The sequence below is a fragment of the Pogoniulus pusillus genome, chromosome 32 (genome assembly GCF_015220805.1).
Source record: "Pogoniulus pusillus isolate bPogPus1 chromosome 32, bPogPus1.pri, whole genome shotgun sequence".
Classification (NCBI taxonomy): domain Eukaryota; kingdom Metazoa; phylum Chordata; class Aves; order Piciformes; family Lybiidae; genus Pogoniulus; species Pogoniulus pusillus.
Genome location: NC_087295.1, coordinates 15,838,763 through 15,966,843, shown reverse-complemented (window position 1 = coordinate 15,966,843; position 128,081 = coordinate 15,838,763). Strand labels below are relative to the sequence as shown.

At 47.9% G+C, this 128,081-nt stretch overlaps 1 protein-coding gene and 1 long non-coding RNA gene across 4 annotated transcripts; both read left to right on the top strand.

The window, feature by feature from the left end:
* Positions 1-843: 843 nt before the first annotated feature.
* LOC135189353 (uncharacterized) lies at positions 844-6,735 on the top strand. Its single transcript, XR_010308048.1, has 2 exons — positions 844-1,035; positions 6,222-6,735. It is a non-coding gene; the product is annotated as an uncharacterized LOC135189353 (long non-coding RNA).
* A 50,249-nt stretch (positions 6,736-56,984) lies between these two features.
* Positions 56,985-124,456, top strand: TRIM71 (tripartite motif containing 71). Of its 3 annotated transcripts, none has more exons than XM_064169603.1 (5): positions 56,985-57,196; positions 58,039-59,611; positions 103,270-103,437; positions 113,947-114,081; positions 116,666-124,456. In XM_064169603.1, the coding sequence occupies exons 2-5, from the start codon at positions 58,751-58,753 to the stop codon at positions 118,115-118,117; spliced, it is 2,616 nt and encodes an 871-aa protein (XP_064025673.1). In that variant the 5' UTR covers positions 56,985-57,196; positions 58,039-58,750; the 3' UTR covers positions 118,118-124,456. The 3 variants fall into 3 exon arrangements, with proteins under 3 accessions (XP_064025673.1, XP_064025674.1, XP_064025672.1); XM_064169604.1 differs by having other exon boundaries at positions 58,034-59,611; XM_064169602.1 differs by having other exon boundaries at positions 57,968-59,611.
* Positions 124,457-128,081: the final 3,625 nt, after the last annotated feature.

The window sequence follows — 128,081 nt, the reverse complement described above, 5'->3', positions numbered from 1 at the left end:
TTTATATATGGATACATATTTATGTGCAGCCCAGACAGCCAACTGTGTCCTGGGCTGCAGCAAGAGCAATGTGGGCAGCAGGGCAAGGGAGGGGATTCTGCCCCTTGGCTCTGCTCTCCTCACACCCCACCTGCAGTCCTGGGGGCAGTTCTGGAGTCCCCAACATAAGAGAGATATGGAACTGTTGGAGTGAGTCCAGAGAAGGCCACCAAGATGCTCAGAGGGCTGCAGCAGCTCTGCTCTGAGGACAGGCTGAGAGAGTTGGGGCTGTGCAGCCTGGAGAAGAGAAGGCTTTGAGGAGACCTTGGAGTGGCCTTCCAGTGTCTGAAGGGGGCTACAGGAAGGCTGTGGAGGGACTATTGACAAGGTCTGGGAATGACAGGACAGGGGGGAATGGGTTTGAACTGGCAGAGGGGAGATTGAAACTGTATGTTAGGAAAGGGTTGTTTGCAGTGAGGGTGGTGAGACACTGGCACAGGTTGCCCAGGGAGGCTGTGGCTGCTCCCTGCCTGGAGGTGTTGAAGGCCAGGTTGGATGAGGCCTTGAGTGACCTGTTCTAGTGGGAGGTGTCCCTGCCTACTGTGGGTGGGTTGGATCTGGATGATCCTTGAGGTCCCTTCCAACCTAGGCCATTCTGTGACTCTGTGATTCCAATCTGATGCTGCTGTTTGGATCTGTAGTTGACAGAGACTTTTGAAATGCAGCTTATAAGAGTCTACATTTACAGTGCTTCTGTATTCTCCTGCAGCAAACTTGATTGGGTTTTTTTTAACACCAACTGTTTTGATTGCAATTAATTGATGCTCTTTTATCTTCAGATTTAATTTTGAAAGTAGTTAATGTAAAGACCTGTGACAAACCAAAAAGGAGGCTTTGCTTTTGACTTGCATCATGTTTCATTAGTGACAGGTACGCCCCAAGCTTACACGAGTTTGGGCACTTCACCATCCCAACGGTCTGCGATCCTGCAACCCTTCAGTGGTTTATTTTTGCTAAAGCACAGGAAGCAAGAGAGAATCTGAAAAGAAAGGAGGAGTAAGTGTTAATGTGACTTGATACATTTGGCTTGTTAACATTTTTGCATGTCTTGTTAGGAGCAGAGCTTTGAAGAATGTCATCATGCTCTTTTGGTGGAGGAAAAACCCCAAACTTCTGTTCATGAAATAGAACTTCAACTTTACAAAGTCAGACATGTCATTGTTCAGTGAACACAACCTATTGTCAGAAAGTACCATCCTTCACACTGTGGAATAGTTGTATTTTGGTCAAAAAGAGAAGATCTTTGCTTACAAGACAAAATTACATAATGCCCCAGAGGAAAGATGGAGTTTTTAAGGAGACCTTTTCTGTTGCGTAAGAAAAGCAACAAACTACTGTCGTGTTACTTACATTGTGACAAGAAAGCAGTGAAATGTAAACTAAGAGTAACTGAGACCAACTAGAGAATTGTTCTTTCTGCTTGTCTGTCAGTTAGTTGAGGAACAGATTAGTTATTGGTTAGCACCTAACAAGGGGAAATAAATGGATTGATGTAATAAATACCTCAGAGATGTGAGAGATGACAGAATTCAGTCACAGTACCACACTTAATCTTCACTGGTCATGTTCATCAGAACTGGCAGTTTTCTCCTTAGAATCATAGAATCAGTCAGAGTTGGAAGGGACCACAAGGATCAGCCAACCCCCTGGCCATGCCCAGGGACACCCAGCCTAGAGCAGGCTGCCCACAGCCTCATCCAGCCTGGCCTTAAACACCTCCAGCCATGGGGCCTCAACCACCTCCCTGGGCAACCCATTCCAGCCTCTCACCACTCTCTTGCTCAACAACTTCCTCCTCACCTCCAGCCTGACTCTCCCCACCTCCAGCTTTGCTCCATTCCCCCCAGTCCTGGCACTCCCTGACAGCCTAAAAAGTCCCTCCCCTGCTTTCTTGTAGGCCCCCTTCAGACACTGGAAGGCCACAATAAGGTCACCTCAGAGCCTCCTCTTCTCCAGCCTGCACAGCCCCAACTCTTTCAGTCTGTGCTCACAGCAGAGCTGCTGCAGCCCTCTGAGCATCCTCCAGGCCCTGCTCTTGACACGCTCCAGCATCTCCACATCTCTGTTGTAGTAGTGGCTCCAGAACTGTTGCATGTGTCTCTGTGGGGTAGAGATGCTGGTTTTCTTTTGATTAAAATGGTGTGAGAGGTAGCTGGGTGTTACTGTCCTCTTAGGGTTTTTACAGGGTGTTTGTTTTTCTGCTTTAAAAGGTTTGTAATGGACTGTTGAAGTCCCTCACTGATAGGAGTGCATACATGATGCAGCTCCAGATGGTTTTTGGTGGAAGCTATTTCAGATGTGAATCTTAGTGAAAGTTTTGTGGTTTTATCTCTGTCGAGACCACAGAGGATATATTTTTGGAGGTGGACTTTGGTAAAACCTGGAGGCTTGTTGAGATTTTTCTCTAAGCTTGGTCCAGCTTTGAAGTTAGATTATTTTTGCCACGCACAGGTTACAGCTGCTGAAGAGCTTTCAGCGTAGCTGTCCACGTGTGTTGTGTGTCTGTGGAGCTTGGGGGGATGTTGTAGCAAATGTATGCATTTGCTTCTGGGCAAGTCACAGAAACCCTGGCACCAGCCCACACTGTGTACAAACTATGAAAGATGTGGGGCTGCCCTCAGAGGAGAAACATCTGTGTCAGAGGAATGATGAGCCAAGCCATGTGCCTCACAAGCTGCTGTGTGCTAGGTGATGGCTGTTCTGTACCAGACAGTAAGGAACAACTGTACTGGCTCAGATGGGATGTTCATCTCCATCATCCATTAGCTAATGGAAAGGCTACATGGGGCCAAAAATACGATGGGGTTTTGTTAATCTCTGTGTGAGTTTCTAACTCACAGCATTCCAAAAGTAGAACTTCTTCCCCCCACTCCCATCTAACTATTATCCGACCTGGTTGTTAACGCTCCCAGGGAGGAGGCAGCCACAACCTGCCTGGACACCCAATCCCAGAGCCTCACCACCTGCATACTGAAGAACTTATGAAAAGTCTCTCTCCAGCAGGGATGAGGTCTCCACCACTGCCCTGAGCAGCCTGTTCCAGGGCTTGACAGCCTTTATGAGGAAGAAATTATTCCCCGTGTCCAACCTAAATTTGCCCTGGTGCAACCTGGGGCTGTTTCTTCTCATCCTATTACCAACCCCAACCTGGCTTCAGCCTCCTGCCCAGCCACTCTGCCTGTCCATGCAGCCCCCAGACTCTTAGACACTGCTCACCCATGACTTCAAACAGGGTCCTGCTGTCACCAGTAACACTGTGAGAAATGCACTCAGTAAGAGCCTCCGGTAAAGAGGAGGGACAAATGAGGCCAGGATGCCCTGCAGCGACCAGCATTAGGACAAGAGGAAATGGCCTCACGTTGCATCAGGGCAGGTATAGGTTGGGTATAAGAACAAACATTTGCACTGAAAAGATTCTCAAACATTGGAACAGACTCATCAGGGAGATAGTTGAGTCTCCGTCCCTGGAGGTGTATCAAAGGTGTAGAGGTGCGGTGCTGAGGGACATGTTTAGCACGAGAGTTGATGGGATTAGGTAATGGTTGGGGTTAATGATCTTAAGGGTCTTTTCCAACCCAAATGGTTCTGTGATTTTTGAGTTGATCTGTGTTTTGTGGCTGCAGACTCTCCTGTGGCAGCAAATTGCACAGCTGGATTACATAGAACGTGTGCATGAAGGAGGAGGGAGGTGCTCTTTGTTTTGTAGACTGGCAGCCTGATGATTTCCTTTGTCATCCTCTTGCTCTTGTGCTGCAGGAAATGCAAAACAGTCACTCTGTGTTGATCACCTCCACGGTTTTTTGGTGGATCTGTCATATTTCCATTAGTTGGCCTTTATTGAAGCTGAAAACTCCTTTTCCACTTAATGCTTACTTGAACAAAACCCATTCTGTACTTTTTTTTCCTTAGCTTCCTGTGGTTGTTAAAGGGGACCTGAGATAAACGTTTTGAGATGCACTGGATTTACTTGGCACATGCAAATGAATGCTTTGCCTGCAGTAAGCAGCAGAGTGGAATTCTTTATGGCCTGATATGCTGGGGAGCTCAAATGCTGCTGCTGTAGACAGTTGCCCTGTCTGGATGATAGTCTTACAGCAATGCAGGAGTTAGTGCCAGTCTCCTTTTGCAAAGTAGTTCTGTACTGTGATAGAAGTGAAGCCCTCTTGTGGAAGTGACTGGAAATTAACTTGCAGGTCCTGCTGTGTGTATCCTTCAGGGCAGCCTGAGATTTCACCCAACAGGAAAGCTTCCTGCTCAGTTGGTAGAGAACGTGCATGGACAGGTCAGTAGAGAGGTCAGCCTTGGCCTGGCTCAAGTTACTGGCCCGGTTCACATCTGGCTGTCAGAGCTGTGCTGCACTCTTGTACATCAATCCAGGTGCCTCAGCAGAGTGTAGTGCTGTGCCAAGTACATGAACATTCCCATCCTGAGCTCTGCAAAGAGTGCTGTTAAGCCCCAACAGTAGAGTTCTTATGAGTCAGTCTTAGGAGCAGAGTCCATGCTCAGCTTGGGCTGATTCGCATCCCAGCAGCTCTGCAAATGTGCTGTGTCTCCTCCTGCTAGGCACAGGTCTGTGTCGCAGGGCAGTGTTGGTGCAGTTCCTGTAAGCAGGCTGGCTGTCCAAGGGTGGCTGTGTTAACGTGGCACAGTGCCTGAGCTGCCTAAGGCTTGCTGAGCCTGAGCTGCCTGTGCATTAGATCTCAGTCACAGCTGCCGTGGCTCTTGACTCAGTATGTTAACCTTCTTTCTGAATAGCTTCAGCCTGCTGTGGGCTGCCTTGCTACTTCTTGTCTGGGATGAATAGAAAAACTATAAATTCAATATGCATGGAACTATAAACACATTTAGGTTTGAAAACACCTTGTAAGGTCAGGTTGTCCAACCCAATCCAGTTGTCCAACTTGCTCCAGTTGGCAAGTCGCTAACACCTTCAGTATGCATCAGGTGACTGTATCTGTTGTCTGTTGGTTTGGTGACCTGCAGAGTCTTACTAAAGAAGACAGACTGAATGCCAAGATGATTTTATTATTACAGCTTACACTTTCAAGGTTAAGTATTTACATCCTTTACATTAAAAATAAAACCTTACAGGAGTTTTGTTTGGGGATTTTTTTTCCCTGTTGTGAGGAAAAAAAACCCAAAGGTAACGGTGCAGGCTTTCAAATGTGGCTCTGCCTGACTGTGCCCACAGAATGGACCTCAAAACTCTTCCAGTCCCAACCCCCTGCCATAGGCAGGGACACCTCCCACCAGAACAGGTCACTCAAGGCCTCATCCAACCTGGCCTTGAACACCTCCAGGCAGGGAGCAGCCACAACTTCCCTGGGCAACCTGTGCCAGTGTCTCACCACCCTCACTGCAAACAACCCTTTCCTAACATCCACTCTGAATCTCCCCTCTGCCAGTTCAAACCCATTCCCCCTTGTCCTGTCATTACAAGACCTTGTCAATAGTCCCTCCCCAGCCTTCCTGTAGCCCCCTTCAGACACTGGAAGGCCACTCCAAGGTCTCCTCAAAGCCTTCTCTTCTCCAGGCTGCACAGCCCCAACTCTCTCAGCCTGTCCTCACAGCAGAGCTGCTGCAGCCCTCTGAGCATCTTGGTGGCCTCCTCTGGACTCACTCCAACAGTTCCATATCTCTCTTATGTTGGGGGCTCCAGAACTGCCCCCAGGACTGCAGGTGGGATGTGAGGAGAGCAGAGCCAAGGGACAGAATCCCCTCCCTTGCCCTGCTGCCCACACTGCTCTTGCTGCAGCCCAGCACAGGGTTGTGTCTGGGCTGCACTCACACTGCAGGCTCCTGTGGAGCGTTTCATCACCCCAAGCCCCCAGGTCCTGTTCCTCAGGGCTGCTCTCAGCCATTCCCCACCCAGCCTGGAGTTGTACTTGGGATTGCACCCACCCAGGTGCAGGACCTTACACTTGGCCTTGTTGAACGTCCTGAGATTGGCTTGGGCACAGCTCTGCAGCCTGTCCAGGTCCCTCTGGATGTCATCTCTGCCTCTAGCATAGTCCTGGAAGCATGTTCCCTCTAGCCTCTGAGGTAGACGGTACCAAGCTGCAGCAGCATCTCCTCGCTGCCTTTGTTTACATGCTTGTAGCCTGCAAATGTGCTTATTTCAAGCATCTTTTAAAGGAGGTGAAATTCTAACTTTGTGTCTGTATGTTGTCTGCATTTGCTAGGATGATGATTACAGAGAAAGAGCTAATTGAGACTTCCACTGAAAGGTTCTCCCTGGACCGGCTGTATAAGGAGCCCAGCGTTTCCAGCGCGCAGATGATAGAGTGCTGCAAGCGGCTGCTGGAGGAGTCGCTGCCCTACCTGCGGGGCATGCACCTCTGCATTTCACACTTCTACTCGGTGCTGCAGGACGGAGATCTCTGTATCCCTTGGAACTGGAAAAACTGAGGGCCTGTCTGACAATCAGATGACTGGTTTATTTGACGTAAGAGACTCTAGGTAGGAGTGTTTCTCAGAGTAAGTTATTGCAACGCGTATTTTGGTGAAGGTCTTCAGCCCACAGCTTTTAACTGCTGCCAGAGGGGCCCGAGGCACTTTGCACAGTGCACAGCACTGCCGGGGCTGGGAAAGGCCACCTGTACGCTCCCCACACGACTGTAGGGCTGCCAGTGGCGGTTGTGAAGCTGCACTTTTGTAGTGAATTATGAACAGTTATTAAATTGCTGGTTGCAAAAATGTGCATCTGTGTGTTTGATGTACCTGAATACTGCCAGGTCTCCTTCAATAGAGTCTGCAACCCAAACCAGACCTTAGATGCCCTCTTAAGGGCTCCACCACACGTGTCTCCTGGTGGCAATATTGCCATTCCATATCACCTATTGCTGACTTTTTGTAACAGTATCCCAGTATCATCAGGGTTGGAAGAGACCTCACAGATCATCAAGTCCAACCCTTTACCACAGAGCTCAAGGCCAGACCATGGCACCAAGTGCCACGTCCAACCCTGCCTTGAACACAGACAAAGCAAGAAGCATCAGAGTATTTCTGTTCTGCAGAAGCAAGCAGTTAGATTACCGTGGGCTTTACAGGAGAGTTTCAGATGCTGGTCCAGTATTGTTGCCTTAGAATTTCAGCTCAGGCCAGCTGTATGTCTGCAGTCACTCCAAAAGAGCTTTCCAGCATTTGCTCCATAAATCACAGAATGGTTTAGGTTGGAAAGGACTGCAAGGATCATCCAGATCCAACCCCTGCCATAGGCAGGGACACCTCCCACCAGAACAGGTCGCTCAAGACCTCATCCAACCTGGACTTGAACACCTCCAGGCAGGGAGCAGCCACAACCTCCCTGGGCAACCTGTGCCAGTGTCTCACCACCCTCACTGCAAAGAACCCTTTCCTAACATCTACTTTGAATCTCCCTTCTGCCAGTTCAAACCCATTCCCCATTGTCCTGTCATTACAGGACCTTGTCAATAGTCCCTCCACAGCCTTCCTGTAGCCCCCTTCAGATACTGGAAGGCCACTCCAAGGTCTCCTCCAAGCCTTCTCCAGGCTGCACAGCCCCAACTCTCTCAGCCTGTCCTCACAGCAGAGCTGCTGCAGCCCTCTGAGCATCTTGGTGGCCTCCTCTGGACTCACTCCAACAGTTCCATATCTCTCTTATGTTGGGGGCTCCAGAACTGCCCCCAGGACTGCAGGTGGGGTCTGATGAGAGCAGAGTAACTGGGGAGAATCCCCTCTCCTGTCCTGCTGGCCACACATCTTTACTTACACTATAAGAGATTGCAAATCCCATTCACAACAGCTGAACCATGAGTAGTTCAGTGTGACGCCTGAGGAGAGGCAGCGTTGGTTTGTAGGGGATGGTCTGCAGGAGTGGAACCAAAGAGTCTGCAGGAAGGCAAAGAGGTGACTCATTCATTATTCTTCATTCATTCCATGAAAGAAATGCAATAAGCTGTGAAGGTGTCAGCAGTTTTCCCTTGTAACACATGCTGAGGTGCATTTCATATTTGCAGAGTACCACTTGAGAAGTGCCAACTGCTTAACCTGCTTGGCTTTAGTTCACCTGTAACAGTTGGCAAGAAAGGAATTGTCAGCTACGTGCTTGCTTCGTGTGTACATTTGTACTGAGCATGGAAGTTGTCGTGTTGCAGTTCTCTCTTTTAAAAGGCTCACTCTGAAATCAAGCTTCCCAGTGTGATCTCAGACTCCACTCTAAAACATCCCAGGGGAAGCAGCAGCTTTCTCAGGCCCTTAATTCAGCTCAGCTCCTAGCAATTCCTGTGTAGGTTCTGAAGGTCAGTTCATAGTTTCTTCTGAGTAGTTAATTTCCATTGCATATTACTTCCCCTTGCTCGAAGTAGCATTGGTGATGCTGGCTGTGTCCAGTTTGTGCTAAGCAAGTAACCCAGCTGCATCAGCTGCAGACCAGCAGTATCACTGTGCCAGCTCTTTGGAAGTAGGGTGTCTTCAAGAACAAAAGCTGGGCTGTCGTTTCTTTTCTTGCTTGAATTTCTTGCTTACAACTCATCAGGCAAGAAGCAGCTTTCCAGTTTGACTGCAGAGGAGATTCAGAGTAGTCTGAGGGAAGGTGAGTAGACTCAATCAAGAGCCTGATGCAAGTCCTTCAGGACTGGTGAGAATGTCACAGAAAGCAGTGACTCGACAGGGACCTCCTGTTTTCAGCTTAGAGAAGACAACTACAGCTGGCTGGAAGAGGAGATGTAAACAGCAAGAAGACAACTACAACTGGCTGGAAGAGGAGATGTAAACAGCAAGAAGACAACTACAACTGGCTGGAAGAGGAGATGTAAACAACAAAGAAGACAACTACAACTGGCTGGAAGAGGAGATGTAAACAGCAAGAAGACAACTACAACTGGCTGGAAGAGGAGATGTAAACAACAAAGAAGACAACTACAACTGGCTGGAAGAGGAGATGTAAACAGCAAAGAAGACAACTACAACTGGCTGGAAGAGGAGATGTAAACAACAAAGAAGACAACTACAACTGGCTGGAAGAGGAGATGTAAACAGCAAGAAGACAACTACAACTGGCTGGAAGAGGAGATGTAAACAGCAAGAAGACAACTACAACTGGCTGGAAGAGGAGGTGTAAACAGCAAGAAGACAACTACAACTGGCTGGAAGAGGAGATGTAAACAACAAAGAAGACAACTACAACTGGCTGGAAGAGGAGATGTAAACAGCAAAGAAGACAACTACAACTGGCTGGAAGAGGAGATGTAAACACCAAGAAGACAACTACAACTGGCTGGAAGAGGAGATGTAAACAACAAAGAAGACAACTACAACTGGCTGGAAGAGGAGATGTAAACAGCAAGAAGACAACTACAACTGGCTGGAAGAGGAGATGTAAACAGCAAGAAGACAACTACAACTGGCTGGAAGAGGCAACGTACACTGCCAAGAAGACAACTACAACTGGCTGGAAGAGGAGATGCAAACTGCGAAGAGCTTTCATGTGGAGCATGCAATGTTTCCACAAATGAAATAGGGCAGTGAAGATTCTGACCTGGAATGGGGATCGTAGTAGGCAAAGGCAGGAGAGAGAAAATGAGGCTGAGTTTAAATGTAGAAGTGGTGAATACAGTTGCTATTAAACTCGTCCAGTCTGGGGTAGCTCTGAAGATGTTCAGTTTTCCTTCAAAGGGGAAAAAGCCACAGTCCTCTTGCACAATGTGCCAGCCCTCAAAGGGTAGCAATGGCAGCCTGCTTTTCTAACTGTTATCTCCAGGCTGGGGTCTCAGGTCTGTGCAGTAAACCAATAAATTCCATGCTTGCTGCTGTCCCACCAGAGGGGTAGTCACCTCGTATGGGAGTGTCCTTCCCTCTTCTGGTAAGGCTTGTGATTTGTTTCCCTGAGTTCTGAAGGAGATGCATGTCAGAATCTCTAAAGCTGCCCAGAAATTGAGCAATATGAAAATGAAATTTGTGTGTAGGTCACCAATGCCAAACAGTAGGTTCTTAACAGTATCCTGTAGCTACACTTCTTCTGAACTGATTGTACTGCAGAATCATTCAGTTGACCTGACAAACATTTGGACCTCCCAATGTGTTCTAACATATTTAGAAAAGCAGTGGGGGTAAAAAAAGGAAGTTAATGTGTGTGTTGTAGGTAACATATTTCAACAACTTTGACTCACTTTTCAGTCTTCAAAATAACAGCAGGTTGTTGATTTAGGTCAATGTGTATTGGTGTATGGGTTAAATCTCATAGAATCACAGAATGGTGGTGGAGTGGCTGTCCCTGGAGGTGTTGAAGAAGAGACTGGCTGGGGCACTTAGTGCCATGGTCTGGTTGATTGGCCAGGGCTGGCTGCTAGGTTGGGCTGGATGAGCTTGGAAGTCTCTTCCAACCTGCTTGATTCTGTGATTCTATGAACATCTGCTCAGTCTTCTGAAGTAACAAGAATTTGGGTAAAAATAAACCATAGTACAGCCCTTCAAGATAGGAAATTGTTAAGATAGAAAGTGCTGCTGGAAGAGCTGTCTCCATGGAAGACCTATTCACATCTTCATGGTTTTCATAGTACATCCATTTTATGAACCTTGCTTAGCTCTTAGAATCATAGCATGGTTTAGGTTGGAAGGGACCGCAAGGATCATCCAGATCCAACCCCCTGCCATAGGCAGGGACACCTCCCACTAGAACAGGTCCCTCAAGGCCTCATCCAACCTGGCCTTGAACACCTCCAGGCAGGGAGCAGCCACAACCTCCCTGGGCAACCTGTGCCAGTGTCTCACCACCCTCACTGCAAAGAATCCTTTCCTGACATCCAGTCTGAATTTCCCCTCTGCCAGTTCAAACCCATTCCCCCTTGTGCTGTGGTTAGACCTGCTGTGTTAACACTATTCTGTGCAGGACTTCTCCTTGCTCTGGTGCCAAAAGCTTGCCTGGTAGGAAGTTTCAAAAAGTCTTCTCTTTCAAAACCAAATCCTAACACTGCATTCCAGGTGGAGTTGATGTCTTGCTGTTCTAATCATGATGTTTGGCTTAGATGTGACTTTATTTTTTTCTTCTGCTCGTGTTTAGCAGTTTGCAGCAAGCATTTGAACCAACAGGAAGAGTCTCTGCCAGTGTCTGAAGACTTGTGATACTTGCTGGTTCATCTGTCCTGAGGCAATAAACCGCCGTGCCCAGAGCGTGGCACTCGGCCCCTCTGAATGGTTTAGTACTGTAGTGCAGCTGCCTCAAGGAAATCCAACACTAGATCCAATACTGGAATAAAAGAGTTGGAGAGCTAAGACAAAAGTCATCACTCGGATGAGTTATTTTGCTGCTGTGTAGCACTGTGAGCTTGGGATGCTCTGGTGGCTGAGCAGCAGCGTCCACTTGGCCAGGCGCCAGCGGGTTAGGGTATGGCTCTGTATGAATTCCAGTGTTGCAGGTTGCTGTCTCTGCTGGTTCGAGGCTAATTGGAATATTTTAATGAGAGAAATTAGAAGATAGGCTGTGAAAAGGAAACAGTGCTGGTGTCTGCTGCACTCATAGGCTTGCTGAGATGTGTAAAAGCAAGGACACAAACACAGAGAAGAGACAGAGTGGGAGAGTCAGCGTCTCTGTCAGTGTGTGCCTCTGCCTCCCTGGGCTGCTGCTTCTGTCTAACCCTTCTGCTTTCTACCCGCCCTTGCCAATCCTCCAACCTCTCCTTGCACATAAAGCAGACTCTGGGATAAGGCAGAGGGGTGGGGAGAAGGTGGAAGGGTGGTTGGGAGCCCCTCCTGGGTACTCTGGTTTCTGGCAGGGCTGTTGTGTTTCTGTGTTACCTTTACCTTGTCTATTTCTGTCTGTAGCTGTAACTGTTGTAACTCTCTGCTTGTCTCTTGTGCTGAGCTGTGACTATAAAGCTTCATTCCTTAACTCCCAGCTGGCTGAGTCTGGTCTGGGTGAATTCATAGGAGTGGGATGGCAGGGAACTCCCCAAGGGTCAGCTTGGTAAGGGCCCATTTTGTCATTGTTCTTTTGGCTGTTAGCTGCTGGGATACAGCCTGGGGGACTAAGGGGCTTGTGTTCATGGTTCTTAAGACATGCAAAATGTTGATAATGAATCTGGAGAGAGACTTGAGAAAAATCATGCAGAAGATTAGCACTGGTGTGTCAAAGCATATCCAGACTTCACCACAGCGTTTTGTGGAGAGCAGAAATCTTGTTTGGTTTGTGTACATTACAGCTAAAAAAGGCAAGGAAACTGAAATTGTAAAGCTAAAGTTGTCTCTCTGAGAATATGTATTTTTTTGTCTGAAAGGGTTTTCTCAGAGCCAGGCTCTGCTGGGTGATGCCCAGTGCCAGCACAAGGGGCACTGAGTGGAAGCTGAGGCAGAGGAAGTTGCATGTGAACATGAGGAGGATTTTTTTCCTTGTGAGGATGACAGATCCTGGCACAGGCTGCCCAGGGGGGTTGTGGAGTCTCCCTCTCTGGAGATATTCAAAACCTACCTGGCTGTGTTCCTGTGTGATCTGGTCTAGGAGATCCTGCTCTGGCAGAGAGGTTGGACTGGATGAGCTTTGCAGGTCCCTCCCAGCCCCTGACATTCTGTGACTCTACCATTCCATGGACTTATACATGTGCCATTAGTGTGTGGTGTATGTACCCAAAGATGAGACCTCCCTAATATTTCTTGGTAAGCTTAGTAGTGTACACATGAAAGAGCAGGGCAGTTAGGGGGAAGGGTTAACAAGAAAGCAGCCTGGCTGAGAAAGAGAGAATTGATCTGCAAACACAATGAAAATGTTAATTTAGAAAGAGAGAGATCATACCAGGTTGGGAGAGAGCTCCAAGCTCACCCAGCCCAACCTAGCACCCAGCCCTGGCCAATCAGCCAGACCATGGCACTAAGTGCCCCAGCCAGCCTTGGCTTCAACACCTCCAGGCACAGCCACTCCACCACCTCCCTGGGCAGCCCATTCCAATGCCAATCACTCTCTCTGACAACAACTTCCTCCTAACATCCAGCCTAGACCTGCCCTGGCACAGCTTGAGACTGTGTCCCCTTGTTCTGTTGCTGCTTGCCTGGCAGCAGAGCCCAACCCCACCTGGCTACAGCCTCCCTGCAGGCAGCTGCAGACAGCAATGAGCTCTGCCCTGAGATCATACTTCTGTGTTGCATGTAAATAGTAGCATAATTTTACTTTAAAACCCAAGATTAAATGACACAATCTGAGTTCTGTGTGTGTGGAAAGAAAATGTTTAGGTCTGCCCACAGAAGGCCCTGTTAAAACTGTGATATACACTGAAGTAACAGAGAAATAACCTCGTTTTGCAGGTTGTCCCTTTCAGCTATGTACTCCTCACACACCTGCTTAAAAGCTGAATCATTTAGTACTTCATGTTTGCTAAGTCCTCCTCTGGCTTCTCTGTGTCTAAGCAGCTGATGGATTAGCATCTCAGTGATGTCTTTAAAACTGAAAAAGCTTTTGAAGGTGGTTTTATTTAGAAGATGTCAAGTTTAGTATTTCATCATAGGATCACAGAATGGCTTAGGTTGGAAGAGACACCAAGGATCATCCAGTGCCAACCCCCTGCCATAGGCAGGGACACCTCCCACTGGAACAGGTCACTCCAGACCTCATCCAACCTGGCCTTGAACACCTCCAGGCAGGGAGCAGCCACAACCTCCCTGGGCAACCTGTGCCAGTGTCTCCCCACCCTCACTGCAAAGAACCTTTTCCTAACATCTACTCTGAATCTCCCCTCTGCCAGTTCAAACCCATTCCCCCTTGTCCTGTCATTCCCAGACCTTGTCAATAGTCCCTGCACAGCCTTCCTGTAGCCCCCTTCAGGTACTGGTAGGCCACTCCAAGGTCTCCTCGAAGCCTTCTCTTCTGCAGGCTGCACAGCCCCAACTCATATAGCAGAGCTGCTGCAGCCCTCTGAGCATCCTTGCTGGCCTCCTCTGCACTGGCTCCAACAGTTCCATGTCCTCTTTGTGTTGTGTTTTCTTGCAGCTTTCATCTTCTGCAGATGTCTTTTCTGTTGTTTATGCAGCTTTTGGCTGTTTTGTGATTCCATCTTTAACAAGTGTCAATATTTTTTTAACCCTTTCGTTTTTCCTGACATAGAATCATAGAATCACAGAATCAACCAGGTTGGAAGAGACTTCCAAGATCATCCAGTCCAACCTAGCACCCAGCCCCATCCAGTCAACCAGACCATGGCACTAAGTGCCTCAGCCAGTCTTTGCTTGAAGACCCCCAGGGACGGTGCCTCCACCACCTCCCTTGGCAGCCCATTCCAATGCCAATCACTCTCTCTGTGAAGAACTTCCTCCTAACATCCAGCCTAGACCTACCCTGGCACAACCAAAAGAACCAGGTTTGGATCGACTCCATCCACACTGTGAGCTGTGCTAAATACAGATCCCCCAAACACGCCTTAAGCTGGGCTGCTGAACTCACCTTGTCAGCTTCTCCTGCCCTGAAGCAGAGAACAAGGTTAAAGAGTGGCCGAGCTTTGTGCCAAGTGTAGCAGCTGCAGTGGCAGCGTGGCAGTGTCTAACGCTGGGGCGAGCTAAAACGAGCAGGGTGCTAACGGTGTTGGCAGTTAGCTCCAGCATTCCTCCCTGTCTGCTGGGGGCAACAGAAGGCAGGTCGATGTAGCCTGAGAGAAAGGTTTGCATTTGGGGGTTATTGTTTCCCTGCAATCACTGCTTTGCCCCTGATTTGTAGCTTGGCAGGGCACAGCGCAGCTGTATAGGGTTAACACTCCTGGGGGAGTGACCCTCAACCTGACCCTAGGGGTCTTGGCCCCTCCCCAGGGGTGGGCCACACTCCAGGTGATGGTTAGCCCACTGCCCCCACTTCCTGTGGTATAAAAGAGACAGGACCTCCCTGTCTCTTCCTCTCTTTCTTCCTGCGTTCACACACACACACCCACACTGCATACCAGCACACCTCGTGGCAGCCACGAGGCAGAGACACCATCACACTGCTCAGGTTGTATCCATCCCTGTTTGTATTTTGCTGTTTTCCCTTCCTTATCCTTTGTAAACTCCCCTACCTCCAATCCCTTTTTCTAAGTTATTGTTAAACTTTTTCCTTTTTAACTTCCAAATCGAGTGAGATTGATTTATTTGGGTGTCCCTACCTTTATCTCTCTGCCTGTCTTTTGGGGAAAGGAGGGGGAAGAGGGGAGGGCACTCTATAAATTCTATAAATTGTCATTGGGTCTATTAAATTTATTAGAGTCTCTGGGAACCTGCATTTGAACCCAAGACACCTGGCACAACCAAAAGAACCAGATTTGAATTGACTCCATCCACACTGTGAGCTGTGCTAAATACAGATCCCCCAAACACGCCTTAAGCTGGGCTGCTGAACTCACCTTGTCAGCTTCTCCTGCCCTGAAGCAGGGAATAAGGTTAAAGAGTGGCCGAGCTGTGCCAAGTGTAGCAGCTGCAGTGGCAGCGTGGCAGTGTCTAACGCTGGGGCGAGCTAAAACGAGCAGGGTGCTAACGGTGTTGGCAGTTAGCTCCAGCATTCCTCCCTGTCTGCTCGGGGCAACAGAAGGCAGGTCGGTGTAGCCTGAGAGAAAGGTTTGCATTTGGGGGTTTATTGTTTCCCTGCAATCACTGCTTTGCCCCTTGAGTTGTAGCTTGGCAGGGCACAGCGCAGCAGGCAGCTGCAGCCCGCGGTAGCTGGGCACCCTCTGGCTGTAACAGGACACTCTGGGACCATCGCCTAAAAGTAGCAGTCGCCTGAGAACCTGATGTCCTCCCTCGGGACTGCTCTGTCATCTGGCAGCCACAGTTCAAGGCGTCCCCTTGACAGTGCCTTACCCAACCCACTCTTTATTCCACCCATCAGTCAGTCGTGCTCCGCAGGACCTCTCCTCCTCAGTTCTTTGGGGCTTTTGTTTGTTTGCTTGTGTGTTTTAATGGGCTGGTTCAAGCTCACTGAGTCAGTGGGTCATAGCTGGAGACAGAGCTTTCAGATCCTGCTTGGGGTACAATCCAAGGGCACAGGTTTTCAGCTGGCACTGGTTTTAGTGCATCAAGGCAGAGCTTAAATAATACACAATTGCAGGACACTCAAAAAATGGTTGAAGAGTAAATTGCAGTAATTTCACACTTAATTATTAAGATTATTAGGAAATACTTGTGATGGTTTGGGAGTTCCCTGCCCCCTCTCATGGAATCACCCAGACCAGACTGAGCCAGCTGGGAGTTAAGGAATGGAGCTTTACACTCACAGCTCAGCACAAGATACAAGCAGAGAGTTACAACAGTTACAGCTACAGACAGAAATAGACAAGGTAAAGGTAACACAGAAACACAACAGCCCTGCCAGAAACCAGAGTGCCCAGGAGGGGCTCCCAACCACCCTGCCACCTTCTTCCCACCCCTCTGCCTTGTCCCAGAGTCTGCCATATGTGCAAGGTGAGTTTGGAGGATCAGCCAGGGGGGTTAGAAGCAGAATTAGTTGGGTTACACAGAACAAGCCCAGGGAAAAAAGCCCAGACACCAACTCCAACAGATAGAGACTCTCACACTCTGCCTTACCTGTGTTGGTGTCCTTGCTTTCATACACCTCAACAAGCCTTTGAGTGCAGCAGACATCAGCACTGTTTCCTATTCACAGCCTAGCATCTGATGTTCCTCGTTAAAATATTCCCATTAGCCTCAAACCAGCACAGTGTGTTCTAAATGTCTGTGTTCAGAAGTGGTTGAAGGAGGAGAACATGAAGGGAGTGGGTGTGGAGCACATTCCTCTCCCTCCTTTCTCCCATCCACTTGTCTCTAGCTCTTTGCTCCACTGGGCCAAGGTTTTTCCACCTTGAGTGACCATGGACCATTGGCTGCAATGGTGACAAAGCATTTGTCCAGCAATTACAGACCAGGGTTTCAAAACTGCTTTCTGCTGATGTTCAAATAAAAGCTTTGCTGGCTACAGGCTGTCACTCTGTGTCTGAAACCTTCATGCTCCATCACTCCACCTGCATTCAAATAAATTCTGGGTGCTGCTCATCCCCACAGTGTGTAGAGATTCTGTACAGACGCTGGCTCACCCCTGGCACACAGCATCCCCTGCTCCTCTCCTGTTGTTGTTTAGCATTTGTGTTGGTTTGCTCATTCTTTCATCGTTACTGTATTTTATTATGCTCATTTATTCCAAAGCTAAAGCAGCCTTTCTGGAGGACAGAGGTAGTGTTAGGTGACACACAGAGTGAGGACTGGAAGCCCAGGAGCAGTTAGCAGTGGCTTAACATGGGCTGCATTTACAAATGATTATTTTGTGGGCAGCAGGACAAGGGAGGTTCTTCTGCCCCTGTGCTCAGCACTGCTCAGGCCACACCTGGAGTGCTGTGTCCAGTTCTGGGCTCCTCCATTGCAGAGAGATGTTGAGGTGCTGGAAGGTGTTTGGAGAAGGGCAGCAAGGCTGGGGAGGGGCCTGGAGCACAGCCCTGTGAGGAGAGGCTGAGGGAGCTGGGGGGGTGCAGCCGGCAGCAGAGGAGGCTCAGGGCAGAGCTCATTGCTGTCTGCAGCTGTCTGCAGGGAGGCTGTAGCCAGGTGGGGTTGGGCTCTGCTGCCAGGCAAGCAGCAACAGAAGGAGGGGACAGACACAGTCTCAAGCTGTGCCAGGGCAGGTCTAGGCTGGCTGTTAGGAGGAAGTTGTTGGCAGAGAGAGTGATTGGCATTGGAATGGGCTGCCCAGGGAGGTGGTGGAGTCGCTGTGCCTGGAGGTGTTCAAGCCAAGGCTGGCTGGGGCACTTAGTGCCATGGTCTGGTTGGTTGGCCAGGGCTGGGTGCTAGGTTGGGCTGGATGAGCTTGGAGGTCTCTTCCAGCCTGGTGGATTCTATGAGTCTATGGTCTAGTTTATTCAATACAGCTGGCTGATAGGTTGGACTGGATGATCCTAATGCCAGCACCAAAGCTCTGCTCTTTGACTCAATAGAGATGGACATCATTCCCTGGTGGGTTTCCCTGTTTGATTGGTGCAATATTTCACTGTGTTAATAAAGTGTGTTACAAACATGACTTGATCTGAGAGAAAGGTCCTAGAGGCAGGGCTAGAGCATTTCATGGAATCACAGAATCAGGCAGGATTGGAAGGCACCACAAGGATCAGTCAGTTCCAACCCCCTGCCATGCCCAGGGACACCCTGCCCTAGAGCAGGCTGCCCACAGCCTCAGCCAGCCTGGCCTGAAACACCTCCAGCCATGGTGCCTCAAACACCTCCCTGGGCAACCCAGTCCAGCCTCTCACCACTCTCATGCTCAACAACTTCCTCCTCATGTCCAGTCTGAATCTCCCCACCTCCAGCTTTGCTCCATTCCCCCCAGTCCTGTCACTCCCTGATAGCCTAAAAAGTCCCTCCCCAGCTTTCTTGTAGCCCACTTCAGATGTTGCAAGGCCACAAGAAGGTCACCTGGGAGCCTCCTCTGCTCCAGCCTGCACAGCCCCAACTCTTTCAGGCTGTGCTCACAGCAGAGCTGCTGCAGCCTCTCAGCATTCTCCTGGCCCTGCTCTGGACACTCTCCAGCATCTTCACAGCCCTCTTGGCCCAGGGGCTCCAGAGCTGGATGCAGTACTCCAGGTGGGGTCTCACCAGAGTGGAGCAGAGGGGGAGAATCACCTCCCTGGCCCTGCTGGCCACACTTCTGCTGCTGCAGCCCAGGCTCTGCTTGGCTTTCTGGGCTGCAAGTGCACACTGCTGGCTCCTGCTGAGCTTCTCCCCCAGCAGCTCCCCCAAGTCCCTGCAGCCACTCATTGCCCAGCCTGGATTTGTGCTTGGGATTGCCTCTCCCTTGCACTGGGTCTTGTTGAACCTGAGTTCATTCTGAAGGAGCATTTTGCCAGCAGGATTTTTAGTTGTCTTGGCTCTCAATGAAATTTCCCAGAGACTCAAAATACAGCTAACAGAACCAATACAATGATGGGATGCCTTCCCCTCTCTCTCCCCCCACCCCCCCTCTCTTTTGTTTTTTGGAAAGAAAGGAAATAGATGTAGAGAGGAAGAGGGCAAAAGACCACAGCCACATAATTAGTCTTGTTTTGATGGGGAAGTTAAAAGAAAACCAAACCTTTAACACTAAATAAAAGGTATTTGAGGTAGGGGTACGAAAGAGGTACAGGGAAGAAGAGAAGAGAACACAAGCACGTGTGTGTGGTCTGCATACACACAGCCAGACTGGTGGCAGTGGCTGCAGGCAGGTTCCCAGGGTTTGCCCACCACCTGGTAAGACAAAAGCAGCAGGAACAAAGGCAGGTGCTCACAGGCAGGGAGGCAAAGGAGAGAAGCAGGCAGTTCCTCTGGCTTTAGACAGGTAGTGGGAGTGGGCTAAGCACTACACCTGGGGGCAGCTTCAGACCCACCCCCAGGGAGGAGGCAGGAGGACCTGGGGTGAGGTTCAAGACCACCCCCCCAGGAGGGTTAACCCCTTAGATCAGTGCATCAGCAGGTGTGAGCACAGTACCTGGTTTACCAGCCAGAAGGCACCCCGTGGGTGTGGGTGATTCTCCTGTGCACTGCAGCCCTTCCCCCTGCAGCCTTTCACTGAGTTTAATCTTTAGTGTTGTTCTGGTTCAAACTCTGGAATTGCTTCTGGATTTCTGGGTTTGGTTTTTTTGAGCAAACATCTTCCTCAAGGAAACCACTGCACTGGGCAAGGCTCCCTTTCCACCCCATGCACCAGATGTGCCACCAGAGTCTTCACTGGTTCAAAGGCAGAAGGGCTGGGTCAATGGCTAAACAGTTCAGTGGTTCAGTGGTTCAACATCTTCACCAATGCCATTGATGAGGGCACAGAGAGACAGAGTGGGAGGCTTGGCTGATACAGCTGAACCTTGCACTTGGTCTTGTTGAACTTCATTTCATTCTGAAAGGGGCATTTTGCCAACAGGATTTTTGGAAGGATTTTTTTGTGAGGCCATCCAGAGAGACCAGGGCAGACAGAGCTGGGCACAGAGGAACCCAATGAGGCTCAACAGGGACAAGTGCAGAGTCCTGCACCTGGGGAGGAATAATAAACTGCAGCAGGACAGGCTGGGAGGTGACTGCTGGAGAGCAGCCCTGGGGAGAGGGACTTGGGGGTGCTGGTGAAGAACATCCATGGCACAGCAATGTGCCCTGGTGGCCAAGAAGGCCAAAGGGATCCTGGGGTGCATTAAGCAGAGTGTGTCCAGCAGATCAAGGGAGGTTCTCCTGCCCTCTACTCTGCCCTGGTGAGACCTCATCTTGAGCACTGCCTTCAGTTTTGAGCTCCCCAGTTGAAGAGGGACAGGGATCTGCTGGAGAGGGTCCAGTGGAGGGCTATGAGGATGATGAGGGGACTGGAGCACTGCCTGATGAGGAGAGGCTGAGGGACCTGGGGCTGCTTAGTCTGGAGAAGAGAAGACTGAGAGGGGATTTAATCAATGTTTATAAACATCTGGGGACTAGAGGTCAGGAGGGGGGACAGGCTCTGCTCACTGCTCCCTGGCATAGGACAAGGAGCAATGGATGGAAGCTGCAGCACAGGAGGTTCCAGCTCAGCACAAGGGGGAATTTCTTGCCTGGAAGGGTCCCAGAGCCCTGGCACAGGCTGCCCAGAGAGGTTGTGGAGTCTCCTTCTCTGGAGCCTTTCCAGGCCTGTCTGGATGTGTTCCTGTGTGACCTGAGCTACATTGTGTGGTCCTGCTCTGGCAGGGGGGTTGGACTGGATGATCTCTTTGGATCCCTTCCAACCTCTAACATCTGTGAGCCTGTGAATGGCAGGGTGCAGCCTTCAGCATCTGACTGCAGATACCTTGTGGGGCTATAATACTGGCATGGTTCCTTCCTTAGTCAAATTTGCTAGGAGAAGCACTGCCTGGGGGCACAGGGACCCAGAGTGAGCAGGTATGTCTTGGTACAAGACCTCTCATCTAGACCTGGGCTGTTCTGATAGAGACAACACTTGCTTTTTATGAGAAACCAGCTGGAGAGCTGGAGGCTGCCTGGGCAAGGGCAGGGAGTGCAGGCTGAAGGTGGGCAGCTGCCAGCAGTAGGGCTGCAGAACCTGATTTGCAGCAGCATGTGAGTGGGAAAGCTGTGAAGTGCCAGGGGTGCCAATCCATTGCTAGATAAGCCAGGGCAGGGGGGGGTCTTCCTGCTCACCACTCAGCAAAACCGTGTCAGTCCCCTGGAAATGCTTCTTGCAGTGCAAATGCTTAGGTCTGACAGAGTAGCTGAGCAGTGCAGTCATGCTGGTAAGCAGAGGTCACACCTGAAAACATCACCCAGTCCCCACCAGCCTGTGGGCCGGGGGCTGCTCGTGGGGCAGAAAGGAGTGAGCAGGCTCACTTTCATCTCCACAGGTTTGCCTTAACTGCAAGCCTTAGGAGTTGCTTTTCCTTCCTTCCTAAGAGCAGTGGTTGTCAGCAAGCAGCACCCCTGAGGTGCTCCCAGTGGAGGACAAGAGTGTTCCAGAGAAAGCAAGCTGTAGCAGCAAAGCAGCCCATGCAGCTGCCACCATCGCCCATCAGGCACCTCCCAGGGTGGGCTGACTGCTCCAACTCTCACCGTTGCCATGTGCTGCCCTTCTCAAATACAAGGCAGCAGCTGCCTGGGGCAACACTTCGGTGCACTGCACCTTCCTCCCTGGAGAACAGCCATTCCCTTGGCTCCAGCCCTCCAAGTGCAGTGCAGTGCTGCTCAGGCCTCTCTTGGCCTCTTAAATTCGTTACACTCTGCCTTTTTTTGTTAAAATAACACATTCAAAGACAGAAATTCCCAATTTATATCTTGCACCCTGCATTCAGTCTGTCCAGGGCAACTCAGAGAGTCAGACAATCGACCAGGCTGGAAGAGAGCTCCAAGCTCATCCAGCCCAACCCAGTACCCAGCTCTGCCCAACCAACCAGCCCATGGCACTAAGTGCCCCAGCCAGGCTTGGCTTCAACACCTCCAGGGACAGCGACTCCACCACCTCCCTGGGCAGCCCATTCCAATGCCAATCACTCTCTCTGCCAACAACTTCCTCCTAACAGCCAGCCTAGACCTGCCCTGGCACAGCTTGAGACTGTGTCTGTCCCCTCCTTCTGTTGCTGCTTGCCTGGCAGCAGAGCCCAACCCCACCTGGCTACAGCCTCCCTGCAGGCAGCTGCAGACAGCAATGAGCTCTGCCCTGAGCCTCCTCTGCTGCAGGCTGCACACCCCCAGCTCCCTCAGCCTCTCCTCACAGGGCTGTGCTCCAGGCCCCTCCCCAGCCTTGCTGCCCTGCTCTGGACACCTTCCAGCACCTCAGCATCTCTCTGCAATGGAGGAGCCCAGAACTGGACACAACACTCCAGGTGTGGCCTGAGCAGTGCTGAGCACAGGGGCAGAAGAACCTCCCTTGTGCTGCTGGCCACAAAATAATCATTTGTAAATGCAGCCCATGTTAAGCCACTGCTATCTGCTCCTGGGCTTCCAGTCCTCACTCTGTGTGTCACCTAACACTACCTCTGTCCTCCAGAAAGGCTGCTTAGCTGGACACAGGCCTCAAGGTGTGGCAACTCTTTGGGGGTCTTCTTCTTAACACAAGATGTTGGATTTCATGGTGTCTTGTTGAGAAGAGACCTGAACTGCTGAGCTCTGCTCTAATGGAGAACGAAGCTCTCGAATGTCTCAGCAAAGGGCAGGAGGCTCTGTGGCACCTGCAGCTCTCTTGCCAGAGGAGCAGCCCTGCCAGCACAGTGACAGCTTTCCCATTTCTGACACAGGCTGCCCCTGCATTTCTGATACTGGTTATAAAGGGGAGAGAGGACAAAAGCTCAGGGGAAAACAAAAATCTGGGTCTGCCTCGGGTTATTACAAACTGAGAACTGACAGGCAGTCCCAGTTGCCTGTTGCTAAGCAGCCAAAAGAATTGGTTGAGCATGGCCTGGGCCATAAAGCCCAAACCACCCAAAGCAGCAGAAAGCTCTCCATGTGCAATAATGTGTCCATAGCACCATCAGCACAGAGCCCCAGGGGTCTTCTGTCGTACATGTTGTGAGAGGCACTGCAGGAGTGATGTGCACAAGTCAGGCCTTGGCTGGACAGGCTAACTTCTCCTTTAAAAGAGAAACAGGGGGCAGAGAGAGATTCTGTGTCAGCAAGGCCAAGGAGTGCTTCTCTGGGATGCCTTTGAGGGATGCAGGCCCTGAAAAGCTATGTGCTAATGGTCCTGGGGATCCCAGTCTCCCCTCTCCCATCACTGTCAGCAGAGGCAAGTTCAGCATTTTCCCCCCAGAACAGCAGTGGCACAGCCAGTGGAGAGCTCTGACTCCTCGTTCCCACTGCCACTCATCATGCTTTGGGCCACAGCTGTGCAAAAGACAGGATGCAAAAAGTCGTAGTAGGTGAAGTAATATCCTCTGACCAAGTCCTGGCATCCCTGGTGCTGTCCCTGCACAGGGAATGGACAGCTCAGCCCTGCCCATGGTCACCCCCATGCTGATAGGAACTGCTCAGCTCCTGACTTTCCTGCTTTGCCCTCCCAGCAGTTGGGTAGCTGGAGTGGGACAAAGCTGGTGTCTGCCTAGCAGAAGCCTCCCAGAAAGTTATGGGGTGTGTTTGCAATTTTCTTACTGCTCAGCTGAGCTAAAATGATAGAAGAGACACTGGGGTTGGTGAAGGGGTCGTTGTCTTAGGAGCCAGCTTTGCTGTCACCACCCTCCATGATTCTTTCAGTCCCTTTCCCTTCTTTCTGCACGCATCACCTTACCTGTCTCAAGTGGAAAACAAACACACCCAAACCATACAGCCTACACTGCTGCTCAACAGTGCCTCCAAATCAACGACTTCTGTGCTCTGCCACTGGTGTGCCCAAGTCCCTCCTCTGCTCAGGTGCCTGCTGGCAGCCCCCCACTCACCAGCAGTGCACCCAGCGTTACCCCAGCAAGGAGCAGACAGCTGGCAGTGGCTGCGCTCCCTTGCGCCAACCCTTGTGTCTCCTTGCTTCCACCCAGCGTGATCCCAGCTGGGGCACATGCTCCAGCAGGGTGGACATCAGTCTGCAGGGCGTTTGGGGTGGTGAAAGTACTCTGATACAGCACCCAACCTGACTGGCAGCTTAGCACACGGGTGGACACAGGAGGCCATTGATGCAGCGTGCCAACGAGGGCGCGTGTGGAGCCAGCCCATGGCGCAGGCTCAGGCCACCCCTGCCCCCTCTCCTTCCTCAAGCACAAAATAGATATAATCAGGTTTCAAAAAGGAAAAGGAGTGGTCAAGTGTCATGACCTCAGGCATGCTGTGAGGCTGCTTTCCTCCCTGCATTGTTCACCCTCACCGAGCCTCCTGCCTGCGTTTCTGGAGCACATGCAGGCAGGGCACAGGCCCTGGGCACAGCCATTGGCTGTGCTCTCTGGTTCTTCCTTTTTATCCCTTCCAATCTGCCTTCCTGCTGCCTGCAAATGGCTTCTTCCTTGTCTGGAGAAACACATCATCAGGCACCTGGGGCTCTATCCCCACCTTCTTGACGGAGTCACCTCAAGGGACCAACCTGCTCTGCTGGCGCTGGTGCTAGAGCCACACAGGGAGGCACCCAGTGTTCCCCCTTCATGAATCCACAAGTGTTGTTTCCATGGCTGCCTGCAAGGCCACACTGCTCTGTCTGATCTTGCTCAAATACCACAGGATAACACAGTGGCACATTTCATGCTGGGAACTCAAGACCCAAAGCGGGGAAGGCAGAGGAGCCTTTGCAATTACAGTCTCATTTCCCCCAGATGGTGAGAAACCCCTCCATCCTCTTTGCTTTTATCCTGCTCAAATAACCTCTGGAAAGGTTGGGAAATTGGTTTTACTGAGTATGTGCTCTGTGCAAGCAGGAGCCAGGACCTGTGCTTTGCTTCGCCTCTCCTTCTGGTGCAGAGAGGAGCACATTTCTGCACTGCAGGTCCAACCAAAGAGCCACTTAGAGCACACTGTGCCTCTGCCTGCAGCAAATGTGCCCCAGCAGTCTGCTTTGAATGAAAACTGCCACAGAAGAGACTTTCACCATTTAGCAGTCTGTACCATGCTGGTGTGGCAACAAAGACCTGCCCTCAACTCTCCATTTGCAGACCTTAGAATCATAGAATCAGACAGGTTGGAAGAGACCTCCAAGCTCAGCCAGCCCAACCCAGCACCCAGCCCTAGCCAGTCAACCAGACCATGGCACTAAGTGCCCCAGCCAGGCTTGGCTTCAACACCTCCAGAGACAGTGACTCCTCCACCTCCCTGGGCAGCCTACTCCAATGCTAAGCTACAAGTTGGCTCTGTCACAAAGTAACAAACCCTCATACTTTGGGTTTGTCTGCCTGGAAACTGCTTCGAGTTTACCAGGAACAGGTTTTAAGTGCCTCAATGTGACAGGCTTGTTTAGCCAGTGTGACATTGTGCCAAGACTGCACTTCTGCCAGACATCCTGTCTGCCCCTCTGCAAGCCTCCTTGCTGAGCGTGGAGCCAAGAGGAGCCAGGACCAGGTCAGAGACAGTCTACTTCTCTCCCAGCACCTCCACTAACAGCCTGGGAAGATCAGAAGCCTGAACAGATGACAAGACACCAGCAGAATCCCCTGCAAGTGTTTGGGTGTGATGGTTTGGGAGTTCCCCACCCCCCACACACACTTTAGAAATGACCCAGACGAGGCTCAGCTGGCTCTGGAAATGTGAATGAAGCTTATATTTACAGCTAGCACAATATACAAGCAGAGAGTTACAGTAGATACAGTTATAGACAGAGATAGACAAGGAAAAGGTAACACAGAAACACAACTCCCCTCCCAGAAACCTGAGTCCCCAGGAGGGGCTTTCAACAGCCCCTGCACCTTCCCCCTGCCCCTCTCAACCTTACCCCAGTCCTAAAGAAGAATAGAGGTTTGGCCAAGAGGTTATGAAGCAAAGTGGGTTAGGCCAAATGGAAGGTGAGGTTAGGGAGTAAGATGTTGCTCGGCCAGCAGCCCGAGGCAGAGTGAGAGAAAATGTCATGTAATGTTTTTGTTTCTTGTTCAGCAAGACTCTGAGGGAAGCAGACATCATCACTGCTTTCCTTTCACAGCCTCTGATCCAGTTCTTCTCACCAAAACATCCTAGCCTGCTTCAAACCAGCACTTTGGGTACTGTCTAGGAAACTGTAGCTAGCCCACGTGACACCTGCCAGTCTCCTGACAAGGCTGCATGCCGTGGAGGGGGACTCTGCCACCTATGCAGATTTTGGCAGAGGGGAGAAATTAATTAGTTAATGCGAGAGGATACTTATAAAAGTGTATGTATTTATTAACTTCAGTATTTTCAACTCTCGCCACCCCCAGCCACTGAACTTCAATATGAAAAGGATTCTTTTACACGGTTATGAAGACATTATGGGAATATCTATCTACAGAAACTTGTTAACAACTAGCAAACATTCAAACTAGTAACAGAGAGAGAGTTTTCCCCATGGCTTAATGCTGCCTGGGGTCTTATACTATTTACCCAGCAAAGCTGAGCTGAAAGCTGCTCTCTGCTTTCTGGCAGAGGTAACAGAAATTACAGAGGCATTCAAGTGTTTACTCACAATTTGGATTAATAAGAAATCACCCTCAGGGGCTATGTCACAGCCTATTGCAAGTGTCCAATTCTTCAGGGTCTCTGCCTGTGGATTTTGAGGCTGGAATCCTCTGGTCTCAGGGGAAATAAGAGTCTCTAACCTTTTCTCCTGGCGAGGAATGATCTCTGCCTTGGTGCTGCTGTCTTCGTCTGGATGCTGTGTCCAGGGATATCAGCTTGGCAGGATTTCAGGAGCAGGAGAATATTGTGCTGTCTCTGGCACAGTTCTTCACGGGTTCAGGCCATGTGTGTGTGCTAGGAGTCTGCTTCCTGGTTATCTCAGTGGCAGTGGCCTTTACCAGGCAATGATAAGCAGCGAGCATGCAATGTGTGTGCGGCTGCTAGGAGTCTGAGCTCTGTAGGTGAATCAGTGCAGGATCTGGTCCTGATAGCATGATAGCATGCAGATGTGCACAGCTGGCTTAGGAGGCTATAGGCTCCTTATATATATATATGTGCAGGCTTAAATGAGCTCTGCATCTAAGGTACGCAGGCAGGTGAGCTGCAAATGAATCAAAGCATGAGGTCTGAGCCTCTGAGCATCGGAGCTATGCAATGGCATCCAAGCATGGGGGGGTCTGAGCACCTGAGTGCTGCAGGTGAAGGTCAGAGCTACGTCTGAACCATGCAAGTGAGTGAGAGCAGCAGGGCGCTGCAGTGTGGTCTGAGCTGCAGAGAGGGTCAGAGAGCTAAGCTGCGGGTAGGGGCAGAGCATGTTGTTTTCTTGTGCACCCTATTTATTGACTGTGGGCTGAGATTAATGGCCTCTGGCCACTGGAGTGACCTAGCAGGTTGGCAGTCAGCCAAACCTTACCATAATAGGCAGAAGCTCTTGCCTGGACTTTCCCAAATATGGGGATCACACGGATTTGCCCCAGGGAGACACGAGCTGGGTGTGGGGGCTTACACAACCTGTTTACAACCAGGGGTCCTGGCAGAAAAACATGTCCAGGCAAGGCAAGGCATAAATAAGCCTCTTTTCAGGCTACAGGCCCTCCACGACATATCTCACTTCAGATCTCTCCAGGCATATCACAGGAGATATATAGGGTGTGCTGGTTTGAGGCTAACTGGAATATTTCACTGAGAGAAATCCTTAGTGTGAGAAGAAAGGGAAAAAAACCAACAATAGCCTACATCCCTCATTCTTCTGCTGAGAAACACCACTAGTTAAATATAGATCATAGAATCATAGAATCATAGAATCAACCAGGTTGGAAGAGACCTCCAAGCTCATCCAGTCCAACCTAGCACCCAGCCCTATCCAGTCAACCAGACCATGGCACTAAGTGCCTCAGCCAGGCTTTTCTTGAAGACCCCCAGGGACGGTGCCTCCACCACCTCCCTGGGCAGCCCATTCCAATGCCAATCACTCTCTCTGTGAAGAACTTCTTCCTAACATCCAGCCTAGACCTACCCTGGCACAACTTGAGACTGTGTCCCCTTGTTCTATTGCTGGTTGACTGGGAGAAGAGGCCAACCCCACCTGGCTACAATGTCCCTTCAGGTAGTTGTAGACAGTAATAAGATCACCCCTGAGCCTCATTACTGTGAGATCTTAAGACACTCACTGCTCACACGCTGCTCAGCTCTCACTTCTGCTCTGTCCCTTCTTTCTGGCAGTCTGCTCTGTGTGCCTGTCTCTGCCTCAACTCTCTAATCCAACCTAACCCTTTTTTCCCTCTAACCTCCTTGTCATCTTTCTGACATCTCACCTCAGGTCTCTCCAGATTTACCACGTGAGATACACAGGGATTGGTTTGGTTATTTCTGAAGGGAGGGAAAGAGAGGGGAGGGGGGAGGAGGTTCGGGTCAGGAGCCTCCTGAGGACTCTGGATTTGTGGGAGGGGTGCTGTGTTTCTGTATTGCTTTTAACTTGTATGGCTCTGTAAATATTGTGTATTTATCTGCTTGTGAATTGTAAATATAGTGGTAAATACAGCTTCAGTCCTTAACTTCCAGCCCACTGAGTCTAGTCTGGGTGATTTCATTGTGTGTGGAGGGCAGGTAACTCCCAAACCATCACACAGGGAAACCAGAACAAGGCAGTGTGTGGTACAATAGGTATAACATGTACCCACAGTGTCCATTAGTGTAAAAGCTGTGTGTTGTGGAGGGCCTGTAGGCCTGAAAATAGGCTGGTTTGTGCCTTGCCCTGCCTGCACCAGGGGTAAACAAGCACATAGGGGCACAACAGACTGGGGCCACAAAGTCAGTTGCCCAGGACACCTGATTGTGTAAGTCCCCACACGCCCAGCTCGTGCCTGCCTGGTGCTGGGTCCAGGTGATTCCCATACCTGGAGTCCAGGCCTGTGGGTTTTGCCTAGTATGGTAAGGTTTGGCTGACTGCCAACCTGATGGGTCATTGGAGTGGCCAATGAGACCATTGACTCTCAGCCCACAGTTAATCAATAGGGGTGCACAGGCTCACCTGCAGCCTGCCCCACATTGCTTGCAGCTTCACCACATGCTTGCTTCCCTGCATACTTCCTTGCAGCTTTATGCCTGCCTTTGTATGAGTGCCTGGTGTGTGCCATTGCCTGGTGCGTGCCATTGCCTGGTGTGTGCCATTGCCATGAGTTGCCAGGAGCAGACCCTTGTCTGCATTCGATCGGCCTGAGGAGCCAGCGTTAGACCCATGCTCAGACTGCACAGCCTCCTGCCTCTGCACCTGAGATCCTGCCTATGAATTCCCTGGACAGAGCACCCAGAAGGAGCCAGCAGCATAAGGTCAGAGACTGCCATTTCACAGTATCACAGTATCCCAGTATCATCAGGGTTGGAAGAGACCTCACAGATCATCAAGTCCAACCCTTTACCACAGAGCTCAAGGCCAGACCATGGCACCAAGTGCCACGTCCAATCCTGCCTTGAACAGCTCCAGGGACGGCGACTCCACCACCTCCCCGGGCAGCCCATTCCAGTGTCCAATGACTCTCTCAGGGAAGAACTTTCTCCTCACCTCCAGCCTAAATCTCCCCTGGCACAGCCTGAGGCTGTGTCCTCTCGTTCTGGTGCTGGCCACCTGAGAGAAGAGAGCAACCTCCCCCTGGCCACAACCACCCCTCAGGTAGTTGTAGACAGCAATAAGGTCTCCCCTGAGCCTCCTCTTCTCCAGGCTAACCAATCCCAGCTCCCTCAGCCTCTCCTCGTAGGGCTGTGCTCAAGGCCTCTCCCCAGCCTCGTCGCCCTTCTCTGGACACGCTCAAGCATCTCAATGTCCCTCCTAAACTGGGGGGCCCAGAACTGAACACAGCACTCAAGGTGTGGTCTAACCAGTGCAGAGTACAGGGGCAGAATGACCTCCCTGCTCCTGCTGGCCACACCATTGCTGATGCAGGCCAGGATGCCACTGGCTCTCTTGGCCACCTGGGCACACTGCTGGCTCATGTTCAGGTGGGTATCAATCAGCACCCCCAGATCCCTCTCTGTCTGGCTGCTCTCCAGCCACTCTGACCCCAGCCTGTATCTCTGCATGGGGTTGCTGTGGCCAAAGTGCAGCACCCTGCACTTGGAGCTATTGAATCCCATTGGACCTTGCTGAGCTACTTAAAGTCAACTGGGGTTCAAGAATGCACCCTGAGCAGTGGAAAGTAAGAGAGGGAGAGCAGTGGGTCAGACCTGGTGTGCCTCTTCATCCCAAACCTCCGTCCAGCAACAGTGAGTAGCAGATGTTGAAGGAGAGATGAAAACCGGGGTAAATGCAAAGTGATACTCTCCTCCCATGTCCCCCCAGAGCTCTGCACACAGTGCTTTCAAAAACTCTGTTAAGTACCCAGGGAAACCATATATGAGCTCTTCCTTGATTCTGATTTCTGTGGTGCATGACTGGGATTTTTGTCCTGCATCCACAGGAGCTCACTCAGCTACCCAACAGGCTTTTCAGAGCAGCAGCATTATTGCAATAGCCAAATCTTCTACACTCTCCACATGACTTGTGTGGATGGGCAACCTGCCAGGCTGTCTAGAGCCAGCCAGAAAGCCTACTGAGTACCACTCAACCAGTCCTGTCAGCTCCAGTTTCCTAGTGGTTGCAACCCTGACCACAGCAGAGGATGATGTGTACTTCTCTACAGCATGAAAGCAAGGCCACAGTCTCGTGTTGCTCTCTGATGGTTTGGGAGTTCCCTGCCCCCCCACTCTTATGAATCCACCCAGACTAGACTCAGCCAGACGGACAGTTAAGGAATGAAGCTTTATACTCACAGCTCAGCACAAGATACAAGCAGAGAGTTACAACAGTTACAGCTACAGACAGAAATAGACAAGGTAAAGGTAACACAGAAACACAACAGCCCTGCCAGAAACCAGAGTGCCCAGGAGGGGCTCCCAACCACCCTTCCACCCCTCTACCTTATCCCAGAGTCTGCCTTACATGCAAGGTGAGCTTGGAGAATCAGCATGGGGGGGGTCAGAAGCAGAAGGATTAGTTACATAGATCCAAGCAGAAACACAGACTCCAAGAGACAGACACAGACTGTCTGGCCTGTGTTGGTGTCCCTGCTTTTATCCATCTCAGCAAGCCTATGAGCAAAGGAGACATCAGCATTGGTTCATTTTCACAGCCTATCATCTAATTTCTCTCATTAAAATATTCCAGTTAGCCTCAAACCAGCACATGCTCAGTCCTCTAGTGCTAAAAGGCCATTAAAGTCTGCCAGGATGCCTACAAAGCTCTCTGAAGCTTGGTAGAACATCCCCAGTGAGAAATGCCTAAAGTCACAAAGGAGAATATTTTATCTGCAGGGCTCTCTGCTGAAGGTCTGTCGAGTGAGTGTTGACTAAGTTCATGTTCACTCTGCACACGTAGTGGAGAGGACTCCTTTGCAAAATGCTTCATTTCAGCCCCAGGATTTACACAGCAGAGGACAGGACAGGTTGTGAGTTGTAACCCCAAGGAGCTCCCATCCTGTGTCCTTGGGGCATCCTGGGGCACACCCCCAGGCATCAGCAACTCAAAATGCTTGGAGAGGCAGTGAGACTGCAAGCCAAGGAAAGGACATGGCCACCCCAAGAGGCAGTCCTGGGCTGTAATCCACAGTGACCATCTGCTTCCACGAGGTGAGCTGAGCTGGTGGTAGGAGAAAAAGGGAAAACTTGAGGCAGCCTAATTAAAGTTCTCATTAATTCTCTCTTTCCTGAAGACACCTGAGCCACAGGAGTGCTGACTGGAGACCAGTGGCTGCCATCCTGGTTGGCATGAGCAGCTGCAGCCATCTGCAATACTTGTCCCCCACAAGGTACAGTTTCCAAGGCTGGATTTCTGCTCCCCAGGAGTCAACTCAGACCTGGGGAGAGAAAGACGCAGTTTGCTGGATAAAAGAAGAGGGAATGGAATATCTCTCTCACAAGGAAAGCCTGAGGCAGCTGGGGCTGTGCTGCTTGGAGAAGAGGACACTGAAAGGTGACCTCATCAATGTTTATAAATAGGTAAAGGTGAGTGCCAGGAGGCTGGAGCCAGGCTCTGCTGGGTGATGCCTGATGACAGCACAAGGGGCACTGGGTGGAAGCTGAGGCAGAGGAAGCTTCCTTGAAACAGGGTTCTGACACCCTCACAGGGGAAAATTCCTCCTCATGTTCACATGGAACCTCCTCTGCCTCAACTTCCACCCATTGCCCCTTGTGCTGGCACTGGGCATCACCCAGCAGAGCCTGGCCTCAAGCCACTCACCTTTACATACTGATAAACATGACTGAGGTCAGCCCTTAGTCCCCCTCTCTCCAAGCTAACAAGCCATTACTCTGTGTCTTCTGCCTGCCTTACTGCAATCTTTCTTGGGTTAGAACTAAAAGGAGAGCTTTTAGTTCTGAAGATTTAAACTGCAATTCAACCTCCCCATCTTAGCCAGATGAAGGAAAATAGAGGCTAGATATTTGGTCTGATTTTCCTTGTCACACTCCTGGCCATTACTGGGCTGAACACACAAATACTGGCCAGCAATATTCGGGTTAAAATGGCTCTGGAGTCTGAGGGAAAACACTACTATTATTTGGAAGCAGTGCTTCCAGTTGGCCTCCTTCAGAGTTATAAAGCAAAGGCAGGTTTAGTGAAGAAGTAAAGCTAATTCCTGAGTTTCTGGCCCGAGTTTCCTACCCCTGACTGCTCTTCCAGACTGCCATTTAATTCAGATGTTTGTGTGGAGATGCTCTATTGGGATAAGGCAGTGAATCCAGCCACTGTTGTGGAGATTAGTGCCTTCATTCTTCGTGAGATAAAAATGGTGCCATGGGATCTTTCATGCCTCCCCACAGACAGGAGCTTGATTTAAAATGTCATCTGAGGAATCAGAAGCCCATATTGCTTCCTAGCTCAGTGCCAGAGTGTTGAGAGCAAGCAATAAAGTCTTCTCAGCCGTAACACGCGGTTAGATGCTGTGCTTCAAAGTGTGGCTCTGCACTTGGCCACCTGTGCTGCACCAAGGGGCTCGTTTGGTCCCTGGACTGTGATGGCAGAATTGCAGCCCTGCACTGGAGATATTTTTCTACTGGACTGTTATAAATATGTCTTTGCAAAGAGCTAAGAAGCTTGAACCAGCTGTTCTGCAGCACTTAGTGAGACCAGCTCCTGACAGTGTGTTACGGAAGGGAGAGGTGGGGCAGGGAACTCCCAGACCACCACAGCCTGCCACCACAGGACCATCTCTCAGTCCAAGACTCTTGGCCCAACAGAGCTGCAAAATCTGCATGAGTCATTTGGTTTTGCCACAGTTCCCACAGAGTTTCTCGATGTGTGGAGAGAAGGGAAGTGGTTTTGAGTTAGAAATGTAATCGGAGTGCACAGAGGAGTGAAGCTTCCCTGGCTGGAGTGGGATTGTCCAGGGGAGAGCAGGTGTATGGTGGGCATCCAGAGTGTGCCTAGAGGTGGAGGGCAGCCCTGATGTGTCCCCCTTGGAGAAACCTTTTGAGATGGAAGGTGTTGCTGTTAGAAGTTGGTGACTTCCCAGGCTATGGCAAACACAGTCTGTGGGAATGGAGTGCACTGTGTGGCCAGGTTTGCTTGCTGAAGGAGTGGCACTTTCTACTCAATTTGACAAAATGTGATTTTGGAGCCTGGCTTGATGTCCTGCCTTCCTGTTGCCCAGTGTGTCTAGGAGAGGCAGGCAACAGGTAGTCAGGGCATTGCTTAACAAACACTTGGCAGTGAGTGAGGGGAAAACTACTTTCAGCCACGACATGGAAATCTCAGTTACACTCTACCAGGAGTAGAGCTGCCACACCACCACGACACCGTGTGCTCAGCTTTCTGCCCCAGGAGCTCATGGCCATTGGAGCTAGCCCCTCCTTTGCTCCTGCATCCATCCCAAATCTTCTCATAAGAATCTGCTGCAGTGAACACCAGCCCAGGGCTCATTTTTTGGCATGGGCCCTGAAAGTCATCTCTGCTCTGTGATGGCTTCCTCATGTGTCCTCCAGATACCGACAGTAGGTAAGCAAATAAGTAGATTCACCTGGAAAAAAAAGAAGTGTCCAGCTATGGATTGCTGTCATTATAATGGAGGCAAGAAGTAAATGAATAAGCAAACAGACATTTGTGAGGCCATGAATCTGAGAGGGAAGAAGTTGTGCTGCTAACTGAATGATGACTCCACAAGCACTTGTCAAGCGGAAGGGTTTTTGATATGGCAGCATCTCTTCAGCACACAAAATCTGCTCCAGTTCTTGCACTGCTCAACCTGCTGTGTTGGTAGGCACTGGCCTGCACCACTGCTGACTGCTTCTTCAAGCAGGGAAGGCTGCTGGACAAAAAAAATTGCAGGTTTGCCTGCAGCCAGGCTAAGGGACACCATTCATGCCTCTGACTGCCCCTGTGCAGCATCACTTGGTCCACGGGAATGAAAGGGAAGCTTTTCCTCCAGATCCAGTTGCAGGAATAGCTTCTGAGTCTGATCCTAGAAACAACTCCATGTGAAGGATGCTGGCAGAGACTGAGGTGCCAGGCTCCCCCCTTGCACTGCTGCAAGTACTGCTGCTGAAACACAACCCTTGTTTTAAATCAGCTGCAGTGAAATGGAAGGCTTTGAGAAATCAAACTCCCTCCAAACGTATCCTTAACTTCATTTCCTCTGGTGGCTCTTTTTCGGGTCTGGGTCTCATGGGTCACTTTGGTTTAGTTTTTTATCTTCTTCTAATTTTAATTCTTGTCCCACCAGGGGTTGTTCTTTCATAGGATCCCCACCACAAATTCTCAGATGGCAATGAGAGCTGAGGATGTGCCTGTGTCCTCTTTGCTTTTTTTCCTTTTCTCCTTTTTCCATGTGTTTTAAGCTGAACTCTAACATATCCCATGTTTTATTCATTTAGGAGGATTCTTTTACACCACAAGAAAATTAGATTGTTTGCCTGGTCTGTAATCATCCTAAAAAGATTTAAGGCAATAATAAATACAGATTCCTTTCCTAAAATACTTTTTTTCCCCCACCAAACTCTGTTTCTATTGAAATGCAGCCATTTGAACATGGCTTATTTATCACATTTCCAAAGCCACAGCTGGATCATCCTTTATCAACAGCCTCTTCTAACAGAGACAGCAATGTTCAGCGCCCTAAACAGGAACAGGGTTGCCCCAGGAGTTCAGCCAGAGCATTGCCTGGCACTGTTTCTGCTGGAGCTCTCCTCTGGGTCACACTAGGAGTAGGATGGTGAGTGACAGGCTGGCTCCTACTCTCCATTTCCTTCTTTCCTCGCTGGGCTTGATGATCTGTGGGCTCCCATGGCTGCCCCGCAGCAAGCAGCACCCGTACTTGCTGTAGGCTTTGCGGCTGGCTCAGACGAGCACGCAGGTCCAGGCAAGATCAGTCTTTCTTACCCTAGGGTGGTGGATTAAATTATTTGCCCAGATGCTGTTCTGGAGCGCAGTGCTCCCGACCTGGCCAGCTCAGCAACCGCCTCCAATGCCCCTGACCGGCATCGGAATTAAGCCTGGCAGATTTCCATCTCCTCTTCCATTCCCCTTATTGGGAGAGAGAGAGCCGAGGCTTGCCTCACGCCATCCGGCCCGGGCGCACCGCCGTGCCCGTCCTGGGAGGACCCCTCCGGGACAAAACCGGCGGGCGGAGAAACCGCCCCGGTGCAGAGCAGATGCGCGGAGGTCCCGAGGTGCGCCGCTCCCTTTCTCCCCCCGGCTCCGGCGCGGCACCGGCAAGCCCCGACCTTCCGTCCGGTTCCCTCGGGCCCCTACCGCCTCTTCAGCTGTGTGTTTTGGATTTCCACGCAAGCAGCCGAGGAGCGCTTCCCGAAGCCGGGAGCCGTCTCCGCTCCGCGCAGCTCCCGCCGGGGCCGAGGCAGCGCCCGTGCGATGGAGGCAGCGGCCGCTGGGGGCCACTCTTGCCCTGCCGAACCCTCCGGGGGCGCCGCTGTGGACGCAGCCCTGCTCCGCCGCTGCGGGAGCTGGTCCCGTCCGCCTCCGCCCCAGGGAGCCAACCTGCGAAACCGCCAACAAAAGCGGCCCCTCGCCGGGGGGGCGCTGGCCATGCAGGCCGGTATTCCCGGTATTCCCGCTCGTCATCCGGCGACGAGGCGGCAGCGGCACCCTGCCCGGGAGCATCGCTGGACTCACGGCACGTTTGCTGTCTCTGGGTCCGGTTTCTGCCTCCTGAGCAAGCCTGAGCACTCTGCGAGCACTGCTCTGCACCCTGGCGGGGTCCATCACCTCCCCGTCCCGCTGCCGGGAAAGGTGCGGGGGGGCTCTGCCCAAAGACCGAGGCCGTGGTCCCCGTTTTCCCATCGCTTCCCAATGGAAAACGCCGGACTACGGCACTAGGCAATGCCGAGCTGGGCTAAGAGCCAAAACATCTGAGAGCCCTAGCAGGGTTGCACACAGCGCAAAGCGGCGACCCGCAGACTCAGCTTTCACAGTCCTATCTCCGCGCTTCCCTGCCAGCGCAACCGAAGGGGTTTTGACACTCAGCTGTCGTTGTGGATCCGAGCGTTAGATTGTGCTAACAAAAGGCAAAAAGAGCAAGAGAAGTGAGGTGAGGCTGGGTCAGAAGCTCTTCGTTTGGCAGAAGCTCTTCATTTATTTTCATAAAGTGAATGCGTGTTGTCTTTCTAGGTTTGATTTTTGGGGGGGGGGAGAGCCGTTTGTTTGCTTGGTGTGGAGTTTTTTTGTTGTGTTTTTTTTTTGTGTGGTGGTTGCTTGGTTTGGTTTTGATTGGGTTCTTTGGGGTTTTTTTTAATTGAATGGAACAAACTTCTGGATGGAAAGCACCAGTTTATGTAGCATCAGGGTAATACTCTGAATTAAGATCTTTTCATATTACTTGTGATGTTTATTTCTAAGCTGGCAAAGAGCAGAAGGGCAACTATCAACAAGCGCAGGATAGTGGCAAAAGCAGCCGGACAGTCCATTGCCTACCCTCTGTTTAAAAGTACATAAGTGGGACTTCACCCTCAGGAGTCACTTACAAATGGAAAGGAAGTTCTTGCTGCAGACACCAAACCAATTTTCCTCTGCTCCCTATTGGCAAAGTTCACCAACCAGCCGTACTCACAGACATTTTGGTCTATTCAGAATACTGCCACTTAAAGCTGCCAAAGGGAAGAAGCAGGACGTGGGAGTAACTAAGTAAGTACAGATTTCACGTGTAACATCCACTGGAAAATTCATTAAGAACCTACATACCTGTCTGCTTGACCCCAGGCTCATTAATCCCAGGGTGAAAGTTCTGATAACTACCTCTTGCTGTGGGCTTTCACAAGGGTCCACATGGCTCCCCCACAAAGGAAGCTCTCAACTCACATGTGCACAGCAGCAATGTCCCCATGTGACTTTTATATCCATTGGAGATTGATAGACCTACATCTCCACTGACTTGTGGCCATTAAGCTCTAAGCTTTTCTGTGTGGCTGCCAACTACGCTCAGGCAGAGGAATTCCTCCTGGAAATGTGTATATTGAGGGAGTGTGGATTGTATAGGATTTTACGTGCTATAGGATTAACCTTTACTCAGCCTGTATGCTGAGGAGGAGGATTTAAGTGATGTGCTGGAAAATGTCCCCTGAAGATACTAATTTTTTTGTTTGTTTGTTTGTTTGGTTTGTTTTATTTCACTTTAAGCCTTCTTCAGGAAATTGTTTGTAGCTTAAAGGTGAGATCTCTGATCTACCAGCAAATACATCTCCCAGGGGCTCGCCCCAAATCTGCATTTCATACACAAAAAAGCTGGGGCTGTGCTGCTTGGAGAAGAGGACACTGAAAGGTGACCTCATCAACACCTATAAATAGGTAAAGGTGAGTGCCAGGATGCTGGAGCCAGGCTCTGCTGGGTGATGCCCAGTGACAGCACAAGGGGCACTGGGTGGAAGCTGAGGCAGAGGAAGTTTGATTTAAAACATGAAGAGGATTTTTTTTCCCTGTGAGGATGAAGAGCACTGGAACAGGCTGCCTGGGGGGTTGTGGAGTCTCCCTCTCTGGAGATATTCCAAACCTGCCTGGACACCTTCCTGTGTGTTCTGGTCTAGGTGATCCTACTCTGGCAGGGGGTTGGGCTGGATGAGCTTTGGAGGTCCCTTCCAGCCCCTGAGATTCTGTGATTCTATGAAAAGCCACATTAGCAAACTCAGAAGTCTGTCCAAACACCAACATGTAACCACCAGTGTAAAGAAGAGGTGCAGAGAATGGAAAAGTACTCCTGGAGCCACAGCAAGAAGTCCATCTCTGGGACTCAGCAGGAGTTCTGAAGACTGGGATACAGCCCTGAAGAAACAGTTTGACCAGCAAAGGAAAACTTACTTACCTGAATGAAAATGCATTGAAGGTTAGCTATGCCTTTTCTCAAGCAAGTCTGCAGGTTTGGGTTTTGGGTTTTAGGGTGGTTTGAATTTCTGAAGGTTGTATTTCCAGCATAGTCCAAATATAGCCTGGGTGGGAGTTCAGCTGTTTATCACCCTGGGAATACAAATCAGAGCACAGACTACCTCATCTTTGTAGGGTAATCACGAATGCAAAACAGCTTTAGTGCTTCACGACTGAGCCAGCAGGGCTCAGCATGACAGGGCAAAGAGTGTTCATCCCCCCAAGCCCTGCAACGGACTGCACAGATTTCAGTCGTATCCAAAGCAGATCATTTGCCTTTCTCTTGCTCTTTGGGAATTAGAACATTCCCCACTATCCGTGAACACTTCCAGTACTTTTTACATTCTCCACAGATAGTTCTAGACACATTATTTTCAGCAGATGGCTTACTGTGAATAGCTTGTGAATTTTTCACTTTGACATCTGCACCGTGTTTACCAAGTGGTTTAATCAGTTCTTGGGCTGAATGACTAAAATGTTTGCGAGGGAAGAAAAATGAGCACAGGATACTAAATAGGAAACAGTGCAGTTCAAGGACAAACATACTCAGCCGACTGCATTCGCAAACGCTTTCGGACATCTCCAGCAGTCGCTGACTGCCCTGTGGCTGCTGGATGCCATGCTGCAAATCACACTCATCCCACTCGACTCAGAAGGGCAGTGGTGACCCTCTTCTCATTTTCTTTTCTAGTGGCTGTGTTATGCAGTCAGAACTCAGCAGCAGAATTTTTGCTCCGAGTTATATTTTAACCACATGCCCAGTCCGGACTGTCTCAGCACTGATGTGGAGGCATTGTTAAGCAGAGCTGCATGTCCAAGCCGGCTACTTTTATCTCCTTGCTTTGTCTTTCTCCAAAAACCACTGAAGATAAGATACACTCTTTCTTTGATCACTAATCTCCAGCTCTTGAATGGTGACCGGGAAGGACAAGTATGCATTGACCAGAAGTCCTAATGATCAGGACATGATTAGCGCTTCAAGGAACGGGAAAATGAAAACAGAAAGCAAAAGCCCCAAACACAGGAGAGGCTGGAAAGGAGATAAAAACAGCCTGTGTGAAACCCTGAAAATATCTTCAACAGAGCCACCCCAAAACCTGAACATATGCATTTGCTGTTGAGAATTAGCATATTCCTGCTTGTGTGGTGTTCTCACACACAAAGATAGTTAATTAGTAAGAAAACCACAGTAATGGTAAGCAAAGGATTGGGGTGATTGCTGTATGTTCACATGGCACATGGTGCAAAGGGGTCCTAGCACTGCCATCATGCAAATATCCAACAAAAACAGGACTGGGAGGAGTGGCAGGAGGTTGTGAGACTGCAGAACCGATGGCAAAAGCCATCTGCAACAGCATAGGCTGCAACATGCTCTAAGCTCCAGCTGTGCCTTTTCTCACACCAGATGCTGCTGCACCCTGCACCCTAGCTCACCCTCGAGTCCTCAGCATGTCTGGCAAGCCATGGCTGGCCTCAGGGTGTCTTGAAAGGCTTGTGATTTTCTGTGCTGAGTTGCCATCCAAATGGTAAGTAATAAACACTTGAATAATTCATAACCAGTCAGTAATAAATAATTTACCACACAATTTGTCATCTTCCCTTGTGATAGAAGTTGCTGGCTGAGGAGTGGCTAAGAAAGGCTTTGTGTCCACCTCAGCACTCCCCAGGAATGGGCTTTGCCCCAGTTTGAGCTCAGCCAAGCTCATGAAGCCCACAGGGGACCAGCAGGAGCCCATCCAAACCTTAGAGAGTGTGAGTGAAGACCTACTGGTCAGAAGAACAAGGGAAGCCACAGTCAGCAGTCTTCTGTAAATGCTTGGTGTGCTCAGAGATGTGTTTCTGGAGCTGTTCTCCTGCTTGCTGCCCTCAGTAACGAGGCACTGACCCTTCAGCTCTCTTGTCCTGCTTCCCTCCAGCTCCATTTAGGTTCTGTGGCCAAGAGAGCCAGTGGCATCCTGGCCTGCATCAGGAATGGTGTGGTCAGCAGGAGCAGGGAGGTCATTCTGCCCCTGTACTCTACACTGGTCAGACCACACCTTGAGTCCTGTGTTCAGTTCTGGGCCCCCCAGTTTAGGAGGGACATTGAGATGCTTGAGCATGTCCAGAGAAGGGCAACGAGGCTGGGGAGAGGCCTTGAGCACAGCCCTACGAGGAGAGGCTGAGGAAGCTGGGATTGGTTAGCCTGGAGAAGAGGAGGCTCAGGGGTGACCTTATTGCTGTCTGCAACTACCTGAGGGGTGGTTGTGGCCAGGAGGAGGTTGCTCTCTTCTCTCAGGTGGCCAGCACCAGAACGAGAGGACACAGCCTCAGGCTGTGCCAGGGGAGATTTAGGCTGGAGGTGAGGAGAAAGTTCTTCACTGAGAGAGTCATTGGACACTGGAATGGGCTGCCCGGGGAGGTGGTGGAGTCGCCGTCCCTGGGGCACTTCAAGGCAAGGTTGGACGTGGCACTTGGTGCCATGCTCTGGCCTTGAGCTCTGTGGTAAAGGGTTGGACTTGATGATCTGTGAGGTCTCTTCCAACCTTGGTGATACTGTGATACTGTGCAGAGCAGCAGACCCTGTAAGCCACAACTCCTGCTTCCATACTCAAGCTGCTGAGGATTGCAGCAGACCTAAGACAGGCTGGTGAGTCGAATGACCATCTGCTCCCATGCAGTTTAAGCAGCAGATCCCAACAAGATGGATGTTATCTTCCAAATTCGTGGAGAAAACCTTGGAACAACACTTAGTTCAGAGAACAACCTCAGGAGATAAGAGCCCAAGAGAAATGAGACACGAAAGAAGCCTGAGTTAAAAATGGTAGCTTTACCTGGCTATGCTGTAGCACAACCCCAGCATCACATTAAACACTAACAGCAGCCAGGGAAGCCAGCCAAGCTCTCCAGTGGCTTAAAACCACACAAGTGTGCAAGACTGTAATAGAGCAAAGAAAGGATCACAAGTGCTGTCACCTCAGGCACTGGGGTTAGGTAAGAAGCTGCTAGAGAAGCACTCCTTCTGTTAGGTTTTCAAAGAAGTTTGTGTGCTTTTTTCTTAGCAGTTCCAAGCCTGTTGATGGATATGACCCCCTGCACACAGGCTTCTTTTAGGAGATGTTGCCTTTGCTCCAGTGAAGCTTTGCTGGCAGAAGATGAGGTTCACAGAATCATAGAATATCAGGGGCTGGAAGGGACCTCCAAAGCTCATCCAGACCAGCCCCCTGCCAGAGCAGCATCTCCTAGACCAGAACACACAGAAACACAGACAAATGGTTCCTGAATATCTCCAGAGAGGGAGACTCCACAACCCTCATGGGCAGCCTGTTCCAGGGTTCTGTCACCCTCACAGGGAAAAATTCCTCCTCAGGTTCACATGGAACCTCCTCTGCCTCAGCTTCCACCCAGTGCCCCTTGGCCTGGCACTGGGCATCACCCAGCAGAGCCTGGCTCCAGTCTCCTGGCACTCACCCTGCACAGACTGATAAACATGACTGAGGTCATCCCTCAGCCTCCTCCAAACAGCACAGCCCCAGCTCCCTCAGGCTCCTCTCATAAGGAAGATGTTCAACTTCATTAATCATCTTTGTGGCTCTATGCTGGACTCTCTCAAGCAGCTCCCTGTCCTTCTTGAACTGGGGGCCCAGGGCTGGACACAATACTCCAGAGGAGGCTTCACCAGGGCAGAGCAGAGGTGAAGGAGAACCTCCCTCAATCCACTAACCACACAACTGAGTTCCCCAGGACTCAGCTGCTCCCTAGCAGCCCTTCAGCCAAGCCATGGGCCACAGAGAAACTTTTCCTTTTTTCGTTTAAGAGGTGTAATCTCATCTAGCAATGGCCACTCCACTCAACTCAAGAGAGATGTTGAGGTGCTGGAAGGTGTCCAGAGAAGGGCAGCAAGGCTGGGGAGGGGCCTGGAGCACAGCCCTGTGAGGAGAGGCTGAGGGAGCTGGGGGGGTGCAGCCTGCAGAAGAGGAGGCTCAGGGCAGAGCTCATTGCTGTCTGCAGCTGTCTGCAGGGAGGCTGTAGCCAGGTGGGGTTGGGCTCTGCTGCCAGGCAAGCAGCAACACAATGAGGGGACACAGTCTCAAGCTGTGCCAGGGCAGGTCTAGGCTGGATGTCAGGAGGAAGTTGTTGGCAGAGAGAGTGATTGGCATTGGAATGGGCTGCCCAGGGAGGTGGTGGAGTCTGCATTCCTGGAGGTGTTGAAGCCAAGCCTGGCTGGGGCACTTAGTGCCATGGTCTGGTTGGTTGGCCAGGGCTGGGTGCTAGGTTGGGCTGGCTGAGGTTGGAGGTCTCTTCCAACCTGCTTGATTCTATGACTCTATGATCTTCTGCTTGAGGAACATCTGTAAACCAGCAGCTCCTTCAAGAACAGGCTGTAACTCCGTGGACTGCTTATTGGCCAAAGAGCAGAAGTTCTGCAATTGTAACTGCAGTCCTTGTCCTGTCTCCCCCACAAGCACTGTCTGGAGCACTGCTGGGCTGTGCAATGCCTGTTGTGATGCTGTGCGTGGTGGCTTCTACAGCAGCAGTGATTGTGCTGCACAGGGATCTTCACTTGCTCTTTTTGTCTTGAAAACTGCTTTGTACATCTCTTAGCTTCACCCAGATCTCTGTTTGATCTACCAACCAATGCCCAATGTGAGGTGTGCTGTTCTCATCAGCTCACATCCTGTCCTGTTTGCACGTGGTTGGTAACACACAAAATGTGATATTGGTCCTGCTATCTCCTCAGATAAGTGCAAAGCACACCTGGCCATGATGGAAAATGCCATACACATGCACACACAGCACTGCTGGCATTAAGGGTGTTAATACAGCCCAAATCCAGACTCAGAAACATACTGAGTAACTTGGAGTTATGCTGGGGACCACTGCTGTCCTGTACTATGAGGTGCAGACAGTAAGAGGAGGCTGGGTGCCAGGGGGAGACCCTTGTAATGAATCAGCTGGTGCAGAGCTCAGCTTGTCAGGCAAGAACTGTAATGAGCTGCTCAGTCTTTCAAATCACATCTAATTTTCTGGCCTGTATACAGGGTAGGTACCAAACCCATCAAGATGCAATGTGCCCTGGCACCCAACAACAGACTTGAAAAGCCTCAACCAGTGCCTTCTTTGCTTCACTTTTGTTATCAAGATCTCAACCCAATTCTACAGACTAGGAGAGAGAGGCACTTGGCAGAGCACAGGAGGGTGAAGCTAGGTGCCACAGCAGTGAGCTGCAGACACACAAGCTCATGGGTCCAGAGGGGACACACCTGAGGGTGGTTGGGGCTGATAGCTAATGTCATTGAGAGGTCATCTCCAGAAGGTATGGCAAGCAGGAGAGGTCCCTGGTGACTGGAGAAAGATGTCTGCCTGCAAGACCTCCAAAAAAACAAAGGGAAAAAATAAGAGAGAATCTGGGGAAATAGCAGCTGGGCAGAGAGACACTGGGGAAATAGCAGCTGGGCAGAGAGAGAATCTGGGGAAATAGCAGCTGGGCAGAGAGAATCTGGGGAAATAGCAGCTGGGCAGAGAGAGAATCTGGGGAAATGGAAGCTGGGCAGAGAGAATCTGAGGAAATAGCAGCTGGGCAGAGAGAGAATCTGGGGAAATAGCAGCTGGGCAGAGAGAAACTGGGGAAATGGAAGCTGGGCAGAGAGAGAATCTGGGGAAATAGCAGCTGGGCAGAGAGATAATCTGGGGAAGTAGCAGCTGGGCAGAAACAACCCAGGGACTGGCAAAATGGTGAAGTGACTTCTAAGGGACTCTCTGCTCACTTCATGAAGGAGAGTGACTGAGAATAGCCAGCATAGATTTTCCAAGGCCAAAATGTGCCTGACCAGCTTGTGTGCCCTTGTGATGGAACAAACAACCCATACTGCAGGGGCAAGGAGGGCAGTGGATGTTGCTTTCCTTGGCTTTAGCAGGGCTTTCATCATGGAGCACTCTCCCATAGCATCCCTGTAGGCAAACTGAAGCAGTATGGGCTACATGGATGGACTAAAAAGTGAGTGAAAAACTGACTGTGTGCTCAGGCTCCAGAATGAGTGGTCATGGATTCAGCACCTCTCAGGCAGCCAATTAGGAGTTTTGGAGTCAATCAGTACTGTGGTCAGAACTGGTTTACACCAGTATCACCCATAACCTACAGAGAGATAACACATCCTCAGGAGTGGGACCTGAGTGTCCCCTTGTGGTGGAAGGTCCAAATTATACCAAGATACGTATCCATCACATGCCCTAAACACCTGCCTCGATACCCACCTTGCCCCCCCCCCCCCTTCCCCACTTCTTCCCGGGTGGAAGAAGCAGGAAAGCAGACAGAGCCTTGGCACCTCTCAGTCTGTCACAGACACTATATCTGGCCTGGTTTTGCAGCCTGCTTTGGCTTTGGTAAGCACAGGTCAGGGCTGCTGGGCATCTGCATCTCCCTTTTTTGGTGAAGTAACTTAGCCCTGGCTCTGGAGGTGTTTTGGTCTGCTGCTACTGGTCAGAGACCCTCATCAGAATGCTTAACCCCAGCCACCTTGTTTGCTGCCTGCTGCTGCTCTTGCTTTGCTGGCTACCCGTTTGCCTGGCGTGCCTCTGTGTGCCACCACACTTTGCACCGCGTAGCTGGGGCTTGCCTCGCCTGTGCCTGCCAGCCCTGACCCTGCCTGCCTGCCGCGCCGAGCCGAGGCGCTGAAATGCCTTGCCCCAGGCGGGGATACAGCTGCCCGCCTGAGCCCAGCTGACGCTGGCTGAGTCTAGGCAACGACCTAGCGACGAGTTGCGACCCCGGGACCCGCCGGCTCCTTGCCATACACAGCACCTGATCGGACCGCTCCAGCCCGCACACCTGCATCCTGCTTTGCCCAGGTGGATGACCGCTCTGATGACCTCCTGAGAGCCACGGAGAACTTGCTCCATGTCCGTGGACTTCCTCTGGCAAGGTGCTCCACCTGAGCTAAAGGAGCAGCCAAGCCCTGCCGCACCGTCCCCAGGTGGAAGGCCAGCGGGTGGCTGCGGCTGTGTTTTTCCCCGCTTACGCTTTTGGATTGCAAGCACTGGGACTCACCAGGGAGTAGCTCTCTTCTCTGCAGTTCGTGACAGCTTAGGCTTAACCTGAGCGCGGCAGCTTGTGCTGCAAGACTCTCCACTTGCAAACGTTTCTCTACAAACCTTTCCTAAACGGTTTCAATTCAGCCTGGCTGCATAGAGACATGCTGCAAAATCAGTTCTGCCATCCCCATCACAGACTCTCTGTCTGTTAACTGGGAGTGAGTTGGGGGAAATTCTGTATATATTTAACACACTCTTTAATAATTTCTATATTGGCCTCATTACAATTCACTTCTAACACAGATTTGAACCCCTCCTTAACACCCCTTCAGCAATGGTTTGAACACTAGGTAGCAATTTGCCCCTGCAGGGATGAAAGCTAGCTCCAAACTGGGTTGCATTGGTGTGTGTGCAACAAGCAGATGGAAGGAAGGGAACCTTCCTCCATTTTCATCTGTTGAAAGATTGCATCCTGGATACTGTGACCAGTTTGGGCACCTCAGTGCAAGAAAGATATGAGTAAACTGAAGCAAGTGCAGCAGGTCACCTAAGATGGTTAAAGGACTGGAGCATGATGTGTGAAGGAAAGCTAAGATGAATAGGTTAGCCTGAGCAGCCTGGTAGGACAAGATGGAGCAGTAATGAGCTGCACCAAGGGAAATCCTACCTGGATGTATGGGAAAATGTTGTTTGTGTTTGGTTTTGTTTGTTTGTTGTGGTGAGAAGAGAGTCAGGCAAGGAAGCAGGGGCCCAGAGAAGCTGGGGAGTGTGCATCCTTGAAGGTTTCCAAAATCACCCTATTAGCTCTTTCTCTGCCTTGTCACTCCTGCAAGGACTGCAAGAAATAAACACTGGGGGGTTGTGGAGTTTTTAATTCTCTCCCCCCACCCCCGGATTCCTCTTAAATGCCTAGCAGGAGCCAATGCCACAAAAAGCAACACTTGCTGAGTGGAAGACCTGAACACCTCTTAGGGACAGAGACACTGACTGGCCCAAGGGCAGCATAAAGGCAGTAAGGTGAGTACCTGAGGCTGCAGCAACCCCTTGGTCTCATCACCTTAGTATGGAACTTCAGGAAATGATTGAGAAAGCTGCTAGTGGCCACAGATTGCTGGAATTTGGCCTGGAGTGAAGTCAACAAGAGGGGAAGAAGCCTCTAGTATCAAAGCTTTTCTTTCAGGGTCAGTTTACACTCTCAACTTGTCTGTTGTCTGAGTCAATCTAACAGCTTGCTGCTGAGAACAGAGGGTTTGCTTACCTCCAAGGACCCTGGCCTTCTCCTGCTCATTCATCTCCCTGTTCCACCACCTCCTTTGATCAAGCATTCTTTGGCTCTTGCTGTCAGCTGCTTGTTGCATGCAGAAAAGAGCAGCAAAGAGCAGAAGCTACAGGGAAGGAGTACTTGCCCCTTTCTGAAGTGTTGAGCTCTTAGATTGTCTCAGCCACCTCCTGTCATCTCCTGCCAAAAGGCTGTGTGAGAGGAATGGAGAAGGAGCTAATGGAGCTGTCTGGCTGCAGAAGAAAATCTGCACAAGACTGAATTTCCTTAGCCTAGTAGTGGCAACATCATTTGAAGAAGCTGAGCATGGAGGACGGTCTCTGGTACACGGTGGCTGCAGACATAGCAGCGGCTCCCCTGAAAGCTCACCCTCTCATGCCACTGGCAATCCCACCATAGACACTGCCTGCACTGCTCAGTCTCTGCACAGGGGACTCTGGGTGCATTTACCACTGGCAGAGAGAAGGTCATTGACTGTGTCTCCTCAAGCACCAGAAGGTCAAACTCGCGGCTTCCAGGTGGATGTTTTTCCTCCATGTACCTAAGGCCAAGGTATCACGACCTGCAGCTCTCTACTGTTGCCTGACATAGTGAGAGGAGATCACTGCCTGCCCACTTATTTTTACATCAAAGAATCCAGCAACATGCAGAGGTCAAATTGTCTTTCTGCTTCATGAGTCACAACCTAGAAGGCTGCTTTGCTACCACTGCTGCAAATCAATCCTCCCAAAAGTTTCCTGGCTCAGTCTCCAAACCACTTATCTTTGACTATTTCTAGTTCCACTGTACAGTCCATCACGTCTTGAAGCCACAGGACAAAAGCCAGGACTCCTACAGGGCAACTGCTCACTTAATTCCTTGGGTGTCTTCCCTGCTGATGCATAGCAGAGATTGGCAACTCATCTATATATAGCCCAGCACTGCAGCTGAGACACAATGGCTGCATTCAGCAAGCACGCATGATGATGTCAGCAACGGCTCTTTAATTGCATCATGGGAAGTGAGGGGGGAAAAGAATTGGATGAAAAAACCCAAAATAGCTGGGAGGGGGCCCTTGGTCCCTCCACTTTACATAATTTCCTTCACCACCAGATGGGAACACATGGGAATGCTGGGACCACATCTCAGGAGTTCCCTCTCCAAAGCCTGGCACGGCCGCATCTGTTTCCCTGATTTCCTATGCTTCTGATCTTCTTCACCTGCCCTGCACCCCACCACCTTGGGCAAGCTTCCTGAGGTGCTGATACCACCATTGCATTCGGCTTCCTGAGGCTCACTCCCTCCTTCCTTATTTTCACTTCTCTGGCTCGCAGTAGCGACCGAAGGCCAGGGGCTGTGACAGACCGAGAGAGTAGGGTCTGTGCTGCAGAGACCACATGGCCCCTGGCTGCTCCCCTTCAAACAAATGCCATCTGCACTGGCAGGCAGTGGGTCACAGAAGGGGCTGTCAGGGTCAGTGCAACCCTGCTCCTCTGCGGCAAGCCAGCAGAAGATAGAGCAGCCATCTTCCCAGCAGCCAGCCAGCACCGTAATGTGTGTGGGTTTATCTGGAAGGAGAGAAAATGCCCTCTTCTAACACACTGACAAAGGGAAAAGATCCTCAGAGTGACACTGTTCCCCTCTCCGAGACCACCAACCAAGCCAACAGCTTTAATGTTCCCCTCAGTATCTGCCTTCATTTTAAAACTCCAGCTCCTGCCAACTGGACCTGTGGTATCCTCCGTTTTAAGGAAGCTCCCCTTTGTCTTATCCCCCAGCCTATTTATAGCTCCTGTGGTGGAGGTAGAGTGGGGAGAGTTCACACCAGCAAGCACACAGAAAGGAGGCTCGCTGCAAAGGGGCTTGTGATAGCCTCCAAGACACCTGTGTCTCCTTGGAGTTCTTTCTCCTGGCAGAGGCTCTCACCTGGGGCATTTCAGTCTCTCTTCTCCCAGTAGCCCATGAGAGCCTCACAGGCTCACAGGATGTCAGGGGTTGGAAGGGACCCAAAGAGATCATCCAGTCCAACCCGCCTGCTAGACCAGGACCACACAATCTAGCTCAGGTCACACAGGAACACATCCAGACAGGCCTGGAAAGGCTCCAGAGAAGGAGACTGCACAGCTTCTCTGGGCAGCCTGTGCCAGGGCTCTGGGACCCTTACAGTAAAGAAGTTCCCCCTTGTGTTGAGCTGGAACCTCCTGTGCTGCAGCTTCCATCCATTGCTCCTTGTCCTATCCCAGGGAGCAGTGAGCAGAGCCTGTCCTCCCCCCGGCCCCCAGCGTTCAGATGTTTATAAACATTGATTAAATCCCCTCTCAGTCTTCTCTTCTCCAGGCTGAAAAGCCCCAGGTCCCTCAGCCTCTCCTCACCAGGCAGAGTTATCCTCGCAGCCCTCTGCTGGGCCTTCTCCAGCAGATCCCTGTCCCTCTGTGCTGTGATGGGAACGATAGGCTGACTTTGTAAATCCACTTTTACCGACGACAGTGGAAATGCCATCAGGGTCCCACACAAGGAGAGGAGTCAACTGCTTGTGCCCACCATCACGGAGAGCTTCCCAGGCGAGAGCTTTGCACTTCTTGGCTCTCTGGTGGAGCAGCAAGGAGAAGAAAGAGCCTTTTCAGGGGTCACTTCATGTTCTCAGAGACTTTGCAGAGTAGTCAGCATCTGAGACTACAACCTCTTGCATGTGCTGCAAGCATGCAAGGTTGTCGTGCTGTAACCAGAGTCGGGTGGAACTGCATGATGAAAGGCAGAAAAGGCTATGTTTGGGTCCATCTTACAGCTTCCACAGAATCACAGAATACAGCTGGCCAGAAGAGACCTTGAAGATCATTCAGTCCACCCTCTGACCCAGTACTAAACCATGTACCCAAGCGCCAGGAATGGTGACTCCTCTGAGGAAGAATTTTTTCCCTGTGAGGGTGATAGAACCCTGGAACAGGCTGCCCAGAGGCGTTGTGGAGTCTCCCTCTCTGGAGATATTCCAAACCTACCTGGACACCTTCCTGTGTGTTCTGGTCTAGGAGATGCTGCTCTGGCAGGGAGTTGGACTGGATGAGCTTTGGAGGTCCCTTCCAGCCTCTGATGTTCTGTGATTCTATGAAAACAGCTGTGGGAGAGCAGCACCTGCATGGAGATTGGTGCTGCAGGTAACACAAAATCATGAGGGCACACGCTGCTCTCCAAGGGTCACAGTTTGCTGATGCTCAGGGACCTACACAGCATAGCCCTGAGGGAGAGGCAGTCTGGCCAGGTCCCCCTGGGAATAACAAGGAGGTAGAAGGGGAAGGGCAGGTACTTGGATGCGGATAGCTTGAAGATGTAATGATGCCTCTGCAACCAGACAGAGAAAGGGAAGATACTCACGTCTCTTTCAACAGCCTATGTAAGAACTTCACCCTTGCTGGCACAAGGTCAGCCATCGTGGAGCTGTCGTGTGTTAGGGGATACTCTGGTTTAGGGGCTGAGCTGGGGGCTGATAATGAATAGCTGAGGGTGCCAGGCTTCCCAACTCCCGCAGACAGATCTGCAGGGGAACAGCTGCCCACGCCTGGAGTTTACACAGCTGTGGGGAAGTGTTAGCAGCTGACAAGCCACTCTCCCTTAAGTGTCAGCGTATACCACCTCTTGCAGTTAAAAGCACTCCCCCAGCCGAGTAAAAGGAGCCTGTGGATGTGAACCAGAATGAAGGTTGGATGGACTTCTGAGTTACAGCCAAGTGAACTGTGCAGGGAGGATAACTGTGAGGAGGTACCAGAGCAGCAGCAGAGGCAGGAAATGGGAGGCTAATAGCAAAACATTTGCAATTATTAGCCCATGACATTGGCACCTGCTTGCTACTTCCATCTGCTCAGAGCCTGCATTTCTTGACCTGCAGAGCACGTTCACAAGACATGTCTATGCTGCCAAGCTTTTTCTGAAGGGCAAAGTGAGCTGATGAGATGTTTTGTTGAAGGTGAGTTTGAGAGCTTCTAATATTACTCCAGCAACAGTTTTTATGTGAGATGAACAACCAGACAGTGAAGTCACTTCCTTGTGGACCAAAGCCTGGACTTAGATCATTCTTAATCATAGACATCATATTTGAAAGCTGTGACAGGCTAAGGGTAGAATCACAGGGAAAATAGACATTTGCATCTTCTGGCCTTGAGCCCATGCTGGAGGGCAATAGTCCACTGTCACCATCAGAGATTAAAGCCAACACAGGTACTTAATCTTACAAGGAATCTGAGTGAACAGATGGCAAATAGAGAGAGATTTGAGAAGTTGGAGGAGGAAACTGGTTTTAGAGATGCAGACATTGGGAGGTAAAGATGACTGAAGTCCCTGTGATGCTAGATTCCACTACAACATTAGAAGTGTATGATTTTCACCCAGAATTTCTAAAAGGGAGAAGGAATGAATCAGAATGCACAGGAAATAAAAGAAGATTCCTCCTAGATGCATATGAATTAGTAGAGCAAGGCATAAACATAAAGCTGCTCTGAGAGACTTTGTCAGCAGATGTGGAAAGAACCCTTCTTTTAGCACATCCAAAATCAACACTTTGCATCAGTTGCCTGCAACGTAAGGGAATGGAGAGATCAATCCCTAAACCTAGGCATGTCTCTGGGGTAACATAGCTGTTCCTTGCTTCCCAAAGCCAGCCCCTGTAGAGAAGGTGCACAGCAACAGTATAGATTTCACCTGCATGTGTATATAGGGGAGGCTATCTCTGTTCTCTCTGCATCACATCCTAACAAGCACATCTTTAAACTCAAGGTGACCCTCATGCAGAGGAGATAGATGGGTGGAGAAGGGGGTTCCAAGAGCTTTAATTAATATGCTGAGCCAACCATTTCCCAATGATTTGTATTATGAGGACCAAACGTTGTGCTTCTTTGCTCCTCAGCCCTCTACCTGCCTCAAGATCCAGCACACCACATAGGAAGCTCAGCAACACATGCAGAATGTTGAGCTTAGTACTGTGCTTACTGATGGATCCAATGACAGATACACGGTTGAGTGAAAGTCAGCATGCAAGAGCAGGCATGGCAAATTTGGAATCTGAGGAAAATTGGGAAGTTTGTGCTCCCAAGAGGGAAAATGAGGACGGGCAGGGGGGATTAAAAAAAAGTCACAAATCAGGGCTAAAGTGCTGGGCTTCAGTGGCAGAGTTGTCCATGGAGTGCAGCTGTGGTGAAAGCCAATAGAAAGATGGATCTTCCTCTGAGTGCAGTGGATAAGTTGCTAACAGTGAGCTAAAAGCCAACAGCAAAACCTTCCTCTTTCATTTATCTGGCACTATTTGATGGATACTAAATCCCCAAAGACTACACCAGCATTAAGGTCTTGCTGAAGCCTTTTCCTGAGGACAGCCGTGCTGGAAGTGCTCCCTTTGTACAAGTTCTGGAGTGTGGAAGGCAAAGATCCGAGCAGGATGCAGTGCTGTGTCTCTTGCCTTTGTTAACAGATAAAGAAAAGAGATTCTCAGGTGCACCAGGACAGGTCTTTATAATCATAGATTCATAGAATGGTTTAGGTTGGAAGGGACCTCAAAGTTCATCCAGTTCCAACCCCTGCCATAGGCAGGGACACCTCCCACTAGAACAGGTCACTCAAGACCTCATCCAACCTGGCCTCGAACACCTCCAGGGAGGGAGCAGCCACAACCTCCCTGGGCAACCTGTGCCAGTGTCTCACCACCCTCACTGCAAACAACCCTTTCCTAACATCCAGTTTCAATCTCCCCTCTGCCAGTTCAAACCCATTCCCTCTCATCCTGTCATTACAAGACCTTGTCAGTAGTCCCTCCACAGCCTTCCTGTAGCCCCCTTCAGATACTGCAAGGCCACTCCAAGGTCTCCTGGAAGCCTTCTCTTCTCCAGGCTGCAGAGCCCTAACTCTTGCAGCCTGTTCTCAGAGCAGAGCTGCTGCAGCCCTCTCAGCATCTTGGTGGCCTCCTCGGGATTGGCTCCAACACTTCCATGTCCTTCTTGTGTTGGGGGCTCCAGAACTGCACCCAGGACTGCAGGTGGGGTGTGAGGAGAGCAGAGCCAAGGGGCAGAATCCCCTCCCTTGCCCTGCTGCCCACACTGCTCTTGCTGCAGCCCAGCACAGGGTTGTGTCTGGGCTGCACTCACACTGCAGGCTCATGTTGAGTTTTTCATCACCCCAATCCCCCAGGTCCTGTTCCTCAGGGCTGCTCTCAGCCATTTCCCACCCAGCCTGGAGTTGTGCTTGGGATTGTGCCCACCCAGAAAACACTGTGCAGAGCTTGAAGAAAGGGAGCAGCCTTGGTTTTTTATGTCTGTGGAACTCTTTGGAATAGCAATATCAGTGATGGAAATATTTTCTGGATCCTTAGGTGAAAGTCAAGAGCAATGACAACAGAGATTCAGTTCTGTATGTTTATTGTTAACTGTGCACGTTCAGAGTCTTGCAGTAGCTCCTCAGCCACTTCTGCTCCAAGCCCTGCTGAGCTCGGATGGTCCACACTGCCTTAGTGCTCAGCCTATCTGGGAAAACACTATCTGGCTGCTGGAGCATTTCACACAGGTGGGAGAGTTCCTTATGTTAATGTTTGCCTCTAAAATTACAGTAAAACATCCCCAATTACTGTACCTGGTTCTATTTAACAAAGCTTTTAACCCCCAGACCCCTGGCTCTTCCAGCTGTATTGCTTTTGGCAGGAACATGGTTCTGTTTGTCTTGTAGCGCTGCTGGCAGAAAGCAGATGCTTTCCTTCAGGCAAACGGCACTTCCAAGTACGGAGAGTGGAAAGCACATCTTGACTTTGGAAGCAGATGCTAGCAAATCATTCAGGTGCATTCTTCTGCCCCAGTGTCCTATACTCCACTGAAATATAAAGGGGAAAGAAAACCTAAACCGGATCAAACCAAACCACCTGTATTTTTATGACGCGCTTCAGCTGCAAGGGCTGGGCAGGTAGTCAAAGCCAGACAAGTGTTGCCAAACAGAGATTTTCCAGCTCTGGCCCATCTGAAACTGGCCCATACTTTCTGAGCTATTTTGGTGCTTGTTAGGTGCCTCTGAAGATCTGGCCAGTTATGCTCAGGTTTTAGCATTGTTACAGTGTTTTAATGGTTAATATTTTAGCAGTCCTGATGTCTTCTTGACACAGTTATGACTTGTCTCCCTCTCTGGAGATATTCAAGAACCATCTGGATGCGTTCCAATGTGATCTGCTCTAGGTGATCCTGCTCTGGCAGGGGGCTGGACCAGATGATCTTTTGAGGTCTCTTCCAGCCCCTGACATTCTATGATTCTATGATTTCAACAGAGTTTAATTTATGAGTTTGCCTTTATAATTTGTCTTCCTCTTTGGAGATATTTGAGAACTGTCTGGATGTGTTCCAGTGTGATCTGCTCTAGGTGATCCTGCTCTAGCAGGGGGACTGGACCAAATGATCTTTTGAGGTCCCTTCCAGCCCCTGACATTCTATGATTCTATGATTTCAACAGAGTTTAATTTATGAGTTTGCCTTTATAATTTGTCTTCCTCTTTGGAGATATTCAAGAACTGTCTGGATGTGTTCCAGTGTGATCTGCTCTAGGTGATCCTGCTCTAGCAGGGGGGCTGGACCAAATGATCTTTTGAGGTCCCTTCCAGCCCCTGACATTCTATGATTCTATGATTTCAACAGAGTTTAAATGATGAGCTTCCCTCTAGTACAAAATTACAGTGTTTCAAATTCAGACATGCAACAGAATTTGAACATAGAACAAAAGAAAGATGAGAGAAACGTGTGTGGAAAAAATACTAGAAAGATGGGAATAAATGTGAGAAACCTCTGCAGAGCAACACAAAGGAGAATGAGCAGAACGCAGAGAACTGCCTCAGATGCTCACGTAAGCAGTGAGATCCCATTTATTTGGCACAGAGAGACAATAGCCCTGCTAACCAGGATAGCTATTGTTCTTTTGTTTTTAGGAAACAAAAGCACTAGCTTCCCAGGGAAAAATTACAAACATAAGTTCTCATCCTGCTGTCTACCAAGGAACCAGAAGCTTCACCTACTGCTCGTGTGCTGTTACTCATCCACACGTTTGTAAGCTTAGAAAACAGATGAAATACACTGAGGTCTTTCTCTGAGGAGAGATAAGGATTTTTTAATAGCAGCACAAGCTACCTAGATAAAAAAACCATTGAGTTAGTGCACTAAGCAGAAAAATGCATGATGCTATCTGCGTGTGTAGCTGAGCACACAAGTGCTCCAGCAGCTGACGTTTCAGAACAGAGTGTAATATTGGCATACCCCCCTTGGCTTTATTTTCAGTGCTTTTCATAATGAAGACAGAAAACCATCCATAACCAAAGGAAGCCTCAAAATGTTGCATTCCTTTAGTGGTGATGGAGGGAGAAGAAAAGAAGGACTTTGATTTAGAAGGACAGAGGTGCTCAAATGCAAGGACGATATCTGGGGAATAAGGACCTACTGTTCAGGGACAGTGAACTGCTTACAGCCTTTTACAAGCCTAGGGAGGGTGTAAGCTGTGAAAGAGGTTCAGTGCTTTGGCACAAATACAGTGGGTCCTGTCAGCAAAAAGGACCTTCTGCAGTGTATAGGTAGCCTTGTGAAACCGTTAAGAGCCATTTGAAGCATGGACATGCAAAATTCCCCTCTTCAGCCAGTTAGCTGGAAAGCAAACAGCTGTCACTGAGGAAGGCAGGGGTGTCAGATATGCCTGGAGACATGCCTCTGGGAATTTCTGCCCAATTAAAATATTTTTGAATGCAAAAGATGATGGTTTCTACCGAGGGAGCTAGCGGAAAGCATCATCTGCAAAACCCAAACAGATCAACCACACATTTGTTGTTCGGGGAGTTACTGTTCTTCACAACGAACTGGCTTCATCTGGAAAAGCACAAGCTCTGCAGCATCACAACCCTCTGCAGCAACCACAGAACAAACAAACAGAGCTGAGGCAAGGCTCAATGATTTTTTAACCTCTGCTAGTCAAAGCTGTGATGGGTTTCACCTGCATGCTCAAATGTGAACATATGGATATGTAATATAAAGAACATAGCCCCTGAGCTAAATCCTTTAGTGATACATAAGCAAGTTCCCAGCTGAATATACTACTGAGGGGCACAATAAATATTCATGCTTGTTTACTTACTGCACATTAGTTGCCCCATGGACTTCATCAGTGATTCCTATTGCTTGATCTTGCATAAGGATGTTAGTGCTGCTGAGTTTCTCACTTTTCTATAGGGTTTTTGCCAAGAGAGCCTCAGGGACATGGCTCATTGCTATTTAATACCTGTCTGGCAAAGATATTGTTAAGTAGACAATTAAAGCAAGTGTTACTTGTGTAAGGCCTGAACAGTGGCAGGTTCAGGTTTTGGTGTTTTTTTTTTTTTTTTTTTTTTTTTTTTTTTTTTTTTTTGTTAGTTAGTTTTGGGTTTTTTGGGGGGGGGGAGGGGGGTTTTGGTTTGGTTTGGTTGTTTTTTTTTTGTTTGTTTGGTTGGTTGGTTTTTTTGTAAGTCTAAGGCCCAAACGGGGGAGAAACAAAATTCAGCATACTTTAATAACTGGCTTTGGTGATGGTTTTGAAAATGTATTATCGTTACTTCACACTAATTTGTTTTGGTTCACCCCCCCCCTTACTCACAGATGCTTCAATTCACAAACCACCCTCAACAGTTTCCATGCTGAGGGTAACACGCCACGCACCCTCCCTTTCTAGGACAAGTCCCATTCAGACAAGAGGGTGCTGGCTCAGCCGTGCTGCAGCCCAAACTTTTAGCAGTTGCTGGAGGTGAGGCGTTTCATTAAAACAAAACAAGTGCTGCGGGTTCATTTCAGTTTGGTCTCGCAGCAATACAAATGGCATCGCCACTGATCTTCGCTAACTTCATCGCGCCAGTTTAAAGAAGAAACGCCTGCCCTTAGGCACCAGCAAACCTCGGGCTCGCCCTCTCGGGCACGGCAAACCTGGCAGCAGTCGCAAAAGCACAGAAAAGAGCCGCAGATCACCCCTAGACTGAACGTAAGAAAACAATTAATGGAGCGACTTAATGTTTAAAGCTGCATTAACGCCCCGATGCTTTCAAAGAACGACCCTGGCGCCCCGCTCCTTCCTCGCTCGCATCCCAATCGAAATGAGGCGAGGGGCGACCGCCTGAGCCGCGGCCGAAGCTCACCAAACCAGAGCGGGGACGTGCGCCTGTGTGCGGGTGTCCCGGCGCCGAAACCAGCAATATTGAATAACCGTGGGGGGACGGCGAGGCTGGATGAGGGTGGATGGGGGAAGGTCGGGCAGGAGGAGGGCGAATGTTTCCTGCCCGACGCCGCCGCCCCCCGGCCGCCCCCCGTGGCCGGGCGGAAGTCAGCCCGCGCCGTCGGAGCTTAAAAGGCTCCCGCACGCCGCGCAGCCCCAGTGCCGGCGGCCACAGCGGGGCCGGAGCTAGCGCCGCCACCAGCCCTGCGGGCCACGCCGAGGCAGGCCATGCGCTGCCTGGCGCTCTGAGCTTTCCACCCTCCGCGCCCCGAGGGCCGTGCCGCCCGGCTCGGCCCCCCCGCACCCCGCCAGGCAGGGGGAAGGCGCCCGGCGCGATGGTTCTCTCCGGATCCCATGCCGCTCGGGATAGTGCCTCCGCATCAGTGAGTAATTCCTGCTAATTCACTCCCCGGGGCCGGTGGGCTCTGGCTTGGCGGATCGCGGGGAAGGCGGGCGGTTTGTGGGTTTGCTGCCTTTTTTTTTTCAACCCCCCTCCCTGCCCCTTCTTCGAGTTTTATTTTATTTTTGTTTTCTCAATAAAACACCACGCGAAGAGGCGAGATGACAAAGGAAATGTGATCCTAGGCGCTGCAGGGGCTCAGAGCGAGCGAGAACCGGAGAGGAGGAGGGAGGGGGTGAGCGTAGCGCGCTCGGATAGCATTGCACAGCGGCTCCAATTTGTGCGAGTGAATATAATACCCCCCCATGAATAATTCAAGGCGGCCGGCGGGGACCTGCCACTGCTCCTCTGCCCGGCCGCGGTCGCCGCAGCGTGCGAGAACCTCCAAGCCCGCGGTGCTGACCGGCCCGCACCCGGCCGGGAGCCTCAGGGCACCGCGTGTTGTGGGGCTACCGCGAGCTCGGCGCGGCTGTCCGCGGGGAGCCCCGCTTAAAGGAGGGCGACCGGTGGGAGGTGGCACTTTGAGCGGCGAGAGGAGCTGCTGTTCTTAGCTGCCCCCGGAGTAGTTCTTCCCTTCCCATCTCGTCCTCCCCTGTGTCCCGCCAGCGTGAGTCTCTGCCGGTGGGGTAGTCACCAACGCCGCCCTCCATCCCCACCCCCAGTCATGAGGTGGTGGAGCAGGCGGCGGTGGGGGAGGACTGGAACCGGAGAAATCTGCCTGGCCACTGTGTTTCAGTGCCTCTCTCTCTCCTAGAGCTGCTCTGGATTGCAAAAGTGGAGGGGGGAACTGAAACGAAATTTCCCCTTCCCCCCCGACAAGCACAGGTTTAAAGGAAAAGAAGAAAAAACCCAACGCCCCAAGAAGAAAGAGAGAAACTTGAGTTAAACCCCTGCTGCCCCCCACCAGCGTCCTCCCGGTTCGGCGAAGAGGGACTTGCACTGCCATCTCGGCGCCCCAGCTCTGTCCTGCGGCCGTGGGAACTGGAGCCGAGCCCAAGCGGACAGAGGTCTGGTCCCCGCTGGATGCGGTGGGGATCGAGAAATTGGCGCCCATGCACTTTCTCTTTAGGAAGAAGACAAGTAACCAAACCACGTTGTCAAACTGCTGACCCAAGAGGGAAATGAGAAGACTATGTGAGGTATTGACTGATCTGGGAATCGATACAATTTGTCTAATGCAACAGGGAATCAGGAGTTAAGTACATATAAGGGAAGAGAGGATCTGTTTGCTGAGAGAGGACGGGACAGATACACCTTGATACCAAAAATAACCCTCGGCAGCAGCGAGGTACGAGGACGGGATCCAGATTTCTGCAGACCACCGAATCAATGAAACCGTATTTGCAAAACTGGCGCATCGATCCCACTTGGCAAAACGGCTCATCGATGGCAGCCTGCTCGTAAGCCGCTTGTAGAGCTGTCTTCTGCCCACGTCTTTCCAAACGCCCCTTGTCGCCTTTTTTTCCCGCCCACACTGTTTTTGTGAGGGAGGGAAGATACACTTTACCCCCCTATCGGGGAGTTAGGCCCATCGCAAATGGCATCGTTTCCCGAGTCCGACTTCCAGATCTGCCCGCTGTGCAAGGAGATGTGCGGCTCGCCGGCTCCCCTCTCCTCCAACTCCTCCACCTCCTCGTCTTCCTCACAGACCTCCAGCTCCTCCGGAGGCGGCGGCTCCTCCTGCGGTGGCCCGCCACGGCGGCTGCACGTCCTGCCCTGCCTGCACGCCTTCTGCCGCCAGTGCCTGGAGGCGCAGCGGCACCCCGGCGCGGGGGACGCGCTCAAGCTGCGCTGCCCCATCTGCGACCAGAAGGTGGTGATCTCGGAGCCCTCGGGCATGGACGCGCTACCCTCTTCCAACTTCCTCCTCAGCAACCTGCTGGACGTTGTCGTCGTGGCTGCTGCCGCCGACGAGCAGAAGAACGGCCGCGCCACCGGGGCCGGCCCCGCCGCCGGCTCCGGCGCGGGAGGAGGAGGTGGCAACAACCGCCACCACGGCCGCCCTCCGCCGCCGCACCGCGCCGCCGGCTCCTCGCCCGCTGCCGCCGCATCGGCCGCGCCCTCCTCGACTTCGTCGTCCTCCTCCTCCTCGGGCGGCGGTTCGGCGGCGCTTCTGCTGCGACGGCCCCACAGCCGACAGGGCGAGCCCCGCTGCAGCTCCTGCGACGAGGGCAACGCCGCCAGCTCCCGCTGCCTCGACTGCCAGGAGCACCTGTGCGACAACTGCGTGCGGGCGCACCAGCGCGTCCGCCTCACCAAGGACCACTTCATCGAGCGTTTCGCCGCTGCCGGCCCCGCTGCTCCGCTCGGTCTCAGTCCGCCCTACCCCGCCTCGCCCTACAACATTCTCTCCGTCTTCCCCGACCGGGCTAGCTACTGCCAGCACCACGACGACGAGGTGAGCGAGTGCGTGGCGCGACGCGGGAGGGGGACGGCCGCGCTGGCGCCAGAGGGCCCCCGTCCGCCTCGCACCCTCTGGCGGGTGGCTGGCCTTGAAAGGCGGGCGGTGGCGGGGACGAGCCGCGGTGCTTCCCCCACCTTTGGAGGCGGTCGACTTCTGTTGGCCCGCGAGGGTCGGGGCCGGGGTAGTCTGGCGGGGGGGCGCCAGGGCCGCCCCTCTGACGGCCAGCGCTGGGGGCGGTGAGCCGCTAACGGTCCGGGGGAGAGCTCCTTCAGGGCGCTGCACCGCGCCCGCGCCTCGCAGGAGAAAGAGGAGGTGAGCAGGGGAGGGGTGCCGCCGCCCCGGGAAGCGGTGGTCGGAGCCTCGGGCTGCTGCCGGTGTTGCCTCCCAGAGGGCGCTTGGGCGCGTAGCGAGGGGTGGTGAGGCCGTGGAGATAGCAGTGAGAGGAGTCTGGTCTGCCCCAAGCCCCGGGCGTCCCTGTGTGCAAAGTTAAATTACAGTGAAGCCAGTCGCATGTATTCTATCGGAGAATAAAGAAATTAACAATAGGGATGGGCGATAACAGTAATGAGGGAAGGAGTCTTACGACTACCTTCAGTAAAAACAATAAAAAGCGAGGATGCTCATCCTTGCCTCCAGCTCCTCGATGATATTTTAGTTGCCTCTGTGGTCCAAATGGGAACTTCCCACATACAGAAATGGGAACATAGTTTAGTGTGATGCATTTCAAATGCTTTGCTCACAAGTTTTATTTCTGGTAAGTATTATTTCGCAGATCTAAAAGGAGCTGCGACTTCACAATTTACTGATAGCGTTTTAAGTGTTATTGGTACATAGTTTCTTGCTATGATAGTTTGAAGCTTGATTCTCATCTGAAACTGGAGTCAGTCGTGGGGATTTCACTGGGATTTTCCATTCACTTCAGTGTCGGACATGGTTTCCTCCCAGTATAGAGTCAAGACAGCACAAGAAGCCACCTCAGAGGAAAAACCTGAGCACACTTACACGAGTTTTCTTTGGGGCACTTGCTTCACCGATGTATGAAGATGCTTAGCCTAGTGAAATGTGATGCCTTTGTCTTCAGTTTGCTAAGATACTTTTTCTATCCCCTCTAGAGCAGCTATACATCTGAAATGATTGCGTAAACTGCTTTAGAAGGTATTTTCTTGTTTCTGAACATTGCTAGTGCAGAAAGTAGGGATTCTGTGGGGAAAAAAATGTGAAGAATTGTACTGGAGATGGTGGCCTGTGCTCAAGGGGCAAGGAAACTAAACTGCAGGCAACTCAAAACCTCCAAAATGAACAAACCTCTAAGCTCCCAATAACTTAAGAGGAATTAGCCTGTGTATGGCTTTTCGTCCTATCCAAGTATCATTGTGCTCATGAGCTTCCAAAACAACATACATAAAAATGCTTCATTTCATTCTGGTGTTCAGTATACTCTTTTAATAAGCTAAAAAAGCTGTTTCTGTGTTCATTTTGAAGTGTAACTTTGAACTTAGGGGCTAAACAGCTTCTAGTTCCTGTGTTCTCTATGACCATTTATTGTTGAAGTGAGTAAAATGAAACAATGGAGGGCTCTTGGCCATAGCATAGACCGCGCAGCTGTATTCATCACCACTTGAAGACTAGCTAGGGCCAGTGCTCCAAGGCATTCTGTAGACTTAAGAGCTTAAATTGTAATGGGGGAAAAAAGATCCCTTAGCCTTGCTTAAACTTACATTTTTTTTTCTAGAACTCGTTATAAAAAAAAAGCTTGTTAACTTACGTTGCATACCTGACTTTTCCCAGCAGTGGGCTTTGGAAAGCGTGCATGTCTCAGGGGTGGCTTTGGGTGTTGTGCTGTGTGTCCTGTAGGTCTAGAAATCGTTCTAAAACAAGTGAAAAATTCCAGACCTTTGGCTTCTGTGAGAGACTTTCATTCTGTAAGTTAAACGTATACCACTGTTCTCGATTAGTGAGTTTTAGTGGTTCTTTAACGTGGGTGTGCCTGACCAGTATTTGCAGTAATTAATTTTCACTTAAGGGGAAATATTTGGGAGAGACTATGACTGCTAGGAACAGTTTTATACTGTACATCTTTCTCACTTCTGCTGAGGATGTGGGCGAGATGTACAATTTTCTTGAGGGTGGCTGCAAAGCTGTGAGGGCTATTGCTAGTCTACTTCTAAGAATACTATTTGCAGCCTCATAAAATGAAGGATAATAGAAAGGCAGCCTTCCAGGAGTACTTGAGTGATACTCTTAAGTGCTTCGGCTGTCTAATAGTATAAAAACAAACCTAAAATGCAAGGCAGAAATAGTAGCTTGAAAACGTAGTAATTCTGGTTCTGCTCAGTAGGTTAAGTGGGGCAAACCTGGTGACAGAGCAGGGTATTCGCTCAAACTAATGTCCTGTAGATTAAGTTTGAACACAGGCAGATCTCATATGTAAACTAATAGAGCAGTAATTCTCTTGGATGCAGTTCTCCTTCCTCACTCGTGAGATCAGTTGTAAGGAGTGTGACCGAGTCTGTCCCTGAGGTTTTTCTGTGCCAAAGCAGCTGGGTGTCCTTTTTTTCTACCTCCTCTCCTAGAACGTGATAACTCCTGTTTTTCCAACATCACTACATGTTACCTTTTGCTTCCATTTTTCTGGTCTTTCCACTTTGCCTCTGGGAACCACTGTCCCATTCCTTATAGTTTTTCCTCCTTCCACTTCTATTTTGAGACTACTCTAGTGAGAAGGGAAGTCTCACTGTGGGTGGGTACTTACTGGATGTTTCCAGACTATGGATATGCATTTGCAAGACAAGATCAGTGTAGTTGCTCATCCTTTCAATGCAGAGAAATGCAGATTTTTGTCTCTTCACTGGGATGTCTGGAGCAGTTTCTGTAGCTGAGTTAGTTCTGGCTTCAGTTGAGCTGTTGAGTACATATTGTCACTGACAGCAAGGAATACTGCATGTTAATGTAATGCCAATTATTAAAGAGTGGAAATCTGAACACTGCTTTCATAGTGGCTACTGCCTGCAAATACTACAACGGTGCATGAAAGACAAGGAAAGTATTCCTTGGGGGAGAAAAAGGGAGCAAGTCTGTCTTTGGCCTAATGCTGCTGTTGGAACCCTGTCTGGTTGCTTACCACTTGGAACCTGGCTGTCTGAGGTAAAATGCTACCAGGGCAGCAAGGGAAAAGTGTAGTCTCAGTCAGATGTTTCAAAGCATTTTACAGATGTAGCAATGTTTGTTTCAACTTTGGGATTTTTTTTCTGTGAGCACATTTGTTGTATGGCTACAACTATAAATGTTACAGCAGTAACTAGGTGTTGCTGTCATTAAAATCCACTGGAAAAGGACTTTAAACAAAGGTTTTAATTTAGCTTTATATATAATTAAATGGAATATGCTAACTGGTGTGTCAAAGTGCACTTGACTCTCTTCTGTTAGACTGAAGGAGAGCATTTTTTGTAGAGTTTTAACAGAATCCAGACCAAACTAGATGCTTAGAAAAATGTTGAAACAACTGCAGGGTAATTGGCTGGTATAGATGAACTGCCTGAATTCAAATAAGTTTGTTGTGGAAAGGGCTGCAATTGTCAAATGCTGACTCAGATGCTATGTGCTTTAATACCACTTGGTGCTAGCAGTGGTGGATGGCCAAAACACTTCCAATAGCAAGGCTCTGACACTTTGAGGAAAGTCTGGAGTTGCCAAATTCAGTCAGTGTAATGGTGTGTGACCCCCTACTTTGCATTCCCTTTGACAAAGCAAAGCTCTGTAGCACCGGGACTTGAAAGTTTTTTTCTTGCCTTACCCTCAGCCACACTTCATTCCTCTTGCTTGCATCATTTCTAGCTTCATTGATCAGATCAATTCACAGACTCAGAAGTTCCTTGCCACATGAGTGAAATGTCACATGGGGAGTCAGGACATGTAGGACAAATCTGGCTAAAATTAGGTTGCTATGCTGCATTCTGGAGTTGCATATATTCCCAAATTTATTGTCTTTTTGGGCTGCAAAAAGACACTACTTGTTTGTTGTCTTAGTAAAAGATGCAACTCTAGAAGGTTTCTGTGTATATAGGGGAAAGCATTCAAACAACTGTCAGCTGAAGTGAAAGCTGCTGGGTTTGTACCTTGGTTAAACTTGCTTCATGGACTTTTTATCCAGGCAGCTTTAATGTAGGGTAAAGCTCTTGTTTCACAACAGGAGGTGAAGGGCTGTCTTAACATCTCATAGCTACTCAAAGGGGAGGATCTTAGTTCCTCCTCCTTTCCCACCAGGACTGGTTTTGTGCACTCGAGAGATGCTTCTGTGTGAGGCAGTCTAACTTACTTATGACAGAAAACTTTCCCCTCTTGTAGCATGGTTTTGAGCTTATTTAATGGCCAAGTAATCTGGGTGAAACTGAACTGGATCTGCTACAGTGGGATCTGGACAGGTTAGACCCATGGGCCAAGGCTAACTGCATGAAGTTCAACAAGGCCAAGTGCCAGGTCTTCCACTTGGGTCACAATAACCCCATGGCAAACTACAGACTTGGATGTGTGGTTGAAAAGCTGCAAATTGAAGAGGGACCTGGAGATACTGGTTGGTAATTGGCTGAGTATGAGTCAGCCCAGGTAGCCAAGGAAGCCAATGGCATTAGAAATACACTGGCCAGCAGGAACAGGGAGGTGATCACAACCCTGCATTCAACACTGTTGAGGCCATGGCTTGAGTATTGTGTTCGGTTCTTGGCCTCGCATTACAGGAAGGATGTTGAGGTGCTGTAGCATCCAGAGAAGGGCAAAAAGGCTCATGAAGGCCTTGGAGCACATGGCCTGTGAAGAGTGTCTGAGAGAGCTGGGGTTGTTCAGTCTAGAGAAGAGGAAGTGGAGACCTTACCACTCTACAACTACCTGAAGGGAGTTTGGAATGGGGAGGGGGCCAGCCTCCTCTCCTCGGTAGCAAGTTGACAGGACTAGGGGAAATGGTTACACATACTGCTGGGGAGGTTTAGGCTGGATGTTAGGAAATATTTCTTAACTGAAAGGGCTATCAAATATTGGAATAATATGCCCTGGGTGATGGAGTCGTCTCCGGTGGTGTTCAGGTACCATGTGGACCTGGTGGTTAAGGACATTTTTTAGTGTGACCCTTTGGGGTCAAGGTGTGTGACCCTTGGGTCAGGGGTTGGACTGGATGATCTTTGAGGTCTTTTCCAAACGTGTACTCTGTGTGAGGAAAAAAGGAGGAATAGCCTGGCTGGAAAAGAAGAGTAGGTTTGATATGGTCCTCTTTGTCATCACTGGCAAACGCTGAATATCCACCCCTGGTCTCATCCAAACAGGTGGCTAATACAAAGTTTAATATGCTTGTGTACCTTCTTCTGTGTGTCTTGCTCAAGGGTTGTCTATAATTAAACTGCAGTATGTGATGCACCTCTTCCTCCTTCTCAGTAGTTCTGTGGGGAGGTTACAAAAGGATTAAAACTGCTGCACATCCCGGAGTTGCTGGGCTTACTACGCGGACATCAGTGCGTTGCCACTCCTGTGGCTTTAGAGGAAAACCTACATTAAAAGTAGATCAATTCTTACTTCCAGAATAAGTAAGAAACTGCATATACTTATTTGTACTGATGCACCCTTCATTTACTGCTACTTACTGTGTCTCTTCTGATACCAAATACACACACAGGTGCCCGTTCTGAAAGCAATACTTTGGATTCAGTTACTGATATCTAAGCTTTCTTTTTTTTCTTGGTGAAGAAAGCAGGCTAGGGAGTTATTTTGTTAATGTGTAGTCTAAGTAATGTGGATTTAATTTCTTTAGAAGAACAAAAGGTTTTAATCTTTGAATTTCACACTTTTTAAACTTACAAATAATGTTCAGCTCTTTGTTGCTAAGTAGATCACCTCTTGGACTGCCTTACTTTGCCTTTAGCTGCCCTGTCCCCAGCACACTTTTTGGTTCCTAGATCTTCCTGGTATGTAAAAGCGTTTTATTGAACTGCTTCTCATCTGCAAGAGAACAAAAACTCTTCTGGGCTTAATACAACTACAATATCATACTGGACAGAAGCAAAACCTCTTCCTTTCTTTGCTTTTACTGTGACTGATGTTGAAATACACTCAACTATTTAGGGTAAATACAGCAAAGTTTTGTGTGGCTTTTTTTTCTACAGTGATAGTCTGATGCCATTATGCTACTGGCCTACTTAAATATGATTTGAGATAGCTTGGAAGATATAAATTTCTTGTCTGTTCAGGCAACTTTCACAGCCTGTTTTTATTTCTGATAATATCCTTGAAAAAAAACATCAGTGTCAATACAGTAGAAATTTTCAGGCTGCAGCACAGACTTGAGGTTATAGTAACTTCCTTGAAAATAGGGCTGGGGACATGCATGCAATAGGCAGGAAACTAGTCTACTGTATACTGAGAACTTAATTTCTTCTTAACCTCAGTTTTGCCAAAACTGATGAAGTGAATCTTGTAAGTTGGAGAGAGGGTGTCCTCAACTTAGTGAGGAAGTCTTGTCACATGTAGGACAAGTTTCTCCTTTTAGCTAAACCTTCAGAGCATTTAAGCATGCTTGCTAGACCATGCTTCCTTAGAGGAAAACTACCTAGTTCCTCTGTTTTAAAGTTAAGAAGCTATCATTCTTCTTTCAATACGATCTTGACCCTGTCTCTTCCTAGTTCTCCTCCCATGCTCTCTTCCTTCCTGCAAAATTGTCTTTCCATCAGGCAAACAATCATGTGTTGAGAACACAGACCTAAGCTGTATGAACAATGCACTGAATGTAAGGCTAATGTTACCACAGATAAGATTTCACAGAAGGGAGTTGTTGTCTTTAGCTATAATCCACTTCCAATAGAGCTGTTAAAAATATAATCATACAGTGGATCATAATTTTGTAGTTGATAGTTTTTAGTAATGCTTTTACCCTATCTAAGTCTTAAGGTACAGAAATACTGGACGGGAATCTGGCTACAACTTGGCAGTGCAAGTGTTGATTAGTGTAATGAATGGATGTCCCTGATCCTAAGGTATATTAGAGACATGCCTCTGTTTTAGCTCATCGTGGGCTCAGCTGCAACTCCTTCCATGGATTGTTTTCTACTTTCTCAGCTGTGCTTGTTGAAAGGCCTTTGTGGGTGGGATGGGTTTGGTCCTCCTCTAACAAAATATGCTTGTGCATCCACATTCTGAAAGTTTTAGGAGTAAACCAGAAGCATGATAATCAGAGCAATGCTATTTTTCTAATGAGCTCAAAAGAGTCTTTACTATGTGGTATCACTTTGGACAACCACTTTTCCTCTTTCCTTTCCCATGCCATCTTAAAGAGACATTGTGTGTGGCTAATGTAGCTTTAGTACTTTCCTAATGGTCTCCTGACTCTTGATATATATTTCTCCTCTTATCAGCCCTCAAAACACATTTCAACTGTGCAGTCCATAGCTAATATTCTTGTTTAGGAATTAAGAACGATTACAGTTTTGAATGGTGTAGCTGTTTAGTGTGAAAAGGAATAAAACTCAATACCCATAGATGAGGCTCATGAATGTCCTGTGTTCTGCTGTGCTGCCTCTTGGATCTGTGAGCAACACAGGCACCTTCTAACAAGAAAGATTTCAGTTACATGTCCAGCTGTAGGAAAGAAGAGCTTAATTCACTTGAGTGTATAAAACGTGTTTCTAAAACCTTGGACGGTGAGCTTGTTGGTTGGAAGGGATGATGTCTGGTGTACAGTTTTTCTACATATGTAGGTGAAATACTTCTGAATGGGCTGAGACCTCAACTGGAAACTTTCTGCTATAGGCCCCTGCACTGGTGCTGCCTGGGGGAAAACGGTTTGCTCTCTAGCAGTAGGTAGGTAACCCGAGGCAATCTCTAGACTTGTCTCGCTAGCAGTGGGTGCAAGTAACTCTCCAAAGTTTAACATTTTGGGGACTGAGGTATGTCTTCAGTGGAAGCTGTCTCTACTGACAAAGGTTAGTATCTTAAACTTGCTCCCAAAACGGGCAGATGAATCGAACCGAAGGACGCTGTTGTCCTAAGTAGTTCTCACGAAGACCGCACAAGGAACTGTTAAGGTTGTTCTGGTACCAGCACTTCACAGGACTGTCAAAATAGCAGCTGCCTGCTCTTGGATCTTCAAGGGGGAAAGAATAGTCCTTTACTGAACTAAAGGTAGTATATAAACTCGTGTTTGATGTTGGTCTCCATGAATAACTAAGATTTTTAAAGATACTTTGTCAGATTTTCTACACCTTCTCTTCTGCGTGTCTCTGTGCATTGTGTGCCCATCCCATGCACTTTGAGATACCAAATGTTGTTAGACATTATCACCTACTCAGACTTCCTTTCCTCAGTTAATATCTTGTAAATGTACAGAACAACCCAAATATGTTGTTTGGATTAGGAGTCTGTCAGGGATGTGATATGCAGAAATCAAACTTCAGAGGAATTACCAGATGGTAGAGTTGTTGCTTTGTCTTCTCCATACCCATGTTGTCTTGGGGTTTGTGTCATGTTTGTGTGTTTAGGTACTTGCAGTCCAGAGTGGTAGGCATATGCTAGAAGACTTAATTTTATACAGCCTTTTGTTCAGCTGCTCTTGATTAACAAAAGGCAAACTATTATTTAGGGGAAAATGTCAGCTATCAAACTTCAAATCCTCCCTTTTCCCTCCCCCTTCACTTCAGTGGTTCTTATTACTCAGGCCATTCATGCTGTCAGTTAAGTGCACAATATAAAAATCCCCAGCCTTAAATCTTTGCTGCAAGCAAAGCTCCAAAGCTGTCGGCATCATGGATGCCGTTAAGCCTTTTGTAGCCCGACCTAGTGCCTGCATCAAGGGACTAGAGAATGCTGCAGTCGTATGTGAGAGTGGGTCGTGTGGTCTGTGAATTGCCACTGAACTAGTCAGTACTGGTCCCTGTTGTCTGAGGCTACTATTCCTGATTTGTAACCTTGAGTAATGCCATGTCAGGTGATTGAGAGTGTAAGAGATAAAAGATTGAGTTAGTATCTCCCAGGGGCTTGCTGTTGCTGTGTAATTCTGTGGTTTGGAACTCATCTCCAGGATTCTACAGTGTTTTAGTAAGCACATGTATGGGGCATGGTGAGCCTGTTACTGAGGAAAAGATTGGTAAGAAGTGGTAGGAATTAGCATGCCTCCAAGCCCTTTTTTTTTTCTCCCTAAAAGCAGTGCTGGTGAAGAGTTAAATTTCACCTCCCTGCAGCACACCCCGCCCCCACTGCTATATATGGCTTGCCCAAAGGCATTGGAGATTTAATACATTGAAGTTGGAGCGTGAAGGGGGTCTGCAGGCTGCTAGACAAAGTCACTCAAATTTCAAGAATACTTGATCCACACAGAGATGTTACTTGAGAAAGGTATGAGTTCTCAGTAAGAAACTGTTTGCCAAATAAGCCAGATTGCTGTGTCCTAAACAGGTTGTGTGGTTTTGCTTTTGTGGCTAGAAGAGCAAATTGGAAACCAGATTTTCTCTAATTGATGACTGATAAGCAAGCCACCTAAAGTTGATCCATCTCCTTTCAGAGAACAATGGTTATTTGTAGGGGGAAATGAAAACTCTGATACTCTCACTGAAGTGCTTGCAAGTTACAGAAACCCTTGTGCAGATAACCAGGTTGTGTATTGTATCATACTGAATTGACTGAACAAATGGCAGGGACGACTTCTCCCCCTCTAGTTATTGTAGAAGCAGCTGTTGGTGGCATCCCAACATAATGCATTTGGTGTCAATTCCTGTTAAAGGCTTTTAAATATATGGGCAAATATTTCAGAAAGAGAAGAGGGACAAGTTTTGCATTTAAAAACCTCAAACTCCACCAAAAAAAAAGGTAAAATTCAGAACAGGAAATATCAGACAGTGGTCTGGAGTGGATTCTACCCTGCAAAAAAAGCCATCAAACAACAACAAACCATTAGGGAATTAGAGGATGAAGTACCAAATAATCACTGGAACACTGAGTTCTTGTCTTCTCAGTGCTGCTCTTGGACTTAAAATAGTAACTGGAGGAAGATGTAATACTCCTGTACTTAATACAATTTCAAGTGAGGGGGTGGATGTAATCCTCCCAATTTAATTGAAGCATTGATAAAATTAGAATTGGGAATTAGATTAGGGCTAAATTGTGGGTGTTGACAGTGTCCCAAATGGTAATGGCATGTCCTTTCTTAGAGTGGAGGTATCATCTGCTTCCTATGTTTTACACAACATGTATTTTAATTGGCAGTACTGTTCATGGTAGCTCTTGCTCTCTTCTGAGCAGTACTTGTTTTTCCAAGGCCTCTGAGCCTCTTTACTAGAGCAGAGGAAACTAATGTGACCCTTGAGCTTCCTGTTGATGAAGCGTGGCTGCCTTCAGTTGCCTTGTATGGGTGTTGGTAGCATGGTTAGTGCAGAGCTTAGTGGGCAGTCTAAGCAGGCTAATGGCAGTACAAGCAAGATTGGAGGGGCTGGAGCTGGTTTTCTTAGCATAGCTGGAATGCTGCTGGAGGGCTACCTACTTCAAATCCCAGGCCACTCTTAAGAGGTTCTCTTCCCAATGACAAACTACATACAAATGCATACAGTATCCCAGTATCATCAGGGTTGGAAGAGACCTCACAGATCATCAAGTCCAACCCTTTACCACAGAGCTCAAGGCCAGACCATGGCACCAAGTGCCAGGTCCACAACCTTGCCCTGAAGTGCCCCAGGGACGGCGACTCCACCACCTCCCTGGGCAGCCCATTCCAGTGTCCAGTGACTCTCTCAGGGAAGAACTTTCTCCTCACCTCCAGCCTAAATCTCCCCTGGCACAGCCTGAGGCTGTGTCCTCTTGTTCTGGTGCTGGCCACCTGAGAGAAGAGAGCAACCTCCTCCTGGCCACAACCTCCCCTCAGGTAGTTGTAGACAGCAATAAGGTCTGCCCTGAGCCTCCTCTTCTCCAGGCTAACCAATCCCAGCTCCCTCAGCCTCTCCTCGTAGGGCTGTGCTCAAGGCCTCTCCCCAGCCTCGTCGCCCTTCTCTGGACACGCTCAAGCATCTCAATGTCCCTCCTAAACTGGGGGGCCCAGAACTGAACACAGCACTCAAGGTGTGGTCTAACCAGTGCAGAGTACAGATTGTTCTTGAAGATTCCAATAACTGTGGCTTATCAAAACATGTGATTTTTAACTTCATATTATTGCCTTTGTGACAAAGTAGTTCAGTATATACCTCTGAATCTCAACTGTTACTCTGTAAACAGTAGGACCTGTGTCAAGCCAGTCAAACTTCTTTGTCTTTCTACCTAAGACAGGTGGAAAGCCTCCAAGGCAAGGTTGGCGAGAGGTGACAGAGTGAGTGGGTCTGCCACTGCAGCGGCTCACCACTGAAAGGACGTTGTCAGGGAGCAATTGTATGCTTTGATTGCATGTGATGCTGCTGGTTACAATTAACAGTTCTTTATCTAGGAAGGCAGGCCTTCCAAAACCTCCCAAAGAATCTGTCTAGTAGCTCTCTGAAGTACTGCAATTAAAATTAAGAGAGTGCATTCATTACCCCATGTGTGAGTCCTTGGCATTGACTGGATATAAAAGTAAGGTCAGCGTGTCTTTGTAAAGACTGAAGCAACTGGGTTCTGTGGCCAGCCACTTGAGCTTGTAGTGGCACACTGTACACTCTAGCTTGGATTAGATCCAAAGGCTCTTTCACCTGAATGCTTGTCTGTTCCTTACTTTTCCTCTAAGTCAGTGGAGTGAGTTGTAGTACTTGATCACTGACGTGTCTTACCATGGACTGCCTTAGGTAGTAAATAGCAGCGTTCTATCCTGGTGTCTTGTGTAAAGCATTTTGGTGGTGTTGCCATCGATAGTAGAAATGGGAGAATCCTGATTTAAAAGTGCAGGTGTTACCATCAAGCTTATACTCTGCAAACTGAGGCAGAAGTCACGTTAACCATTATTTTGGTTAATTTCATTTCATATCAGTCCTTTGATGCTGCAAGTATTAGAATTGTGTTTATCTGCAGAAAGTGCTATACTTTTTACAGCTGCAGATGTCACTTAGAGCTTTAAAACTAACCACAAGCTTTTATTTTAACTTGTTTATTTGCCCATTTTGCCTCAGACTCTGAGAGCCCTACTGAGCTGGCTTTGTTACTAGCTCCTTACAGAGAAGACATGTCTTTAACATCCTTGTGAATGCAACTTGAGTTCAGTATTTTCATTCTGTGCATGGTGTCATTTCTGAAACTTAATGTCAGCCTATGCCATTCAACAACAAAAAAGCTGTTAAAGAGCTCAAGCTGGTGGATCCTCTCGATGGTGTGGACTCCATGCAGGGTTCAGGCACAGAAAGTTGCATTCACTGGGGGGGATTTGCAAGGGGGCTTATGTAACCTAGCTAGCTCTCTCACCAGCCTTGCACAGGTAACCCTTGTCATCTGAATCTGCATAGCCTTTTTCCTGCAGTTTCTGCTTTGTCCGATTCCCTCACATATTGATAGCAACAAGTAGCAGGGTGAACTTGTCCAAATATGAGTAAGGATGCCAGTGCTGTGCTCACTAAAATCACTGGACAAAGGAGGAAGCAGAGGCATTTAAAGATGTTATAGGGGAAAAGCAAAGTACTGAAGTTCCCTTTCTCTTGTCCAAACCTGCTCCTCTCTTTCTGCAACCCTGCCTTAATCTAACACCTCAGACTCTGACAGGGAATTAAATGACTTTGAATTTGATTAAAGCCATACTTCTGCTTCTTAATAAAAGGCATTCTTCTGACTAACATCTCACTTTTTTTCCTGCTAATGTAAGTCACTGTCTAAACATGGAGCCCTCTCAGCTGTTCAGTAATGCTTTTTCTGTTGCTGTTAATTTGTCTTTATGTAGTCAGTATACAAACCTTTACATAGTATTTATGAGGGTTTGGCAAGCGTAGCAAGACTGACTTTTTGCTGAATGAAAGATAAATCCTGACAGTTAATCAATCTGGGAATAATGTATTGAACTAGTATCCTGTCAGAGCTGCTGTTTTGTCTTCACACCAGTGTTGAGCAGAGTTGTGCCAGTAAAAACAAGGAAAGCTGTGTGGTGTATAGTAACTGGTCCACAAGATGTCCTTCCATTTTAATTTGAATCTAAAACTATCATGGAGAAGCCTTGAATTACTGTATTCTACTCTTTAACATCAGTTTTCTAATATGAGCAACAACAAGAAACATGATATCAACTGAAGATATGCATGAAATTTAATATCTTGGCTAGAGAAGGCAGTATTTTAATCAATAATGTTATTGTTTTTAAGTTTAATGCCACCCAAGCAGGAAACAGAAGGAAACACTTTGCACAAGATAGGTGGGAGATTGGAAAGAGGAAGTATTGCATGTTGAACATGGAAAATAAAAATAGTGCTATCTCCCAGCTGATATTACTGTGCTACCAAGATATGCTATCACCTGAAATGGTATACTGCCTTGGAAATCCTGTTACCTCTTCCAGGTATTCACTGGCACAGTGCTGCTTTGCAGACTTCAAGTGCATTTGTACATGGCTTACCTTGGGATGGAAATCTGATGGACTCGTCGTGATAATGAGTATATTCTCATAGCAACTTTATTCCACTTGTCTGGTCTTTGAACTGGTTGGCTTCTTGGCATGAATCTTCCTGAGACACGTAAGAAATAGTTGCCGCCTGTATTAGTGGACTCTCATTTTGGTAATTAATGGGCAATTCTGTTTGGATTCTGTGCAGCCATACTTTGACAGCTGCATAGTTCCTAAATAGAGGAAAGTAATCCAAGGCGACTTCAACAGCTGTAAATCTAGTAACTTGTTTGGGATGCACATATTCTAACAAAGCAGCATGATGTTAAGAGATGAAATCCTACTGATCTAAAAAGGAAAACCCTCTTCAGAGGCCCCTGTCTGACCCAGGCAAACTGCTGCCAGCAGCTCACTAGGAGCAAAATGGCTGTTGTTGAAAGATACTCTCTTAACTCTGAGGAAAGTATCATGGTGTGTGGGTTGTTCTTCCCCATTTCACATCTGTATTTTTCTCCATGCAGGGGAGGCATTCCTGCCGAATATGTAAACTGTGGCTGCTTTTCTGCTACAGCTAGGTAGAAGTGCTTTCAGAATGGAAGATCTTTACAAATCGAAGTTTAAGCAAACAAACAAAACCAGCCAAACAAATTGTCAAAACACCAGGCTCTCCTGTGGTCAAAAGCCACTTCTTGGAGCAAGCTGACTTGTTTCATGTTTGATCCCATATGGAGTTACGGAGGGAAACCATTCCTTGAGTGCTTTTGTTAAATAAAGCTGTTGCCATGAATTAAGCAACACTGCCCTGGAATGTTTCTGATCATGGTCTTGCAGAGCTTGTGACCTTTGCACTGAACATGTGAACTGAAACTTCATCTTCCAGTGTTCAGTAACCATGTTAAAAATTCAGAGGTGAGGCAGTCTTGGGATTTCCTTAGGCTAGCATAAATGCCAAGTGAAATTTAAGTACTGATTTATACAGTTACTCTTCCTTTTTTGTAAATCTGAGTCAAACTGAAAAAACAACAATCTCTATTTTAAAACTGAAAACACTTTGTCAAGTTAAAACAAATTTCATAGGCAGTGTCTTGTAATGCTTTCATTTATTGGAACCTACCAAGCCACTAAAACATTCTCTTGCAGCATCCAGATTAGTACTATGCTGTTACTGCTGCTCCAAGCAATTTCTTCGGGTACTACACCCAGTTCTTGGTTATTCAGCTTAACTGGGCTGCAGCTGAAAGGCAGAGGAGCAGTTCAGAAGTTGTGCCTTTAGCAGTGTATCACTGATGCCACCAGACTTCCTACCCCACTAGAATTCTATGCCCAGTTAATGTTTTGTTTACCAGACAGGAACACTGCCACCTCTTGGCTGCTCATTGTCCTGACCTCTTTAAAGAAATCACTTTTGTTTCCTAATTGTTATGATGGTTTTCTGATCGCAGGATATTAGAGGTTGGAAGAGACCCAAAGAGATCGAGTTCAACTCCCCTGCCAGAGCAGGACCACACAAGCTAGCACAGATCAGAAGAACATATCCAGACAGGGCTTGAAAGTCTTTAAAGAGGAGACTCCACAACCAATCTGGGCAGCCTGTGCCAGTGCTCTGGAACTCTTACAGTAACGAAGTTCTCTTGTGTTGAGCTGTAACCTCCTGTGCTGCAGCTTCCATCCATTGCTCCTTGTCCTATCCCAGGGAACAGTGAGCAGAGCCTGTCCCCCCCCTCCTGACCCCCAGCCCTCAGATGTTTATAAACATTGATTAAATCCCCTCTCAGTCTTCTCTTCTCCAGACTAAGCAGCCCCAGGTCCCTCAGCCTCTCCTCATCAGCCATGCCCTCCAGTCCCCTCATCATCCTCATAGCCCTCCACTGGACCCTCTCTAGCAGATCCCTGTCCCTCTTCAACTGGAGAGCCCAAAACTGAAGGCAGTACTCAAGATGGAGTCTCAGCAGGGCAGAGTAGAGGGGAAGGAGAACCTCCCTTGATCTGCTGGACACACTCCGCTTAATGCACCCCAGGATCCCATTGGCCTTCTTGGCCACCAGGGCACATTGCTGTGCCATGGATGTTCTCCACCAGCACTCCCAGGTCCCTCTCCACAGGGCTGCTCTCCAGCAGTCACTTCCCAGCCTGTCCTGCTGCAGTTTATTATTCCTCCCCAGTGCAGGACTCTGCACTTGTCCTTGTTGAGCCTCATTTGCTTCCTCTGTGCCCTCTGATGCTATGTTTCTGAAAGAGATGGTTGCATGGTGAAGGTCTACCTCATGTACTCTATACTTGAAATGTATGAAAATCTGATTTACTGATTCTGTCTTGGAGGAAGAGGAGGTACTCTGCCTGGTTCAGTGATTCAACTCTAACCCATCTCTGTGTACATAAAAATGTGTACTAGGCTAAGATGGGCTCCTGTCCTTGCTACCTTTGTGATGCATTTTGTGGTCACATCTATGACTAGGCAATTTAGAAGTGGTGCTGGCATCTGAAAGCAGTGTTTGGCACAAGGGGATTCAGCCACTATGTCCTAAAAAGTGATGGACTATTTCTTGCTAATCTGAGCTTTTGACCAAATTCAAATAGTGTTGAACAGATCCTGAACTCTGTAGTTGGGTGAAAGCGCCATGTTAGATTCTGATTGCATTTCTCATACCTGTTTTAGAAGATGGGTTGAGGAATTGTTTGTAGGTAGCACTGAAGCTGGAATATTTTATTGTGTGGTGTCATTAACCCTTAATTCCAGAGCTGAAAGGGAAGTTATGCTTTTCCTTGCTGTCTCTTCCTGTAAACAGCCAGTGTTGTGCTGCTCAAATATTCATCCTGCTATAGTGAAGCTTACTCCTGAGAATGTTCAGAGAAGGGTCACTTCTTCAACCCAGTTAACTGCCCAGACAGGAAACCTCAGTGAACCTTGAGAAACATCTTTGATCCTAGCCCTTACTCTTAACGAACCAATCCATTGAGGTGCTAGGAGGACTTCATGTTGGAAACCTTCCCATGTGAGAGAGGTCTGACTGCCACTTCTTGTAGGACTTCTCCCACAGAACAACTCTGCAAAGCAGAAACACCTATATCCCAAAGAGCTGTAATAACCAGTCAGTGCTATCCCCACCCCAAGCAAGCTTAACTGGAAAGGAGGAACTTGAAAGAGAGGTGTTTCCTTATGTCTGTTCCTTAGAGAGCGTGATAGGGCTTCAGTGACCAAGTGGGATCGTAAGATGCTAACAACATCCTGCCATCCATGTTAGTAAACAGTTCATTTCTTAATGTGCAGCTTAAACTCCATCATGGAGACAGATGATGTGGGTTTCCAGTTAAACTTGCAGCTTGAAGGTGAACTCATTTGTGTTGGAAAGGCTTTCCTAAACGTAGCCTCTTTATTATACTCCCCAGGCTCCTCCAGCTGTGGAGGTGGGAGGTCATCGTGAAGAAGGAGCTTTACTTTGTGTCCCTAGTGTATGCAACTCTTGTATGAGGCAGGTGTAAATCCAATTTCCTATGAATGAACTTTCAAGTCTAGCTTCTGGGACAGTGGTTTGGACTCTCATGTGAGAGCTGCTCAGCTTTTATAGAGCAGAGCCCGAGTGATTTGCCCAAGAGAGCAAGGGTGAGCCTGGCTTCCTCATCAGTAGGAGAGGAGTATGTGTGGGCAGGGTCTGGGGTCTCAGGCTGTGCTTCAGTGGCTCTTCCTATCGCCTGATTCTTTATCATGAGCTAAAAAAGCATGATTACCAACTAGTACTGCTGCAGTACAGTGCAGAAAAGAAACTGGAGTTGATTAAAGGCACTCGCCACAGCAAAAGGCTTTACTGTGCAAGTGATTTGAGAGATTTTGAGTGAGAAAATAGAAAAGGGTGAAGGATACTATACAAATTTTACTAAGCCTTCTTTCACATCTTCTTGTAAGGTCTAGCTTTGAATCAGAAGATGTAGAAGAGCTCTGAAATTGCATTATTGGTTTTAAATAGTAACTACTATGACAATCCCAGAGGTTTGTAAAATAATTTTGTTGAGCAGTACAAAACACCTACACTGTGTTTTAGTTTCACTTGAGTAAAGATCAAAGGTGTATTGTGCTGATATTGCCATTAATAAAACCATTGCTCATGTCTATTTCCCAGCATCTTAATTATTGCAGAGTCAGCCACAGTAGTTTTGCTTTTATGGGTGGCTGGATTTCTTTTTAATTGCTGGAGGGATGAAAGATTGGCAAAGATGGTGCACCTGAAAACGACTGCAAGACAGAAATGTTCAGCAGTGTTTTGTAGTGGCAGATTCATCAGGATAACTTGGCTACTTTGTGGTAAAAGTGAACAGAGAGTGGGGAGTTCATCATTTCCTGCAGCTGTTGTAATGGCAGTGTTTTGACTTGGAAGAACAAAAACCTATCTTAAGATTGTTTTTTCCAGTCTTTTTGATAAAATTTGAAGAGTTTTTAACATCTCAAAACATGTTTGACCTCCCCACCTCTAAGCCATTTTGACACTCTTTACACCGCATTTCAACAGGAAAGAAAGATCCTTTTTATAGCCAAATGGCTTCCTCCTCTTCTGCCTCTTTTCCCTTCCATCCCCCACCCCAGAGTGCCTTTCTAGCGCTCAGGCTTCAGCTGCTGCCTGGATACTGGCTACATCTGTCTTGTTTAGATGGTCCTAAGGAAAAACAGCACAGAATGTGACCGGAGGGCCAACAGAAGGATATGTTTCTTTTGAAATCTGAAAGAAAGTCCTGCACTTGCTTCTGCCTGTGCCTCTAAACTGTTTTGAAATCAATGGCTGGGAGGGCTGGTAACTGAAACGCCTTCCCTTTCTCACTGAAACAGCCGAAATCCGAGACATTTTAAAAGCTGTTACAAGTTAAGTAGGATGTCCACAGAACTGCTTCCTTTCATACGACTTCCAGTTTGCCTGCTGGCTCCTCTGAAAGCAAGAGCCCAGTTATTTCAGAGTTGCAGAGAGGATGGCGTTGTTCTGGGTGGAATGTAGAGGTCTGCAGTTCTGTGCAAATGCTTTCGCTGATAGCAGACTGGGCTCTTGCACTTGCATTAAAACGGGCAGCATTACAAACTGGTTTCTTGGATCTGAGCAGTGCTTGACACCTTGTGAGGATTGTAGTGTAAAAGATGGTGTCTGTCAAGGAAAGTGTAATTGTGTGAGGCAGACAAAGGATGCTGCAGTTCTAATATTTTTGAAGTACTGGGTGAAGACTGGAACAACAAAAATCTACCCGGGTCAAGAATGAGGTTAGAAATGTGTGGGGTGGTGGTTCTGTATTTTAAAGGTTAATCAGCTTGAGGCTTGGGGGGGGAGCAATGAGACTTGATCACATTAATAAAATTCATCTGTAGTTTAAATGGATTTGCCCTTGTGACAGTATCCTGTTACACATAAAATAAGAGGTCTTAAAACATCAGCATGTTCTCATGCATTTACATCACAACCTGTGTCTTGGCTGTTTGGAGGTGTTAGCTTTTAGTTAGCAGGCGCTTTATCACCCCTCCCCCTGGGTAATGTGTATTATAATGAACTTCACGGACGGTGGAGAAACATCTCGGTAGCTCTCCCAAGAACTCCTTTCGTTAATGGTTGCTGCTATTTGTACCTTTTCAACAACTTAACAGCCACTTCATTGTTTGAGTAGCCTTATACTGAAGCGAATGGCTGTCCGTACACCTTTATTCACTGATGTTTTAGGGAGCCACGGCACAAGGACAAAAGCCTGTAGGTTTAGATCTAACCTAAGTAGAGGCTGTAAATTGGTGTGATGGTGTCCAAGACATCGGTCTTTTAAATTTCATGGAAGACTTGCTAAAGTGAGACGTGAGAGTGGGTTTCACGCCAGTGTTTTCCTGTAGTAACAGTGCTTGAACTTTGGAATCCACTTTCCTGGCTTTTGTGCGGGGAGGCAGAGCAGAATGGATGTTTGCACTGAGCTCGGCACGTGTGCTGGGCTTCAGATAACAGTGACTTGGCTTTTTAACATGCTTGCATTGGGCATGTCGGACCAGCCACGCAGGGCTGGCCCAGGTGTTTGCACACGAGGTGCACGAAGCAACGTGGCCAGCTCGCAGGGGGCTGAGTGCTCATTGACTGGGTGTTGCTGAAACCTGGCTTGCGGTTTCGTGCGGAGAGAGAGAAACCCAGCTCCGAGGCTGCTCCACTTTCTGCTGAGGACTCCAGACTCTGAAGCGTGTCTAGGATGGAGAGGAGGCTTTGAGGAGACCTTATAGTAGCCTTCCAGTATCCGAAGGGGGCCTACAGGAAGGCTGGGGAGGGACTATCGACAAGGTCTTGTAATGACAGGATGAGGAGGAATGGGTTTAAACTGAAAGAGGGGAGATTCAAAGTAGATGTTAGGAAGAAGCTTTTTCCAGTGAGGGTGGTGAGACACTGGCACAGGTTGCCCAGGGAAGTGTTCAAGGTCAGACTGGATAAGGCCCTGAGCAGCCTATTCTAGTGTGAGGTGTCCCTGCCTGTGTGTCCCTTCCAACCTAAACCCTTCTGTGGTTTTTAACTGTGCCTATACTGGTGAGATTTGAGTGCTGGCATGAACTGGCATGCACACTAGCTGGATTTTTGGCTTCACCGAAAGAGCCTTGCTGAGACCAAGCATGTTTTTTGATGAACTGTAGTCCTGTGTGGATTTCTGTCTGAAATGCCCTGCTGAAAGCCAAAGGCCTCTTTTTGGAACCTGTGTGCTGTTTGTGTGCCTTTCCCCCGCAGGGACGGGGAGGAGGTGGGCGAGTGGGCAGTAGCGGTGAATGCGCAGGAGCTGCTGTCAGCTGTTAGCTGAAGTTGGGAGATGTTTCATTTGTGACTTACGGTGCTCGATCTCGGGGCTGGAGTCTGCCCTTGGCCCATAGCTCCGTGGGACCACTGTTTGGTGAGAAGGGGTTCAGTGCCCGCGGTACGGGGAGGTGGATCTGAAGGATGAATACACAGAAGCAGCCTCTGAGTGGGGGAGGCGTTGCGGGCATTTGCGATGTTGTGTTGGAAAGCACCGCTAGCAGTCTGCCATTTCCATTCCTGGTCATTGGAAGCTGACATTTGGTTTCCGCAGCGTACCCTGAATGCCTGCAGCTCCTCAAAATGGAGGCTATTTGCCGATACAAAGGCAATCAGCAGTGCTGCCGGAGGGCGTTCCCTCGCCGCCACTTGGCTCCTAGGCCGCGGCTCGGCAGTGGCCCCGGCGGGAGCAGGGCGGGCGGGCAGGCCCTCGGCTCTCCGCCTGGCTCCCTCCGCCGCTCTCTTAAATGGCCGTACCTGTAGCAGGACTCCTCTCGCTTGCCCAGCAGCGGTACAACAAGACGTATGAGGGAACCGAGATGACTTGAGAGCCATGTTTTTTCTTTGTAGATTATTGACCAGTTCGTGGCAGTCTTTAGTCAGATGAGCGTGGGGGTGCAAGGTGCTAGCGCTTGCCTCAGGGAGTTGGTTACGCCGGGGAGATAGCGCTGAAGTGATGTTTCCTTAACGGCAGGGCTTGCCCGGGTCAGTCTGGAGGCAGTTGTGAAACCCCCGCTGCGTGTTTGCTATCCCAGATCTGCGAGGTAGTGCAGCATGCTGCATCACGGCATCGGTCAGTGCTTTGTGAGTTTGCAACCCCTGGGAGCAGAGCTCCCTTACCCTGTCTGCTTCCACAGGGCAGCCCTGGGGACTGGTAGCGCTGACTGGGACCAGTAGCTGCAGTTGCGAATCTTTCAGGTTTGCGTTGTTTCTGTCTGACGCTGTGAAACCGCAGTACTGAGCAGCTATCTGAAAGGAAACCTTGAACTACAGGCACCTCCAAGTCCAAAGTATTGCTTGCAGTGAACTCGCTTGTTCTCTGTCCGCAGCGCGCTGAACTGCCGCTAGCAGCAGAGCAGTCTTTGTCAAGAGCAGCGCTGGTCTGCGGAGTGAGCTGAGGAAAGTCACTGTTACTGCTGAAAGCTGTCAGAGTTCTTCCCTCTTTCCTTGGTTTGATGAAGCCTTCTGCAAACACTGTCTTGGAACAGAGCTCTTAACACTTTCAAAGATGAAATCCTTTATCTTTCAGAATTGCTGCATGTCTGGCACCACAACTTTTCACCTGTCCTCTAATTCAACACTTGTTTTTTGAATCTGGCTTTAATGAACAAATGTAACTTTGCATTAAGGGAAGAATATTAATGTACAGTGTAACTGGGGCTTCTGTTCACTGTAAGGGTCTTTTGACTTGCTTATTAGTGGGGGCATTGTTCTGGTAAGCCATTCCAGGACCCATCCTGCCAGTCTTCTGCACAGGATTAATCATTTCCTCTTGACCTCCTGCTCTCTTTTTCTAACATGTTGCATTGATCAGAATCCTTAACTTGCAAGTTTGCTTCTGTTTTTTAAAAATGGGAGGAAAAGGAGGGGGGAAGGAATGCAAAGAAATTAGATATAATGTCTGCTGTTAACATTCTTAATAAGCTCCTTTTTTCTTCTTGACTTCTTCCTTCTCCCAAGAAAATAAATACCTTCCTGGTATGTATTAGCTCCAGATCTCAAGCATCTTGAGTGCCTGTATTTCACTGGAATTAGTCATTTGGGTTTTTTTTTTTTTTGAGCATGCAACCTCCTGCAAGATCAGCTCTGCCTATAAAGGTCATATTTAAAGTGTTACCTAGCTAAGACTTTGAGCTACCAATCTACCAGATTAAAGCACTATTAGTCTCCTCAATCTGCACTTTCCCTCATAGGTAAGGCGTTGTCAAGAATACTGCCTGACTCTTAATTTCCTTCTATTTTCTATTACCAGCAGAGGAAGGTATTTATGAGACTACACAGGGTACCTCCTAATAGAGAAAACTCCATGTTTGTCTTCATTGACATCTTCGTTATGCCTTTAAGAACTGTTGCTGTTAAGGCACAAGGGTCTGCGGCCAGCCAGCCCCAGCTCGTACCAGTAGCAAGAAAGAAGTATTTGTTCTGTTCAGATTGCCAGTGGGTCCCTGTATTCCTCTACTGTCAGCTGAACCAAACTTCCCTGGCTTTAAGGCTGCTGTGGCTTGTACTCCTCTAAGGTATTAATGCCAGGTCTGACCTTAACTCAGTTAAGCCGAACAAAGCCTGTGGGATAAAAGTGAAGGTCTACTTTTTGTTTCTCATAGAGCTGCTCTCTGTGAGGCTGCATGTCAGGTAGTCCTTCAGTCTTGGCCATTGCTTTCCTCCAAGCTACCAGTGGTAGAACTTTGTCTTCTGGAAATAATTTAGTGTGGCTTGTATCTCTGCAGGGTGATGCTGGCTGATAAGCTGTTCTAGGTTCATGGCCTTGCTCAGATCAGAGGAATGCTAGATAGCTCTGCCTGCTCCCAGGAGCACTTTGTGCCACTGTGGGCGACCTGATTTATCATGGCACTCGGGGTCAGGTTTGGAATGACTCCAAAGGTAACTGAGCCGTGTTACAAAACAGACCTGAGCACGCGTTTCTGAATAGCAGAAGTAACAAAACCAAAAGTAGACTGTGAGCTGGAAAGTAAAACTGGATGTGGTTCTCCTATCGAGGAAACGTTGGAAAGTGTCTCTAGCGAGACTTGCAGGGAGTGCTGGCTAGAAAGCCCATCCACTAAGCCCAGGAACATGACATTGAGATTCAGTAGCCCTTTGTCCTTGAAACTGTTACTAGCTTTTAACTACTGCTTTTGGAGGAATGTCCAAATTCCCTTTTGTTTCCTGTCCTGAGGTAGGGCTGTGGGGACCCCATCAAGTTTCCAGTAAGAAGACTCTGATGGCCAGTAATGAGTTCTCATTTCCCAGAGCAGCATGTTAGGACCAAGCAAAAAGACCCTATCGCAAAAAAACCCCTCACCTTTATGTATATCATGAAGAATTTGGAGGAAAGGGCCTTCCACAGGAACCCCTGTGGAGATAGAAGTGAGTGTTGCTTGTTTGGTAAGAGAGCAAAACAAGCCACCTGCTCTGTAGGGGAGAGTTCAGACTGATAGCTCTGGTGCTATGCATAGGAGATCGGGGCTAGGCAGGGGAGCCATTTCCTGCTTCTCTCTCCAGCTGCTGCGGCTAGAGGTGTTTTCAGCCATTCCCCAGACTTTGCATTCAGTAGTTGGTGGCCTGAACATCCAGGCTGTTGACTAGCTTCTGTTCTGCCCTTCCTGGGTCCCCCTAGCATCTGGCCCTAACGATAAGGGAGCCGTAGCAAAGATGGGGAGGAACATGCAGTCACAGAAGGGGGCCTCTTGGTTGATACGGGTCTGTCTTCCTTCTCCTTAAGTCTTCCTTGTAAACTGCTACAAGGTCTCTTACTGTGATTAGGTGATACCGGATGGGCCCCTTGACTTGGAACGTGGAGGCAGGTAGTTGCATAGCCACACTCTTCATGTGTTCTATTGATGATCTACATTCACAGTTATTACCCTATTCAAGCAAAACATAGAGCATGTTATTTCTAGAAACTGAGCCGTGTGGGCACACACAGAGAGCTGCTGCCAGCACTGAGGCTGGATGCTTCTGAAAAGCATTACTCTGATTGTCTAGGAGCTCCTTGTGAAGGGTTTTAGGGTGTCTGGCCTCTACTGCAGACTTGAAGTCCTGACTCTAATCTGTTTACAGAGATCAGAATGGAGGTCTAATTGTATAGTGGAAAATGTTTCCAGGTATAAGCAGAGAAGCTATTTTTCAGTTTCACAGGGCAGCCAAAATAAGGGTTGAGGCAAGCTTAGGGCTGGTTAGTCACCTATCCCCATCTTATTCCACTTCCATACTGTGTTCTGTTGAGGAATGGATAACTACATGTAGTTCTGGTTCGCTGTTGGGCTGCTGATCATGTTCCCTGGAGAGCTCTAGGGCATAGTCTTGTCTTTTCCAGCTCAAGTAACAACCATCCCTTCATGAAAGAAGGTACTGAAATAGCTGTTCCACAATACCAGTTCCAGAAATAGCCACCTTGTACAGTCCAAACCCAATGTAACTCGTTGACTGGCCTCTTTATATGGGAACGGTCTTCTTAAACTTGAAGTGTCAGGAATAGCTATTTTTAGAAAGGCTCTTTTTAGCTTTATACATCTTACACCCTTCTCAGTGCCATTGCAAGTAGCAGCCATAAGAGTTAACACAAGTGGCAGTTTGCAGTCGTGATGCAAGCTTTGGTCTTTCTGTCTTGGAGGGAAACTTGAAGTGATAGAAATGGTTTTCATTCTGGGAAACAGCAGGCACACGCAGACTGCGTGAAGTGAAGATAACACTTCCATGGTGTCAGTGGTGAATTTGGGCTTCTGCTAATGGGGGTAAACTAAAATGCTAACCAAGTTTTAAAGACAGTGCTCTTTATTTTTTTTTCTCTTCTGTTTTCCCTCTGAGAGGTCTTGATGTGGAACTATGTATTCTATTACAGAGACTTGGAATGCTTCTGGTTACCTATTTTGCACCTTCACTGCTGTGATGGTTTGGGTGTTCCCTGTCCCCCCACACCTTGTAAAATCACCCAGACTAGACTCAGCGGCTCTGGAAATTGAATGAAGCTTTATATTAACAGCTTAGCACAATGTACAAGCAGAGAGTTACAGTATATAAAGTGATAGACAGAAATAGACAAGGTAAAAGGTAACACAGAAACACAACAGCCCTCCCAGAAACCTGAGTCCCCAGGAAGGGCTCTCAGCCACCCTTCCACCTTCTCCCACTCCTCTCTACCCCAGATGCTGCCTTGTGCCCAAGGAGGATTTGAGGGTTGGCCAGGGAGGTTAAAAAGCAGGTGGATTAACAAGGTTAGTTTAGAGAGAGAAAACTGCATCCCACAGCCCGGACAGAGGGCAACTCCCTTATCTATGTTTGGATTCTTGTTCTTACACATCTCAGCAAGCCTGTGAGTGAAGTAGACATCACCATTGTTTTCTTCTCACAGCCTGTAATCTAATTCTTCTCACCAAAACATTCTAGCTAGCCTCAAACTAGCACAGTGCTACTTAAATTGTGTGCCTGCATAGAGGAGTAAGATCACCTGCCTGTCTCTATCTCTTAATTTGCTAACCAGATGAACTTCAAAGTTGCTTCCTCTAAGAAATTACCACTGTGATCTCTAAATGTTCTGGTTTGATATTAAAGCAGGCTCAGTTTTTTTTTCACCATCTGAACACTGTTAGGCTCTTTGGAGAGAGAAGTCTTGCTGCTGTGATTAGGTCTTTGACTTGTGTGTAACAATCTGTAGTTGCAGAATGTGTTATGTTTATGCCAGTTGTGTGATCTTGAACCTCTCCTGGAAAGAAAGGCTGTGGCAAGAGGTGGTCCTGCTCACCCTTACTCACGAAGGTATTTCAGAATGGTGTGCTTGCCTTTTCACACGTTTGGGTGGTTAGTGGCACAGGGATGCATTTTATTTGAAGTCGTTAATGCCTGATGCAATTTTCTGGAATGCTGCTCTTCCCCTCTCAGTAGGAGCTGTGGGTATATGGCTCAGTCCGTGCCTGATGGTGCCTAGTTTATCATCTGAAGAGCAGGTAGTGATTCATCTTGGAACACACTGGGGCATAGGCTGGGGAGATGACCCTTTATGTCCTGTTTGGGCTACTTGCTGCACTCCCTACAACACGAAAGAAAGCAATAGCTTTCGACTTCATTGCCGTTACAATGGTGTGGACTGGGTGACCCTTTTAGACTGAGCAGATTGCTTGATACTGCACAGAAATGTCCTAAATAGCATGGAAGTATCTTAACATTGGAGTGCATGCAGACTGTTTTTGCACGTGTGGGTATTTTCAGCTGCTAATAGAGGGTCCAACAGACTCTTCGAGTGTAGCTCGTTGTATGGGAAGCCCCTTGGATACTTGGTCTGCTCTGTGCCAAGCAGCAGTAAATCTCTTTCTAGGAACTTGGAAGCAGCCAGGACGGAACTTGGCACACACGGTGCAGACGTTTATGCAGACATGCAGGGCAGTGTAAGGACTGGTCTGGAATTACTACCAGAGCACAGCAGCAGCTGACATTTAAGATTACAGAGGCTAAAGAAAGAGGACTTAAGAAACTGACCATTGCTTTCTAGAGTCTTTACTACCTCAGCTATGGGGGAAAAATATTAAAGAGGATACAGTTAGAGTAAATGGAGTATTCTGGTCCTCAGTCTGAGGAAGCATGTCTAAATTGTATATTGTTCTAAATACATGCCATTAATAACTGGTTTCAACTGTAATTTCTGAAAGCTTAAATCACTCCAGGAGAGAGAATATTTCAGTATTCACTAAAGTGCTTTAATTCTGTTGAATTCCACTTGCCTCTCCCTGCTGGATGAACAAAACCTACTTGAACGATTCAAATGTTTGAACGCTTTTGTTTTTAAAGTTTCCTAGTTTCATGGTCATTGTTTTGCACTTTATAGCTTCACAGTGCAAATGTGGTTTGGAGGGATTAAAGTTACTTTAATCTTAGCTTGCAAGATCTTAAACTCCTTCCTTCCCTCCCACCCTTTCAAGGGTGATACTCCACTGTGCCAGATTGCCCATATTGCCACCAGAAAATTGCTTGGACCACTTCTTACAAAATCAAAGGTCAACTCCATGCCTGGGTGGCAGCTGGGAAACTAATGATTTAATGCTGCTTTGACCTTTGGCTTTCTAGTCTGTTTGAATCTGACCCAATGTTTTAATTTTCCAATACTGCTGGGCAGTTGGCTTTTGTCTGTTTCCAGATGTAACTTGCATACTGCGGCCTGTTACTGAAGTGAGAACAAAACAACAAAACATCTCAGCCTGAGAGGGGAAGAAAAAATAACAGCGCCTATGTTTTCAGTTTAATGCTCCAAAACACAGCTGGCCAATGAGACTCCTTCAGCTAACAAGGTCGGGTTTAGGGCAACAATGTGAATATTTGGCCAGCGTTTACATACGTGAATATTTTAATGGCAGTCTCGCTGAGAAAAAGTAGGAGTAAAACCAGTAGCTCCTTCGCCTTCTGTCCTTAATATCTCCAAATGAGTACTGCTTCCTTACCTGTAAGAAAAGTCAGTCTGGTACTGCAAAACAGCAGAAAAATACTCCCTTGGTTCTTGGGGAAATGGAAGGACAAAGTGAGCTGCAATCAGTGGTGCTTTAGGAAGCTCTTTGTGTGAGGCGGACAAGATGTTATCAAGAGTACTTTGTCCTGTTTTAGAAGGCGAATATTGCTTTAGGTTTTTGAAGTACTGGTGATCTTGCAACCATCGGCAGTACAGTTTGGATTTGTTATTAATGGAGTGATAATGGTGGGGAAAGCACCCTAAGGTGGCCAGCCTTTTCTTCAGGAAAAGCCTGCTGATCGCTTGGAAAGATTCTCTTTGAGTACTGCTGTGTGGCAGCTGCGCTTTGCCTGAAAGTGCGAATCTTTTGCTAAGTCTGAGCTTTGTGCCCATTGCAGCTCCTAAAGCTTGAGTCCTGTCTGAGCTACACTGCGGCTTTCAAAGGTTGGGCTCATACCCGGCCTTGAGAGAGGTTAGGTTTGCAGAGCAGATGGGCTCCTAAAACTTTTATGGTCTCGAGTCAAATCACCTCAAGCTGTAATCTCATTAAATCTTTCGTGAATCGGTGGGTCTGGTTATTACTTGAAAGCAGCGTTACAGGAAGCGATGTTCCTGATGTTGTAGGGTCTGTCTTGGTAGTGAGCTAGCGGAGGTGTTTGCCTGTGTGTGGCTCTTGGAGCTGCTCTGTTACTGTGATAGTGAAGGTTGTATGCAGGCTGAACCTTCTGGTGTAGGATAAAGGTAGAGATTCATTCTTTCCTGAAGTCCTTATTGTGGTAACTTGGTGTGTGTGAGATCAGGGCTGCAATTAGGAAGAATTTAAATTTCCCCTTCCACTGTCCCGCTGAGCCACTTGTGTCTTGGAGTGAATTAACCTTCGGGAAACCAGCACAGTGCTTACCGTTGTGCACACAGCGGCTGGAAGAACTGCCTGACAAGACTGCCCAGAAGCCTGTCCTCCTGCTTCTTTGTTTTCACATTCAGCATACTTGTCCAAGAATTCCTGTGCAACAAAACACGACCTAGAAGAACGCTGTAGAGGCCAGACGTGTATCTTCCTCCAGTCTTGACCAGACAACTCAATAGGTTAATAGGCCTTGTGCTTGGAAATCTGGTTAAGCGTGTTTTTGTTCCTCTGGGTGAACTGCAGAAAGAGTTGTTCTTTCAGAGAGAATAAAGATAATCTATGATCTCAAACTTTCTTCTTAGCAGACAGGGGACGTGTAGGACTAGTTTAGCAGTACATAAAAAATTAATGACCATGGCTTAACATGCAAAACTAGTGTGTACAAAAGAATGTTCATAAAAACTTCTGCTGACTATGCAGATGCAATGACATTTCTTCTCTCTTGCTTACCTGCTCCCTTGCTTGTGTGGGAGCTGCCATACCTCAGGCAACGTGGCTTTTTGGTGAATTGTTGTGCCTAAAATGCAGCCAACCTCTCAGGAACAGCATCTTTTTTTCACGGTGCACTTTCACTGTGGGAATAATCTCTTCCTTAGATTGGAATTGTGTATGACAAGAGTGCATAGTTTATGTTGTAAGATTAACACGTATTTTTCACTCCAGGAATTGGGCAAGGGTTTAACTTCCTTAGCTATTCTTCCTCCTTTCTTCTTTCTCTAATTCAGTCTAGATAGCATTTATTTCCTTCACTGATGGAAGAGACCACCTATGCTTACAAGGCTCCAGTTACAGTAAGGCTAACTTGCCTGCACACCATAGAAGCAATCTAAAGCTAATGTTATATGGAGCAGCTGCTGCTGTTGAAAAATATGGGGTTTTTCACTTGAAAAAAATCCAAGTATTATAGCATTTTAAAAAAATTAAAAATACTTGCCAAAGACTTTTAAAAGTATTATTGCAGAACTGTGATGGTGGCACTGAGGCACTGTAGCTTAGACTAAAATGATAATGTTTGATACCAATTTTTTTGGTGGGTGTATGAATATTGTATATATTTGAGCCTCTCCTGGAAAGAAAGGCTGTGGCAAGAGGTGGTCCTGCTCACCCTTACTCACGAAGGTATTTCAGAATGGTGTGCTTGCCTTTTCACACGTTTGGGTGGTTAGTGGCACAGGGATGCATTTTATTTGAAGTCGTTAATGCCTAATTGCAATTTTCTGGAATGCTGCTCTTCCCCTCTCAGTAGGAGCTGGGGGTATATGGCTCAGTCCGTGCCTGATGGTGCCTAGTTTATCATCTGAAGAGCAGGTAGTGATTCATCTTGGAACACACTGGGGCATAGGCTGGGGAGGTGACCCTTTATGTCCTGTTTGGGCTACTTGCTGCACTCCCTACAACACGAAAGAAAGCAATAGCTTTCAACTTCATTGCCGTTACAATGGTGTGGACTGGGTGACCCTTTTAGACTGAGCAGATTGCTTGATACTGCACAGAAATGTCCTAAATAGCATAGAAGTATCTTAACACTGGAGTGCATGCAGACTGTTTTTGCACGTGTGGGTATGCTACAGCTGCTAATAGAGGGTCCAACAGACTCTTCGAGTGTAGCTCGTTGTATGGGAAGCCCCTTGGATACTTGGTCTGCTCTGTGCCAAGCAGCAGTAAACCTCTTTCTAGGAACTTGGAAGCAGCCAGGACGGAACTTGGCAGTCATTAATGTTTCTAACTCATTGTTTGGAAGCACCTCAGATTTACTCTGTGGTTTGACGGAGTAGTAATTCTGTTGTCCTTCGGGTTTTCACTTAATTGAATGTTCAGCTTTTTAGAATGCCTACCTTTCCAGCTCTCCCAAATGGAAAGGGAAGCAATCTTAAATCCTCTGCATGGGAAAAAGAGCTGTTCTCATAGGACACTCTGCAGCACTCCCTGGCTTTCTGCCAGATTGATTTTTAGGGTGGTAAAAATCCCCAGGAAAACAAACTGACTCAACAACAAAAAACACACTTTGTGGGGATAGTAAAAGAAACTTTAAGCTCGCTTTCACCTCTGTTTAGCTCGCTTGGAAGCTGTTACTGGAGAGGCAATCAGCTAGAGACATATGAAGACATACTTGAATTGTCTATCAGGACTTGTCTTAAATCTTCAGGCAGAAGTAAAAATATCTCCCATCTTGTGTTAATGCCTTGTAAACTAAGGTTTATCTGTTGTGCCTGCTGTCTATAGCGACAGGGAAAAAGATTATTCTGACACTTCTAACTTCCTGGAGCAGCTCTCATTATTCTTTAAATGCTTTTCTTTTATGATTTACAGTAGCGTTTTGGCAGTAGCTGCAGAGCTATGTCGTCATGATAGATGGACAAGAACTTACTCATTCACTCACAAGGGATTAAAGAATAACCTGCAGCACTGTTTGTTATATGATTATTGAAATGCCCTGTGGCTGTTAAGACAGCTAGGTCTTCCAAAACAAACATGAAATACTAGAGTTCAGTTGGAAGTAATAGTGCACAAGCACCCACAGGATAACCCTTCCATCAGGAGTCCTTTATAAAATGTGATTGTATAATCCTGCTTAATGAAGAGGAATTGGAACAAGTGTATTAATCTAACAAAGTTTTTAGCCTGTCACTGCTACAAGCATCAAAGCTTTTTGATCCTCAAAGACAACATTTCCTCAAATAGAATGCTCTACTGTAAGTTCCAAGTTGTGTGCTGGCAGCAGAAAATCATTTTTGAGACAGATGATACAATTTGGTGTTAGCAGAGGCCCCCTGGCACAGTACATGTATAAAATGCTTTTGTAACTACTGCCTTGGACTGCAGCAGTTGTTTAAAAAATCAGAGTAATCCAAAATTGGTTTTGCTTCATTGAGATTCTGCATTTGTGAGGACTCCCCACCAAAACCTTATGATGTTATAATCTTTTCCTGCTGTAAATTGTGCTGAAGTTAGTAAAAATGTTAAACTTTCGTATTTGAGTGAGCGTTTGAGAGGATGATGCTACAGAGAGGAGCTTGACTGCTTCATGCAAAGATGCCTTCCAAATGTTCATCTTCCTTATAGAAGTGCTTTCAAAGGCCTTATTCTGTGAGGACTTGGCATATAGAAATAGTTGTAAAAAAAAGAAAGTGTTTGAGCTGGAAAGATTGCACTTGAATTCTGTGGTGTGAGCAGGGCGGCGCAGCCGCACCACTGCAGCTGTTCAGAGCTGGGGACCTGTGGCCCATGTGGTTTTGTGTCCTCGTGTTGTGAAGGGGTTGTGTGCTGCTTCTCCTCTGCAGCTGGCCTGCTATGCAGGCAGGACTGGGCATTTGTGTTCAGAACTGAGACCTTCCAAAGCTTCTCTCATTAAGCTGTTTGGGTTTTTTAAGTTGGGAGTTTTGGAAACCTTTCTTTGTTCAACAAAGCAGAGCACAGCAGAGGGTAGAAAGTGGTATTGAATCTCTCCCTCCCTTCTACCTATATAACCAAAAGATGCTAAGGACACTTTTTTGTCCTACAAAAGGCAGAGGAAGAGTGCACTAACTGCAAATGAGTGAACAAAGACTGCTTGAACCCGGGGAGAAATGTTCTCTTCAGAACTTGTGGCCTTGCTCCTACAATGTAACAGGTTTAGTTTTTAACAAAGACCTTTTTTCCATTTATAGAATCACAGAATGGTTTAGGTTGGAAGGGACCTCAAAGCTCTTCCAGTTCCTACCCTCTGCCATAGGCAGGGACACCTCCCACTAGAGCAGGTCCCTCCAGGCCTCATCCAACCTGGCCTTGAACACCTCCAGGGAGGGAGCAGCCACAACCTCCCTGGGCAACCTGTGCCAGTGTCTCACCACCCTCACTGCAAACAACCCTTTCCTGACATCTACTTTGAATCTCCCCTCTGCCAGTTCAAACCCATTCCCCCTTGCCCTGTCATTACAAGACCTTGTCAATAGTGCTTCCTCAGCCTTCCTGTAGCCCCCTTCAGATACTGGAAGGCCACTCTAAGGTCTCCTCAAAGCCTTCTCTTCTCCAGGCTGCAGAGCCCCAACTCTTGTAGCCTGTCCTCATAGCAGAGCTGCTGCAGCCCTCTGCTCATCTTCGTGGCCCTCCTCTGGACTGGCTCCAACAGTTTCATGTTCTTTTTGTGCTGGGGCAAAGAAGAAGAAGAAAAAATGAACAGCTCCTGCTGATGGGGTTCAGTAGCAGGGCAGTTCTTGTTACAGCTCTCCGCTAGAGAGGTGTGAGCTGGAAGTGGGTGGAACAGCAAAACTGCACTGCTCCATCAGTTGTCCAGGCGGCAGCTGTAGCCTAATGCTGGGGTGGTGGTGTGAGGAGCAGGATGACTCTTTAATCCCCTGTCCCTGCCTGACTTGGCCAGCTGGGCGTTTTGCTACAGAGAAATCCCAGGTGATCAGGTTGTGCTCTGATGCATATTTGTTGCTGTTAGTTGTCTTTACTCCTCATAGCTTAAATTACCATTCTAAATTAACTTTTTTCTTGGAGTCTTGCCACAAGGAGTCACTGCAGGCACCCAATTCTCTTCAGTAACTACTATCTCTGCAGTGATGCTCATTTCCATAATGCTGAGCCTCTTTTGACAAGCTCATACTCGAATGTCATGGATAGTAGCTGAACATGAGCCAGCAGTGTGCCCAGGAGAGCCCACAGCATCCTGGCCTGGGTCAGGAGCAGTGTGGCCAGCAGGACAAGGGAGGTTATTCTGCCCTTGTGCTCAGCACTGCTCAGGCCACACCTTGAGTGCTATGTCCAGGTCTGGGCTCCTCAATTCAAGAGAGATGTTGAGGTACTGGAACGTGTCCCAGAAACTGGTGAGGGGCCTGGAGCACAGCCCTGTGAGGAGAGGCTGAAGGAGCTGGGGATGTGCAGCCTGCAGCAGAGCAGGCTCAGGACAGACCTCTCTGCTCTCTACAACTACCTAAAGGGAGGCTGTAGCCAGGTGGGGTTGGTCTCTTCTGCCAGGCAAGCAGCAACAGAACAAGGGGACACAGTGTGAAGCTGTGCCAGGGCAGGTCTAGGCTGGATGTTAGGAGGAAGTTGTTGTCAGAAAGAGTGATTGGCATTGGAATGGGCTGCCCAGGGAGGTGATGGAGTTGCTGTTCCTGGAGGTCTTGAAGCAAAGCCTGGATGAGGCACTTAGTGCCATGGTCTGGTTGATTGGCCAGGGCTGGGTGCTAGATTGGGCTGGCTGAGCTTGGAGGTCTCTTCCAACCTGGTTGATTCTATGATTCTATCTGTGGTGCAGGTATGTGGGCTGATCTTACCTACTGCTGTTACTCAAGCTGGAATTGCCCATCCTAGTAGTGGTGGTGTTTCTTTTTGGTAAATGCATATTAACCACCTTTGTTAAAAGGCCTTTGCAATTTGTTAGTCTAAAAGTTGATGCTTTTCTTTTTCCTCCCCTTCATTCTAACACAAATCCTCAATTTGAAGATCTGGAGAGATGATTTTTAAGTTCTGTGGGGATTATGTAATGTTGCTAAATCTATTAAATAATGGTGCAGAGAAGCCTTGCCCAAATATACTGCATTTGAAGATTAAAGATGTTGTGCAACCTCATTTCTAGTTTTACATTAATGGTATGTCCATAAAAAACATAACTTCATCAGGAATTTATTACTCTCGAGCACTGTTCTCTAGTAGTTGTTTTGGCTCTGGGTTCTTGTGTTCTTCCCCTGTTGTTGGCAATAAGGCCACACAAGGAAGGGGGAACAGCTAGACAAAGCTGCCAAGTGGGCTCAGAGTGCATAGTTGCTTAGTTTCTCTAGCACTTTTCATTATTTTGCAGCTACTGCACTCTGAATTGCAGGTTAACTTCTCACAGTGCTTTCACTGGGACTTCTCAAATGTGCACTTCCAATTTTTATCTTGTAATTGAAGCATTACACTGTGAAAGGATAAACAAACTTATGTTCCAAAGAGTATGTTTCTGAAACAGGATTTCTAGTGCTACTTAAAAGGAAAAAAAACCAATCACCACAACCCCACCCTCCCCCGAAACCTACGACCTCTCTCCACCCCCAAGCATGCACCCCCCTGAAAAACCCAGCAGCAAAAACCCACAGCCCCCCAACAAACTGAGGCAGAATCTGTCGTGGTTTAACTAGGTAAGGCCACAGTTTGTAGGGACAAACGTTTTCTCCTCTTGCCTGTTACTTCCCTAACAATCGAGGAGTATGGATTTGGGATGTATAACCTGGTAGGCTTTCTGAAACCCCCACAGAAGCTGCCTAAGAATATTAATAGGAACCTGTTGTGCAGAAGTGACTTTTCCTTAGGTAGAGATGGTTTGACTGTAGACTAGCTCTCTAAGAAACATAATCCTAGACAAGATTGGCAGCAGGAAGCTGCTTTGGCAAGCTGCACGCAGCCAATCAGCTGAAGACACTTAACAATTGCTTGCCTTTGGCATGAGTGCTAGCTGGCCCTTGGATGAAATCTAGGAACTTTAGAGTGTGTTTCTTTTCCTGCTCCCTCCCCCTCTCAAATGAAATGGAATAAGATTTGTTTTTACAGTATATTAAGAGACACAAACATTTCTACCTCTTCACTTGCAAGGCATATAACAGCATCCTTACTGTCAGCTTTCCATGTGAGGGTCAGCAGTTACCAAGGAGATAGTGTTCTCTGCAAGTGTGGAGTTGAGGAGCACAGATCTTGAGAGGTGAGGCTTGTACTCAATGAGCAGGCTCTAGGAGCCTTGAGTGTACCCTGACTCCTGCTCTAAACCCTCCTATGCAGAGAAAAAAATCCAAAAGATCTAATGCTGAGCTGTGTAGGAAAGGAGAAAATGTTACACAAGGGCCTTGCAGAGATGTTGGAGTTTGCTGGCTTTCTAAGAAACAAAATGTCATGTGCAGTAGCAAAGCAATTCTCAATCCATTACAGCTTAGACATGATGTGAAATGATGTGAAACCATGGGCAAACTCTGGCTGGGATCCCTAAGATGCTTGCTTTTCTCAGAACTGAAGAATTAGGAGGTGCCATGAAGGATTTATAGGGACCTAGGGCAGTGACTTGAACAGATGGACTTGAAAGTGGAGCTTGGTTCTGACCAACTCTGTCTCCTTCCACATCAGGCTGTTAGAGCTGTGGGCAATGAGACAGAGTCTAGCTGGAGGCCTGTAACTAATGGGGTCCCTCAGGGGTCAGTACTGGGACCAGTATTACTCAGTGTATTCCTCGGTGACCTGGATGAGGGCATGGAGTGCACTGTCAGCAAGTTTGCTGTTGACACAACTGGATGGAGTGGCTGCCACAGCAGAAGGCTTTGGTGCCATTCAGAGAGACTTGGACAGGCTGGAGGGTTGGGCAGGGGGAAATGAAGTGAAGGTCAACAGCAGCAAGTGTAGAGTTGTGCACCTGGGAGAGAACAACCACAGGGATCAGGATAGGTTGGGGACTGACCTGCTGGAGTGCAGTGAAGGAGAAGGACTTGGGAGTCATGGTAGATGGAAGCATGGCCATGAGCCAGCAGCGTACCCTTATGCCCAGGAGGAGCAGTGCCATTCTGGAGTGTATTAGGACTGCAGTTAGTAGGTCGAGGGAGGTTCTCCTTCCCCCAGGCTCTGTCCTGGTGAGGCCTCATCTGGAGTACTGTGTCCGGTTCTGGGCAGGGAGCTGCTTGAGAGAGTTCAGCACAGAGCCATGAGGATGATTAAGTTGAACTTCTTCCTTATGAGGAGAGCCTGAGGGAGCTGGGGCTTGTTAGATTGGAGAGGAGAAGGCTGAGAGGTGACCTCAGCAGTGGTTATCAATATGTGCAGGTGAGTGCCAGGAGGCTGGAGCCAGGCTCTGCTGGGTGATGCCCAGCGACAGGACAAGGGGCAGTGGGTGGGAGCTGAAGCATAGGAGGTTCCATGTGAACCTGAGGAGGATTTTTTTCCCTGTGAGGGTGACAGAACCCTGGAACAGGCTGCCCGGGGGGGTGTGGAGTCTCCCTCTGTGGAGATGTTCAAGAACCGTTTGGATGTGTTCCTGTGTGATCTGGCATAGGAGAACCTGCTCCGGCAGGGGCGCTGGACTGAATGAGCTTTGGAGGTCCCTTCCAGCCCCTGATTTTCTGTGATTCTATTAGCTTGCTTGCTTGAATATTTAGACCTACCCTGTGGCTGCTTTTGTCATGCAGGTTCAGTTCAGAAGAGGCATAGGAACAGCTAATGAGTTGCATGTTGAGGCAGAGGCTGGTCTCTGCTGGTGAAATCTGTAGAAGAGCTGATACTGTTGGCTGGGTAATCTGCCAGCTGCCCGTACTACTGCCTCTTTCCACTGGCTAGCTGCTTTACCTGCTTTTGGTGCTGAAGCTGGTGGTGTGACTTTTAAAACAAATGCAGCTCCCAAGCGCTGCCTTTAGAACCTTGCAGAACATAGACTTAACCATCAGGCAGTAATTACAGCCCACTCTGGGATTATACTGAGGTGGCACAGTTAACATTAGAACCTTAAACCTCCGTTTTCACCCTTGTTTAGGAAGATTTGGAGCAGTAAATTAAGGTGGATGTGAGATGTTCTTTCCAGTCCAGCAACTGGAATCTGAGGTAGTGAATTACTTCAGCTGGCCAAGTGACTTGGCATCTGAGAGCTTTTAGGAAGCCCGCTGATGAGTTAGGTGAAGTCCAGGTGAGTGGTGTAGGGCTCCCTTCATATTAGAGCAGATGAACAGGCAGGTACTGCTGAGGAGAGAAATGCTTGGGATGCTGCAGTCCCAGGTGGGTAGCTATAAGTAGGAGCTATGGTCATCACATGAAATTTTACTTAAGACTTTAACTGGAAGGGCAGGCTGCAGTTTTACAGTATGTGGGAGCCAGCAGATCCTTAAACTAGCTTTGTCAAAGGTGTGATTTCTTATCTCCTAGCCTGTTGCACCATTACAGTGATTATGTGGCCTTGAGAGTGAAGTGTATCTTGATTGTCCTTTAGAATTTGTGAGTGCTGTGTTTGCACAGGCAACTTAAACAATCTTGCTCCGTTCCCAGCTGACTGTTAATACCCACTGGATTTCCTAAACTTAATTAGTGGCTAAAACAAAGCCAACTACAAAAAACCAACCAACCAAAAAATCCCCAAACCTTTGCTTTTAACCTAGATGATGACTGGCCTCTGATGACCACCACTCTAAAGTATGCAGCTGTTTTTACTGGCTTCAGAGCAGATCAGAAGGAAAACATCAAGGATTTTCAGTGTGGTAGTCTACTTGGTTTGATCTGGTTTAGCTCATCAGTCTTAGGTTGGATACTGTTCTTCCAGATAGACCTTGATGAATGCTATCAAGAGGTTTAGAGTGACTTTGAGCTGTGAGGCTGGAGTGCTGCAGCTGAACCATGCGGCACAGTAGCATAGCTCTGGTGAGAATTCGCCTGTGCGGACACACCAATCTCTGTGGTTGGGAAGGGCCTTTAAGATCATCAGGTAATTGTCATCAGATGTTTCCGTGTCCTTAGCTGTGAATCCTTTCTCCCTTCTGCTGTCCATGCTGCTATAACCATCCCAGGGTCAGCTAACAGAAAATAGTTTACAAACAGCAAAATTTTTCTTCACTGAAGACTTCAATCTCTTAACTGAGACTGGAGGAACAGTGAAGGGAGGAGAGAGGTGGAAGGCAGGAGGCACAGGGCTCCTTCATAGAGTAGCTGTCAGTTTCCCCGTGGAGTAGCATGATAGCCTTGAGCTGTGTATGGCTTCACATAGAAGTGCTGGTTAGATTGGGAGTTGTGTTAGTGACCTTCCTTTTCCCTTGTGCTCAGCCAAAAGATACCTGTGTGGCTGAGGAAAGGGGAACAGAACCCACTTGAGTGTCTGGGAAGCAAGGGTATATATTTACACCAGTGCTGGGAGAAATGTGTGTGGAGCAACAGCTTTATTTCCTACAAACAGACTCTGGCGAGTCTTAAAATCCTCTGTTAGCTCTGCTTTTCGTATTCCAGGTGGGGCAAAAAAATCCAGCTGGCTTTAACAGGAGAGCTGAATGATCCCCTTGCACTTGATGAGCAAATAGGCCAAACCCCATCTCTGTTCATCCAAGTGGCAAAGATGATAATAAATAGCAAATTGGTTTCACTAATCTGACTTAGTACAACTTCCTGTGCGTGCTGCGTGCCCTCTGTAGTATAGGGCTGTAATGCTTCACAGTGCCCCTGCTCCTGTGCAAACTCTGTCGTTTAATATTGACCTGAAAGTGAGGATTTTCTGCTGGGGAGACCTTTTGGAGTAAACGTGCTCCCACTGGAAGCACCGAGGGAAAACTCGTGCTAAGCCAGCCTCTTATGCACAAGAGTAGTATGTCAAAACACAGATTCTAAGGGCAACTTTGGTTGTTAAGTGGTACACAGAAACATACATGGCTTTAAGTATCTCTGAAAGCAAAATGGCTCAGGTACACTGAGAAGCAGTCTGTAGTTCTGATGCGTGCCACATGGCTTGCTCCTACCTTCTGTTGGTCTGTTTAAATTTCAGGAGGTAGATCAGTGCAGAAGTTAAGGTTCCTAAAATGCTGCTCCAATGTGAAGCGAGTTACCATGAATCGATACTGAAATGGAAGCTAAGGACCCACGTCCTACAGAGTAAAAATACTGCCTCTTTCCACTGGAGCTTGCAGCAGCTTGCTCTCCCAAACTGACCCAGCCTTCCTAGGTGGTATATTTATATGCTATAAAAAGCCCACAAAACACACACCCAAAGAACAGAAACACCCTTGCCTGCATGATGCAGGGAAGCAGGGCTTTTTTTCCAGTCGGGGAGGAGGCAAAACCTCAAAACCCAGTTGAGGGAGGAGGAGCAAAATTAATTGGAAAACAAGTTCATGCTAACTTCAGAGTTGTCTAAGCCTTGCACACTGCCTAGCAAAGCCACTGGTGTGTGAGAGCTACGTAGGCAAACACATTTGGTAATGGGGAGCTTTGATTGTGACAGTATGATTGTGATTTTTTTTAATGGCCATAAGCTCAAACAAGTTAACTTAAAATGTTGTACTGAAACTCCTCCCTAAAATGTAAGTCAAGAGGCTGCTGCTTTTGTCTGGATGTTTTCATTTATTTTATTGCTGGTTAAGATCGCAGAGTAAATTTGAGAGCATCAGACTTACATTTTAAATAATGTGACTCTGTGACACATCTGTGACCTTGTGCTCATTCTTAACGCTGTAGGCTTAAATCAAATCAGTACAAGATGCCGGAACATGACAGAGAAAATGCTTGAATATGGCCAGCTCCACGTGCTTTAACGTCTGCCTGTGTCTGTGCAAGCCGGGAGGGGGAAGGCACCGTGAGCCTTGCTGAAAGGAGCGTTTATTTAAACACAGGTTAAGGATAGGCCTCCTGAGATGCTGTTTCTGCTGAATTCTCCTCTGTCATGGTGCCTACTACATTCCATTGCTTTTGTCTGGGCTTGGTATTTGGGAAATTTTGGTGAGCCCTGGAAGGTGGAGGAAGCAGGGGGGAGGGGAACATGCTGGAAGCTGGTCAGCGGTAAGGAGAGGAGGGCTGGTGTGGGAATTGTGGAGTGGGGTCAGGGTTTAACTTTAGTGGCCATTCATCAGATGATGATTGATTGCTGTGCAGTCTCAGGGGACATTTAACAACATCTCCACCCATCCCCCTACCCCCTTTGAAAGCAGATGGACCAAAAAATGGGGGAGAGTGACACCCAGGAATTCCTGCTGTTGTAAAATGTTTTTACAGTGCACTGTACAGCCTTTTCCTGAAGCAATATCATTTATGGCCTTGCTGTTGTATTTCTTGGGCTGCTGTGGCTGTAAAAGATGAATAGCCTGGTAATATGGTTCACTGATTCTGTTTAAATTGAGGTAGGCTCCCTTTATTGTTTTGTGTCTAAAAGTGTATGCCACCAATTCAGCAAATATTTCCTGTTTGGGAAATAATCAACCCATAGCTGATTTATTTTTAAATAAATCACTTTTAACTATCTTTAAAACTATTCCCCTTTTGCTTCTGACTTCCCTTAATTTTGGTGGAAATGATAAAGTAGTTACTAATATAGTGAAGTGGTCCTTTAAGAGACTTTTGCTTGTAAAACATGGTTTTTTTCCACCATAAAATAATGAAATTAACAAGACAGTAACTTTGTGTCATCTTTGCCTCTTCACAAAGTAGGGGAGGGGAAGTGTAAAGATATTAAGTGCTGTGCTTTGTGTGTGTTTGAGGTTTTACGTTGTGTGGTTTTGTTGGGATTCTTGCCGTGGTGTGCTGGCTGTGGGGTTTTGTGTGTGGTTTGCATTTTGGTTGGTTTTGTTGTTTTTTGGTTGGTTGTGTTAGTGCTTTTTTTTCAAGATGAGTATCCTAAGCTGATCTCTATTATGGAAGACTTAGTATTGCTCTTCCCTTCCTTCCCACTACCTCTGCCTGACCACTCTTACTTGTCATATCATGAGCATAGGAGGAGCAGTATGTTGCTTTATTAACATGCTGAAATGTGGGGTGCCCTTCTCCAGTTGCTGAAATCAGAAGAGGAGGCTCTGCCAATCTTCTGATGCGCTTGTACCTAATTCCGAGTTGAAAAAACACTCCTGTATTGCCCTGCCTGTGTTGCTGATGCAATTCCTTGTTGAAGGTGAGGGATTTGGCTTTTTCTTGCTTTATTCCATGTAGAAACTTAATCTAGCAGTGTGTGACCTCTGTGGCCATGACCTAGGGACTGGGATGTGAGCAGACTTGAGTTTAACAATAAATGGCTGGTTATGGTTGCAAGCACGGACAAGCTCGATGCTGTGCTCCAGGCTCGGCCCAGCTGGCACAAATCTCCCTTGCTGCTGTACCCTGCACAGCTGGGTACTTTACAGCTTAATTCTTGGAGAGCTGGCCCGTACTGCTGGGTAGAGCTGATGTACATGCAGCCTGCTGAGCACTGCTGACAGCGTGTGTGAGAGATTCACCACCGGAGGAGAGCTGGCCTTGTACTACTGCCAAATGTGGGGGTTCTCTTGTAGCCTGTGTCCAGGAGGGGTTTTCTGTGGGGTTGCTGGTGAATCTGGCTCTGCTGGTGGCTAGCTCACTGCCCTGCCCAGAGCAGGAATTACGTGGTTGTGCTTTTCCTGTGTGTATTTAAGGTAACTGTTCTAAACTAAGTGTAGTATATTTAAGGTAACTATTTTAAACTAAGTGTAGTGATTGGTCCCCATCACTGTCTACTAATTTTTGACCAAATCTCTTAACATTTCTGGCCTCAGATGTAAATGTAGGTCGTTTTCACCATTCTGTTTAGTAAGAAATACAAGGCTTTGTCAGTGGCCCTATAGTATTTACCCAGGAACTTCCACTGCCATGTCCTGTGTTCTTCTGAAATGAGATTATTGCTCTTGTCCCTCTTCATTCTGAATTCAAGAGCGATGCTTTCCAACACATTTTGATGGGTGGCAAGAGGCAACTGAACAGCTTAAATTTAGTTCTTCTTTGGTTTGAACAGCTGGATGACTGGACTGCTGATGCTCTTAAGTTGCAGCAGGAGTGCCTGAGTGCCAGGACTGATCTGTGGTGTTATATTGAGCTTTTGTTGCTGGTGTTGACTGTTTTGAAGGACTAATACCAGATAGAGCTTGCTTCTGGACTTCTGTTCATATGGTCATCATTTTCATACTTTGAGCTGCTCTGCTTGATTGAGGCCCCAGATCCTTTCTGTATGTTTAAGTTTATCGGATTCATATGGCTTAACTTGATACCCTGTCTTGGTTTTCATTCTCTCTCAGCTTCCCAGTTATTTAAGTGGAGTCATTCAGTAACAACATGTCATAAGCATTCCCTGTAATTTCAACAGCAAAATCACAGAATTGTATGATGTTCACTTGCTCATACATAGACAACCACAGTGTAAAGACCAGGATCTTTCTTTTGAGGAAGATACATTAGAGTAGTACATCTCAGCGCCAGAGCAGTTTTATGTGGAAGACCTGAGATTATGCTTTGCAGTTCAGTATTCAAACAGCAGCAAACCCTAAGTCTGTTCCAGTTTCTCTACAGCAGTAAACTTTCAAAAATGAGGAGAAATATTTTGGTAAAATCTGTCACATGTGCTCCAACACACACACACCTCTCTGAGAAATTACTGCAGGCTGCTTCAGCTGTTGTGCTTATGTAGGAGCCTAAAATGTCACTTCATGCAGCATAGGCAATCCAAGGGAATCGCTTGTCCTATCTTCCCTCTCCCTTTTGAGGGAGAAAGGAAAGTAGGACGTTGAGTATTGTATCCTAAACCAGCTGGGTTTGGGAGTGAGTGGGTGACAGCTGTGAGAAGGCAGGCATATCAAGTGCCTATCCAGCCTTTGTTCTGCTCTTCCTTCTTTCTGTAAGGTAGATTTCAAGTAGCGGGTTATGGAGAAGTCGTTTGTGCCAAGTCTTCTTTGCTGTTGTATTGCAGGTTTTAGGCTCTTCCTGTGGTAATCTGACATTACATTCTAACAAAATGTAGTCGTTAAGAGCAAGACCTTGAATAGAGAACTTCGTGTTGAAGCATTGTGCTTCTTCACTTGCATCTGTCTAAAACGGAACGGTTGCTTGCCTCCTCGAGAAAAAGCAGGCTTCCAGGGGAGATGCTATCTCTGTCTGCTGTTTCCCTCTGCTGGGTGGAATGGGAACAATTATGGTTAATGAATGGATCCAACTTCTAGGCTAACATCTTGGTGCAAGACTTTCGTTGTGATTTGAATACAGTTAAGTGTTTTGTGTGTAGAATGGAGTTTTAGTGGTTACCAACAGCTCACTGTGCTGCAGCATTCAGACTTGTTTTCCAGTTCAAACGTTTCTAAGTATTAGTAGCATAGAAACAGCTATAGCAGAGGCTTTTTGCTTTACTGTTGGGAGTGACAGGAGGGGATCTTGCCTGATGCAGTCACCACCCTGAACAAAACATTTGCATATTTTGAAAGGAGGGTGGTTCTCAGCGCACGTCATTTTTGTTTCCCCCTTCTAGGGGGGTGAATGTGGTGGTGCTGCAGTTCTACAGCATAGCAATTATCAAATGACCCACTTTTAGAATGTGGTCTTTATATATGCAGGAAAAGTCTTCACCTGAAACTTGCCATAGATGACATCTTCAATATGCAAGTGTTGGCAGATGGCTTCCGCTCTTAAGAGGAGCTGATGTGGACATTCTTCCTAGTATTGTGTTGCAAAGAAAACAATGACACTTCCACCTGACTGTTAGTATGATGCAGAGCTTTCTGGGAAGAAACTACTATGGTGTCTGTAATCCTCTGCTTTGTAGTTGCGCTGTTGGGTTGCTTGGTTGTTCTTTCATCCTGGCTCAGCTAGGTCTCTTAATTCAGCATGCCTCACTGCCTAACAAAGGTGTTTTTTTCCTGCTAGGTACTGCATTTCTACTGTGATACCTGTTCTGTACCCATATGTCGGGAATGTACCATGGGGCGACATGTGGGTCACAGCTTTGTCTACCTCCAAGATGCCCTACAGGATTCCAGGACTCTCACCATTCAGCTCCTGGCAGATGCTCAGCAAGGACGACAGGCCATTCAAGTAAGATACTCCCAACTTGAATACTTCATTTCCCCTTCTTCCTCCCAGCTTGCCTGTTACAGGGTAAGGTGTCAGGACAAAAAAATGCTTCTGCTGTCGATCTTCTCACCCTGTTTGTTCTCTCAGCTATGACAGAAGCGGCTGTGGAGCTGACAACAGTGTTGCTATGCATTTTGCAATCTTGCCATGTAAATCATGATATATATGAAGCTCTGCACAAATGCATGGAGAATCCTGGGAAAAGTTCTGATCTGGTAGAGCAGTACCAAGCTTGGCTTTGCCTTTACAACTGGGAGTTATTTTGAGCCGCCCTGCATGCTCGTACAGAATCTAGCGCTGTAGCTGCCTGTGACTAGCTGGTGGCAGAACTGAAGACACATCAAATACTAATCCCTGTTGGATTGCTGTAAAATTTCCAACGTGCCTGAGCCAAGGATGTGGAGCTATCTCTATACAAAGATTGCTCTGCACACACTGCCTATTACTGCATTCTGCCTGAGCTGTGTTTTACACTGCAAATATAAACACTTGGCAGCTACTGGAAGGAAGGCAGAACAGTGCTTCAAACTCCAGAAGAAATTTAGACAGGAACATAAGTTGTAGGGATATGTAACTGTTAAGTAACTACTTTATAATACAAGCAGTAGTTTCTGCCTAGGTAAAAAGACTGGATAGGGAAAGAAAGCATAGTGGGGAGCTTCACTACACACTACTGCCTTCTAGTTGTTAGCCTCAAATACTAAGGTTATAGACAGGTGGGGTTGGTCTCTTCTCCCAGGCAACCAGCAACAGAACAAGGGGACAGTCTGAAGTTGTGCCAGGGGAGGTCTAGACTGGATGTTAGTGGGAAGTTGTCGTCGGAGAGAGTGATTGGCATTGGAATGGGCTGCCCAGGGAGGTGGTGGAGTTACTGTCCCTAGAGGTGTTGAAGCAAAGCCTGGATGAGCTTGGAGATCTCTTCCAACCTGGTTAATTCTATGACCTGCATATTCTGAAACTTAACACTTCCATGCAGTTAAGTTTGCTTCATTTACTATTATTAGTTTATTAATTTGAGTAAGTGTTGGTAGACTAGGTATAGGAAACAGGCTTGCTTTCTGAATTATGGTGTGCAGACCTACTGGTTGCCCATTATCACTTCTTTCTAGCAGAGGAGAAAGTAAGCTTGTTCAATGCAACAAGAGCAGCTAAGTTTTCTTTCCTTAAGCCTTTGCACCTGCAGACTGAAAAAAGAAGTGTTATGGTGGTGTTGATAGCAAGCTATTGTATCTCCTGTTAGCTTGTGATAGCTACTTCTTACAATGAGCAGCAAATGCAAAGTGTTTGGAACCTGGATAACTGATTTAAAACTTGGGTTTGAGTCAGGATCCTGCAAACATTAGCTTATTCCAAGATTTGTTTTAAATTGAGTCACAAGGCCCTTCAACAGTATCCATACTGAGACATTTCATGTGTCCCCAAAATGAGCAAGGAGGAAGGGACTATGCTAGGTTAAAGAACTTCACTGGTGCCATGTGCAGAATTTCTCTTGGCTGTCCTAGACAAGGGCTTGTTTGTTAGTAATTAAGTTACTGCTTTTGACCTCCAGGTCTCTTAGTCATCTAACTTGTGTGGATAAACCATCTAAGAACATACTGTCTCCAAGTAGAAATAAGCAGAGTATCGTTGAATACTGCTCTACTATGCTCACATGGGTGCTTTTGTGCCTGCTTTATTCCAGCTGCATTTACTGTACTCATCTCCTCCCCTTTTCTTATGGCTTTTATGTTGTAGGCTCCTGTCATTGTGGTGAGCAGACTGCTTTATGATGGTACAAGTATTATGAAGGTGGCTATACTTGTGTAACTTGAACAAGAAGTTTAATTGAACTTTGTGCAGTTTTGCCCTGGTCTAGCTGGAGCCCATCCAGGTTCAGAGGCTGTCTTTGGAGTTGTTACTTGGACAGCTTGTGCAATGATTCTGTAAAATGAACCATGCTTTTCAAGAACTAAGTTGTTTTATTAGTTTAGTGGTTTTTAATCTCAACCACTGTACATAAGAGGGTAGTGAGCAAGCAAGATAAAGTTGAGGAGCTGGTAATCTGTGTGTGCATATGCAGGAATGGGAACACTGTACAACTCCAGGCAACTACTATCTAAGCAATGTCAGCAACAAGTAGAAGAGCATGTGATGCAGTTAAAAGCAGAAGTGCCTGACTCCAGGGTTGATGCAGTGAGCCTGCTGTAGAAGAAAGTTTCCAGGGAGCAGAGCTTTCCTTGTTCTTGGCATGAGGATTGTGAAGCTGTGTATTTATCCTAGGGAGGAGATAGCTTGTCAGCGTGAATTTAAAACAATCTCCCAACTAGAGTCTAAAATAGACTGGCTTCAGTGCTTTCCTTACAGCTCAGAAACAGCAGACAATTCTAGTACAAGCTGCAATGTGATGAACATAACCCAGAGCTTTTAAGAGGCTTGAAAAGTAATAAAGTGTAGTGATGGTAGGATTGATTCATACTGTTGTACCAGCAACTCTTTAGTGGGCTCTGAGAGGGATAGCTTTCTGCCACGAGGTGTTGAGGAGTGGGGAGGGCTAGTCGAGAGTAAAGGGGAAAAGGTGGAATTTGAAGGGCATTGCAGGAGGGAGGAAATCAAGCTATGAGTCGACTGGCTGCAGAGTATCTGGTTAACCAAAGTTGAAGGCTTTTAGGAAGAAATGTTTGTTTAAACTCTTCCTGCAGCTCAGGAGGAAAGATTGTTTTTCAGAGTCCTTTTTTTCAGAAGCAAGCTGTCAGTTGGGATGCAGCTCAGCCTCTTGATCCACCGAAGCCTGATGTAGTCTGTCAGTTCTGTAAAGTCCAAACAACAGTTTTCAAAGGAGTTGAAGTCCTGCCTAAGAAGTGGTCAGCCTGGCAACAGAGGCTTGCGTTTTCAGTCTGGGATTCTGCAGCAATGAAGGCTTCCCCCTGCTGTGCCCGTGCAGGCCTGAATCATGTTTCTGAGCCCACCCGTCCCTAGCACAAGAACTTGTGTGCCTGAGTGTAGGACTGTTGAAGCTGAACAGCTAACCTCTCTGTGGGTGACATTTTGACTGGGTCCAGCCTCCTGGCTGATGAGCTCTGCGGTACTACAAGGACGTGACAGGGAACAGAGCAAAAACACACTTCTGCTTGCAAGACCTCTTTCTTGTCCTGGTGGAAAGCTATCCTCATTGCTGGGATGCTTTCCTAGTCTTTTCAGAGATGTAGATTGATTCATGGGATGAGAGGGAAGCCAAGGTTGACCCTGGATTAATGGGATGGGAGGAAAGCAAGGCTACTGCCTTTCTGTCTGGGGAGCTTGTTCTCCTGCCTCGTTTTACCTTGTGAAAGTGCACACTTAGCTGTCTTCTTACAGAATTTTTTCCAAGGACTGGGCTACAAACTGAACATAAATCTGTTCTGATGAATGATAGATGGCTTCTTCAAAATGTCATGTTCTTAAAATACATCTATAGATGTGTAATTGTATATATGCATGTATACGTGTGTAATCTAATGCACTTGCGCAAGAGTAAAGCACTGGGTGCCCATTCCCATTTAGGGGCACTTCCCAGGTGAACAGGTTAAACTACAGCTTCAAGCTGTTCATGTCAGCTGTCTTGAAAGTCATGTTATTGAAAAAGAAACACGTTCCTAGCTGAGCCTGTAGCTGTTTTCACTGGGATGGTAGACAGTGTGGGCTTCCACATTTAAACTGATGCAGTGAGACTGGTCGTATACAAGATGGAGAGAGAACCATTCTCTTATCTACCAGCATGAAAGGCTTAGAGGTTGGTGGTAAGGCAGGTCATCCATTAAGGCAATGGCTCCTCTCCCAAATTGTGGGGGAGGCGATGTGAAGTAGATTAACACTTTTATCCTAGGGTAGAGGTGGATGGAGGTACTGTAAGAAACTTGGCCAGTCGGAGGAGGAAGCTGTTCTGTTGCTTTGAGCCCTCTACCCTTCAGTGGAAGCTTCCCTGTGGGTTGCCCTATGAATCTGTGCTGCTGTGAGGTCGATACATGAGAAGGATGGCACCACAGTGATGCAAGAGATCCTTCTGGGGTTGTCACATTGAGTTAGCTCAGGCACCCTTGTGCGTGGCTTTGAAGTCAAACACGCAGGTTTGAGGATCTGAAAAGAAGCTTTGTAAACAAAATGGACTTGTGCTTTTCTAAATCTGGGGGGTTATCAACAAAAGTTGAATTCCTTTGTGCTTCTAGTTACTGTTTTGTATTGTGTTTTAGTGAGTTTCTTAGTGTAGCACACGAGCAGATGATAAGTGGAGACGGATTTGATGGTTACTGTCCAAACCACTGTTTTGCCTAAAACTGTAGGAGAAAACATTTCAAAGTTGCTGCAAAACCTGAAGAATTTTATTGCCAAATTTGACATGAGTTAACCTGGTCTCTAACCTCCATCAAAGCATCTTTTTTTCTTTGTGAGAACTCTTCTTTTTAGCATTTTACTCTTATAGAGTGAAACCTTTAAACGGTCCAACTACTGTGATTTGTGCTGTAGTTTCAACACCATCACTGCTAAGCTTGTTAATTCTGGTATCATTACTGCAAGTATGCTTTGTATGGGAGCTCCACATTGATTTTTCTAGAATAAGAACATTAGAGGTTATATCCAGTTCTTCCTGCTGGATAAAGGTGGCTGTTTAGCCCTGGTTGTCTTGTTCTGCTCCGAAACAGTGACAGCTTATGGGGAAAAGTTCTATGTCAGCCCTCTTATCTCTGCATTGCTGTAAGGAACTGAAAAGAGAACACTTCCCACTTAGTGGAACAGAGGTATATGGATATCTGTATATTTCCAAGATACATGGGAAGGTTTCCTTAAGTCTTTTGTGGGTTTTGTGCTTTCAAAAGCTAGGGAGGGTTCTTCTACAGAATCTGCATCTCAAAGCTGTTTTCCATTAAGTGTGATTAACTTCCTAAATTCTTTAGCGTTTAAAGTGTATACCCTTCCTACAGAGGTAGGGAATTGTGTATTTAAGGCTCTTTAGCTGTTACCTATGGTCTGTTAACCTCTGAAATATGCAAGATTTCCTCTGAAGAAAACAAAGTTTGCTTTCAAGTTTGAGTTTTGTCTCCAGAGGTTTGCATCTTCATTGAATGACTTAAGACTAGCAAACTTAAATACTGGAATTAATGTCTGAAAAATTATACCTCCCTCCCATCTTTGGATGTATGGAAATGAAAATCTTAGGGACCTTGTTAAAAATAAAAGTTCTTAGAAGCTCATCTTGATGAGCTGCAGTGTAGCTACCATCAGTAGTAGCCTTTGCCTGTCTTAGTGTTACTTGTGCTGTTTGTTCAGTTTTCTGAACTGAATTTGTATCATCTAGCATCATGGCACAGGCTCTGCTGTTTCAGAGAATGAGCTTCTTTTAGTAACTCTGTGTGGATGTACTGATGTAATTTGGATATTGGACTGTAGAAACCCTGCGGTGAGGACATCAGCACCTTTATGGTAGCTCTACAGTTCTTGTTTGTAGCTCATTAGAGTGATGCTTTGTGATGGTTTTTATTCTTCCTGGAGCGTGGTATGTATGCTTCTGGTCATAGTTTGTCATGTTACAAAGCAGCATTAGTAGTGGTATTTCTAGAACAGTATCTTCAAATATTCCATAGGGATGAATGTCTGCATTACTTTCCTTCGTGAAAACCATGCCTGCCTCCCCCACTGCAAGCTCTGTGTGCAAGTTTCCTTTCGTTGTGGCCCTCTGGAACCTGTTACCTGCACAAACACAGTTGTGTAGGGGATATACAGCCGAGAGATTGGAAGTACTAACTTCAGTGCAGAAGTTTACAAGATACATTGCAGAGTCCTTTATATTTTCATAATGCATGGCACTGGTGATGTTTGTAAAAATGAGGAGCAGAATTAGCCATCTTTCTGCTGCTGAGATGTCACAGGTGAATAAGTACAGCTGCAAATAGGTGACTTACTGTATTGGCTAAGAGCAGGAAATAAAACAGTTCTGCATCTCGCATTCAGTAACCCAGTGCCATTCTCTGAACACTGGCCTTGTCTTCTGTTTCTCAGGCATCTGAACTGAGTGACTATCTCGTTCACTAGCCCAGGAATAATTATGACATGCCATGAAGAGAGCATCATAAAAGCCCATTTGTTGTTAAAAAGATTGCCTGGTGTCTGACCAGAACATGTAATGCTGCTGCTTAAGATGTTTCCTAGAAAGCTGACCTCTTGGAGACAAGTCCTACACAGGAAATGCCTGCAGAACAGTGGGAAAGTTATCATGGTAGAGCTGTGGTATCTTGCAGTAATCAGAGAGAACAAGGTAAAGAAGGCTTCCAAGAGCTTAAAGCTCTTGTCTGTTGTTTTAGATGCTTGTGTTTTTGCTGTTCAGCACACGCCCACTCCCCCATACCACTGCCTAGTGCTGTGTGTTTGGTGCTGGTCATCCTTCCTAGCCTGTTTTGGCACAGTGCAGGGACACCTGAATCTTAGCAAAACTTTACCAATACCTGCAACAAAACTAGAACCTTAGTGTTTTGGGAATCCTTTGCTGATATGACCTCCTCAGACTCAGGCAAGTAAAGATAAATCCAGACAATGACCTAAAATGTTGGTAGACAACCTTGTGCTAAGAAGTTACTTGCCCAACTGGTTCCTACAGGTGATAGACAGCAGCATCCACAGGGAATTACCTCTCTTGCTATGATGGAGTTCTTGCTAAGGTGGACTCTGGTTTTAGGGAAGAATTGAGGAAAGTTGCAGTTACTCTTGGCTATAATAGATGAGGAAAGCATACCCAGACCACTGTCTTTAGAGTGTTGCTGTACAGAAAGCTCAGACAAATAAACCAAGACCTACCTGCTTTCATGGATGTGCTTGCTGGAATGAATCTGAGTGGATAACCTTGTTTTCTTAACATTTCTCAGAGGGGAGTGTTTTGCTGTGCTTGACAAGAATCCTGCTTTGTTTGGATGAAATATGTACCTTTGCCCTGCAGAAGAAGCTGGCTCTGTATTTCAGTGTTAAAATAAAGGTGATAGAGGCAAGATACTCTTATCTTACATACAGACTCTTCCAGCTAGTACTGATATCTACTGGCTTTTATGAATCCTTTATCTTGTGGCTAGTCGTGACTTCATGTCTGCTTCAGTAGTTGTTGTAATGAGGTTTTTCACTTTCTGTCAACTTGAAGTGTTGAGCCAAATCTATCATCAGAAGCTTTGTGAGAAGGCAGGTCAGGTCTGTCTCCAGTGGAGCTGAGATATGTAGGCTTTCCATGAGTTTCAAGACCTTTCCTCTTTAGAAGGTAGCAAATGTGACTGGCATAGGAGGCGCCTCGAGTATCAGCCAAGAGACATGCCTGTCTTACTGAGCCCTGTGCTTGAAGGGCTGTGAGCAGCACTCCTGTTTTCCTCTGCCAGCTTGCATGCTGTTTTTGGATTAAAGATCAGAAATATTACAGTATCACAGTATCCCAGTATCATCAGGGTTGGAAGAGACCTCACAGATCATCAAGTCCAACCCTTTACCACAGAGCTCAAGGCTAGACCATGGCACCAAGTGCCACATCCAATCCTGCCTTGAACAGCTCCAGGGACGGCGACTCCACCACCTCCCCGGGCAGCCCATTCCAGTGTCCAATGACTCTCTCAGGGAAGAACTTTCTCCTCACCTCCAGCCTAAATCTCCCCTGGTGCAGCCTGAGGCTTTGTCCTCTCGTTCTGGTGCTGGCCACCTGAGAGAAGAGAGCAACCTCCTCCTGGCCACAACCACCCCTCAGGTAGTTGTGGACAGCAATAAGGTCACCCCTGAGCCTCCTCTTCTCCAGGCTAACCAATCCCAGCTCCCTCAGCCTCTCCTCGTAGGGCTGTGCTCAAGGCCTCTCCCCAGCCTCGTCGCCCTTCTCTGGACATGCTCAAGCATCTCAATGTCCCTCCTAAACTGGGGGGCCCAGAACTGAACACAGCACTCAAGGTGTGGTCTAACCAGTGCAGAGTACAGGGGCAGAATGACCTCCCTGCTCCTGCTGACCACACCATTCCTGATGCAGGCCAGGATGCCACTGGCTCTCTTATTGTCTTGTCTGACTCTCCCAGACTTCTCTTCATCTTGTCTCCAGAAAGTAATAGCAGTGTTCTACTCCAGAAGGATGTATCTCATTCAGACTAGTTGTCTTAAAATAACTACATGGAATGAAAATGTCCAAGTGACAGTATACTTGTACCTCTGGTTTTGTATTTTAGCTTTCCCATTGCTGGCATAAAGTAGATGCTCTTGAACTTGCCAGATCAGACTTGGAAACCAATAACCACTAATTCCATGAAAGATGACAAAAAGCCTTGTCTGACCTCCTAGACAAAGCTGAATCGTGTTGGCTGGTTCATGTTGTTGCATCAGGTGGTTCTTAGATTGGTAGTGGATATTCGGGTACAAAATGAAGCTGAGGATAGTTTCCACAAGGCCCTGAATGTACAGTAAAGCCTTTAATGACGTTTTTATCAAGCCTACATTTCTGAAGGCTAAAGGTGCTTTCTGTCAAGAGCATTCCTTAGCTACCCAGTCAGAAACAACTGAAGTTGTGAAGGGACCACATACTCCGGCCACAATGAGGAGAAGGTGTTGTAAAGTCTGTCTAAATACAACTACTTCTGGCTACTTTCATGGCTTTCAGTATATAATACAGAAAGTGAGGGTGAGTTTGTTACATCATCAGTTGTCAACAACTTGCATTAAGCTGCTTTTATATATGTTTTTTCTTTGGAATCGCTCTGGGGCAGTCGTGTACTGTGTTGGTAGGGGTTAGACCTCCTGTATATGTTGCCTAATGTTGAGATTCTGAAAGTAAGATACTGTGTGTCAAACTGAGGAAAAGAGAGCTAAGCAAACACTTCGATGGTACAGATAGGCTGAAGATGAAAGGGACCTTTGAGGGTCCTGTCCAGCATTTCTGCCCAAACAGGGCCACCTAGAGACAGTTGTGCACTATCATGCCCAGGCAGTTGTTGAGTATCTCCAAGGTAGGAGACTTAACAGTCTCTCTGGGCAACTGGTATCAGTGCTCAGTCCATCCTCACAGTGAATAGAGTGTTCCTGTGTTTCTGTTTGTGCCCATTGCCTCTTGTCCTGACACAGAAAATGGCTTAGCTCAATCCTCTTTGCACCCTTCCTGAAGGTATTTGCAAGAGCCCACCTGAGCTTTCTCTCTTCTAGGCTAAATGCTTTCAGGTACCTTTATTTTGGTAACTAAAGTAGTGTTTCTTGACAGTTCACTCTACTCTGCCCTGGTGAGACCTCATCTTGAGCACTGCCTTCAGTTTTGGGCTCCCCAGTTGAAGAGGGACAGGGATCTGCTGGAGAGGGTCCAGGGGAGGGCTACAAGAATGATGAGGGGTCTGGAGGGCATGGCTGATGAGGAGAGGCTGAGGGACCTGGGGCTTTTCAGTCTGTCGAGAAGACTGAGAAGGGATTTAATCAATGTAAACATCTCAGGGTTGGTCAGGAGTGGGTGGACAGGCTCTGCTCACTGCTCCCTGTGAAAGGATGAGGAGCAATGGATGCAAGCTGCAGCACAGGAGGTTCCAGCTCAACACAAGGGCAACTTCTTTACTCTAAGGGTCACAGAGCACTGGCACAGAGAGGTTGTGGAGTGTCCTTCTCTGGAGCCTTTCAAGGCCTGTCTGGATGCTTTCCCCTGATCTGTGCTAAATTGTGTGGTCCTGCTCTGGCAGGGAGGTTGGACTCAGTGATCTCCTTGGGTCCCTTCCAACGCCTAACATCCTGTGAGCCTGTGATTCACAGCTTTATTTGCTTGTTAATGCTGGCTCACTGTATGACAAAGGTGTTGAAAGGGTCCTCTTGAACTTTTCCATGGAGAATCATGATTCCTCCCATTTGCCTGCTTTGCATCTTGCTCGATTTTGTGCCTTTTTCTGTAAGGTCTTGTGAAACTAGGAGCAGTTTGGAAAGGGTTTTTCAGGGGAACTTGAAAAGAGACTTGTTCCTTCCAGATGCAAATATGCAGAACACCACTACAAAATGTTTCATTTAAATACCAGTATTACAAAGTTGTATTAGAATTTGATCTCTATCCAAGTTGTGATTAATGCTGCTTCTTCTAAGATTTGTATTCCGTTGAGGGTATTTCTGTGCAGCTCAGACAGTCTGTTCTGCAGTACAGTTTCTTACTAGGAGCAGAACTGTCACACAGCAGCAGTCAGAACCATTTTGGGAGCCAAGACAAGCTGAGTTTTCTATATGCAGGAAAGCACAAGTGTGAGTTCCTGAGCAATTGTCTTGCTTTAAGGGCATGCTGTTTGGAATTGCCCAGGGAATTGGTGAAGGTGCAAACTCCATGTAGTAGTTGTTTTAAAATGGTCTGTTTTCAGGCTCTGATCTGTGAAATGTATTAAGGCCAAGAGTTCACTGCCTTCAGCTGAAGGTTGGTGAAATGTAAGCAGCAATCCCCTGATACACTTTTGGTTGGTTTGCTTGAGTGCTGAGTGTGCTGTCTTTTTTCTCTCCCTACAGCTAAGCATTGAGCAGGCGCAGGCTGTGGCAGAGCAGGTTGAGATGAAAGCGAAGGTGGTACAGTCTGAAGTCAAAGCTGTGACAACTAGACATAAGAAGGCCTTGGAAGAGCGGGAGTGTGAGCTGCTCTGGAAGGTAAGTACCTTGCCTTTGTGGTTTGAACCACTGAGAAGTACCTTTCCAAACAGAAACATGACCTTTGACAGATATCTTCCCGAGGAACACTATTTTGAATCACAACTGTTTGCTGTGAACTCATTTTTCTGTGGGTAGCAGGATGCTGGATTCTGGCCGCAGTTAGCTTTGTGCTGAGGATCTCTCTTGTCTGAGAAGCTGCTTGGGTTTCTCTAGGGACTGCTGCCTGCTCCTCACACAAGCTGTGTGGGCACTCCCTCTGCTGGCTCCCCGGATAGGTCTCACAGCTCCATACTGGCTCAAGACGAGATTGCCTTTAAAAACCTTGTGTAAATAATGTCTTTAAAATGTGCTTGTGTTGCTGTAGTCTTAGGTGTGCAATATGTAGATTTTTCTTGCACGATCCACTGCCTCAAAAAGAGGAAAGGAGCACAGCTCCCTTATGCTCTGGTCTTTTTCAGAAAGACTGCTAGAAACTCTGCTAGATGGACTTCTGTTATCCCTACACCTAAAATATACTTTCTTGTTCCACGGTGGTGTCCCTCTTGTTTGGGGTTATTTCACTCATAAAAATAATAGTCTCTAGTAAGAGTGTCTGCACAGTCCCAGACTTCAGCCTCTGTGATATAGGAGTAATCACAGGATTAACCAGGTTGGAAAAGGTCTCTAGGATCATTGAGTCCAATCTGTCACCTAACTCTTCTAATTAACTAACCCATGGCACCAAGTGCCTCATCCAGCCTCCTCTTAAACACCTCCAGGGATGGAGACTCTCTGGGCAGCCCATTCCAATGCAAATCACTCTCTCCATGAAGAACTTCTTCCTACCATCCAGCCTAAACCTGCCCTGGTGTAGTTTGAGGCTGTGTCCTCTCGCTCTGTTGCTGCTTGCCTGGCAGAAGAGACCAACCCCACCTGGCTACAGCCTCCCTTCAGGTAGTTCTAGATAGCAATGAGGTCTGGCCTGAGCCTCCTCTTCTGCAGGCTGCACACCCCCAGCTCCCTCAGCCTCTCCTCACAGGGCTGTGCTCCAGGCCCCTCACCAACCTTGGTGCCCTTCTCAGGATACATTCCAGCACCTCAATATCTCTCCTGAATTGAGGAGCCCAAAACTGGACACAGCACTCAAGGGGTGGCCTGAGCAGTGCTGGGCACAGGGGCACAATAACCTTCCTTGTGCTGCTGCCCACACTGCTCCTGAGCCAGCCCAGGATGCCATTGGCTCTGCTGCCCACCTGGGCACTGCTGCCTCATCTTCAGCTACTCTCTCCCAGCACCTCCAGCTCCCTTTCTTCCTGGCTGCTCTCCATCCACTCTGTCCTCAGCCTGTAGTGTTGCATGTGGTTGCTGTGGCCAAAGAACAGAACCTGGCACTTGGACTTGTTAAAACTCCTGGTGTTGGACTGCACCCATCTGTCCAGCCTGTCCAGGTCCCTCTGCAAGGAGAGGGTAATCTCTCTTGGAAATCTGCTGGAGGAAATCTGACTTTAAAAAGAGTATGCCTTAACCTGAGGTGAACTAACATGTTGGTACATCAGTTCCCTAGTGAGTGTATAACCAGAGAGTCCTAAGGCAGTGAGTTGTCCCTCAGTAAAATACATTGCTGATGTTCCTCTGCAGCCAAGCAGGTATTTGGTTATAAGGAAATCTATTTTTGCAACAACTAGGCACTCCCATGTTCAGTGTTGCAAGGCAGCTCTTTGCCACATGTTCTGAAGTGTTGGGTTGTTTGCTTGCTGGGGCTTTGGTTTTGTGGTTGTGTGTTTTTTGTTTGGTGACCTTCTCCCCCTCTCTCCGCCCATAAGTAAAGGTAAACACAGGCTTATGTAAAATAGTTACAAATAAACCATTTTTTGCTTGAGCTTCAGTCCCCCAAGCAGGGACTGGCAGCAACTTTGGATCGTTTGAAGTGACATTATAAAGCATTCTGTGGTAAAGTGCTGGCTTTGCATGATTGACAGAACTTCCAATAGAATACTGAAGCAGTTGGACTCTCAAAATCCCTGGAGGTGGATGTCTGGTGTTACCCAGTCATGAAAACAGCACTGGCAGGCTGGGGAATGACAAGAGACCATGTGAGCAGCAGCTAATGCACTCTTAGCCTCAGCTTTGACTGGGTAGTGGCTTGTGTTCTGAAGATGGTCTAAGCCCTGATTTAGAGCAGCTTCAGCTGCTGCTTGTTTTGAGAGCTTGCAGTAACCCTCTGTCTGCTCTAGATTCTAAGGTATACCTTCGGATGAATTGTCAAGTACCTTGCAACTAGGAAACAGAACAGTGTTTGAGGAAGCAAATAATAAGCAAGTGACTCTTGCTTTCAGCTGACATTGATGGAGCAGGTCTGGGAAGCAAGAATGTATGGATTTGGCTGGAGGATGGGAGAGAATAACACTCCTAAGTTTGGATGAATACCTTAATTTCTGCTTCTCTACATCATGGCTTTTCGAGGCTTGTTCTGCAGGTCTGTGCTGACAGCTGCAGTGATCGCACCAATGTGTTTTGTGAAGTAGAGCAGCAGTAGGAAATGTTTCTGTGTTAAGGATTCGTTCCTGACGTGTGTTTCTCTTCCCCTTCGTCTCCCCTGAAGGTGGAAAAGATTCGCCAAGTCAAGGCTAAGTCGCTCTACTTGCAAGTTGAGAAGCTGCGTCAGAACCTGAACAAGCTGGACAACACCATCAGCGCTGTTCAGCAGGTGCTGGAGGAGGGCCGCACCATGGATATCCTTCTGGCCCGGGACCGCATGCTGGCCCAGGTGCAGGAGCTAAAGAGCGTGCGAGGCCTCCTGCAGCCGCAGGAGGATGACAGGATCATGTTCACCCCCCCTGACCAGGCGTTGTACATGGCCATTAAATCCATGGGCTTTGTCAGCAGCGGGGCTTTCGCTCCCCTGACCAAAGCCACTGGGGAAGGCCTCAAGCGTGCGCTGCAGGGCAAAGTGGCCTCTTTCACAGTGATAGGGTATGACCACGACGGCGAGCCTCGCCTTTCCGGAGGTGACATGATCTCTGCAGTGGTGATGGGCCCGGATGGAAACCTTTTTGGGGCAGATATCAGCGATCAGCAGAACGGGACCTACCTGGTCAGCTACCGTCCGCAGCTGGAAGGAGAGCACCTGGTGTCTGTGATGATGTGCAACCAGCACATTGAGAACAGCCCCTTCAAAGTCGTCGTGAAATCCGGGCGCAGCTACATAGGCATCGGGCTGCCGGGGCTGTCCTTCGGCAGCGAGGGCGACAGCGACGGCAAGCTCTGCCGCCCCTGGGGGGTCAGCATAGACAAAGAAGGCTACATCATCGTTGCTGACCGCAGTAATAACCGCATCCAAGTGTTCAAGCCGTGCGGGACCTTCCATCACAAGTTTGGCACGCTGGGCTCCCGCCCCGGGCAGTTCGACCGCCCTGCCGGCGTGGCCTGCGACACCTCGCGCAGAATCGTCGTGGCCGACAAGGACAATCATCGCATCCAGATCTTCACGTTCGAGGGGCAGTTCATCCTCAAGTTTGGGGAGAAGGGCACAAAGAACGGGCAATTCAACTACCCGTGGGATGTGGCCGTCAACACGGAGGGCAGGATCCTGGTCTCTGACACGAGGAATCACCGGGTTCAGCTGTTCGGGCCCGACGGCATGTTTCTCAACAAGTACGGCTTCGAAGGGGCGCTCTGGAAGCACTTTGATTCCCCCAGAGGTGTGACTTTCAATCACGAGGGCCACTTGGTAGTGACAGACTTTAACAACCATCGCCTGCTGGTCATCCACCCAGACTGCCAGTCGGCACGCTTCCTGGGCTCGGAGGGCACCGGCAACGGGCAGTTCCTGCGCCCGCAGGGAGTGGCAGTGGATCAGGAGGGGCGCATCATCGTGGCTGATTCCAGGAACCACCGGGTGCAGATATTCGAGTCAAACGGCAGCTTTTTGTGCAAGTTTGGCACTCAGGGAAGCGGCTTCGGTCAGATGGACCGTCCTTCAGGTATCGCCATCACCCCCGATGGCATGATTGTGGTGGTCGACTTTGGAAACAATCGAATCCTTGTCTTCTGATAGGTGTTTGAATTAGGAAGAAACTGTCTCAGGGAAATTCTTCTAAGAGAAAACAAAATACAACATTAATTCAAACCTACCTCATCTTTAATTTTTTTACAGATGAATGTACTTATCTTTTCTGCAGGGAGTGAGCCTGTAAAGTTAAATCCTATCTACCTCATCGTCCTCCCTCCCTTCCCAGGTTTCTCACCCCTCCCTGTCCCCACACACTCGCAGTTCAGAATGTTTTACCTCTCCCCCTGCTGGGGTTTCATGCACAAACAAGTGTTGCTGTGCACATTAGGTGGTTTGTGTGGTGAATTCTGTAGACTAAGCCAAAAAAAAAAAAAAAAAGGCTCTATGTAAACTCTTTTAATGGAGAAAATGGTAGTAGGTGTTTGTAAAGAATTTGTGTTCTTGACCGTACTGCAGTTCCGTGGGTGGGGACGTGGGGTGGGGGGAAGGCTTTTGTTGGGTTGTTTTGGTTTTTGCCTTGTTTTAATTGCTGCTGCAGCAGAGAACTCTTTCCTGTTCTCCCTTTTATACCTCGGTGTGTTTGATTTTACTGGTGAGCACAGTGTGCTGCTCCCAGACACCTTTGAACCTTTTGTGGAAGTTAGTGGGATTCAGTGGCCGGGAAGAGCAAGTTCGCATCTTTTTGGCATTTCTGTGTAATTGCTTTGAAACACAGTAATCCAACAGCACAAACTGAAGCTGATGAAAATGCACAAATTCCTTAAGTGTAAACCAAATTCTTCATTCTCGTGGCTTAGTGCAGTCAGTCTAAAATTTAGATAAAAAGCTTCCTTTAATGTATCCTGTCTCTAGTATCTCTTTCTGCTTTTTTTTTTCCCCACCTGAAAGCTGTATTAGTCTGTTAAAAGTTGCTGTTTCTTTTATCAGTGTACCTAATCTGGGTAACAGAAGAGGTTACAAGGAGCATTGAAACAGGGAAAATCAAACCCTTTTGATTTACTTTCTTGTGAAATTACTAATTACTAGCCCCTTGCCCCCCCCCCTTTTTTTCCCCCCACCTCTTTAGAGAGACATTTAAGGGAATAATGTTTGATGGCTATGTTAGGACAGAAGTGGTACCTTTTTGGAGAAGTAAGAAATAAGCACAGCTTTGGAGATTCAGGGTGTGTTTTTGGAGAAGTCAACAGGTTGGGGTTTTTTTTTATTTAAAGAGGATTGCAATAACTATCATGACAAAAATGCTTTTCATCTTCTGGCTTCCCCAAAGAGCTGGACTGAAATACAGGAAGGTCTGCTGTAGTTCTTCGGGTGAGGTGAGACTGTAGTTCCATGTGTCTTTTGCTAAGATCCAAGTGAAAATTGACCAGTACCAACATAAGGCAAATTGCATCAAGATGAAACTCTGCTGCTTTTTTTTCCAGAGCAGTACCAAAGAAATCTGTATAAAATAAATGTATATAACTCTTAAAGGCTTGGAGGCAGGGAGAAGTCAGCCCTTTCAGGGATATAAAGCCAGCTTTTCTGAGGAGCAGAAACCTTTCTTGGAGAACAGAGATCTCTAGCAAAATGTGACTTTGAGTCCCAGAAAATATTTGGGTTTATTCTTCAGTTTCTTGCATTGCAGTTTAGCTGTTGATGCAGATACGGTCTCTAGAGAGCTGTTGCTTCACCCTCGAGATAAGGCCTTTGGTGGCAAAGGAGAATGGTTAACGTGGGGGACAGAGGGCTTTTCTATCTCTGCAATGGAAAAGTTCATCTGTCAGTAGCCTTAGGCTTGGGAATGCTACGTTATTTACCTTGCTGTTTGCAAGGAAGGATCTCTGAAACACAGTCCTTATCAAATGGTCTGAAAAGCCTTAGCTGGCCTCCAGGGACAGCGTTCCTCTCTCTGCTAGCCACCAGGCACAAGGGTGACCTGATGTCAGAAGGCTCTTGACGAGTTTGTGAGAAATCACAAGGTGCACTTTCTTTCTTGCTGCTTTTCCCCTCCAAGGACTGTGAACTTTCTGGGTTTTGTAGGAATCCTGATGATGTGTGCAGACGAGAGAGCTGCCACTTTAGAGAAGGCTTAAACTAGAGGACCAGAAAGACAGATTCATGAGATGGCCTTTGAAAGAAGGGTGAGGGAAAAAACACCTGAATTAAATGTGGTAGAGTTAACTGCTGCCTTTCAGCCAGAGTCTCGAGCAGGCAAACTCTCCAAAGCAGTGTGTTTCTGTTAGGCTTGAGCTTTAGACAGCACAGTTTAAAAATAGTCTTCAAGAGATAATCTTTTAGTGGCAGGTGTCTGCACAAACTTCTGTGGCCACTCCAAGTGTAGGTAGCAGGGAAAGCTAAGCTAGTTTACCTGCAGCGTGTCCGAGTTCTGCTTGCATACATGCCTGCCTCCTTGAGGCTGGCCTGCAGCTGGGGCAGACACCAGTCTTGTTCAGTCCAAGAATGACTTGCAATGTGGGACTGTGAAAACTAATAGGCTGCAAGATCTAGATACCAAAGAAAACTGCTTGAAAAAAGCTTTAATGTTTAGTTTGCAGTGTCCTGGCATTTGTCCTATCATGTCTTAATAAAAATGCCAGGTCTCTGAATACCTTGACCAGTCTTTAATACCTTGATTCAGACAGTGGTGGAGTATGCTAGAAATGCTCTTGTGTTTTAATGCTTGTCCAGTTCTTGCCTTCTCTAAGACTAGAAGGGAGCTTTTCCAAGCATAAAAAAAAACATTGTGTGCATTCAGGATTTAGTTGAATTGCAGAAACCTTTTTGCCCTTCTCCAGCCTGTACCGTGTAGGCGACAGATGCTGAAGTTGCCCTTTTATTTTGTATGGAGCCATTGCACAAACCTCCAGTCCAGCTCTGTCAGGAAGAGGAATAACTTTAACTCTTCCTAAGTTGCTGTCTAATTCAGTGGGATTTGCTTACAGACCAAACCTCTCTCTAGTGTTTGACCTCATATGTTGGGGAGCTTTTTTGTTTCAAAAACACTGCTATTTAGCTACCCAAAAGAAGTCCTTATCCTTGTCATAGGTAGTGCTAAGCACACTTGGTCTCGTTGGAATATGGTAGTGTAGCTTTATAAAAGGGAGTGGTTTATATGCAATGAAGATGAGTAGCGGTAACATACAATGCCAATGTCAGATGCCCCATAGGGGCTTTTCAGAGCGATACATAAACAAGAGTCAAGTCTTGCTCTGTGTTTCCATGCATGTTCTCGGGCTGTGCATGCTCTCAGGTTAAGGCCCCAGCATCACCACATACACAGTGCAGAGAGAAGCAGCAAGGCTCTGAAGCTGGGTTGCAAACTGAACAGGCATTCAGAGTAATCTGAACTAGTGGAAGTGGCCTGGGGAAAGGTGAAGTGAGCTCGTTGAGCTTGTGTCTCTTCCTCTTGTGTCTGACACTGGGAAACAACAGATGTGAGTGATGGACCTTTCTATTGGAACTCCCAAAGGAATTTCACTAAGCCAGGTTAAACCAGTGGCTCTCGGTAAACTTTGCTTGACAAAACGTTGTCAGCAGTCAGTATGGCTGGTTTGGGTTCAGCCTGTGAAGCAGTCTTGTCCTTTCTCAGACTGAAGCAGACTCACTGCTTCAGATAACTCACTCCTTTTTATTTAGTACCTTTTAAATCTAACTTATTTGTGGAAGCCCATAAACCTTAAACTGGTAGAGAAGGGAAGGGAAGGATGGCAACACCCAGGCTGAGTGCAGAGCGGGGCTAGATGTAACCAAGGTAGGAGAAAGAAGAGGGAAGGCATTTGGATGGGGCATACCCTTGGGATTGCAGGGAAGTGGACCCAGTCCGTTCTGTGGCAGCTAAACCTGGTTTCTGAAGAGAGCAGGTGGATGGGCTTTGCTTGCCATAACTTTGATGGGAAGATCTTTGTTCAGGTCTGGTTTTTGAAAAGCATTGTGCCAAAGTGTTTTGTGTTTGTTTGGGGTGCTTTTTTGTTTGTTTGGGGTTTCTGTTTGTTTTTTTTTTTTTAAGGAGTGTAAGCCAAATGGTGCCAAAAGGTAATAGGGTATTTAAAGATAGAGATAGTTAGACAAACAGTTTGGAGCTGTATAAAACAAATGAACACTGGTACTTGCGTTAGACAAATATTGTACCTTTTGGTCTTTGAGTCCTTGGGAGTTTGAAACCCAGTTTGCTGTGGTACAAAATGCACAACTAGATATGCCACTATCTTTTTCTTGAAGTTCTACCTCACTTTGCTGAAGCAAATCATCTACCTCAATTTAGCATCAGACAGGTATGAGAAACGATTGAGAATCTGCCTGGGGGAAGGATTCATCCTGCCCACTGGGCAAGCATTCTAATTGAAAAGGAGATAATACTAAGTGTGTACCATGTGGTGACTTCCTGCTTTTGTTTGCTTTTGGTTTGCTGCCTTCCCGTGGACGTAGTAAGCTGTCCTTGCTAGAGAAGCTGTCGGTGAAACCAAACGTGTGTATTGTTGGGGCAAACCGGACCAAGATACACCTGGAACGCTGTTGCGTTCATTCTGTTTTCACTGCAAAGAAAGAAACGGTAACCTTTGTCAGTATTATGACACTAGTAGCTGGCATGACAGCCTTCGTGTTCACTTGCAAGTGTTCTTATACCCGTGAGACCTTTAAGGTCTTCTCTACAAGAGGAAAAACTTTGAAGCATGCCCACAAGTAAGTCCAGTTTGGGAAGACTAGCGTTAGGGTTGCTGCAAACACGATGCTGTGTCGGATGCTCGAAGGGATAAGATACTGATCTTTGATTTGTTTGGGTTTTGACTTGGTGATTTTTATTAGCAGCTTTCTTGACTCAATGGATTTATTTTCTTTTTTTTTTCCACCGTGACAAAGCAAGTTCCTATTTCTGGAGGGTGGTTTAGGTTGTGGCAGTCTCAGGAGAGGCAGTTTAAAACTAGTATGTTGGGGGGGTTTATGCAACTCAGTGAAATGCAGCGAGCTCCTTGTTTTACCTGTGGAGTAAAGCTGCAGAAGCACATTTTCAGATGACTATATCCAAGTCTTTTTTTCCTCCCCTGCCTGTAAAAGGGGATGACAGAAGTGGGTACAGGAGACCCCTACTAACAATGGGCTGTGTTGGGTTTGGTAAATGTTATGGTGGAAAATGTACATTGATGTCTCTAAGTGATCTTACGGGTTAACGAGCCAAACTGGCATCTTTTCCATCATTGTTTAACCAGTAATGGTTCTAAAAATGCTTTGTGTACCTGCATGGTCTTAGACCTTCTATTAATGATTGTATCAACTTACAAACTCAGGTAGATAATTTTTTAAGCTCTTTTCATAGAGCCTTACTGACTGAATGTTAAGTGTCTGTGTAATGATGTAGTTAAGTACCTTCCTTTTGAGCTACCAGACTAGTTTAAAACAAATAAAATCCTTTTATAGGTTTGTAGAGTATTTTTCAGACAATTAAGTAGTTTTTCCTTCAGAGAAAGAATGTCTGTTTCTGGGTTTTGGTTTTAGTTTCTTTTCTAAGGTAACTAAAGTTTCTAACTAGTTTGTAAGGTGTTCTTAGTCACCTGAGTCGGTGGGGGTGTCTTACTGTATGTGACTCTTGTAACTGTGCATTACCTGTTATGTGCTGCTTGATTCATACACGATCCATTGAAGTAGTGAGGGTGCTGAACGCAGGCCTGCAACTGAGGTCGCACAGTAAATGGAGGTCTTGAACAAAATTGAGGTCATCAGCATGAAATCAATGCCACAAACATGCCATTCCCCCCCAGATTTTAATTGACTGGTGATGTATGGCCTCATCTTAAAACTTTATTAGCAGTGTAGAAGTAGTGTTGCCTCGGTGCAGGTTTGCTTTGGGATCCAGAATGATGTTTCTGTCCGTGGATGTTTGGCATCTTGAGTTGATTCAGTTTGTAGTTGCCTCTTCTGTTGCAGGTGTTTCTTTTCTACTGTAGCGGTTGGTCATGCTGCTCTTCTAACAGTAAAAACCTCTCAGCAGGACAGACAGTGCTCTGCTTTTAATGAGCTGCTCAGCTTTTATATCTACTTGATCATGAGACAGGCTGTGACAACAACTTCCCATGCTCCAAGAAGGGCATCACATTTCTACTGGGCTGAAAACTGACATAATGTATAGATGTCAGATGCTGAGTAGCGCAGAGAAGAAAGCAGGACAGGTTATGTGCAAACTTTTATGTAGACTAAGTGAGCAGAATGTTTAGAACCCTTGTGTTAATGGAGGCTTCTGAATGTATCTTTGTGGTCCATAGGGAAGGCTGAAGGATGTAGCAAGGAGATGATGTATCAGCTACTGGCAGCCTTAAAACAAAGTCAGTGTCTCTCTGGACTTTAAAATGTTCCTATGCAGTTTATTTTATTTTTGTTTAATCAAATAAATGTGAGCTTTTTCCATGGCAATTCTGTGTGTGTGTTTCTCTGTTACCCTCTTGGGATGCAAGTAAAAAGCACTTGCTGGAATTTGAGCCTGGCTGCCCAAAAACGTTAACCTGCCTTAAAAAGAGAGAACAGAGGCCACTGACTGAATTCCCAGCATATGGGAAGCAGCAGAGGTGGCTTCCAGCCTGACAATGCCTTTCCGAGCTGAGATGCTTTCTGGCCCCAGCTCTGCATGCACAGCCACGGAGCTGCTTAACGTCATGCTGTGCTCTGGCCTCCTTCAGAGACTCTGACCAGGTCATTGCTCGCTCTTTCTGCTGGAGTGGCTGTACAGAGATCACTTGAAGTTGAAGGAGTAAGAAGACTGGAGAGGGAAAAGACTGCTTAGGTGAGTGCCAAGATGACAAACTTGTGCAGCTTTGTGTACTGTTCTGTCTGTATTCCCGTGGTCTCTCTGTGCATTTTACCCTTAAGACGGAACTCAGAACCTCGTTGAGCGCTAGCAGATGGCCCTGGCCATTGCTGTACGAGTTCCTGCACCACAGTCACTGTCCAGGATCCACCTTCTTGCCGAAACTTGTAGCTTTGAGCCCCTCCCAGCATGTGGGCTGGGGAGACAGGGAATGCAGACCCTCGCTCCTGCTGCGGGGATATGAAGGAGGCGAGGGAAGGGGCTGGAGGGACAGGCAGCCTTTCATTCGGAAGTGGCCCAAACTGAGATAATAAACACTGACTTAAAAGCACTGGGAGCAGGAACAGAGCCCGGGCTGTGCTGCTTGTGACAGGACAGCTTGGTTGTACACGGCCTTCACTTCACTGTCAGAGCTTAAATCCAGCTGAGGGTAAAGGCAGAAGTTGCCTGTGGCTCCAGCAATGCCAGAGGGGAGACAGGTCTTGGACTGGTCCCTTCCTGGCCGTGTTTGGATCCTTGTGTTTTCCCTCTGTTATTAGTAAAACTATATGAAGCCCAACCGCTGGAAGTTACTGTCACTTACCCCTCTCTTCAATTAACAGTGCTACGGGGAGGGAGGGGACAGTCCTCCTCCTGGAGCTGTTGTGATCAGCGCAGCAGCCTTAGGGCAGAAGAGTAGCCATTGTTCAGGGAGGGCCGGGACTGAATGCATCTGCTCCCAAGCAAATGCAGCAGCGATAAGCTATCTGGGGAACAACAACTGCATCCTTCAACGAGCCTTGGGTTGCCTCCGGGTGGAGCTGGGCACTGCTGAAGCACAGCATTAGCATCTTTTGCATCTGAATGCCCTGCATTCCTGGGGCGGGGGAGGGCAGAGAAGAATCTTCTCTATTCAGGGCCCGGGACCACACAGAGAGCATCTTCAACCTTTTTGTATTTAATCAGTCAAATCTACTTAGGCTGGAGCGAGGTACTGGCTCCCTTCGCCATTCTTTCGAAAGGGCTTCCCTGATTTTTAATTCCTAATGCTTCTAAAGTGCTTGCCCGCGAGGGGAGGACGGTGGGGGGCGACTCACCTAATGGCAGATGCATGGTAGCAGGTCTCAAGCGTTCTGCCTTAGTGCTGGGTTGTAGGTAGCTTCCTCGCTGAAGAGACATCCTACACCCCTCACCTTGTTTTAAAAACGTGTTTGTCTTCTGTCAGCTGTGGCTTGTTTATCCCAGATCTTGGGGGCAAAGCCAGGACTGTCCGGCTGGCTCCTCGCCGAAATACATCGGGACTAGCTAACCTTCAGGCTGCGGAGAGCTTAGAGGCCGTGCTGACTTTTCTGGTACTGCCTCTGGCATTGTACTTCACCTCCAGCTCCCAGGGCCGTAAGGTGCTGGCCCAGCTCTACCCAGCAGACTATCTGGGTAAAGTGTTCAAAGAGCTGAAATAGCACAAAACAGCCACGGAGGGTTAAGGGAGGAGAGATGCTGTGCTCTGTGCTGGACTCTGCTATCTTAGAGCAGGATGAACTCCCAAGGTAGGCTGCCTCATTGTTCCCCTCTGCTCAAAGTCAGTCATCTAAGGGTTCTCCTTATGCTCTACCTCACGGCCCTCTATACAAAAGAGAATGGAGTTCCTCTAAGCTGGAAACTGCACTTAAGCTCTTGCAGACAGGCTCCCTTCCTGGACAACCAAACCCCATCAACTCCCACCCAGCTCAAGCAAGTCAGCAGTGTGCACTTGCAGCCCAGAAAGCCAAGCAGAGCCTGGGCTGCATCAGAAGTGTGGCCAGCAGGGCCAGGGAGGTGATTCTCCCCCTCTGCTCTGCTGAGACCCCACCTGGAGTACTGCATCCAGTTATGGAGTCCCTATTACAAGAAGGATGTGGAGGTGCTGGAGTGTGTCCAGAGAAGGGCCACTGGAATGCTCAGAGGGCTGCAGCAGCTCTGCTGTGAGGACAGACTGAAAGAGTTTGGGCTGTGCAGTCTGGAGGAGGCTCTAAGATGACCTTCTTGTGGTCTTCCAGTATCTGAAGAAGGCCTACAAAAAAGCTGGGGAGGGACTTTTCAAGATATCAGGGAGTGACAGGACTGGGGGGAATGGAGCAAAGCTGGAGGGGGGTAGGTTGAGGCTAGAGGTGAGGAGGAAGTTGTTTATGAGTGGAGAGCCTGGAATGGGTTGCCCAGGGAGGTGGTTGAGGCCCTGTGCCTGGAGGTGTTTAAGGCCAGGCTGACTGAGGCTGTGGGCAGCCTGCTCTAGGGTAGGGTGTCCCTGGCCATGGCAGGGGATGGTGGAACTGGATGATCCTTGTGGTCCCTTTCAACCCTGACTGATTAGATGATTCTGAGTGTTCCCCTCAGAGCACTGCCTTGCTGCACAGACAGGTGTAGCAGCTGTACCAGGTTTTTGTCCTTGCTGACCTGTCAGCTTTTAAACCCTTCCTGCTTTGGTAAACAGGTAAACCTGTTGAGCTGAAGAGGCAGGCACAGCAGGCAGTGCCCTGCTAGTTTGAGGCTGCAGTGCTTCTTCCCCACAGAGCCCAGAAGGGCCATTGGAGCAGTCTGCTCAGGGCAACAGCTGCATGCAGGTCACAAGACTGCACCAGCACACAGGACTGCCACGATGGCCATGCAAAAGGGAGAGGTGCACAGGCTGGCTTTTACCAAGGATGGCTTGTACTGTCATAAACTGATGCTGGTGAAGTCACTACTGCTTGGCACCATTCTGCAGTGCAGGAGTGAGAACTGTTACTAGTGTGTCCTTACACCATAACTTCTTAGATCTTGTGCCCTGCTAACCCTTCCAGGCTTCAGCTAGAGCAAGGACCAAACTCCCAGCTGCTGCAGGGCAGTGGACCATCGTTGCAGTAACACAGTAAAGCTGAGCAAAAGCTGCTTAGAATCATAGAATGGTTTAGGTTGGAAGGGACATCAAAGCTCATCCAGTTCTACCAGCAGCCATAGGCAGGGACACCTCCCACTAGAACAGGTCACTCAAGGCCTCATCCAAACTGGCCTTGAACACCTCCAGGGAGGTTGTGGAGCACAGAATCACTGAATGTGGTCTTCAGATCACACTTCCAGGGTGTGATCAAATCTTTGATTACATTTGGTGATTCTGTGCTCCACAACCTCCCTAGGCAACCTCTGCCACTGTCTCACCACCCTCACTGATAAACTATTCTATGATTCTAGGTTGGAAGGGACCTCAAAGATCTCTTCTTTGAGGAACACTCAGCTGTAGCT

What these genes read in the sequence shown, in the direction of transcription:
- TRIM71 (XM_064169603.1), top strand. Translation starts at nt 58,751, where the DNA reads ATGGCATCGTTTCCCGAGTCCGACTTCCAGATCTGCCCGCTGTGCAAG. An exon ending in AAGGACGACAGGCCATTCAA is followed by an intron (nt 103,438 to 113,946) that starts GTAAGATACTCC and finishes CTCTCCCTACAG; the next exon opens with CTAAGCATTGAGCAGGCGCA. An exon ending in AGTGTGAGCTGCTCTGGAAG is followed by an intron (nt 114,082 to 116,665) that starts GTAAGTACCTTG and finishes TCTCCCCTGAAG; the next exon opens with GTGGAAAAGATTCGCCAAGT.